This window comes from Monodelphis domestica, chromosome 1, assembly GCF_027887165.1.
Source record: "Monodelphis domestica isolate mMonDom1 chromosome 1, mMonDom1.pri, whole genome shotgun sequence".
NCBI lineage: Eukaryota > Metazoa > Chordata > Mammalia > Didelphimorphia > Didelphidae > Monodelphis > Monodelphis domestica.
In genome coordinates, this window is record NC_077227.1 from 116,821,434 (window position 1) to 116,958,660 (window position 137,227).

General features: G+C 41.8%; 2 protein-coding genes across 3 annotated transcripts; both read left to right on the top strand.

Annotated features, from left to right (window-relative positions):
- Nucleotides 1-5,994: 5,994 nt before the first annotated feature.
- Nucleotides 5,995-49,258, top strand: ALPK3 (alpha kinase 3). 2 transcript variants are annotated; one of them, XM_007479222.3, is made up of 14 exons: nucleotides 5,995-6,278; nucleotides 14,374-14,412; nucleotides 19,689-19,810; nucleotides 27,156-27,273; nucleotides 32,808-34,062; nucleotides 38,360-40,292; nucleotides 42,323-42,470; nucleotides 42,689-42,816; nucleotides 43,430-43,465; nucleotides 43,959-44,239; nucleotides 44,631-44,719; nucleotides 46,256-46,479; nucleotides 48,207-48,255; nucleotides 48,844-49,258. In XM_007479222.3, exons 1-14 carry the CDS (start codon nucleotides 6,136-6,138, stop codon nucleotides 49,196-49,198), a joined length of 4,920 nt encoding a protein of 1,639 aa, XP_007479284.2. In that variant the 5' UTR covers nucleotides 5,995-6,135; the 3' UTR covers nucleotides 49,199-49,258. The 2 variants fall into 2 exon arrangements, with proteins under 2 accessions (XP_007479284.2, XP_007479285.2); XM_007479223.3 differs by lacking the exon at nucleotides 14,374-14,412.
- Nucleotides 49,259-49,400: 142 nt separating this feature from the next.
- SLC28A1 (solute carrier family 28 member 1) lies at nucleotides 49,401-112,061 on the top strand. The gene is made up of 18 exons (XM_007479225.2): nucleotides 49,401-53,931; nucleotides 68,442-68,544; nucleotides 72,511-72,599; nucleotides 74,759-74,850; nucleotides 75,905-76,088; nucleotides 77,629-77,770; nucleotides 79,179-79,292; nucleotides 81,020-81,097; nucleotides 91,195-91,275; nucleotides 95,956-96,036; nucleotides 99,221-99,346; nucleotides 101,423-101,553; nucleotides 103,317-103,485; nucleotides 104,653-104,850; nucleotides 106,337-106,418; nucleotides 107,766-107,864; nucleotides 108,183-108,294; nucleotides 108,698-112,061. Exons 2-18 carry the CDS (start codon nucleotides 68,458-68,460, stop codon nucleotides 108,807-108,809), a joined length of 1,977 nt encoding a protein of 658 aa, XP_007479287.2. The 5' UTR covers nucleotides 49,401-53,931; nucleotides 68,442-68,457; the 3' UTR covers nucleotides 108,810-112,061.
- Nucleotides 112,062-137,227: the final 25,166 nt, after the last annotated feature.

Consider the following 137,227-nt stretch of genomic DNA (forward strand, 5'->3'; position numbering starts at 1 on the left):
GCCAAATTTGAACCCAGGATCTCCTGTCTCCGGAACTGGCTCTCTAAACCCCGAGTAAACCACTTGCTGTCCCATTTCTGTACTTGTAATGCATTTAAAAAATTTTAATTTTAATTAATTTTTTAAATTAAATTTATTTTAATTTTTATTATTTTATTATTTATTTTAATTATTTCAATAATTAATTATTTTTTATTTTAATTAATTTAAAATTAAATTTTTAAAGATCCTTACCTTTTCCCTTAATATCAGTTCTAAGACAGAAGGGCAGTAACGACTAGGCCATTGGGGTTAAGTAAGTTGCCCAGGCTCATACCAGCTAGTAAGTGTGGTCAAATTTGAACCTAGGATCTCCTGACTCTAGACCTGGTGCTCTATCCACTATGCTTCCTAGCTCCCCCTTCCTTCACTTTTAAAAGGATGATTGAGTGTCAGTTATGTGGTTGACTACTCTCTTGGTGCACTCCAGGAATCTGTGGAACCATCTAGTGTTTGGTAAACACTTCAAAATGCGTCTCTGTAGGGGACAAGCAACTGAAGGGCTTTTAAAATATTAATCTGCATTCAATAAGGCACTGTTTTATGGTCAAACAGGACTGTCCAGAGCTGGGTCTTCCTCCATGAAGTTAATCTTGTTCATATCACACAAAAGGTGTGCATCCATTTATTTGTCCCAAAATGAATGATTGCACCTACTGCAGACAGGATCTCCAAATTGCCTCTGGAAAAGAGGGCCTAGGTTTCCAAAACTGAATAATCAGCCATCTAAGGTTATTTTGGGGTGCAAGTTTGAAGAAGACTAATATAATCCTTAAACTATGTCCTCCCATGTTGATTTCCAACCATTATCTTGGTCTATGTGTTTGCCATCTCGTTCCATAGTTCTTTAAAGGTTTTATCTTCTTGTTGTTTTTTCCCTTTAAGACAGAAGGACAAAGGGGCAGTTAGGCAGCCCAGTGGATTGAGAACCAGACCTAAAAATGGAGGTTCTGGGTTCAAATTTTGTTTCAGGCATTTCTTCGCTGTGTGACCCTGGACAATTTACTTAATATCCATTGCACAGCTTTTATTGCTTTTTTGCCTTGGAATCGATACACAGCATTGATTTTAGGATGGAAAATAAGGTTTTTTTTTTAATTATATACTTAGTAACCAGTGACCACCAATATCAACAAAAAACATTTAACTAAACAAATGCATAAAAATTACATACAAAACCACAAACTCCACTTTGTTTATCATTTGTTTAAAATATGTAAATCATATATGCTAATATAAACATCCTCTGCTCTTGAGTTCCCTTTGGATTTCTGTTACTTACATAATATTTTTTCTCTTGATTTTGTGGCTGGAAGTCAAGGCTTTAAAAAAAAGACCCAAGGACAACTGGTTACAATCTTGGCAACTCTCATAAAAGGCACCTCTTTGCTTTTCAATGCTAAGTTAAAAACCTGATAAAAGAGCTTTCCTTAAATGAGCCATATTTATAATTTGGTAGGAATTAGATATAGATTAGCAATTTATAACTTCCAAATGGATACACAATTTATATATAAAGGGCTACATCATTGTTTTTAAATAGAAGAGACTAGAGGGAAGGACCTTTTATAATTGATTGGGGGAGAGTTCTTAACTAAACAAGGGATAGAGGTAGCTATAAAAGAAAAATTGAATAATTTTGATGCCATAAAAATTTAAAACCTCTTAAAAAATAAATCAATTTAGTTAGAATAAGAAGAAACTATTGGATGGGCAAAGAGCCATATTTGTGCATGGCACAAATTTTAATTTTAAAACTTTTAATTTTTTAATTTAAATTTTTAAAATTTTTATTTAAAATTTATTTTATTTTTAACTTTAATGTTTAAAATACCATTTATAACAAAGTAATTTTTTCCATGCAAGCTGTCCCCAAATTAGAATTCATACTAGAGAGAAGAGACTATTCAATCTCCTTTTAACCACTGTCATTGATTGGCTAAACTGTCCATTTAGCCATTGATGGTTAGTCAGACTTTATACCATTAATGATCAGATGCCTGATGTAACTGAAAGTTCAACTAGATAGTAACAATGAATATAATAACCTGTGAAACAATGGACATAAACTTTTCATTCTCTCCTTTGTTCATTCAATATAACAAGGCCCTGAGAATGTTTGAGGGTGAAAAGTGTCTGTCACACTCTGAGCAGCCTCAGATTATTTTTGAATCTGGAGACCGCTAGTGGGTGTTTCTGCCATTTTATAATTATCTGTTGGGGAGGACTTTTCCAAATGCTTCAGTTATGATTACAGCCCCAGAGGTATTATAGTCATGACAAAGGCACAGCTGGGTCTATGTCTGGAAGAGAAGAACAAGTAACATGGAGAGAGAGTCAGGCATAGAACTTCGATAGCATCACAAAATGTTAGTGGTAGAAAGGATCTGATTAGAGTCATTTATTAGACTCCTGCTTCCTCCCAAATGCAGGAGTGACCTCTATATTTTTGATATCCTCAGTGGATGGTCAGGAAGTCAGAAGTATAAGATAATCGAGGGGAAAATAGTTAGATATGAGAGTCCCCCTGTTCAAGATGACACAAAGAGTCATGTTCCCTTAATTTGGAAGTTAAAAAGGAAGTTGCTGGACTTTGAGTCTAGGTACCACTGTGGATAGAGCATTGGATGCACAGTCAGAAAGACCTATATTTAAATTTGGCTACCACTAGCTACCTAACTCTAGGCAAATCACTTAACCACTATTTGCCTCAGTTTCCTCAACAGCAAAAGGAGGGTAATAATAGCACCTACCTCAGGGTTGTTATGAGACCAAAATGAGATAATATTTGTAAAATACTTTAATGGTTCGCACATAGAAAGAACTATAAAAATGCTAGCTATCAAGGCAGCTGGTGATAGAGTGGATAAAATGCAGGAACTGAGGTCAGGAAGATCCAAGCTCAGATTTGACCTCAAAACTCTTCCTTAACTGTGTGACCTTGGACAAGTCCCTTAATCTGTGTTTACCTCAGTTCCCTCAATTGTATAATGGGACTAATAATAGCATCTACCTCCCTAGGGTTGTTGTGGGGATCAAATGAGATAATAGTCATAAAGTGCTTAGCACAGTGCCTGGCACATTGTAGGCACTATATAAATATTAGCTATTATTATTATTATTATCTATCTCTTGGCTGGACTAAGCATACTGAGTTTATGTATAACTAAATGCTCTGCCTTGTCTCAGTGTGCAATTCCCTTTTTGGTAGTTTCTTCCTTCTGTAGTTCTTATGAAATAGTATTGGACTTGAAGGCAGGAAGATGTGGGTTCAAATCCCTTCTGACATTTTCTAGAAATGGAATGGGAAGATGGTAATCATGGCCATCCTGGGCATGTTACTAGCTGAACCTCAAGCAACTTCCTAGAACTTCTCTACTAAGCTATAAACAGCTTGTTATCTGCTTTGGAGGAAGGAGTTCTTACCCCAGATATTCTTCATATTGAAAAAAATCAGAGATCATTTATGTATTGGGGAGGAGAAGTCTAGAAGAGATGGGAAGTTCTCAAAAATGAAATTCTGAGGCCAGCTAGGTGGTACAGTGAATAGAGTGCCAAGTTTGGAGTCATGAGGACCTGGGTTCAAATCTGATCTCAGACACTTCCTAGCTGTGCAACCCTGGACAAGTCACTTAACCCTGTTTGCCTAACCCTTGCCCTTCTATCTTTTGTGTTGTTACTAAGACAGAAAGTAAAGCTTTTCTAAAAATCAAATACATAAAGTAAAAAATAATCTCATTGATGGGGAAAAGGAGAATTTTCCTGAATGGATCCTATGTGAATACAAGGGCAATGTATCAGCTAATTTAAGTTTTCAAAAAATGAGAAAAAAAGCAGATCCAATTTATATAGCCCTTTTGCAAAATATATTGGCTTATATCCTCTCATTTTGGTCTTACAATAGCCCTTTGAGCGGCACTAATATTTTCATTTTACAAATGAGAAAACAAGTGCTCAAACCAACTACCACCAGAAGGTAAGAAGCCGTGAATAGTAGCAGCAGCAGTAACTCTCTGGCCCCTTGTTCTAGTTTTCAGCCCTGTCCTGGAAGCCACTATTGTTTCTGGGAAGCAATCCTATTGAAGATGTTTACCAGAGATCAGCTTCTAAGAAACCTCTGTCCTCTCAGCAGCCAAAACTATGGAAGACCCCCAAAAAGGACAATTTTCCACACCAAAGTTCTTGGCACTATCGAATGTGCCAAAGACAGGACTTTATCCATGGAAACGATTCAGAAGATGCTGCATTACTGTATATTTCACCACAACACCCTAAGGGCCATTGGGCATTTCGATCTGGGAGACCTTTGAGAGCAGGGGCTATTTCCCTTCATGCTTAGAAAAATGCTTTGCATATTGTAGGTGCTTAATAAATGGTCATTCATTCATTTTTTGACTATTAGAATAGTTTTTTAATTAATCTCCTGGCTTCTAATCTTTTCCAGTTAACTCCATCCTTTAAACTACCACCAGGTTACCCTTCCTAAAGCAGTGTTTTGGAGTATTTTGGGGAGAGAGGTTAGTTTTTAAATTTTATTTAGTTATACAAAGAGTTGCTAAAGTCTAATAAGATTACCGAATATTTATCACCATAGAATTCTAAATCACAGTTTCTAGAACTTAAATTACTTCCTTGTTTATATAACTATACTCTTTTAATTTTATTTTTGTTTTTTAACTTATTTTTATTTTAATAACCCATTTTCATATAAATTTCCTGAGGTTATATGATCCAAATTGTCTTCCTCCCTTCTTCTTTCCCTCCTCCTAGAGCTGGCAAGCAATTCCATCTGGCTTATTAATGTATTGTCATGCAAAACATTTCCATATTATTTATTTTTGTAAGTGAAAAATCTTATAAAACCCAAACCATATACCCAAATAAACAAGAAATAAATAACTGTGTTCCTTACATTTTCCTGTATTAAAATTATTTGTATACACATCTTATTTTCTCTTTGAAAGACAGTCTGATATAGTCTCAAGAGTGTTAGATCTCAAGTTATGAGACTTGGGTTCAAATGCTGCTTAGACATATGACTATTAGCAAGCCACTTAACCTCTGGGAACCTCAGCCTTCTTGTCTGTAAAATAGATACTACTATACTACCCATCTTACAGGATTGCTCAGAGAAAAATGATTTTGCAAACCTCAAAGCATTATATGACTTTTCTTTCACATCTGGATGGTGAGCTCCTTGAGAGCTTTGTATTTTGTATCTCTGTGTATCTCCACCTTCCCCCAAGTTGTATAGATAGAATCAATAAATGTTGGATAGATGGATGGATGGATGGATGGATGGATGGATGAATGGGTGGATGAATGAAGTGTTTTTCTGGAAGATAGCTTCTTTCCTGCAGTCTGAGTCTGAAGGCTAATTGGGTGGCAGACTAGTCATTCATTCCACATACATTTGTTTTAAGGAATTTGTACTAGACTTCAGATAAGACTTTGGACCCTTTTCCCAAGAGCTTTTGGCCCAGCTGGAGTGACAAACTACAGAAGCAATAAGACAGGACACTACGGGACTGATGGGCCCAACTGGGTTAAAGAGTAGGTAGTGTGAACTGGCTCTCAAGTGGAGAAAACGGCCACCGCCCTGGGACCTCTTTCTGTTCCCGGATTGCTGGCAGTGTCGGGTGGTGGTCCAGAACGGGGCAAGGGTGGGCAGAGGGAAATGAGTGGAGGAAGGGTGGAGTGAGGAGGAAGGCAGTTAAGGGAGGAAAGGGAAGAGGGTAGGTGGGTGGGTGGATGGTGGTCGGGGGTTCCCACTCCAGGATCCCTGTCCTTTGAATTGTGCCGAGAGAAGGCACCCCCAGATTTCTAGACAGAATTTTCTCCAGGCAGCTCCGGGTCTTTTTTACGCGGGGCTCAGGCTGGGGCCGGGAGGGGGAGGGACAGTGGCAGGTGACGGGAGCCCACGGGGCTATAAATAGGGGTGACAGCGTCATTTGGCCGGCCCGGAGCGGGACAGGGGCTGGGCAGGGGCTGCAGGCGCGGACACTGGGCAGGGCGGGGCAGGGCAGGGCAGGGCAGGGCAGAGAGGAGGGAGCCGACCGGAGCCGGAGCTAGAACCAGAGCTATTGGAGAGCCACGATGGGGTCCCACAGGCCTCCGAGCCGCGTGTGGAGCTCCGGCCTCCGGGGTGGGGTGGGTACGGACGGCGAGGACGACGGGCCCGTATGGAACCCCAGCCCGGCCAGCCGCAACTACCTGCTCAGCGTGAGGCCCGAGATCAGGTGCGAGCCGAGGCCTTTGGGCTCAGGGTGGTGTGGGGTGTGGGGCGGCTGGGGAGGAGGAGGGGGTGGGGGCAGGGTTCCCCGGTTGGCAGGCCCTGGCTATCCCGCGGAGGGATTCACGGTCACTGGCGGGCAGGGAGGGGTTTATCGGGGCGGGAGCAAGAGGAAGGGCCATTTTGCTCCAGGAGAACCTTTGGGTGCTGAGTGGGACTGGGGCTGTTTGGGGGAGGGGTTGGAAGGGGAGGGGTGAGAGTGGCAGAGAGGATGGTGACTATTACATCCCTCTTCCCCCGGGAAAGAACGAGAAAAGGAAAGCAAGAGAGTAGTCAAAAGAATTGGGTAGTACAAACTTATAAGATGTTGGCGCACTGGGGTGCAGAGCTGGGGTTTGGGGTTTTCTTTCTGCCAAAAGGCAGAAAGGGGCCCCCATAGGATTTCAGTCGGGGAAAGTCCGGGAGGGGTAGGAGAGAGGGGAAAGGCACTAATGTAGCCCATTCCATAGAAGGACTTTGGGGACCTTCTGGGCTCTAGAACCAGGCTACCAGAATCCGCTGTAGACAGCCCCTAGGGTCCCAGAAGGGATCGAAAGGGCCCCCCAGTAGCGCCTAGATCCTAGTATTTAGGTTCTTAGGTATCTGTGGAAATAATTCCAAGCACTGGGAGAGAGAGGCGGGGTGGGGAGCTTACATTAGAATGATTTCAGGGGAGGGGCTGGAAGGCTTCGAGCTCGGTGCCTCAAATTCCTTTAGCCAAGATCCAAAGCCCTTCATTCCACAGAGACAAGGCTCCCAGAGCTCCAGGAGGAGAAATCAGCCCTGACTGCCATTCACACTAAGGTGAAAGGAGTGGACATTTCTCGAGAGCCAATTTTTACCGACTAGGAAGGGTAGAGGGCTGAAAGTACGGGAAGGGGGGAGGGGGGAATCGCTTCTGTTGAGTGAGGCAGATCAACCAAAGGAACTGGGCATCTGAATATGGGAGGTCAAGACTTGGGTTTTTTAGTCTAACTTCTCACTGGGAACCTTCACTCAGGCTAGGCTGCCCTGCTCTAGTTTTGTCTGGGGGTACCTTTTCATGACAAATCTACCTGAGTCAGGAGATACCCTCAGAGCTGCTGTAGGATCCTGGGGCAAAATTTAGGGTTAAAGAAAGGAGTAGCCCCTGGTTGATGGGGTGATGAGGGATCAGGACTGGGTCTCCCTTTTGGGGAGGGGAGGGCTCATTGCTCTGTTAAAAACAGCTCTGCTTTCCTTCATGTGGAGGGGAAGGGAGAGAGAGGTCCTCCTGACCAGCCTTTCTGCTTCCCTCCTCCCATAATCCCCTAGTCTTTTGAATGGAATCAATTCTTGGGATATTATGGGAGCAGCTGCACCAAGAGAGACTTAGTGAAAAGTATAAGAAACACACCAATACATAGGCAGGTGGAAAGACTTATAGACAGAAATAGACAGCAACACAAACACGATAGGATCCAGACCCAGAAGCATGTGTCTCCTCTAAAAAGATCGCCCTTTCCCCCAGCTCTAGAGTAGCTTTTTCAAAAGGAACTTAGAGTGGATGTTGAATGAGCTGTTTTGACTTTGGAATTGGACCAATCCTAGGCTTAGGAGATCAGGTGGACTGCACAGGAGACCCCACCACTAGGAAACTATCTCAGGACATATTGTCCTCTGAGAACAGATCAAGAGAGCAGGTTCTGGGCAACAAGGACATTCAAGAAAAAGTCCACCGTGTTTCCCATTTGACTGGATCAGTAGTATTGACCTTGGCGCAGGAGAAGTTCAGATGTAACCGGAACCAGTTTCTGTACAAAACCTGACGAATGGTGTCACATGTCAGAGTACAGGGCTGAGAGTTGGTGTTTGGGACTAAGTTAGATATGACTGAGCCCTGCCTGCCAAGACAAACTCCCCCCTCCCTCCCGGCTGCTGGCTTTCAGGAAAAACTGGAGTCAAATTTGGATGCTTGTTACAGACCCTGATGGAGCTGGCTCTGTTGCAAACCCAGAGCCTGACATTCTTGTGTTGGGGACCTGTCTGTGTTTGGGCTAGATGCTGTCACTTTTGGTGGTGCCAGTGAGAAAAGTGAACAGAGGGATAATAATAATAACAACAACAATAACAATAGCTAGCATTTATATAGCACTTTAAAATTTGCAGAGCACTTTGCATCATTTATCTTATTGGATCATTAAAACAAACCTTGGTGGTAAGTGCTGTTTTACAGATATGGAGACTGAGACTTGAATCAGATAGGTTAAGTGACTTACCCCAGGTCACACAGCTAGTAAGTATCTGAGAAAATATTTGAACTCAAGTCTTCCTGATTCCAGGTTTTACATTCTATCCACATAGCACCACTCATAATATAGGACAGATTATAAATTCAGACTAGAGATAGTATAAGAAGTAAGGGAAAGAAGAAGGAATATCAATCTACTTGCTGGAGATGATGACTTGCATGACAGTAGGAGGATAATCCTTGCACCTTCTTAGCTGGCATCTCTAGGCCCTTTGAACTATGGGATGATGTTTCTTTTTTTTTTAATTTTATTAGTTCTACAAAAGGGAATATCTGATTATAAAGAGAGGCAATAGCCTATGTAGTAGCAGAATAACTGGTCAGTCTGAGCTGGTCATTAGTCAATCATTCAGTGATCAAATATTGAATGTCTAAATGTACACTGCACTGTGGGAATCTGGAGGACTATGGGTTTTTTGTTCAGTCTCACTCTGGGATTCAGAGATAGGAAACTCTTTATTTTATTTTTTATTGTCATGCAAAACACACTTCCATATTGATCAATGTTGTAAGAGCAAACCCATTCATAACCAAAACCCCAAAATAAAACCATAAATATGCTGACGTGAAAGATGACTCGCAACAGTCTTTTCTCTGGAGGTGGATGGCATTCCCCGCCAAAAGTCTTTCAGGATTGTCCCAAATCATTGCATTGCTGAGAGCAGCCAAGTTTTCACAGATCGTCATTGCCCAATGTTTCCGTGACTGTGTACAATGTTCTCCCAGTTGGCTTATTTCGCTCTGCAACAATTCCTGCAGATTTTGATAGGAGGTTCTTTAAAGAGATCTTTTCAGAGTTGACCATCATATCCTGAACTTGGAGTATGAGCACTCTGAGCCTCAAAGAACCTTTTCCTTTTAAAAAATGTTTTTAAAAATTTTAATTATTTAAAATAAAATTTAATTTGTTCTCTCTCCCATGTACCTCAGTTAAAAAAAAGAAAGAAAAACAAAACCCTTGTAACAGTATATGTAATCAAGCAAAATAACTTCCTTCATTGGCCATGTTCAGAAATCTGTCTTATTCTGGACCTCAAGTCCATCATCTCTCCAAAGAAACTTCTCTAGCTCAGGTCTGTCACTGAGGGCTTTTGTCTAGCTTCCATTTCCTGCCTGTTTTATCTCCAATTGTCCTAAGGGCAGTAACAGGCATGGAAAATATCAAGGCTCAGTCTGGAAAATATCAGGAACCTTCAGATGCTGTGGATACCTAGGATCAGGCTCAGTGAAATAGGAAGCTTTAGATCAAGAATTCTTAACCTCGTTTTGACTCATGGATCCTATTTGGCAGTCTGGTGAAGTCTATGTAGCCCTTCTTAGAATAATATTTTCAAATACATAAAAAGACAATATCTAGGATTATGACGGAAACCAAGGTTTAATGAAAAGAGAGGTGTGGTTTCTTTTCCATCCAATTTCACGGATCTCTTGAAATCTAACCCTGGATTCCAGATTAAGAACTTCTGGTCTAGGTAATCCAAATACTAAACTTAAGAAATAGTTCATCTTTTCCCCACTGGTCCAGTTGTGTGATACTCAGGTGAGGAGTTCTAAACTATCTCTGAGAAGGCTCCGACCCGGGGAAGAGTTGGACCTAGGGTTTGCATGGGCTGGGTTATTCTGTAAGGGGTTGCTCCTTTCCGAGGTAGTAGGAGGCTTTCGCCTTTGCCTGTGGGGGATGGGGATGAGGGAAAAGAGTGAGAAGGCTCTTACCCAAGAGTCTATCTGAGGATAGTTGCTGACGCAGTCCCCAGTCCTAGCTAAGGGGTCGGGCTGTTGTCAGGTAATGGAACATCTGAGTTGATTGTCTTTACAAGAACGCAGAGAATCCTAGAGCCACTGCTGGCAAGCTGATATGGTCCTAGTTCCCTGTCCTCACTGTCAGCCGACAGCATTTTTCTCTTTATGGCCATTCTTGGAACTCTTGGGGCTTAGCACAGAATGACTCCCACTGGCTATTCTGGGGATGGGCTGCCTCTGGAAACCAGAGGAGAGACCAAGGATGGATTCAAGCCTACAGGAGCCACAGGGGACAGAAGGGGAGATTATCAGAACCTTTGACTAGGGTGCAGACTCTGTCCCTTTCTGCCATGGTGTTTCTATGGTTTCTAGGTACACAGCTACCTCAGAGTATGGTCCGAAAAGTCAACCAGAGGGCACTTCTCTGATGTCACAGAGTTGCAGGGGCTAAAATGCTAGACTTAAAAGACCTGAGTTCAAATTCTGTCTCAGACACTGTGGGACCAGTCACCCAATCTCTCTCAGGCTTAGTTTCCTCATCTGTAAAATGATAATAATGATGACATTTACCTCAAAGGATTGTTGTGAGGCTCCAGTGAGGGTTAACATATGTAAAGCTCTTTGAAAAATTTAAAGCACTATAATCAATATTAGTTATTATATTTCAATAATCCATCAGACATATCCAGTTAATCATTAGACTTGTAGACAGAAATATAAACCAAGCTGTGGGTCATAGCCTGACAACCCTACAAGTACATATACGAGCTCTAACCTCCTAAGTGTGGTATGGTGGAAAAAATGACAACCTGGATTTGGAATTAGAGGACCTGGACTGAATTGTAACTCCCCACAAGGTCTCTCTGATCTAGGATGAGCCATTTACTGCTCTGGGCCACAGTTTCCTTATCTGTAAAATGGGGGAATCTGACTAGATCATCTCTTAAGCCTCTTCTAGTCACTATTATACCCTATAAAATGAAGGTGGAGGAGTCAGGATGAAGAAAATGTTACTCGGGGCTGGGAGAAGGATTAAAGAGAATAGGTGCCAAGTGGGACAGGATGGAGATGGCCATAGACAGAGGGATCACCTGAGTTCCTGGACCTCACTCCTTGTGTCCCAGGCCACCCTGCATACATGACCTCTCTAGAATGGATTTCTGAATGCTTAGGGCTAAGAGTCAAGCCTGAAGTGAGTATCAGTCTCTGGTTACTTACTCCTCCTTTTACAGTTCAGTTGCTTCCTTTGTACCGGGGAGACATCCTCCTTTCCATTTTTATTTTTGACAGTAGAAGTCACTATCCAAGTGAATGACTTCATGTTCTGTCCCTGGCTTGCTGCTAAGCCTGAGTGGTACCATTTTCTGGTCCTCCTGCTCATTCAGTCAATACAGAAATATGTACAGAGTACTCACTTGGTGGCCAGTGCTAGGCTAGATGCTATGGAAGACACAAGAGAGCTAGACCTGGAAGGCTGTATAGGCCCTGAACAAGAAGAAAAGGGAAAGGAGTGAGACATAAGGACGTGGAAGTGGGAATAAGCAGATGTTCCTGATGTAGGATGGAGATCTGTCTGGCTAGAACTTAGGCACATTTTGGAGAGTCATGGGAAATAAGGTTAGGTCATTATGGCACCAGATCACAGAGGTCCTGAAAAGCCAGGAAAAGGAATTGAGGGGCAAAAAACAGCCACTGTACTAAGAAGAGAATGACATGATGGAGGTGTTTATCAAATCAAAGGTTAGCCTGATCCTTGTTGGCTGTATTAGAAGGACAGATCAGAGTGAGAGAACAGTAAAGTTGTGGCTGCCTGGAGCTTGTTATGGAGAGAAAAAAACCTGGTAGTGGAAATAGGCAGTGGGAGTGGAGAGAAAGGATGATTAAAAAAGAAATTTAGATGAAAGTCTGGGTAGGATTAGGTGATCATAGGTGATGAATGCAAAGGATGAGTTAAGGAAGAATTCATGGTTTTTAGTATGATTAAAATTTTAGGAAGTGGCAGATAGGTGGTATATTAGATAGAGTTCTGGTCTTAGAGTCAGGAAGACTCATCTTCCAGTGTTCAAATCTGGCCTCAGACCCTTACTAGCTATGTGACCCTAGGCAAGCCACATAACCCTGTTTATCTCAGTTTCCTCATCTGTAAAATGAGTAGGAGAAGGAAATAGCAAATCACTTCAATACCTTTGTCAAGAAAACCCCAAATGGAGTTGCAAAGGGTCAGACACAACTGAAATGACTGAACAACAACAAAACTTTAAGATGACTGGAAGAATTAACCAATGTAGAGATGTTAAGTAGTAGGAGACGATTTTGTGGAAAAGATGAACTTAGCTTTAGACTTGAATTTATGGCAATAATGGGACCAACAAGTGGGGCTATCCTAGAGATATGGACTTAGAGCTTAAGAGAGAAGCTCAGGATAAGATATAAAATGGGGAGAATTACCTTCCTGGTTTATGTATCATAGCTGAAGGGAATGAATATCTATAAAGAAAATTAGAAAGCTGAGGACTAGGCCTTGGTTAATACTTGGAGTGTGGAGGAGGGAAAGCAAGTGAGAGAAAGAAATAAGTAATTAAAGAGAAGGAAGGAAAACCAGGATAGAGTAGAATCAGGGAATCCAGTGAAGAAAGAGTTTCTGTGAGTGTGTATATAAATATATGTATGAGAATGTGTGTGTATGGCAAAAAATACCTTATCTAGAAGGTAGTTTGTGACCTTCCAGAGGGCAGTTCTGGATGGGCGGGGAGTACAGAAGACAAACTTACAGTAGGCAAGTGTTGAGAAATGGAGGCAGCTGGTATAGGCTACTCCTAGAGAAATTCGTAAATGTAAAGGGGAGAAATAGCCAGCAAGGTCAAGGAAAAATTATTTTTAAGGTAAAGGAGACTTATGCATGTTTGATGACAGAAAGGAGGGTGTTAGGGAGAGAAGTGAAAGACTTTGGAGAGGGGGGGAGGCAAGGGTAGAAACAAGGCCCTGCAGGAATTGAGAAGTGATAGGATTTTGTGCAAGTCACTTTGCCTTTCTGGATTGTAGTTTCTTCATTTGCAAGGTGAGGATGTTGGAGTAGATGATTTCTAAGATGCTCTCCTGTTCTAACTCTATGATCCTTGACATAGGGAATGAGTGGGACACATATGTTCCTCTGTAGACAGGACAAAAGGATTTGGAGGGGGCAAAAGCAATGAGATAATGGTGGTTGAGAGAACTTTTGACTTTCATGCTTTCAATGAAGTAGAAGATGTAAGGTCATATGCTTTTATTCTTCCTTAAAGCTCTGAGAGTCATTGACCCTTAGGAGTGGTCCAAAGACCTAATATATTTCTATTTCTCACCTTTCCTGAATTCTCCTTTGGCTTCCTTGGGAAGGAGAGAAAGATTCTCACATCCAGCCAGAATCACTAGGGAGGAGGAATCCATTGGATAATTTTGATAGAGTGAGCAGGGCATCTTTGGGTTCTTGCTGGATTAACAGCTTTCATTTTTACCTATTCTCCAACCCTCCCAGCTTTTTTTTTTGTTTGTTTGTGTTGTGCCACCTCTTTAACCATTTAACATGTTAATATAGTGGGTGTTCTCAAAGCCAGTCTGATCACTCTCAGGGAATGGCATGGGAGCTTTCTTTTGGAGGTGTGTCTCTGGTTGGGTGCTGCTCCCCTAGCTGGGACCTTGGGAAGATGGAGCAGGGCTTCTACTCTATCCATCAAGGATGGACATGGGGTGTTCACACATATCTTATAGCCCTGGAGGGTAGGGGGAGGTGGGATCCAAAGGGACATGTCTTTTTCAAGTGGTGGCCCCTAAGTGGATTCTTGCCTAACCTCATTTCCTGGATTCTGCTGCTAACGAGCTCTTGGTTTCAGGGATGTTGCTGTCGGGCAATGGGGCTGCTTGCTAACTCAAGCAAGCCGACTAAGACAGCTGGACCCTTTTAATAGAAAGCCTGTCCAGTGCCAGATGGCAGGTGATTAATACTCTCCACTGTTGTTGACTTCACCTCCTCTTTATGCTTTTCTGCCTAATGGTTCTGTTTGCTGTTTCTGCTTAGCTTATCAAGCAACCGGTTGTCTCACCCCAGCTCTGGAAGGTAAACTCATATTGCATTAAATTTCTCTGACTACCCCTTTTCTTGGGCCTATGCACTGGAGTTGCCTCTGGGTGAATGCTTGGACACTAACCGGGCTGCATGGGGTGGGCATGGAGGGATTCTTGGGGAGGGAAAGAAAAAGAATAGGGTGGAGTGGGGCACTCACATGAGCCTGGCTCTTCTCGTGGGGTCCAGATTTGGCCCTTGCATGACTTACTTTAAAGGGGTAGAGGGACCAAGGACCAGGCCGACCACAGATGAGTCCTCATGATGGTTGGAGCAATCTATCTGTCCTTTAAGAGGAAGGGAGATTTCCTTCTAGAGATAATCTTGGAAAGAAAATTGGGGACCACCAGCCAAATGGCCCAGTCATTTCCCCTGTTATCTTGGGTTTTTATAGCTGAAAAGGAACTACTTGTTCCCCTAGTTCTATCTTTTTATCCTCCTTCCCTTTGCTTCCCTCAATACCATGTCTTCTCTCCCAAGTCTGAGATCTCTTCCCTTGATCTGATTGAGCTGGTTTGGTGTGATAAGAGATGAGAATCTTCTCTGACTTCTTCTCCCTTTTGATTATAATCCCCAGCCTGGAAGATTCTCTTGACTGAATGAGAGAAAGTCTTTTGGACAACTAACATAAGAAAAGATTTATAAAACATACCATGGTGTACTCTTCATGGTTTTTCAAGCTCTGAATTCATATCTGAAATCTATCACTTGCCTCCTTGTCATTTAAGTCACTTTACTTCCCTGGACCTCATTTTCCCTAATCTATAAAATGAAGATATTGGATTTAATGTCCTCAAGGTTTTTCCTAGCTCTCAATTGATCTCAGTGGTGAAGTGACATGGATTCAGAAAGACTTGAGTTCAAATTTGACCTCAGAAACTTCCTAGCTGTGTGATCTTGGCCAAATCACTTAACCTCTGTCTTTTGGTTGCTTTCTAAAGTGGAGATAGTAAATAGCACCTATCTCCCAAGGTCATCGTGAGAATAAAATTAACAGTATTTGTCAAAGTGTTTTGCAAATCTTGCAAAAAACTACTGTTATTATCATGATCATGTGACCTCATCAGTGACACCCTAAAAGGCCTGAATTTGAACACTGCCAGAAAATCTGATGTGGTTTCTTTTTGTTTTAAAGATTTTCTTCACTTTTGCTTTACTGCCTTTGAGGAGTCAGTTGGCATCCTTACATAGTTACGCACCATGAGTTAAGGCTATGGGTGTTGATATGGAGCAGGGGTACTATTTCTGAGTGTTTTTGTTGGAGTGGAAATGAAGTTTTAGAAATGGAGTGGAAGTAGCTTGAAGGAGCTGAGTCCTTTTTGGTCCAAGATCTTGCCTCAGAACTTTCCTTATCTCTGCCTCCCATGAAAAAAAAATGCAGATTCCTGGAAAAGTTCCATATGTCATTCAAGCTGATCTACTTTTTTGATTAACCCTTACCTTCTGTCTTAGAATTGATACAAGTCTTGGTTTTAAGGCAGAAGAGTCATAGGGGCTATGCAAATGGGATTATGTGACTTGCCCAGAGTCATGCAGCTAGGAAGTATCTGAGGCCAGATTTGAACCTAGGATTGCCTAGGCTTTCTATCCACTGAACCATCTAGCTGCCCCTCAAGTTACTTTAGATTTTCCCATTTTAACTTTTTAATCCTCTAAATCTTCCCTCCCCACATCCATCCCTGGACCCTAGGTTTGGAAGACCAAACCAATATGCTTTGAAAATCAAAACAACATATAGTCACTAAGTACCTAGAGTGTGTAAATCACCCTACTAGGTGCTATGGACAGATTTTAATTTTTTTCAGATGTACTTCTTTGGGCTTAGAGAACTGTGGTCATGGAAGCTCCCTTTACAAATACAATTTTGCGATTCCTTTACAACTTAGAGCCCTTGAGGATTATCTCAGGGCACTGAGAGAAGCTAAGGGACTTACCCAGGGTCAATATGTGCCAGAAGAGGGACTTGAACAAAGGTCTTCCTCCTGACTTTGTGGTCAGCTCAGTCCATTGTGCCATACTATCTTTCAATTATTTTTGAAATCCTAAAATCTTTTTCTTTCTATTCAACCTTCCTGAAGGAGTCTTATGTAGTGACTAGAGATAGCCTCAAAGCCAGGAAGATCTGAGTTAGTTAGAATCCTACCTCTGATAAATTCTGGCCAGGTGATCTTATATAAGTCACTTAATGTCTAGGTGCTTTGGCCAGATTTCCAAGTTGCAGAGAAGAGGCCAACCTGGATTGGTAGAGGGAGTTACCTCACCTGAAATTCCCTATATAGATGCAATCACAGGTACTTGGTTCCTCTCAACCCTTTTTATCCATAGCTGAGAACTCTTCCTCCAACTTAATTGAATACTTCTGGTCTCAGAAGATTAGGCTGAGACTTAGAGTGTAGGTGACACTTGAGGTTTGAATGTGGGTTATAGTGGAATGAAGGGTCTGAGTATTAGGGTTGGGCTTTTGATGAGGTCATGGAACTGCCCAACCCAGACCTCTTTTTACAGTAGACATGGAATCCACTTGTCTTCATTTACTTAGGACAGAACCAACCTGTTTGATTCCCACCCCCTCATTTTATGGTGGTGGAACAGATTGGGGAAATGAACCTCCATATTTTATGGAGGTGGGTGTTTTCTGGCGGTAGGAGGTCATCGTGGATCCTACTTAGAATGATTTCTGGAGATTTTTGCTCCTGGGGCAAGCGCTAGAAACTGTACCCAAGAAAAGTGGCACAAGGTTGAGTTAGGATGGGTGGAGGAGGGCAGTGGGGTTGCGTGTGGAAAGAGGAGCTCACTCTAAAACTATTTGTTAGCTTCCTATTGTCACTAATGATTTTTGGCAGCTAGGTACTAATTGTTTCTATATTACCGAAGGACTGTGGGTGCTACCTGGAACAAAGCTCAGGTTGCCTAACTCTAGTTATTCACTTGCCCAGGAGCATCCCATATTTAAGTGGCTATGGAGAAAGAGAAGAAGATTATGGAGGCCTGAAGGCTTATTGAGAATGAGATTTGGAAGAAGTTTGAGGAGATACAGGACCTGCAGATAACTCTTACTTTCATTCAGTCTGGTGTGGAGAACTGTGAACATGAAAATCTCCCTTGGCTATTATAAATATTTTAATATTTATTTCACTTATATTTATTTGTAATTAAGTTATAAAAATGAATTAATATGATTGCCTCATATTAATTATTATATATAACATCAGATGTTATACATAATATAGAAAAATTAAACTAAATATATTATATATTATTACATATAATATATAAATAAAAGAAATTAAATTTTTATACTATATTTATATAAATATACATTCTCTTTGGAAAAGGTTCCTATGCATTCTTTTCCTGCTGTTTGCATCTCTGGGGAGAAATCAGGGCTAAACCTGAGGCTCTACCTAGCAGTGAATTCCAAAGCCTTGATTTTCCCCATAAAGATTCTTCCGGAGTGTTGCCATTTTCTTCTTTCTTTTCTGTGGCAGCAAGCCCAAATCTACGGTGGCCTTGAGAATGAACACAAGATATTCCTAAATTCCCAATAAGACATGGATGGATATGTATGCCTTCTCGTGGCCTCTTCCACAACTATCCCTCCATTTCCCCTAGAGGGTGGCTGTGTGAACAGGCAGACTTTCCCCAGGCTCCCAGTCTCCCCTTCCTAAGAATTTCTTCCCCGTGGATAAGCCACTCTGAGTGGTTCATCTCCCCCATTTCTGTTCCCCTTGCTTCCCCATGGTCATCCCTGCACTTAGCGAGAAGAGGCGATGGGGGCAGAGGGGTGAGGCACGCGTGGGCAGATCACGTCACTGGTGTGTGGGTGTGCTTCACGAGTGGGAATGCACTTGGTTGTTCATCTGTGAATCCTGTGTCTGTGGAGTTGCACAAAAGAAGGGGAAGCTCTGCCCTTGCTTCCTCGTGGTGTGGGTAAATAAATGCCTTTGGATTTGGACAGGGAGGCTACAGAACTCTCCCCAGCTGTCATCTTTTGCAGGGGAGGAATTCTCTTTCTGGAAACTCCCAGCTCCTAAGCTGAAGGCGACTTTACAGTCCTAGTGCTCCCCCGAGATTCAGGCCCTGTTTATGTTTTGGATGGGTGGCACCCAGCCCCAGAGAGTTCAGGGGGAATCAATTATCTGCAATTACCCAGATTTGTAAGCTCCGGAAGGGATTTGTATATCCTCTGGCTTAGTAAATATTTGTCCAATTGAATTCCCACCCCAGTTTTGTGGCTCCAAAGCAATGAAAAGAAATCTCTCTTCTGGATGCTGCGACTCCAGGGGCACTAATAAATATTCTGCTTGCTGCCCAAATGTGGGGCCCTCTAGCCTGGCTGCCTGGCAGATTTGTTCTCTCCTCTGCCTGCCCGAGTGGCTATTGCCCCCAAAGGCAAGGGCTTCTGGAGCCAGCCCAAGAACTGCTAAGCAGTATCAGTGTCCCAAGAAGATGCAAGAGCAGCAACAGAGAATCCTCCCAAGGAGGGTGTGAGGCCACCTTCCTGGAAGGTGGCTTGTAGATATGGTGACCATCTTTTCCAGACCCCAGTCAGACTTGTGGTCTGACAAGGGAACTTTATGAAGTTGAGACTGCCTCATAAAATGGGGGAGGTAGATATAAAGCCAAGTCTTCCTGAGATGCTGTTTAGTAAAGAGAATGGAGCTGGATGGTGAAGCAGGTGACCCAGGGCCACCCCAAGGGGCAATGCCTTGAGGTCCAGAGGCTGCTCTTTTTGGCAAGTGGGAGCTCCCACTTTCCCACTCTGCCCCCTGCATCTACACCTATTGTGGACTGGAGGGCTAGATATGGGACATTGGAGGGGAGGAGGAGTTCCACCTCTGAGGACTGCCTGATATTGCTCTTTGTGTCTTGTCCTCTCCCTTGCATGAGATTCCCTGGGCTGCATTCATCTTTGGAGGCTGCAGCAAGAGGTTGGACTGAAGACCATCAAGTTTGGGGGTGGGAGTGGAGAGAATAGCCTGAGGCTGGCTGCCCCAAAAGGGCCAAATTATATATGGAAATCTTGGACCTCCTGGCTTTCTGCCAGATGGTTGTAGAGTACAGAATGGCCATTCAGAAAGCATCTGATGGCCAGCCAGGAGCTGAGCCAGCTTCCAGGGCATCTGATGCTCCCAGAGGCAGGAATGCCAAAGGAGCAGGGATGTAATCTATAGAGTCTCCTTTCCCATGCCAGCTTCTAGGTAGGGGGGGACATGTTTTCTTGGGGAGAGGAGGGAAGAGCTGCTCTGATGATTTCTTTGCCTTCCCAGGAGCACCTTCTGCTCCATTATTGCCCAGCTGACGGAGGAGACGCAGCCCTTGTTTGAGACCACCCTCAAGTCCAGGGCTGTGTCTGAAGACTGTGATGCCAGGTTCACTTGTGTTGTCACAGGTAAGGATGCCTCTTCTGGGGCCATCTTGTGCCGCTCGCCAGAGACATCAGGCTAGGGATGAGGGCTCATGTGAGCAGTGGGGATGGGGAGCATGCTTGGAAAGATCACCCTACTCTAAGTCATTCATTTTACAAATGGGGCAGCTAGGCTTAGTATACTGTTAATTTTTTTTAAACCCTTACCTTCCATCTTAGAATCAATACTGGGTATTAGTTCTATGGCAGAAGAGTGGAAAGGGCTAGGCAATGGGGGTCAAGTGACCCTATAGCTAGGAGGTGTCTGAGGCCAGGACCTTCCATCTCTGGGCTTGACTCTCAATCCACAGAGCCACCCAGCTGCCCCCAATGTTGTTACTTTTAACAACAACAGCTTATATTTATGTAACACTTTAAGGTTTCAAAGTATTCTGTATCCATTATCTCATTTAATCCTTGCATCAACCCTTTGAGATAAATAGTATAGGTAATATTAACCCCATTTTATACTTGAAGAAACTGAATCTCAGGGAGATCATGACATGTCACACGAGTAACCTTGGAGACCCAATTTAAATTTAATTAATTCTTGACTCCGGGGCTAGAGCTTTCCCATTACACCATGCCATCTCTCTCTTACTAGTATTTACATTTTAATAAGTCTTAAGCCAGAGGAATGAATCTCTAACTGCGGAATTTCAAACATCAGGAAGTCAGTGGGAGAAGTATTTGCAGAGTAAAGCAGTGTTCTCTGGGATTCTTGAAATCATGCTACAGAGGTGACTGCCTACTCCCCCTGTGCTTAAGGCTAGCCCGTTTTGTGCATGTGTCTGTGTGGGAGCACTTGTGCCCAAATGCCTGTGTCCTGGCATGTTTGTTTCCAATTGTCAGCTGTTTTTGTAGAGATGGTGGTTGGTTCAGAGAGAGAGTCTGTGTGTGTGTGTGTGTGTGTGTTTACCCCCTGGCTTTACAGAGGTATTCCAGCATATTTTCAGCATTCTCCACTGGAAGTATCACTGTGATGGGACATCATGGAGGACTCTTTGCTGCTCTGATTGCATGATTGGGTCAATGGGAACTTAGACTTAATCGATTTCAGCAAACACTTTATAAGAGCCTACCAAGGACAAAGCACTGTGCTAGAGTGCTGGGCTCAAGGGCTATGGAAACAAAAATGAAAGGATTCCTGCCCTCAGGAATATCCTGTGACAGACAACATGCACATAAATAAGGGCAGCTAGGTGGTGCAGTGGATAGTATTTTTCCCGAGTTCAAATCCAGCCTCAGATACTATTGGATGTGACCTGGGCAAGTCACTTAATCTTGTTTGCTCAGTTTCCTCATCTGTAAAATGATCTGGAGAAGGAACTGGCAAATGACTCCGGTATCTTTACCAAGAAAACCCCAAATGGAGTTATGAAAAGGCAGACATGACTAAACAATAAATAAATACATAAACAAATAAAGGATGAAGAAATGGACAGGGAGAGAGTGTTCACTGAGATAAGGAAGAGACCATGGATGGCTTAGCAGAAGACGTATGCTTCAGTTGAACCTTAAGAGAAGATTTATGAGAAGGCAGAGATGAGTGGGAGTGTTATAGGAGTAGGAAATGGTTTATACCAATGTATAGAGATGAGAGATGGAGGGTTAAAGTAGGAGAATGGCTAGTAGTCCAATTTGTCTGGAATGTAAATGAGCCCAGATGATTTACCATAGATTATTGATTCAGAGTTCAGACCCAGGGAAAGCCCCCTTCCCATATCACGCTGGCAGATGGAGTAGGAATGACCTCTTTGATGGAGAAGAGTCTGGACAGGCAGGAGAGAAATGCATGTTGGGACCTGGAACATTATATTTTAAATAGGACTCTTTAGAGAGCTGACCACTGTCCTTTGGTCACTGGAGCCTGTTTGTTGCCTAAAAGAATATGATGCATATCAGTGAATATTATACTACTTCAGATTCAGGGTCTTTCTGCCCACAGGAATCTCACTTTCCTAACTGGGCAGGCACCACACCGAGCTGCACATAGAGCTAGAAAGAAATCTGGGCAGAAGTCAGATGTGGTCTCAAAAGGAGAGGCTGTCTCTGGTCCATTCTCCTTAGGGGACTTTCTTGTTTGAGTAGACAGCCTTAGCTCGTGGGAAGGACTGATCATCATCAGTCAGATTTTGAGAATCGTAGCCCTGGATATCCAGCCAGATCTGGTCTGGAGCCTATCCTGCTCATCCCCAAAGGGGTGGAAACATGGTGCTATGAGATTATATAGAAAGAATTTTGCTACAAAATAGTTTTCTAATAGATTCCATGCATGGGGAAGAAGGAAAGAAGAGAGAACAAGGAGGCCAATGTTACTTTTTATGCCTGCAAGTATATTTTTAAAAAATCCTTACTTTCTATCCTAGAATCAATATTAAGTATCAATTCTCAAGCAGACGTGCAAGGAGGACTAGGCAATAGAGTTAAGAGATTGGTCCCTACAGCCATGATGTGTCTGAGTCCACATTTGAACCCAGGTCCTCCTGACTTCAGGCCTGGCTCTCTCTTCCCTGCAAATATTTTTAATGCCAGAAAACTTAACTGTCCATAGGACACATATATTTATTGAAAAAAAAGTCAAGTTGCATAAGTCCCTTCTAGGAGACACCATTTTCAAATGTTGCCTAGGGCACAAAAATGCCATTTCATTATCCTGAGCACTGGCCTTGTTTGGTGAATCAAGGTCACTGTTGTTGAGGTTTCTTGAGGCTGACATTCCCTTTCCTGTTTATTTGGCCGAAACTCATGATTCTTTGATCTTTGGGGTCTTCCTGGAATAGATTGGGGACCCCATCAAAAGTAATCCTAACATGCTGCCGCATTCTATCCCTAGGTCTGGGGGAGGCCACTTAGCAATATGGAATAGGAAGTTCAGTCTGTTCTGGAGTAGGCTAGGGAAAAACTAGAGAGTTCCAGAAGGTCTTTCTTAAGTCTTCACTGGAGATGGTCCTATACCAAACTAGACTTGCAGGCTCATCCTAGAGCAGATGTAGACTTGAGTCTCCATGGCCTTCCATCAGCCACCATCCTTTGAGGGTGTCCTAAGTGAGGATGGCCAAGGCAAAGCTGGATCTCAATTAGCTACTATTTGCCAGTTTCTTCTGCTCCAACGTGTGTGAATGTATGCCTAGAATGGGTATTGTCCATCTATGAGGCAAGAGTCCTAGAATTTGAGTAACAAGCACTTTAGGAAATCATCTAGTCCAACCTCCTACCCTCTGCAGGAGTCTTCTTTCTGACATCTCTGGCAGGTAGTCTTCTAACCTCTGCTTGAGTATTCTCTGTGCTAGTGAGCTCACTACCTTATGAAAAAAATATTTTCATTATCAGACACCTCTAGTTATTAGCGAATCTTCCTTGTGTTGAGCCCAAATTTCCTTTCCTGTAAGATTCCACCATTGGCTCTGCACCTGCCCTCCCCTGTTAAGAATACAGATTCCTTGTGGGAGTAGAAATGCAGAAGAAAAACATGATTTATCATGTGGTTCTGTGGATATATGATTGGGGGTTGGGGTTTTAAAAGATCACTCTATTACAAATATGAATAATATAGAAATAGATGTTGAGCAATAATACAGGTATAACCCAGTAGAATTGCTTGTTAGCTCCTGGAGCAGGGAGAACAGAGGGGAGGGAGAGAACATGAAACAGGTAACCATGGAAACATATTCGAAATCAATTGATAAATAAATAAATTTATTTAAAAAAGAATATAAGTTCTTGTAGGCAGCTAGACGGCTCAGCAGATAGGGTATCAGACCTGGAGTCAGTAGGACCTGGGTTCAAATATGATTTCAGATATTGCTTAGCTGTGTGACTCTGGACAAATCACTTAACTCCAATTGCCTAGCCCTTACTGCTCTTCTGTCTTAGAACTGATACTAACATAGAAGGTAAGGGTTAAAAAAACAATTTCTTAGAAGTGGCTAGCGTGGCTCCTTGGATAGAGATGGGAGGTTGTGACTTCAAGCAAGTCATTAACCTCAATTGCCTAACCCTTAGCACTCTTCTGCTTTGGAACTGTATTGATTCTATGACAGAAAGTAAGAGTTAAAAAAAAAGAATATAAGTTCTGGAAGGTGGGAGCTATTTTGTTTGTGTCTTTGTATCTTGGGTATCTAGATCAGTGCCTGGTTCATTATAATAGATGTTCATTAAAGGGTTGATCCCAGCTTTAATCTTACCTTCTACTGGAGGCCTTTTCTAGGCAATTCTAATGCCTTCCCTCTGTTAAGTATTTCCGTTTTATCTTGTATGTAGCTTGTTTGGGCACAACTATTTGCATGTTGTCTCCCCATTAGACAGTAAACTAACTCTCAAGGGCAGGGACTGTCTTTTTACCTTTCTTTGCATCCCTAATATTGTTTTAGTTGTCTCTGACTCTTCATGACCCCGTTTGGGGTTTTCTTAGCCAAGATACTGGAGGGGTTTCCTATTTACCTTCTCTAAACAAGCTACATACAAGATAAAACGGAAATACTTAACAGAGGGAAGGCATTAGAATTGCCTAGAAAAGGCCTCCAGTAGAAGGTAAGATTAAAGCTGGGATCAACCCTTTAATGAACATCTATTATAATGAACCAGGCACTGATCTAGATACCCAAGATACAAAGACACAAACAAAATAGCTCCCACCTTCCAGAACAACCACCGCAGGATGGTATTGAGGCTTTACAAAAGAGGAAACAGAGGCCAACAGGGTTAAGTGACTTGCTCAGGCTCAGATTTGAACACAGGACTGTGAGTCTTCCTGACTCCAGGCCCAGTGCTCTATCCACTCAGCACCTAGCACAGTGCCTGTCAAATAGTAGCTACTTAAGAAACATTTGTTGACTACCTGAATGGAGCAAAACAAACCACGTCTAATCTCTTTTCCATAAGGCAGCCCTTCAGAAATCTGAAGATAGCACGCCCGCCCTAAGCCAAGGGTTCATGTCCAGGGACATGAGATAGTCTGTGCCCCTGGGAGGCGGTTCTGCTCCAGAGGGTAGGAGTGCCCATGTGGGCACAGCTAAATGAATCTGTATTTTGGGGAAGTGTATGTCTTCCTTGGCAGAGTTGAAAATAACTTAGTGATTAAGTCAAATTTCCTTCTGAGAGAACGTTTCCTCAAGTCCTTGGGTTGTTTTGCAGCTGAGCCGCTGACCTTTCTCTGCCTGTTTGCATAAGCACCCCAGGATGGTATTGAGGCTTTGAGACTGGCAGGTTCTAAGCTCCCCAAACTTCCTGCTCCCAAGAGCTTCCTCCAGCTGTCAGTCTATACTCAGCTGATCCCTGTGGGAATCCGGGTTGGGAGGCACATCATGGGGTGGGGAAGCATTAAACCAGCCCCTCACAGTGGTGAGATCATTCCACAGGATGGCTGAGGACACTTGTGGTCCCTGGCATTCATCGGATGCACACAGATGCAGTGATGTAACCGGGGGCTTTTAGCTCAGTGGAAACATGGGGCTCACTTTACGGCTGGGGTTGTACAGGGAGAGTGCCCAGCCTTGCTCTAGATCCATTTTTATCTCCCATTCCTGCCCTAGATGTTCCCCAGGGCATATCGGCAACTTGCTGTCCTATAGTCCATCTAACTCGACCTTTATCAGGTGCCCATGAGGTGCCGAGCTTGAGTCCCCAGAACGTGCTTTATGCTTCTTGCCTCACCTCTATACCTTTGTTCACGTGGTTCCCGCCATCTGGCATGCTGCCTTCCTCATCTCAGCCTGTTGAAATTCTACCCATCTTTAAAGTATTGCTTTAAACACCATCTCCTCTCTGAAATTCACCCCGAATCGGCACGACGCTCTGCCCCTCCCCTCTGAAGCTGGAAACCGTTTCTCTAAACCGAGAGAGAACCTTGCTTATAGATCTCATGATAATTGTTGGTGCTGCCATGTAATTCAGTTATTTGAATATATGTCTTATCTGCCTCACCTTATGGTGAGCTTTTTCAGGGCAGATATGAAATTTATCTATTCTTCTTTTATTTCCCCAGAACCTAGTGTGTGCCAGACACAGTGCTAAGACAGATGAGTGTTCGATCAATTTCTGTCTAAGAAATGAGTACATTAAGGTTTATGACCTCTAATAAGACACCTTTGGATAGGGAGTGTGATGTAGTCACTGGGGGTGGAGGGTAATGATGGAGTAAGTCATGGACCTCTGAGTTGGAACCAGCATCCAAAGTGGGTAGGCTGGGAATGATTAGGTTTTGGGAATGTAGAAGTAGCCAGGCTTGGGGGCACACACCTGGAATCCACGTAGCTGAGGCTGAGGCTGGTAGGGCTCTTGAGTATGGGAGTTCCCAGCTGCAGTGGGCTCTGACTTTTGGGCATCAGCACCGAGTTCAATATTCATCTGAGGAGTCCCTGGCAGTGGAGGAAGGAGCAGGTTGTTTAAGGAAAGGCAGTCATCCAACATCAGAAACACCCTGCTACCATGATCAGGGATGGGATTGGGGCTGTGAGTAGCTACTGAACTCCTACCCTGGGAGAAATGAATAGAGAACTAGTTTCTTATGGAATCTTGGACAAGCCACTTAAAAAACCAAACTGAACTGAACCTTCTTGGGCCTTAGTTTCCTGATCTGTAAAATTATTTGGTCACTAAGGTTCCCTCCTAGCTCTGTGGTTCTATGGTTAGACAGAATAGTGTGGAAAGAAGGTTACTAAATTGGGAGTCAGGAGATATAGTGGATCCACTGACATGTTCTAAAATCTTGGATAGATCCCTTTATTCTTCTGTGCCTCAGTTTCTCTATCTATAAAATAAGAGGATCAGACTTGAAGACCTCTAAGGTCTCTCTCCTTTTCTGTGATTCTAGGCTTGTCTCACTCCACTCTTGCTGGTTTATAGCATATTCAGATACTGAGGGAAAAGACTTAGTTGTCAGAGCCCAGAGGGTCTAGGAATTCCCTTTTTAGAAGCATCTAGGTGCTTTTGGAAGATCAGAGTTCAAATCCTGCCTCAGATCCTACCTTTGTGAAGAGTTTTGTGGAAGAGTTTTGACCTCTATTTGTCCCAGTTTCCTCATTGATAAAATGGTAATAATAATAATAATAATAGCACCCTATCTCTCAGGGTTGTTGTGAAGGTATATGAGAAAATATTTTTAAAACACTTCACCAACCTTAAAGTGTTAAATAAAACATTATCCACTTCTATTACTAAACCCCTCAATCCTCAGGAGTCTATAAAAGACAACATGGTCCAGTAGCCCCTTGGGCAGGCAGCCTGCCTGCTCTGTGCAGGTGATTGAGGGTATCTTGGGAGTCCTCTTCCTTGCTCCAAGATGAGTTGGAATCACTTTTCCTACAATAGTGTCCCACTTCCTCCCCAGGATACCCGGAGCCTGAGGTGACCTGGTACAAGGATGATGAGGAGCTGGACCGTTACTGTGGCCTGCCAAAGTATGAGATTTCTCAGCAGGGAAGTCGACACACCCTGCAGCTGTACAAGTGAGTCGGGGTGAGAGTGTGGGCAATTTTCTTCACAGATGTGGGGGAGTAAATGCATTTATGTTGGTGTGTAAATGTTGGGAGGTGGCTTTGTGTCACTAAAGGGGACATACTAAGTGACATTTGAGTCCCTTGGTGGTTGAAGGAAGCCGTGCCCTTTTCAGGGAAGAATGGGGTGGGGAAGGACTAAGAGGTCTTACTATATCCTGATTCTCTTGAAGACAATTCTCTTAGAGTTCCTCCAACCTGTAGAAAAGAGATTGACTATTCAAAGCAACAGGAGAGGCAACCTGCTAGGCAGTACCATTTATTTGGCCTGGATCTGTCTCTGCTTGGGAATCAAGAATCCTGACTGCTTTGGTGCTAAGACTAATCTTTTCCTGCTTATCCAAATTCCCAGAACAAAGGTTCATAGGATTTAGATTTAAGGGGTCTTAAAGATCATCTGATCTAACTGTCTCATTTTACAGATGAGGAAATTGAGACCCAGAGAGAATATATGATTTCACAGAATCTCATAGCTGGAAGAGCATTTCAGGGGTTATATATAGCTCAGTCTGTACTTGACCAAGAATTCCCTTTACAGTGTTCCTAAAAAGTGATCATCCAGCCTTTGCTGAATAGATGGAGAAGGAACTCACCACTTCCTAGAGTTATTCCATTGCATTTTGGGGAATCATTGTAACTGTAAGGACATTTTCCCTTCTGTTAAGCCTAAACCTGCCTTTCAGCAACTTCCACTCATCATTTCTAGTTTTTCTCTCTGAGACCAAGCAGAATAAGTTTAATTATCATAGGAAAATAACACTTCAAATACTTGAAGGTAGTGGTCATATTCCCCTTTAGTCTTCTTTTCTTAAGGCTAACAATTCCTACTTCCTTTAACCAGCATGGTCTTGATGTTCCCTTGTTGTTTTGGAAGCACTGTAGCTTACCATCATTTCCCTCCCTCCCTCCTTCCTTCCTTCCTTCCTTCCTTCCTTCCTTCCTTCCTTCCTTCCTCCCTTCCTTCCTTCCTTCCTTCCTTCCTTCCTTCCTTCCTTCCTTCCTTCCTTCCTTCCTTCCTTCCTTCCTTCCTTCCTTCCTTCCTTCCTTCCTTCCTTCCTTCCTTCCTTCCTTCCTTCCTTCCTTCCTTCCTTCCTTCCTTCCTTCTTTCCTTCCTTCCTTCCTTCCTTCCTTCCTTCCTTCCTTCCTTCCTTCCTTCCTTCCTTCCTTCCTTCCTTCCTTCCTTCCTTCCTTCCCTCCCTCCCTCCCTCCTTCCCTCTCTCCCTCCCTCCCTTCCTCCCTCCTTCCTTCCTTCCTTCCTTCCTTCCTTCCTTCCTTCCTTCCTTCCTTCCTTCCTTCCTTCCTTCCTTCCTTCCTTCCTTCCTTCCTTCCTTCCTTCCTTCCTTCCTTCCTTCCTTCCTTCCCTCCCTCCCTCCCTGCCTTTTTTCTCTTCTCTTCCATCTTAGAATTAATATTGTGTATTGATTCCAAGGCAGAAGAGAGATAAGAGCTAGGCATAGCAGGTTAAATGACTTGCCTTGGGTCACATAGCTAGGAAGAAGTGTCCAAGATAAAATTTGAACTCAGGACCAGCTGTCTCTAGACCTGGATCTCAATCCACTGAACCACCTAGCTGTACCTCCCCATTATATTTCTTAAAATATGGTAGTCACATCTGGATATATTTCTTTAGCTGGTCTAGCAAGGAGATGGCACATCAGGACTTCCTTTTTTTTTTTCTGAACCCTGGCCTTTTCTCTATGTAGCCCAAGACTACATTAGCCTTTCAGAGGCTGCCATTATTATTTCATGTTGACTTGCTGAGGTCATATAAGATTGCCAGTCAGTTAGCTGGTGGGGCTTGAGTTTTGAACCCGGATCTTCTGATTCCATATTCATCATTCTTTCCATTATGCCTCACTGTTTCATAGATGCTGAACATGATTCATGCCTTTGAGGTCTTTTGAGGCTAAGATTAACCTAAAAGCAGATACATATAAATGGAGGGTCAAAGGATCATAGGTTGACAGATTTAGCCCCTCTTTTTACAAATGAGGAAATGGAGGCAAGAAAAATTATTTGTCTTGTCCAAGGTGATGATACAGATGATAAGTGGTAAAGCCAGGATTCAAATCCAGGCTTTTTGGAATTTGGAGTCAAAATACCTGAATTCAAATTCCGTCTTTCTCTGCTCTTTACTACCTAATTGACCTTTGGGCCTCAGTTTACTTATCTTCAAAATAAGAAAGCTGGATTAGATGGCTCAGAGATCTCTTCCAGTTCTTTTTCTGTGGTCCTGTGATCCTAACTCCAAATCCAGCATTCTTTCCATTAATATCTTTTGGCCTCTTGCGTAGCTTGGGGCTCAGCCCTATTTCAGCTAAGGTGACTGGCACAACAGCCTGAACTTTGAAGCTGCTCCTTATCTCATGTGTAGGTTTTCATTCTTTTAAGTGCTTTGAAGTAGAGGACCAGGGTACTATGGTCAGAGCTTTGGACTCCCAGGAAGAAGAGTTTACTTCATCAAATTATGGAATGTTAGAGCGTCAAGGGAAAACTTTAAAGTTGTATTCCAAAAATATTTTCTCTCTTACCCACTATCTCCTATTAAAAAAATAAAAAAGAAACTCTTTTGACAAATATATATATTTTTGATGTTGTCATTTTTCAATTGTATCTGATTCTTTGTGACCCTATTTGGGGTTTTCTTGGCAAAGATGCTGGAGTACTTTGCCATTTCCTTCTTCAGCTCATTTTACAGGTGAAGAGACTGAGGCAAACAGGGTTAAGTGACTTGATCAGAATCACACAGCTAGTGTCTAAGGCCAGATTTGAACTCAGGAAGATGAGTCTTCCTGACTTCAAACCCAGCCCTCTATGCTCTGTGCCACCTGGCTCCCATTACACATATGTATAGTCAAGTAAAATAAATTCCTATGTTGACCATATCTAAAAATGTATGTTCTGTTTGTATCTTGAGTCTATCACTGCTCTACCAGGGTATATAGGGAACATGCAGTGGTATGCTGGCAAGTGCTAAACAATTAGCTCTCCAAAAGAAAAAAAAATCTAATCATGACAGCTTTTAAGTTTAATTTGTGTTATTAACATTTTCTCTATCATAACTCTTTCCTAAGTCTAGACAATCAATAAAACAATAAATAAGGTCCAAATTTCTAGCGTTTGCTGATTTCCAAGGTGTAAATACTCATACAGAGAATTTAACCTAGTTATCTATCCTCTGGAATTGTGGCTGGTCATTGCATTGATCAGAGTTCTTAAGTCTTTACAAGTTATTTGTCTATAGAATGCCATTATTATTGTAAAAATCATCCTCCTAGTTCAGTTTTACTTTACTCTCCCTCAGTTCATAAGGTCTTCCTGAGGTTTCTCTGGACCCACTCTTTTCATTTTTTTCTTATGGCACAGCACAGTAATGTTCCATTACATCCAACCCTCAGAAGTTGTTCAGCTGTCCCAGTTTCTAAAGGCAAACCAGTTTCTAGTTCTCTGTCCTGATCAAAAGGATTGACAAATATTTTTGTGTATACAGGTCCTCTTTGTCTTTCTTTGATCTCTTTGGAGTATAGGCCCAATAGTACTACCTCTTCATTTTATAAATGAAGGAATTGAGACCCAGAATGATTAAGTGATTTAACCAAAATTATACAACTATATATTATATTATATTATATTATATTATATTATATTATATTATATTATATTATATTATATTATATTATATTATATTATATTATATTATATTATATTATATTATATTATATTATATTATATTATATTATATTATATTATATTATATTAATTACATTATATTACATTACATTATATTATATTATATTACATTAATTACATTACATTACATTATATTATATTACATTACATTATATTACATTATATTATATTATTAATTTATTATATTATGTTATGTTATGTCATATATCATATCATATCGTACCTGTATCATATCATATCATATCATATCGTATCGTATCATATCATATCATATTAATTATATTATATTATATTATTATATCAGCGAGCCAATCCAAAACCCCTAATTCCCAATCTTGCCCATTGCCCTCTACTGTCTGGTTTTACTCTACACTGTTTCAGAGGTTTGCTAGATGGAAGCCCCATTGTTTCTGCAGCCCGCTTCTAATCAATGATAAGCCATGCTTCAAGGCTCTTTCCCTATCTGTCCTCCTTTCTCTGTGCCCCTTCTGGAAGAGCTGCCATGGTTCCTGTAGGTGGCAGTAGGAATAGGGAAGCTGGGGAATAGAAGTATGGGGTGGCCTAACCCATCCTGGAAGGGTTTTGCTTGGGAGAAGAGAGTACAGTTGAGCCCTCCAGAAGGAGGGAGCAAGGGCTGCATCCCAGGCTTTATGGATGCAGCTAGGGTGACCACAAGGAGTTTTATCCTTTTGGAAATACTTACCTTTACGTTGCCTTCCCCCAAAGCTCCCATGCGATGTCTCTGTGAAGCATCTACTTTTTTTTTAACCCTTACTTTCTGTCTTAGTAACAGAACTAAAACAGATGGGAAAGGGCTAGGTAGTTGGGGATAAGTGACTAGCCCAGGGTCACACAGCTAGGAAGTGTCTGAGGCCAGATTTGAACCAGGTCCTTCTAATTCCACTGGTCTATCCATTGAGCCACCTAAGTCCCTCTGAACTATCTACTCTTGTTGGTGACTCTCCTGGGCTCCACTTAATTGGGATTAGATTTCCAATCATTTGCCTTCCTTGGACCTTAGTTTCATCTATATAGTGAGAGAATTAAAAATGTTAAAGCTGGAAAGGATTTTAGGGATTATGATGCAGTGTCTGGAAGGGTTGGACTTGGAGTCAGGAAGATCTGAGTTCAAATGTTGCTTCAGAAACATATTAGCAATATGACTAGATCAATCCCTTAATCTTTCTAGGTCTCAATTTTCTCATCTGTAAATTGGGAATAATAATGGCACCTGCTCCCAAAGAATTGTTGTAAGGGTCAAGTAGAAAGTGTTTTGCAAACTTTAAGGAGCTTTGTGAATCAGTCAGCAAGGACCTACTATGTGCCAACCAGTGGGCTAAGTGATAGGAATGCATAGAAAAGCAAATGATAATTCCTGTTTCCAAAGAGCTTACAGTCTAATGGAGGAGACAACTATGGGAACAACTATGTACAAACAAGATGTGTACAAAATAAATTGGGGATAATCCACAGAGGGCAGGCGGTAGCATTAAACAGAGTTTGAGACAGTTTTCTTGTAGAGGGTGGGACTTTATCAAAGACTTGTGAGAAGCCAGGGAAACTGGAGGCACTGGAGGAGAGAGTGTTCCAGGCATGGGGGACATTCAGTGAAAATGCCCTGAGTTTGGAGATGGAGTGTCTAGTGCAAAGAACATTAGTATGAGGAATGCTGGCTGCTTCCACTGGGGCGAGGGCTCCTAGTTGAGTACCCTATCCCAGTTGGTGCAGAAATGGTGGACCCTGGTCCTTGGGTGGATTGGGGTACCACTTCCTCAATTGACTGTTTGTGCCTCTAGGTGCCAAGAAGAGGATGCTGCCATCTACCAGGCATCTGCTCGAAATGCCAAGGGCATTGTGTCCTGCTCAGGAGTCTTGGAAGTAGGGACCATGACTGAGTACAAGATCCACCAGCGGTGGTTTGCAAAGCTGAAGAGGAAAGCAGAGGCAAAGATGCGGGAGATTGAGCAGAGTCGAAAGTATGGGAAGGAGATGGTTTCGGAGGCTGACACGGTGCGTAAGCTCAGTCCAGACCGATTTCAGAGGAAGCGGCGGCTGAGTGGGGCACGGGAGCAAGGTCCTTCGGCTGCTTGCCGAGACCTCGAGGATGGAGCGCTGGAGCCCGAGCTTGAAGGAGAGTCCAGTGAGCCACCCTGGAGCCCTGCCGTTGGGCTGGCCAATAGCTTTCCAGGGGGTGAGGTCACCACGAATGGGGACACCACTTTGGAGAGTGGGGAGGAGAGTGGAGATGGCTTTCTGACTTACATCTGTGAGGCTGTGGAGCTCATCTCCCAGAGACCACCCACCAAGGAGTCTGTGGCCAAGAAAAAGAAGAAAGAAGAGGAGCCTAGTCACAAGGGGCTGAGGACAGGTGAGCAAAAATCCGAAGGAGCAAAACCTTCTGAAAATCATATCCCCACCCCTGCAGAATCGGACTCCGGCCGGACTCGTGGCCACACAGAGGTGGAGAATGCCCCATTTGTTCAAAGAGAGGGTCCTCCAAAGACCACGAAGCTGGACAGGCCAGACAGGACCTCGGAATCAACCTCTCCTCTGGTGCAGGAGGCGAGAAGCTCAAGCAAGGTTGGACTCAAGACTGGCAAGGGCCCACCAGCCCCTAGCTCAGATGGTAATGTTTATTTCTCCTTAAAGGACATGTACCTGGAGAACACCCAGCCTACTGCCACTGAGGAGAGACTCCAGACCCCCAACGAAAGCCCCCAAAGTGATCTCCCCCTGGGGGCTTTACCAGGAAGAGAGAAGTTGCCTCCTGACCAACCAGTGCTCCCCTCTGCCCAACAGCCTTCCAGAGTATTTAATAGGAAAAGATTTGCTCCCCCCAAACCAAAATGTGACCCCAGCAATGAGTCTCAACCTTGTCTGTCTGTGGGTACCCCCACAGGCATTTTGAGCTCTTCTCCTCAGCAAGAGGCCCAGAGCTTGGGAAGTGCCCCTGAGCCAGCAGCTGCTGTGCCAACTCCCCCTGCCCGGAGGAAGCACAAGACCCAGGAGAGCCCTGCCCAGAAGCTGATAACCCACAGGACTCCTTGTGAGGTAAGAGTGACACGAAGGCTTTTTTGAGAGTCTGACTTCATGGAAAATGTTTCCAAACCAGTCTGGCAGCCAGCATGCTGAGGGTTATTTATGGAAGGGGAGTGGGGAGGAGACACAGTGCCAGGCAGGGCTAGGGGACATCTGCTGCAACCCCATACCCAGAGCCCATCACCTAATTCCTAATCTACAGGGGTGGCAAAACCTGTCTGCAGTTGCTTGAGCCCCTTTGTTCAGAGCCTGTGGGAAAATCTGTCCCCCAAGTGTGCTACTGTGTGGGGAGGAGACCCCCTTTTACCAGAGGCTAGAAGGGCTTTCCCTGGGGAGCTGGAAGCCTAGTTCACCCCAGGCATAGGGAGATCCAGAGTATGGTGACCTGAGCCTCCAGCTGCATCTGTTCCTGACCATCTTCTCGGCTCTGGGCATCTATTTTGGTCATTTAATCGGTGTTTCCAGGAGCTCCTGGGCTCCATGGAAGCCTTGTGGATATCCCTGTTATCCTCCCTAATGTGAAGGCACATCCCTCTGCCAGCTAATGATGAGGCTGGGCAGTGGGACCAAATTGCCATTTCAGTGGGGTAGAGATAAACTCCAGTGGATAGAGTAAGTAGATCTTCCAACTGACCAGGCTCCTTCATGCTCTGGGAATGCTTTTTAGGACCCTTGAGAGACTTCGAAGACGAGAGTCAGCAAGTGGTCAACAAGGGTCAGCAGTGTAGAGTAAGGAAGCTCTGAGTTTGAATCGTGACTCAGACACTCACTAGCTGCGGACAAGACACGTAATCTCTTGCCTCAGTTTCCTCATCTGTAAAATGGAGATAATAATAGCTGCCTCATAAGGTTGTTGTAAGGACCAAATGAAGTAATTTATTTCAAATGCTTTGCAAACTTTAAAACTGTCCCTCAATCTTTTTCTCTGTTTTAATACAAACCCTTGGATTGGATCTGTGATTACTCCAAGTCCCAGGTTCAGTGTAGGAGCTGGGGAATAATGGGACGCTCAGAGATTTCCTTCATTTCATCTTATCCCTAGAGAAAACACTGAAGCCTCCAACATAGTTCTTCTGAAAGGACCAGGTCTGCAGGACAATATGTGCAAGTCACCTAAGTTCCGAGTTTCAGTTTCCTCATTTGTAAAATAGGGAAAATAATGCCGATCACACCTACTTTACAGAGTTTTTATAGGGCTCAAGTGGAAGCTTGTATATAGAGGGTTTTGAAAATTTTCAAGGACCACATTAATGTCAGTGATCATGATAATGGCTTCTTTACAGTGACTGAATTTGGAGTTAGAGGCCAAATTCTGACAGCCATTTATTCTTTGGACATCCACAGGCAAATGATTTGGGTTTGGGGGGTTTTGATTTCCCCATCTATAATATGGGGAAGTTGAAATTGATGACCTCTTAGATTCCTTTTTGCTCTAAATCTGAGACACATGTAAGCTTTTTGACTATGTCATCTTTTAATGCCAAGTGCAACCCTGTTACAATAAAGGCCCAGACTTTTGACTTTAGAGAATATTTTCATATATATAAATGATATGTATCTCTAGGAGGCAACTGGGTAGCTCAGTGGATGAAGAGCCAGGCTTAGAGATGGAAGGTCCTACATTCAAATCGGGCCTCAGACACTTCCTAGTTGGGTGACCCTGTGCAAGTCCCTTCATCCCCATTGCCTAGCCCATACCCCTCTTCTGCCTTGGAACCAATGCATAGTATTGATTCTACAGCAGAAGGTGAGGGTTTAAAAATATGTATATATATATCAACAAGTATTTTAAAAATTTATTTGTTTAATTAATTTTTATTTAACATTTAAATATTAATATGTAATATTAACAATTAATAAGAAATATAATAATTTATAATATATGTCAAACAAATTATAATTAATAATAAAATAATAATAAATATAAAGATTTGTGCATTAATAATTAATTGATATTAATAACTTTAGAATATTTTCCCCTGGTTCCATGATTCATGTTCTTTCCCTCCCTTCCTCCCTCCCTGCTCCCGTAGCTAACGAGCAGTTCCACTGGGTTTTGCACGTAGCCTAATCAACGAGTATTTTTTGAACACTGACTCAGTGCCCAGCCTTTTAGGGAGAAAATAAGGGAGACAGGGCCCCCTGTCCTTGAGGAACTCCCAGACTAGCTAGGGAGATGAATGGATGCTCATGAAGCAGGAAAGGAACAATTTAGGGGCCGGCTGGGTGATGTTGATAGCAGGTCAGCAGGGAGGAATTCAACAGAGAGACAGGATGAGCGTCCTTGAAGACACTGGCCAGGCCCAATCAGGGGCTTCCTGCAGCCCCCCAGTGCTGTTATCTGGCCTCTGTGTGCTTCGAGACTGGAGTCTTCCTGGGAACAAAGAGGCTGGACAGAAGAAGGCAAGCTGTTGAAATCTGGGAGAAAGTGTGGCGCCTTGTGAAAGTGAAGGCTCTGTGGCTGGGGGTCTGGAAGTGGGGAAAGGGTGAGAGTTCTCTCAAGAAGGGAGCACTGGGGACGGTGGATCGGGAGCAGCCGCCCCATGGGGAGGGCTTCTGAGTTTCTGGTAACACAAGGAGTGCTCTGTGAGCGGAAGCATCTGAGCCTCGCACCCCAGGCTAGGACCTGTAGGAACACACTCAATAGGGAAGGGATGGTCCATTGAGAATGTTGCCTCGGTTTCTTCTTGTCTGCCCAAGAGAAGGAACGTGTTATGGGGACCTGCGGAGGGCAGTGGCCCCCACGGACAGGCCCCAAGATGTCCTCGTTCGGAGTTGCTCATCAATATCTGAAAGGCGGAGAAGCAGGGTTAGAGCCAGTCCCAGCTGGGGAATAGGATGCTCCAACATCGTCCTCCCAACAAAGACCGTCCATCCAGTGCCGTGTCTTTTCTTAGTGAGCCTCAGGCCGCAGAGAAGGAATCCGAAGCCCTAGAAGGGAGGGAGGCATCGGGCTTTGCCCCTGGCCACATCCTTCCCAACCAGACCCAGTTCTTAGTGGGAGTGCTGTGGGGTAGGACACGTGACAAGCAGAGGGTGTGTGTTTTCTTGGTGAGGCTAGAGCCAGGCCTGAGTGAGGCTGGTACGGTTCAGTCTGGGTGGAGAGGACTCCCCATGTACAAGAGATGGCAAGGACCTGCCAGGGATAGGTGTAAAGAGCACTGGATCTGGGTGAGGAGACTGGCCACATTCACCAGGCACCTTGGGTCTAGAAAGACTTGAGTTCAAGTCCCACTTCTTTTTTTTTTTTAAACCCTTACCTTCCATCTTAGACTCAATATTGTGTATTGGTGTGATAAAGGTTGGGCAATGGGGATTAAGTGACGTGCCCAGGGACACCCAGCTAGGAAGTGTCTGAGGTCAGATTTGAATCTGGGACCTCCCATCTCTAGGCCTGGCTCTCTATCCACTCAAATCTCACATCTGACAAAACTCTTGTCACCTTGGTCAAGTCACAACTTCTTGGTGCTCTAGACCACTCTCTCGGACTCTAAGTGGTAGAGAAGGGGCAGACCCATATTAGTAGAGGAAGTTTATTTGTCCAAGCATCCTCTATATGAGTAAAATCACTATTCTGGTCCCTAGGTCTGTGGTTCAGTCATCTCAGTTGGATCTGACTGTTCCTGACCCCCATTTTGGGCTTTTCTTGGCAAAGACACCGGGGTGATTTGTCATTTCCTTTTTCTAGTTCATTTGGATTTTTAAAAATTTTATTAATTATTTTTACTAATTACATGTAATAACACATTTTCACATAAGTTTTCTGAAGTTACATTATCCAAATTGTCTCCCCCACTTCTTTCCTCCCCCTCCCAGAATGGGCAGACAATTAAATCTGGATTATATATAGATTATCACACGAAACCTTTCCATAGTGTTCATTTTTGGACATGAGTAATCTTAGAGAACCAGAACCCCCAAACATAAACCCAAATAAACAAGTGATAAATCAGATGCCTTCCTCTGACTTCCTTCTCCAACAGTTCTTTCTCTGGAGGTGGAGAGCATTCTTTGTCATCATCCCCCAGGATTGTTTTGGATCACTGTATGGTCTCCAGTTCATTTGACAGATGACGAAATTAAGGCAAACAGGGTTAAGTGACTTGCCCAGGGTCACACAGCTAGTGTCTGAGGCTGGGTTTGACCTTGGGTCCTGACTCCATGGCCAGCGCTCTCTCCGCTGTACCATCTAGCAGCACCCCTCCCCCCCTAGGATCCACAGACCCGCTGATGTAATATCTGTACACAGCTCCGCCATCCCCGACATCAATGCCCCGGGTCTTATTTCTTACTCTCTCTGTGTTCTCAGGCCTCGGAGACCCAGGCGGCCAGAGCTCGTGCAGCCTCCACAGAATGCCTCGAGGGAGGCCAGGGGAGCCCTGAGCCCATGGAGGTGGAGACGCAGGAGGAGGAGAGGAGGAGGAGAGACAGAAGGACCCCGATGGATGTCAGCGCCCAGGATGGCGGGAGGACGCAAGAAGACTCGAGGACGTGTGCTGGTTTGAGGACGCAGGCAGATGTGAGTTCCCTGGCGGAGAGCAGGACCCAGGCAGAAGTGAAGCAACAGGTGGTGGGCAGAACCCGGAAGGAGAGCGCTGGCCTAGACAGGAGGACACAGGCGGTGGCGGTCACCCAGCCAGGGGGAGAGCAGGGCCTCCAGCCCCTGGCCCCCGCGCTCCACACCGCAGAGGCTCCTCCGAGGCCCAGCCGCTTCCCCTCCCGTCCTTCACCACTCAGGGCTGAGGAGACGCAGACTCCGGCCCTCGGGAGCAGGCAGAGCCTACCAGCCGGGCTCGGCCCAGGAGGCGCTGCGAGGACGGCGGGCAGAGAGGAAGGCCCGGAAGTGGGGGAAGCAGGCCCTGTGGAAGTAGACGGAGTTCCTCCGCCGTCCGGGGAAGACGCGGCCGGGCCCAGGGAGGAGGCAGCATGCCCTGACCCTTCTATGGAGGGCTCTCCCCCTGGGGTAGAGATGACCGTAGGCTCTCCTCCGACTCCTCCCAGAAGCACCCAGGCCCCCAGCATTCCTAGCTCAAAAAGCAAGCAGGAAGGCCAGGCCAGAGGAGGAGGGCTCGGCCCCAGAGCTTCTGGGCACATCGAGGCGCCTCTTCCTGAGGCAGCCCCGGCCCGGGGGTGGTCTGGTCTAGAGTCACAGCTCGGAGCAGTGACCCCCAGCCAGGGACAGCAGCATGCAGCGCCTGGGGCTGCCGTGAGCAGCCGGAACACTCCGGGTGCACACGGGGAGCTAGAGGCCGAAGTTCCGGGAGCCGGGGTGAAGGCGCCCAGCCCCCCAGCCCCCGACAGCGGCCTCATTGATTCGCTGAAGAATTATTTACTCCTGCTCCTGAAGCTGTCCAGTGCAGACACAGACAGGAGTGAAACCGAAGCCAGAGGGAGGCCAGAGGGCCAGCAGCCTCCCGCAGGGGGACCGGGGCCCCCAGACACCCTGGCACCAACTGTAGAGATCGCTGGCTTGAGCCCCCGCACATCTCGGAAGATCCTGGAGCGAGTGGAGAACAACCACCTCATTCAGAGTGCACAGAGCTTGCAGCTGAGCCCCTGCACCTCCCGCCGGCTCACTGGCCTCATTGACCAGGAGCTACAGTCTGGCCACAAGGCCCTGGTGGCTGGGAGGCCACTGGCCAAAGGCCCCAGTCCACTGACAGTCCCTACCATTGTGGTGGGGGAGGAGACCCAGGTGGAGAGCCCAGAGGAAAGTAGCTGGGGGGCTGCCCAGGAAACCAAGGCCAGGCCCAGGGAAAGCAGAATAGGGGAGCCCCTTTGGGTCAGTGGGGATCAAGGGTCCTCCAGGATGGGGGAGCCCCTTAGGGGTAATAAAGGAGAAGAACCCTTCAGGGAGACAGAGCTCTCAGGAGAAAATGGGGGGAGTCTCCCAGGAGCAACCCCAGAGGAGCTGGCCTTGGGAGCTCGGAGAAAGAGATTTCTCCCAAAAGCCAAACCATCTGGAGAGGGGGAAGCCTCGGCTCCTGAAGAAAGGGAAAGCCCCACAGTTTCTCCCCGTGGGTCCAGGAAAAGCCTGGTACCTGGATCTCCACTGATTCCCCCAAAGGAGAGACACTCCCCATCCCAGAGCAGAAAGATGCTGGAGGTGCCCCGTCCAGACGAGGACTCTGTGGACCTCGGCTCCGCTCCCAAGGGCAGTGGGCCAGGCACGGAGTTGGCCCCTGAAGATGGCAAACAGGACGAGCCAGCCAAGCCCAGAAAAACCAAAGACCTTTTCAAGGGTGAGAGCTGCTTGGGGAAGGGAGGACAGAAAGTTCCTGGGAGATGACTAAAGGAGGATTAGGCTGGGGGGGGAGGGGGCTCGCTTCTGAGCTAGACAGGGCTCCTGCCTTCTTAGAGCCCCACAGGGATGAGAGGCACGTTTTAGGGGGAGTCAATGAAAGGGGGTCTGGAGTTTAAATCTATGCCCTTGTTTTCTCCGCTTTTTCTTAGTTGCCTGGCCCCTTGCTTTGCCTCCTCTCTAAGTCCTGGTCTGTTGCCCCAAGAAATACCATCTGGAAACAGAAGCCAAAACCTGTTCCAGGCAGGCCTAGAATTCTCCAAAGCTTGGGGTTGGGGCAGAGCAGGATCCTTAAAATCAGGCAGGATATAGAACTCCGGATGCCAGTCTGTTGCCAGGAACCCATTGGGCCGTTTCCCTATGCCAGGGCTCACACTGTCCCTTTGGGCCTCGATTGGGATTCAATTAAACAGCAATTCAGTGGAATGGACACTTGTTAAGGGAGTACTCCAAGCAACACATTGTGCTTAGGCAGGCTTGATACTAAGTTGAGATAAGACAAATATCCTGCTTTCTCGTAGTTTAGAGTCTAATTGGGGAATGGTAGCACCTGCAGGTAATAACAGTGCAAAATAATGCATCAAAAATCCATAATAAGGATAGAAAGTGTTGGGTGAGGTGGAGGTGAGGCTAGGGAGCTGGGAGATGAAAGCCATTGCAGACTGGAGAATTAGGGAAGGTTTCCTGGAGGAGAACCAGTGGAAAGAATGCTAACTCTGGAGTCAAATCACTTGGATTCAAATCCTGTTGGTGAGTGGTCTTGCCCAAAAGGCAAAACAGTATCCAAGGATTCTGGAAGCCTGGAACAGATTTTGGCTTCTGTTTCCAGATGGTATTTTTTGGGGCAATAGACCATGGCTTAGAGAGGAGGCAAAGCAAAGGGCCAGGCAACAGATGGCTGATCTCTTTGGGTTTTGGTTCCCTCATCTATAAAACAGGATGGGTTGGAAAATTGGAAAGATTGGATTAAATGGCCTGTCAGGGCTCTTTCAGCTCTAACCTTGTGAGCCCATGTCTCAAGCGTTAGAAGATGGAATGGGCAGGTGGATAGGAGAGGGATAAAGAACAAGCATTATAGGGAGAGCCAACATCGTCAGTGCAGAGATAACCTGGCTCTATACCTCACCTTTTGGACTCTTTCTCCAGGCACCAGCTTTCTTTACCAATATGGCAGCCTAGAGAGTGAATAACAACACAGTGAATTCTTGGCAGAGTTATGTTAAAAAAAATCTTTCCATCTGTTTTAGAATCAATACTAAGTATCAGTAAGTTCTAAGACAGAAGAATAATAAGGGCTAGGCAGTTGAGATTAAGTGACTTGCACAGGATCACACAGCTAGGAAGTGTCTGAGGCTAGACTTGAACTCAGGTCCTTCAGTCTCCAGCTCTATCCACTGTGCTATTTAGCTGACTCCAGGGTTATGCTTTGTTTTTTAATTTTTTAAAAATTTAAACCCTTACCTTCCATCTTAGAATCCATACTGCCTATTGGTTCCAAGACAGAAGAACGGTAAGGGCTAGGCAATAGGAGTGCCGAAAGTGACTTACCCAGGGTTACACAGCTAGGAAGTATCTGGGGTCACATTTGAACCTAGGACCCAGGCCTGGCTCTCAATCCATTGAACCATCCAGCTGCCTCCCAGGGTTATGCTTTGAAACCAGAGATCCTGATTTCTAGTTCTCCATCTATCCCTGACTTTTGTGCCCATAAAATTCATTGTTAATTCATTGACTGTTGGGCTAGAAGGGACCTTAGAGGACATTTCTTCCACAAATCATCTAATTTTGCAGATTAGAAAACAGCCTCAATGGGTGAAATGAATTGGCCAAAGTCCTGTAGGCAGGCTGCAGCAGACTCAGGTGACCTGACTCCCAGTCCGGTGCTCTTCTCCTGTATGCACTGGAGAGGATTTAGGGATGGCCAGATTCTCCCCCAAAGAGGAAGCTTCCTAAATTCCATTTCCCCTTCAGCCCCCCAGGTGATTCGGAAGATTCGGGTAGAACAGTTTCCTGATGCCTCAGGGAGCTTGAAACTCTGGTGTCAATTCTTCAATATCCTCAGTGACTCGGTATTGACATGGGCCAAGGACCAGCTCCCTGTGGCTGAGGTAGAGCGGAGGTAAGGGGCCTGGCTGCCTTGGCCAGAGCTTGTTGCCCCCAGAGCCCGAGGGCTGAGGATTCAGGAAGAAATGCTGGTCTCTACCATCCCTGGGACTCCCCCAGGAGCCACTCAGGGGTTTTTGGGGAATGCCTTGTGTTATCTGCTTTGCCTGCTTCCTTTGGTTAGAGTTGGGGTTCTGGGGGGCCCTGTATCTGAATTCTGTTTTCTGTTCTCAGCGTGGGCGACGAGGGGCCAGCGGCCTTAGCCATCGTACAGGCTTCGCCTCGAGACTGTGGGGTCTATCAGTGTACCATCCAAAATGAGCACGGCACCGACTCGACTAACTTTTGTCTCAGCCCTGAAGGTGAGTGAGGACCTTGTCTCACTCCTGTGCACTGCCCTGCGACCCACAGAACCCCACATTTCTGCCCATGAAAGTTCTTGAGCACATTCTCCAAATAGAAGAGCAGCTGATGGGAAACAGAGGTAGTCAGTTGGCAGACTTTTTTCCTGAGTCCTTACTGTGTGCCTGGCACTGTGCCGGGTTTTGGAGATACAAAGAAATAAAAAAACAATCCCCAACCAAGAAGGGTCTCTGCTCTCAAGGACAGTACAGTCTAATAGAGGAGATGATGGGTAAACTTCTAGGGATATACAAGCAGAGCCCCACAGGAAGCCACGGAGACTCAACAATTTGGGGATCATGAGGAGGGTAGAGTAGATCATTCTAGCCAAGGGAGATGTCCAGAGCAAAGGTATGGAGACAAGTGATGGCCCATTATATTCAAGATTAGTCATCAGGCCAGTGTTCCTGGACCATAAAGTAACATGGGAGATGGTGAGGAACTTTAAAGGTCTGGCAGAATAATTTATGCGTGATCCTGGAGGTTAATGGGAAGGAAAGACCATCTTTCCAAGTCCAGGCAGGGGACATTCCAGAGCAGAATTTGCTTACTGTATTCCTTTTTCATATTCAGTGCTGTCAGGATTCATCTCCAGAGAAGAAGTTGAAGGTAAAGTGTTCCCCTTTGGGAAGTAGCCGAGGGAATCCCCTCCATCCCTGCTGTCCATGGGGATGACCATCTGAGCGGGTTTGGAATGTGTTCTAAGTTGGAATCTCTCCCCTCTATGGGCACCAACCCTTTTCCACGCAGTCTAGAGTCATTATTTCACCCCAGAGAGGTATGGGAGGGAGAGAATGGAGAAACCGAGGAAGGCTAGCCTAAATGTCCCTTGGTCTCTGCTCTGAGTCTGTGTTCTGTTCTTTGCTGGGTAAATGAGAATTAATCCAATGGGGGTGGGTGCAACCCTGAGACCCATCTCTTAAAGCAGCTAAGTGCTGCTACTCCCCTCACATGGAAGATGGGAGTGACTGGATGCAGGTTGGGACCTTGAACCTAGCAGAAGATGGAGAGAATCTGCTGAGCTTCCCTGCCATCCCAGGATATGCATAACAGGGGCTCTGCGTAGGGGACCACTTCCCACATTTCTTATATCCTCATCCAGTTGGAGAAGAGATTGAGATGACCCCCATGGTGTTTGCCAAGGGCCTTGCCGACTCAGGCTGCTGGGGGGACAAACTTTTTGGGCGGCTGGTGAGTGGGGAACTTCGTGGAAGTGGACGTGGACGTGGTCTTCGCAAGGCCTCTCAGGCCAAGGTCATCTACGGACTGGAGCCCATCTTTGAGTCAGGCCGAACTTGTGTCATCAAGGTTCCCAACCTACTTGTGTTTGGGTCCAGCAGTGAGAACTCTCTACTGGGGAGGAATTATGATGTCACCATCCAGGTACTCAGCCCCTTTGTTGCTGCTTCTTAGTCCTAGATCTTTGGCTTCTCTCCTCCCCATTCTCCGTTCCATCTTTCCATAGAGTCTGGGAATTGTATAGGGAGGCTATGCTCCTGAAAAAAAATAGGGGAGCAGGCTCAGCTTCTTGGGGAAGGCTTTTAGGATAAAACTTGGGGAAAGTCATTGATGCACAAAATCTCAGGGGTGGGAGGGGAGATTGGAAATTCATACTGTTTAGATTCCTGCTCAATGCAGGAGTCTGCCATACTATACCCCCCAAAGATGGTGATCCACCTCCTTGACATCTACCTCCCTCTGCCTGACATCTTGCCTAGGGCTCTGGAGCTGGGCAAGTTTATCTGCAAGGCTTTGGTCATTTTTCTTTCTCTAGGGATGTAAGATCCAAAACATGAGCAGAGAGTACTGCAAGATCTTTGCGGCTGAGGCCCGAGCTGTCCCTGGTTTTGGGGAAGTTCCTGAGTAAGTTCTCCCCTTCTCTTTCTGCAAGTGGCTTCCTAGACCTTAGGGTACTCCTGATGGTTTTAGGTACATTCATTTTCTTCTCAGTGATAGACAGGTGCCTGTATGATCTCATGGGAGCAGAGTGCCCCATGTGGGAGAGTTCAGCAAAGCATGCAGTTAGTTCTGTAGAAGGCATTATCTTACACACATAGCTGAGCCTGAGTGGGCTCACACTATGCACACACACGATTCTGGCCTTGAGTTTGTCTTTAGTCACCCCTGCCTCCCATATCACTTTGTAGCTCCTGATGTTGTTGTCCAGTCTTCTTTCCAGTCACATTCAACCCTTTGTGATTTCATTTGGGGTTTTCTTGGCAAGGATCCTGGAGTGGTTTGCCATTTCCTTCTCCAACTTATTTTGCAGAGGAGGAAACTAAGGCAAAGAGAGTTAAGTGATTTGCCAAAGGTCATGCAGTTGGTAAGTTTCTGAGGCTGGATTTGAACTCAGGAAGATGAATTTTCCTGTTTCCAAGCCCAATACTCTATCCCCATTGAGCTACTTAACTCTCAATATCACTCCTCAATTAAAAGGTTGAAAAATTTAGATGTGGTAAGGGAAAGGGAAGTGGAAAAGGTTATGTTAGAGATGAGAACCCAGGAGGCCTTGTGCTCATGCTTCAAGTCCTATCTCACCAGGGCCCCGTGATTTCTTCTGCTTTGGGTCTCCTCATACAAAGGGTTTCTGCATGAATGCCAGACTTATTGTTTCTCCTCCCTAGTAGAAGTCAAGCTCTAGGTAATTAGGCTCTACCTAGAGTTGAGTTACATTCTCACCTAGTCCGGGATCCCTTCTATCTTCCTTGTCCCAGTCTCTCACTGTAGTAACTTTGCCTGGCCACAGAAGGTACTCAGATCACCAAGTCTAGTCTATAAGGAGCCAAGTACCAAAGAAAGCCCTCATCCGCGTAGTCTGGGTGATCTGAGCCCAATGTGCCCCTCGCCACACCTGTCTCCATCTTTAAATTGCTGGGAACCCTCCAGCAATAACAACAGCAACAACAAAGGCATTTATATACCATTTTAGGGTTTGAAAACCACTTTATAGACATTATCTGATTTTATTCTCACAACTACCATGGGAAATAAGTAATTTTATTATCCCTATTTTACAGATGAGGAAACCGAGACAAGCAGAAGTTCAATGACTTGCCTAAAGTCACCTAGCTAGTCATTGTCTGAGATTGGAAAAACTTGAGTCTTCCTGACTCCAGTTCCAGCACAGTTTTCTTCCAGCACAGCCTTCTTCATAGATTTGTCTGTGGTGGGCCATGTGTTAGGCATGGGGACATTCTGACTAGGAGTGATTTGGGGACTTGTGGTAGCCAGCAAGTTTCCTTTCCCAGAAAGTTCCCTATCTCCAAGCTCTCTAGAATCCCAGAACTAGAAGGAACTTCCTTATTAGGTCCCAGAATCAGGATGAGGAAAGATAGGATTGGGGGTTCTTCTGGATTTAAGTGTTGTTTGTGCTCATGGGCAAGTTGGGACTGTGTTTAGGATCATCCCCCTGTACCTGATCTACCGACCAGCAAACAACATCCCATATGCCACTTTGGAGGAGTACCTGGGGAGGCCGTTGGAGCCATACTGTGCCCGTGATTGGGAGAGTGGTGGCTCTCAGGCAGAACCTGCCACCTCTGAGGCTGCCCAGAAATGCCGGACCTTCCAGCACTGGTTATATCAGTGGACAAATGGCAGCTTTCTGGTCACAGACCTTGCAGGTAGGAGGGTTTGAGGAGTGGGCAGGGGACTGAAGAGGCCCTAGTGGGATCATGCTAGTTCCCAGATGGGGGCTTAGGTTAAGGATGGGACTCTGGGAGGGAGAAGAGGCTTCTTATAGGAGATGGCCCTTGAGATGAACTTTGAAGAGATTCTAAAAGGTAAAGAGGAGGAAGGAGTGTTTTCTATTTTTGGGAGACAGCCAGCCCAAAGGCATGGAGACAGGAGCAAGAAGAACAGTCAAGAGGCCAGCTTGGGTGGAAGGTAGTCCAGGAGAAAAGGAATACTGTCAATCAGTCAACAAATATTTATTTATCCTTATTATGTGCTAGCTCTGTAATAAGTGCTGAGGTTATAAGGAGAAGCAAAAAACATGCTCCCTTTAATGAGAAATAAGCCTGGAGCCAGACTAGATGGTGAGAAGGGCATTTCATACTAAGCTAAAGAGTTTCTATTTTATCTAGAGGCAGGTGAGAGGCTTTGAAGCTTCTTGAGCAGGAGAGGTGTCCGGAGGTTGGCTTGTCCTTCAGAGATTCCCTAATTGCCCATTACGAAGATGAGTTCCTTGAATCAATTCCCCAAAGGACTGTGGCATCAGTAACCATTACAGGGATTAAAAAGAACTCTCTTAACCTTCTGTCTTAGAATCAATACTAAGTATCGATTCCAAGGCAAATATATGCATGTGTGTACCCCAATGAAATCACAGTCCAGACTACAGGAATAATAAAACCATTTTGTTGTATGTTACATACAAATTAATAATTATTTTTTATTATTTTGGTCTGAATCTGTGATTTCATCAGTTCAGGGACCCAGTGGAAATTTCCTCCATGGATGCACATATTTTAATAATATATATATCTCTATGTATATCTATGTGTGTATGTATATCTACACACAAATATATAATATATACATATTCATTCTATATTTCTCCATCCTATATATAATGTATATAAAAGGGCTTTGAAAATGGCAAAATGTATAGGTAATCCAAGCATCACAGACACACACACACACACACACACACACACACTCTCTCACCTTCTAAGCTAGTGCCTTCTCTCTGAGACACCCCTGATTACTCTGTACATATTTCTTGTATCTGTATTGTCATTTGCCAGTACCTATAAACGTGCTTAGCACAGTACCTGGTAACCTGTCTATATATAATCTTAGCTTCTTAGGGTCCCTGAGAAATTGTTTGTCTGTGGGTTACACAGTGAGTTTTTTTCAGTCAAGACACAAATCTAGATATTCCTGAACTCCAGGCCACCTTCTACCAATTTATTTTATTATTTTTCAAGACAATAATCACCATGCTGGAAAAGCTGACTGTGCCCTACTGCTCATGTTAGGCTGGGTTCTGAAGTTTGTCTCTGGTAAAATAGTCAGTCTCTGGAGCTGATGAGTTCATTGGACATCTCCCAGCAAAGGCCAGAAGACCACATAGTCGCTTTGTGGCAAAGCACTTATTTTTCAGGTGTGGGTCAGAGATGGCTGTCAAGGCAGATGAAGCCAGAGACAGCTTCCATCACTGAGATTCTAGGACTCTGGAACCTGGACTAGAAACTTTCACTTCAGTTCTCAGATTGACAGGGAAAAGGAATGACGGGGAGAGAAGCAACATTTGCTAGAATGCAGTGAGAGAGGGACACTTTCAAAGCTGGACTTCAGGCATCTCCCATTCCCATTTATTGCTCTCCAACGCTCTGCCCTTTTCTAGGTGTTGATTGGAAAATGACGGATGTACAGATAGCTACCAAGCTTAAAGGGTAAGCTATTCTTTTGACAGGAGCTACTGCTGTGTTGGTTTCCAGGGCTCTTTAGGGCCTCTTCCCTCCTCTCCCTTTGTGCTAGAGGTCTAAATATCCCTGAGAAAAGGTGGCTTGTGGAGGGGCTACCTTATAACATCTGGGGGATCACTGAATTTCCTTTGCCCTGGTTCCTCTCTACCCTGCTTCATTCCCTCTTTTCCCAGTCTTCCTTCCCAACCTGGGTAATGAATTTCTCTGCCCCAGATATTTTGGCTTCTTGGGCTGTAGGGAGACATAGCATCTAGAGGATGCTAAACAGAAAGGACCTCAGAGAATCCACTAATTTCTAAATGGCAAGGTTGCCTTTGAGCTATGGCTAGGCATCACGAGGAAGCCTGGCACCAAGGTAGTCTAGGCATGCCATAGCCCACTTCTCTTGGAAGCCCAGGTGATCAGCTCCTGGTTAAATGGATGGGGGTTGTCTGCTGGGGTAATCAGTTCTAGATACTAGGGCTGATGGTCATCCCAAGGGTGGGTGGGAAGAGGGGTGTCATAGAGCTGACAAGAATTCTCTAGGGCCCCAGTCTTTGCTTTGTTTGGCTACAGGTACCAAGGTCTCAAGGAAAGCTGCTTTCCAGGCCTCCTTGAGCAGTTTGCTGTTTCACATCAATGCAATACCCACTGTGAGATGTTGGGGCTGAAGCCACTCAAGAGCCTTGAGACTCTCTATCCCATGGCCAAGGCCAAGGGTTCCAAGAGTCCCTCCTCGGGCAGGAAAGCCCCTTCATCCACTCAATTGAGCCCCCAGCTTCAGAAGAAAGGTCATCCCAGCCCCCAGGGATCCCGGAAGAGCACCTCAAGCTTGAAGGCCATCCCTAGGTCCCCTGAGACTGCTGATACACACTTGGATAGCCAACTTGCCACTCAGGAAAGGGGCTCCAAGGCTCAGGGCATGCGATAATCATTATTGGAGGCTGGGGGCCTCTACCTAGATTAAAGATCAACCAGGAAGCAGTTTAAACCATACAGTCAATATCCTAACATAAAAGTGGAAAGAGTGGGTGGGTGTAGCCCCTGTTGCAGGAGTGCCCTCCCACATCTGTAAGAGGCCTCTTCTTTCTCCTCTTGCTTCAGAGAGAGAGAGAGAGAGAGAGAGGACCCACAGCGTATAAAGCTGCACTAGGGTCTTACTGGAGGACTTGGACCTCAAAGAAGGATTCAGGGATGAGCTGGGATGGTTCATGCCAATCTCTGTTTCATTCATTTGAGGTCTCAGTACATGTCTAGGTATGGAGCCCACAGCCTCTCTCCAGGCTTGGTGGACATAAAGGGAGACAGGACAAACCCTTGGCATGGCAAAATGCCTGGAGCTTATGTGCTCTGAGAGCACCACAGTGCTGGGTGCCAAGGGTCTCCTGGGTGGTGCCCTCTGTGACGTTTACAGTTGCTATTGGCTAGAGGGTCCCTTTGCATCCCTAGGCCAAGTGTTTCGGTCGGCTGCCCTCATCGCAGTCAAATTCTGAAGTGTGGTTTCTCTGGGGAATGCCCTGGGCAGAGGCTTTCCTCTTTCAATATTGCTTGGCATTGAACTCTTGGCATTAACCAAAGCTGCCTAACCCTGTCTGTTGGGATTGGGCTGGTGCTCCTACTTCCTGGCAGCCACCCACCCCAGAGTCTGTTCAGTTTCTAGACACTTTGCCTCCTGTATCCCAGCTCCTCCTTCAACTAACCTGCCTCAGTGTTTGGGGGGAAAACTCGGGACCCTCCCTAGAGTTTCTTCCCTAGCACGCTGTCTGTTTGTCTTGTGAGTTATAACAATGATGGGCATTCACTCTCCCCCTTTCCCGTTTCCCTCTTTACTGCTGACTCCCTTTCTCCCCAAGGTGCTGATCCTCACTTAGGCTTTTCACTTACTTTTTTCTTGGCCGAACCCTTTTCTAGTTCAGCACTGGCTGTTCTTTGCTGACAGGTGGGGCTCAGGCTTCACCTTGGCACAGGGGAAATTGCTGCCTCTGCTTGCCTCTCACATCCTGATCTCTTCCTCAAGTTCGTCCCCAGCACTCAAGGCTATGGGCTCTGCTCAGTGGGCGGAGTGGGATTAAAGATGGGCACCAGCCGCAGTGGCACATGGGCTAGTGCTTAGCTGGGGAGGAGGTAGAAAATTCGGAACTATAGTGATTCCTGTATATTCCTGCATAGCCAGTGCCAGAGGGTTGGGTGAAGGACATTTTTTGCTCAGGGTAGATTGTGTGTTGAGTAAGATGGGTAGACAGGGAAGAAGGAAGGAGCTGGCCTAGTCCAGGAGTTCCAGATCTCTTATGTCATAGCTCTCAGATGGAGGCCTGGGATCCTGGGGCATGTGTAGTAGCCCCCTGATTCATTGCTTTGCTTCAAAAGAAAATGTAACCCGAGGCCTAGGATCTCAGCTTAAGGACAGATCCTCCTTTCTGAGAATCTCTGTGCTGGGATGGGTACACTCTGTTTGGTGAAGGGGCTTGCATGCTCCATTTTGAATGCAATAAAGGCAATGAGTGCTTGTCTGCTTGGTTTTCCTTTCTTTAGTTGTGGATGCTGACATTATGGTCCTTTCCCTTCTGAATGATCAACCAACAAACATTTATTAAGCACCTACTCTATGCCAGGCACTGGGCTAAACTGTGGAGATTACAAAGAAAGGAAAATTATCATTCCTGCTCTTAAAGAACTTGAATTCTAATGGGGTTGTTGTCCCTTGAATTTCTGGGTTCTTGTGTCTCTGACTTGGGCATCAAACAGATAAAAAAATGAACCAGACCCAGATTTCAGTCTCCCCCCTCCCAGAGAGCCATCTCATAGAATGAATACTATTTTTTAAAGAAAAAAAGAAAAAGAAGAGAAAAATCTGTAAATTGATTGATTTACATCAAAAAAGTCTGAAAATGTGTGATGCATACCACCTATGGACCTCCCACCTCCACCAAGAGATGGGCTGGGAGTGTACTCTCTTGTCTCTTCTTTCTTTCAGATTTATGCTCCTCAATTTATTCTCTGAAGGCACACTACGCATCTCAAGCCCACCAAGCTGGCTTCTGTCCTTTTGTCATCACCAGCCCTTTGCTAGCTCTACTTACCTCTTGCTAGAGAAATAGTTGAGAAGAAGCTTGTGATAGTAAGAGGAGGAACAGAGCTAGGGGCCTTTGGGAAAGTTCAGCTGTAGAGGTTCAGTCCTCCCACAGTCGGTGGGATTTATCTTTGTTGCTTCTGCTGCCATTTTCAGGAAGTGCTTAGCCTAGAACAAGGCTAGCCTGATCACTCTCACTCCCCACACAAGGCCCATGCTAGCCTCCCTATGCTCCTGCCTGGTCAGTGTCTCCATTTCCCCGCCAGTTTGTTATTTCTTTGAATAGCGATGACAATAACTCTTATGCTTATGACACTTTTAGGCATTACAAAGTCCTTTATTCATAGCAACCCTGAAAGGCTGGCAACACAAACATTCTTAGCCTTGTAGACAGGTAGGCGAACTGAAGTTGGGTGGATTGTTTGGGCCCACATCTAGTGAGTTTCATATTAGAAAAATTCATTTAATGAATATTTATTAAGCGCCTGTTGTACACAAACCAAGAAACATCATATTTGGCGGATAGAGTGCTGAACTTGGAGGCAAGAAGACTTGGTTTCAGAGTCTACCCTTAGCATTTACTGTATGACTATGGGCAAGTCATTTAACATCTCTGAATACCAGGCAACCAGACTGTAATGCATGGATGGGCAGCTAGGTGGTATGGTTGATAAGAATGCTGGGATTTAAAGTCAGAAGACCTGAACACAGAATTCTACCTCTCACATTTACTAGGTATGATAGTAAGTTTCAGATTAGAAAAGTCATTCAACAAACCTGTTATATGCAAATCACAAAGCATTATATTTAGTGGGCAAATGACAATCTTTCTCTGCTTCTGTTTCTTTATAAAATAGTAACACCAATCTCCCTGGGTTATTGTAAGAACCAAACGTTTTAATAGATAAATGAACAAATGAATAAAGCATAAATTCGTCACTTCCCTGCCCTCAAGGAGTTTTTATTCCTTTTTTAAAACTCTAATATTTTTTGTCTTCGAATCAATGCTGTGTATTGGTTCCAAAGCAGAAGAGAAGTAAGGGTTAGGAAATGGGGTTTAAATGATTTGCCCAGGGTAATCCAGCTCAGAAGTGTCTGAGGCCACATTGGAACCCAGGACCTCCTGTCTCTGGGTCTGGCTCTCAGTCTACTGAGTCACCTAACTGCCTCTTAGGAGCTTTTATTCTAAATAGAATCACATAGAATGTTTTAGCTTCAAGTCAAATGGGAAGGTATTTTTCTACTCTAAGGACAAAGTGTAGGGGCAAATCAGGGACGCAATACCTTTAATTTATTTTATTTTATTTTATTTTTATTCTATTTATACATATTATTTATTATATTTAATGTATTAAATATTATTTAATTTTAGTATTATTTATTATTATAATTATTTTATTATTATTAATTCTTTAATGTCATTTTCACTCATTAAATCAAATCAGTTTAGATTCTGAGCCAGAAGGGACCTTAGAGACCAAAGATTCCATCCCCATTCTTTTAAATATAAGGAGACCGAGGCAAACAGAGATTAAGTGACTTGCCAGTAGTCACTTACTATAGCTAGTAAGTGTCTGAAGCAGCATTCAAGCCCATCTTCCTGATTCTATTTTTAAGCTTTGAAAATCTTAGAGTGTTCTGTAAGTGCTAGCTTTTCTTCTCTGACATTGCTACCCCAAACCTGATACTGCAACAGTCTTCGATTTAGTTTGGTTTCCTGCCTCATCTCTCCCCACTCTAGTCCATCTTCTGCTCAGCTCCCCGAGTGATTTTCCCAAAGTGAAGGTCTGACCATGTTATTCCCCCACTCAATAAATTTCAGTGGCTCCTCATTACTTCTAGGGTCAAATGTAAAATCTTCTGTATGGCGTTCAAAGTTTATCCAGAGGCTGGTGCTTCCCCACTTTTCCAGTCTTTAAGCTTTACCTCATTTCCTTCACATAATCTGCTATACCCATCTTCCAACAACTGGTCATTTTCACTAGCTGTCTCTTATGCTTGGAACTTTCTCTTTCTTCCTCTCCAGCTCCAGACTTCCTTCAAGTCACAGCTTAAATCCTCTGTTCTGTAAGAAGTTTTCCCGAAGCCTCCTTATTTTAGGGTCTTTCCTCTGAGATGAGATTATCTCTAATTTATCTTGTCTACATATTTTACTGCTACAAAGTAATTTTCACATTGTCTCCCATTAGGTTGTGGGCTTTGAGGGCAGAGACTTTCCCCCATCCCTCTGTCTGTGAATTCCCAGGAGATGGTAGAAGTTTACTAAATGTTGTTGCCTTGATTTATCTCATATTGCCAGTGGAGATCTCCTGCTCCCCAATCTGATGAGAGACACAAAGGTGAATGAGTCCTGGAGACAAGTCTTCAACCCCTCCACAGAGTGATCTTGAGTAAAACTCACTCTTCATTAAGTAAGCTTGTAAAATTTTCCCCTTTAGACTGGGAGAGGTCCTACTTCCTCAAACTGAAAAATTACATAGTTTCACCACAGGGACAGGGTTGATAACATCTAATGATCCCGCCCTGGTAGTAAGTCCCCAGGGACGCTTCAGACAAGGATCACAAGAGGATTTTGCTACTCTGATCTGCCAGCTGTAAGTTATTATTATTATTATTTTCCAATCTAGCACAAAATATCAAATTTTTAACAAATTTCAAAGGTTTTTTACTATATTTATTTAACAAGTTCATAATCTAGTAGCATCTGAACTAAAAAGAGGTTATTTTTCTAACAATAAATAGCAGAAGAAAAATTTTATATATACAATAAAAGGTGAAAATTTATTAAGTGACATTAATTCAAGGGAATGCATTCCAAATGAACTGACATAGCAAATCATTAATCACTTATGGTGTTTTATATTGATTATATTCAAGACCACTATAGAGCACTTACATGAACACTTATATTGTACTTACCACCTGCCAGGCCTTTTCTGGTTTTTAAACTTTAAATTAAAGAGTTTCAGAGTTCTGCCTTTTATAATACTTTGAAGTGTTTGGCTTTTTATTTCTCAGTTGTTAGTTTGAATTTCTTAAGTGTACTTGCATAACAATTTGCTAATTTACATCACAGGACAGTTCAATAATAGGACTGAAGTTTTTTCCTTTATCAGGACACCAGTCTTAAAAAGTGAAATGATAAAGCACCTTTTATATGGCAGAGCATTACCAAAGAAATATTTTGTCTAATTTAATTCCTAAAAGGAGTAAATATATGCATTATTTACCCTCTGAACAAGCCAGGCTCTGTGCTAAATACTTTATAATTATATGGTCCTCTCAACAACCCTGGGAGGTGGGTGCTATTTTTATTATCGCTTTACAGACGAGTAAATGTGATTTGCACCACTGTCAATGAGACCACTCAAATCAAGCACAAATACAATTACAAATAGTAATATTTAGAACCTTGGTTTTCCCTAGGGCCACTTAATGTTAACATTTCAAATTTTAGACTCAACTTTTTTTAGTTAGCTCAAAATCACCCAATGAACCAAACAACTCCCCTTTGTTTTCTTAATTTAATCCATCCTAACACTTTAAGGGGGGGGGGAGAGGATAAAATGCATAACTTATTTTTCCTTGGCAGATCTATTCTTTTTTTTTTTTAAACCCTGGGAAATCTTCATTTGGTATAATACTGTATGATATTTCTGATGACATTTCTCTAAAAATTCCACAATCTTTTTTAAACTTTCTCTCTTGAAATTAACTTTTCATTTTGTAATTTTGACTCTTTTTTTTTTTTTAACTTTCATTGCATTCTGGCATTCTATAGTCTTTGTTCCACAAACACATGCCAAACTATCTACAACACATCTTTTTCTACTGAATTTCTCCTTTTAAGTTTAACACAAGTTTTTACTACATAAAACCAATTAATTGCAATACTGATACCTTTTTGGATTCTTAAAGGTTTACAAATGCATAGTTTATTCCAATTTATGTAGGTGATTTTGTTTTTAGTTAACCAATAAATTCTTATCATTTGCAGTAGTTAATTGCTTAGGCAGATGAAAACATTATTCCAAGTTAAATTTTGCTTGCTTTTTAAGTTGTTCCCTGATTTAAACAATTTTCTGTTCACTTTGGAATTTCAATGATAACAACTTTCAGTTCTTTTTGATTTCTTCCAGAACAAAATTATACTCATTCACTTGGGAATTTCAGTTCCTTATCAATGAAATCACCTTTTTCTCTTGCACTAAAACTTTTACAGAGTTTTTAAAAACATTTACTAAGATATTTCAGCTTTTATGAAATTTGGAGATTTACATTAGAGAATTTGTATTACTGCCACAAATTTAGTTTCTAATTCATAATGCAACAGATTTCTTTTTTTTTCAAATAATGCAACAAATTTCTACAAATTGGTAACAAAGATTCCCTTCTGTCTTGTCTGAGTCTCTTATCTGCCATTCCAATTTGACTAGTTAGAATGCCAGAGAGAGACTTTTCTTTTCTTTCTTTCTTTTTTTTCTTTTAAAGGCTTTAAAAATTTCTCGGAAAATACATTCTTCTTCCTTCGGCTGATCAGGTTACAGGAAGAAGGTAGCACAAAACACAGACAAAGTGATAAGGCAGATCCATTGATGTACTTGCTGGCAAGGTTTTTCCTTCCAGGTTTAATGAAAAAAAGTCAGTGTACAAAATTTTAAACTATAAATTTTCTTTGGGTCACTCTAGGGTCCCTTCTATTTTTTTAACTGCATGCATCTTACTTTTTAAAAAGCCTTTTGTGGCTTGAAGACTCTCTTTGTTGTAATAAGGACACACTTGTGACTTGATTTCCTGGTGCTTGAAAGAGAGTGATATGGGCAAAAGCCAAGAGTGTGAGGTTTCCTCTTTGGTTTTACCTATCCTTTTCCCTCCCTTTAAAAACATATTGAACAATACTCTTAAACTCACTAATTTTCTTTTCCTTTCACCCAGGGAAATTATTACATATTTCTGGGATGGATTGGCAAAAAAATGATGAATGATCTAGAATCTTTCTGATTAATTGGATCTAATCCTGCATAATGTTTAGAACTTTTACACAACCTGTCTTAAAAATAGTAAGGAATTTAATTTTCTTCCTGAGTGACTTCTTGAAATTTACTCCAATTTTCAAAGGAAATTTGCTTCCATTCCCCTGATTAAGGATTTCTTACCTTGTAATTGCTTCATATAGTTGACTGGATTGTTAGGGTTCTAATGTGGTCTGGTAAAAGGCAATTAGGAAGACTCCCTGGGCTGGCATGAGTTGTTCTGGCCAGAGGCATGTTTATTTCCTGCCTCTATGATGGCAGTTCTTTCCCTAGGGAGAGCAAAATTTCCATTAAATCAGTAATGTCTCCCTAGGTAGGGTAATAATCTCTAAATATGGCCCCAAATTGGGTAATAACAGCTATAGGGCTTTGTCAAATTTAGAAATGTCTCTCTTAAATGTGGAGAGATCAGAGGAACTTAAAAGTGCCAGATTTCCTGGCTGAGTGACATAATATGCAAATCTTTTTGATTCCTCATTTTTAAAGGAAATCAACTATCCTACTATATCAGAAGAAGAGTAACTTGGAGGAGCAGAAAGATACAGAATAGGATAAAGAGAGGAAGGCTCTTTAAGAGGCTGTGGACATGACCCATCAGACAAGGCTGCCCAATAAAACCAATATTTCATTTGTTATGGTCATTAATAAGGAACATAGACAATTTGCATAATCTTGGGTGACATAAAAGTTGCTTCTTTCTGATTGGCTGGTTGATGCGATCAGGGAAAATGAAGTTGGAACAGAGAATTGGGTCCCAGAACATTTGGGCATAAGGAAGTTGTGGTTGGAACAAGGAGTCTTGTGGGTGAAATATCTCAGGAATATGGAGTTCTGTGGTTTGTGCTCCAGGTATACCAGAATGCACATGATTTATAAGAAATTTAGCACAAAATGGAGGCCAATATGGAGTCCAATTATAATTCCAGTTTCACATTCTCAGATCCTCTATATGCAGCTAGGTGACCCAATGGGAAACACATTGGACTTGGAGACAGGAAGATCTGAGCTCAAATCATGGCTCACACTAACTGTGTGATCTTGGACAAATCACATAACCTACTTGTGCCTCAGTTTCCTCATATGTAAAATGGGAAGAAGTGACAATCTACAATTGTCAGGAGGATAAAATGAATGAATGCAAACCACTTTGCAAACATTAAAGTGAGATGGAAATGTAAACTATTATTATTACTTTGGGTTGTGTGTGTATATGTGTGTGTGTGTATGTGTGTGTGTGCATTTGATTGAGCAGACCTTCCTAGGGAAGGAGGCTGTGGAAAGTTGTGTTCTTTATCCTGCATGTAACTACCACTTGACTAAGAGTAAAATTGATGTTCTGAATCAAATCTCATCTTTTCATGCCTCCAATGTTTCAGAGAAAAGAATGGATTACAATTCCTACTCCAAACAGATTGGAATCATTCCTTAGGCCCTAGAACAATGGCATCATGATTTTGGAGGATCAGTCATTAAGAGGAAGAGAACCTTCAGAATGTTGGGATGGCCCAATATGGGGACTTGGGATCAGTTAAAGCCAAGGATCATGAACTCTATGAAGTAAACCCCATCAGTGGGAGGGAATCCAAGGCATACTCCACCAAACCTAATGACATATTTGGATGGATCTGGAAGGAGGAGGATTGGGAGGGATGGGGTGCTGAAAGAAGACCATTCCACTGGCTGCTAACCATGGGGAGGTAAATAGTTCAACTCCTTTACAAGACCGAAGTGGAGAGGAGGAGAGGGGCTTGTTCCTGCTCATTAATAGGAAACAAATATGGTGTAATGGGTAGAGAGGTCTGGATTTGGAGTCAAGAAGAATTGGGTTCAAATCTCACATCAGGTACTTATTGTCCATGTTACCTTGAACAAGTCATTTAACCTTTAAGGGTCTCAGTTATCCATAACTCTGTGCAATAAGGAAGTTGAACTTAATAACTTCTGATACCTGTCTAGACTAAATGTATGATCCTATGATAGACCTGGAGAAACCACCTTCAATTCCTCAGGAACAAAGGACTACTGGAACTAAGAGGTATCTGGCAGTAGTCACCTTCATTGTGGGAAGAGAAAGAATCCTATCTGCTCCCTTGCTCCAGATTGGTTCCCCCTGTGGTATAGGTATCAATTTAGGTGTCAGTGGTGGTACCACCTGCTGCCAAAGAACTGAGTGTATTTCAAAGTAATCTTCAACATTGTCCTAGGGAGAATTTTCTTTGTTGACTCATCTGGCAATGCCTGGTCATACTAATAAATCAACCCTTTGTTGATGTCTCAAATGACTAGAGTTAGAACAAAGGGAACGTCCTCTATTTCAATGGATAGACAGATCATTGTGTGTGCAGTAGTTCTCTAAAAGACTTTCCTTCAGATATTAAGTTAAATCATTGAACAGACCACTGGATAAGGGCTTCATTCTTTGTGGGCAATGCTAAACTGTCTTTAAGAAAATCCTTTGTGGGCAATGCTAAACTGTCTTTAAGAAAATCCCCCTTTTTCCCCAATGAATAATGTTTGAAAATGACCAAATAAAATAATGTTTAAAAGGAAAAAAAAATCCCCGAATGCCACCTCCCACTCCCAACTCCTTCTTTGTATCAATGAAATGAACACCTTCCATATGTTTGTGTCACGGTACCTAAAATTTGTAGGAAAAAGTGTGACCATGAGGCAGGGGCCATTAATTCTCAGGTTTGTCCAGTTCTTTAGTCATACCATGTTATGGTATAGGGGGCTTTATGGGAAGGCAAGAGATGGTTGTAAGAAAGGAATTGGGGTTAGTTGTGGAAATTATCCTTTAATTACTGGATTTGGGAGTGAAAATTATAATTTTTCTGGAGATCTTCCTTCTTTTTCTTCCACATGACCAGAAGGGATCAAAGGGACAATCACACTAAGAACCCAAATCAGTTCCTGGGAAAAGACTGGTTTCTAGTCATTTCCTATAGTAGAAGTTTCCCCTTCTAAGAATTTCTCATTAGGGGTGCCAGGGATGAGGGATAGGGAGAGGAACCCTCAGTTGATATTGTATGACATCTAGTTCAGAAGTTTTTTGGAGAAAACTTAAAAAGTTCCATTGAGGGGGCAGCTGGATTGCTCAGTGGTTAGAGAGCCAGGCCTAGAGACAGGAGGTCCTGGGTTTAAATCTGGCCTCAAACACTTCCCATCTGTGTGTCCCTGGGCAAGTCACTTAACCCAGATTGCCTAGCCCTTACCACTCTTCTGCCTTAGAACAGATACACAGTATTGATTCCAAGATGGAAGGTAAGAATTAAAAAAAAAAAGTTCCATTGAATCTTAGGGTTAACTTTGCCCACAATTAGTGGTATGCTGAAGCTACCTCATACCGGTTGAGGAATGATGTTAATTTTCAGGGTAAACATTTATAACTTGGAGCAAATTTTAAAAATCAGGTCTTGATTTATTGTTTTATTGCTTCTCTAGACTTAAGAAAGTGAAAGTGTTAATAATGCAGAGTAAACTTAAAAGCATGAGTCATATTTGATCCCATTGCTAAACATTTACCACCACACTACTACCTCCAACTTCCTTGGTTTGAATAGGTCACATCTTGATTCCATTTGGTCTGGAAAGTGGGTAGTAATCGTAGGTGAAGTCATGGATTTCTTTTGGGTTATAGTATTATTGTTATTTAATTTGGTCAAGAAGGAACACAGGTGGAAAACAGGAAAAAAGATATTTCGGTTGCTTGACCTTGGTAGGGCTCTGCCCATGCCCCAAATCAAAGGGGGATAAGAGGGAGGCTGAGGAGACACCAGGATGTAAAGTACCCTCAGAGAACAGAAACTTGGGAGCCAGCCCATAAGGTAGGAAACACTGTGCCGCCAATACTTGGCACATAACAAATGATTAATAAATGCCTTTTTTCCATTTATTTATTCCTTAAGGGGGTGCCCCAAATAGTGTGCCCAGTCCGGTACTGGCCACAAACAAAAGGACATTTAAACATAGATCTTCGACCAGGACAACCCTATGGTTAATGCTCTCAGTGACCATTTCCATCCTAGTCAACAATTGAGTGTATTGGACTTGTATTTTGAACTGTAATAAAGATTCATAGTAGTACATAGGAGACCTAATTATATTAACGGTGCCAACCAATTCCTGGAGCCCCACTGCCATTTGCAGTGATTAGTCACCCAGATCATGGGCCAGGGAGTGGATGATAGTTAACCAGAAGTCGAGCCAAGCTTCCAGGGCTCAGCTAATTAGCAATTCGTCCTAAGCTGATTCTACTGGCTGTAGGTGTGGGCTCACTCTGAGAGGGAGAGATAGATCTCTTTCAGTGAATATTTAAAGATTGTGATTCTTAGAGCCTGGAAATAGATGAAGGTCCCTATTGGAGGAAGGTGTCCCTGAATGTGCCTTCTTCAGGAAAGAGGCCATGGAAAGCCGAACTCTTTAGGAATTGTTCTTGTGAGTGCTGCTATTTCTGCTGAGAGGAAAACTGATCTGACCGCCCCCAGACTCATTCCTCTTCGTGCCAGGGAAAAGAATAGATTAAAGTTCCTGCCCAAACCACGCAGGTAAGAAAAACAGCTCAATCTCCACAGGGCATGGAACTGTACAAAATATACATGGCTATTCGATAAATGCACTGGAAATTAAATTTAAAATGGCAACATTAGAGATCATGGATGGGAGACTGTTTAATGGCAGGGAAACAGAGAAAATCTTGACTAAGGTCAAGATGTGGGAGGGTCAAAACAGGTACAGGAGTTCAAGCAGTGGAAGTGCCAGGAGACACAGCTGGGTTTGGGGGTGATGGAGGGGAATATTTGACATTTCTTTTTCTTCCCCCCATAATGCCTTCTGTTCCATTCCACTTCATTTAATTTCAGGACAAAGCGAACAGGACTGTTTGTGAAGGAAACCAGATCAGTTTTTAATAAAGAAAGCTTAGTGTGATGTCAACTATTCCATGTGATAAAGACAGCATGAATATGTCTTAGCAATTCACTCCATCCTTTTTTTAAAAAAGCATTTTTGCTCAGTGATGTAGACCTGAGCTCAAATACAGCTTTAGGCACTTACTAGCTGTGTGACCCAGGAAAAGTCACTTAACTTCTGTTTTCCTCAGTTTCTTCATCCTCAGTAAAATGAGGATAATGATACAATTATTTCACGGAGTGGTGAGGGTCAAAGGAGTTAACAATGTGAAGAAGTGTTTTGTAAAACTTAAAGCTCTATATAAAATGCCAGCCATTATAATTAAGAGATGAGCATAGGGATTGGGAGGAAGGATGTATGTGGAGTTTAGATTTGAAAGTGACAAGTTTTCTTGGCAGATATGCCAGGACATTTCCATTATCTTCTCTAGCTTCTTTTACAGTTGAGGATACTGAGGCATACAGGGTTAAGTGACTTGCCCAGGGTCACACAAGCTAGTAAGTGTCCGAGTTAGGTCTTCCTGACTTAAGGCCCCTAGCTGTATCCCCACTGAGCCTTGGTTGTCTACATCTTTCCAGCTCACTGTGTCCCTTTATAAGTGGCAGGACTTGTCTAGGTGACCTAACATGTAGTGAGTATGGATATATCCAGGCAAATTTCTTATTGGCTCAGCCCCCATTTCTCCTTTGGGAGGTTCCTGCCCTCTCTCATTCCTGCTGGGTTTCCGTTGAGGTTATTTCCCCCAAACATACCATATATAGTTCTGTAATCAAAATTTTTGAAAAAGAATAAAACTAAATACATTAAATAGCCAATGTAGGTGAGTTTCTTCCTAGACATCTTGGTCTACAGGCAAGGCCAGTCTCAAGAGTTTGAAGGATCACAGTCAGGTGCTCAAATCTCCCTCTCCCTCTGCTGGAGGGCAGACAAGGTGGTAGGATGAGGGAAGTCCTAGGAGCCTCCTGTTGCCCCTTCTTTTTGGCTCTGCCTTAGCTCCATGCTTTGTTTTGGCCACATCTCCTACATCATCCCTTCTGGATTTATTCACCGTTCCCTCCCTTCCCTAAGCCTGCTCATCACCAAAGAGTCTGACCTCCTTGTTGCAGACTTACCAAAGGAAAAGGGGTTTGGGGATAAAATCAAGCCTGTTCCTAACCATGGCCAGTTTATCTCCCTCATTTTTCCCTTGTAAAATTCATCCCTTTGCCCCTTTTTACTTTATCCAGGTGTCTTTCCACCTAGGTAAGGGGAGGGGAAGAGGATTAGCCATCTCCTCCACAAAACTACACAACCTGGTCCTAGAAGTGGGAAAAACAAAGCTTTTTTGGTTCAATTTCCTCCTTTTGTAGATCAGTACACTGTAGCCTAGAGAAGGAAATAACTCACTTAAGATCATGCATGAAATTAGTAGCAAAATTAGGATAATCACTCAGGCTCCCACTTTAGACTTGTTCCTCCCAAGAGACCCAAACCCATCTCTGCTTGCTACTTTTCGTACATTAGCAAGGATCCCAAATTTGAATTGAGACAACTATTTAGCCTCCAGGGGGTTAATAACTGTTGGTCATTCCATTCTGCAGAAACACAAGGAAGAAATTCTAAGAGCATTATCTAAAGAAACAGTTTGAAAGAGGTCCCAGAAGAAGAGTTTCCTAGTTTTAGTAGACGTTGGTCAAAGGAAACCTAACTAGGAATAGAGGCAATTATAAAAGATAAAAGATATAATTTTGATGACAGGAAATTGAAAACTTCTGTAGAAACACAATTAATCCATCTGGCATAAAGAAGGGAAATAGTCAAAAGAGAAAGAAAATCTTTGTATCAAATTTCTTCAATAAAGGCTTGGCATCTAAGATAAAAAGGCAATGAATAGAAATACAAAAGGTTGAAAATCATTCCCAAGAATTAATTGATCAAAGGATATAAACAAATAGTTCTTAAAAGAAGAATTTCAAATCATTAGCAACCATAGAGAAAAATTCTAAATCATGAATAATAAGAAAAATGCATTAGGTGCATGAGGTGATCCATGTCTGTTATTACGGCTAACTATACTCAGCTGAAGAGGCCGAGGCTGGTGGATTGTTCAGTTTGGGAATTCTGACCTGTTTTATGGCTAAAACTCATCTGGTTTCCACACTGTCTGACATCAGTATGGTGACCTTCTGGGAGTGTTGCTGCCTATAAAGGGGTAAGCTGTTCCAAGTGAAAAACATAACAGGTGGAATCTTTCATGCCAATTAGCACTGGGATTGGGCCCATGAGTGGTTGATGTATTTCCAGTTTGGACAAGTTAGATACTCAGGAGAAAGAGAGTGAGGTGGGATTGTGAGGGAGGTTGAGATAGAGATAGACATAGACACAGACACACAGACAGACAGAGACAGAGAGAGACAGAGAGGAAGAGGAAGAGGGAGAAAGGGAGGGAGAGGGAGAGAGAGAGACAGAGACAGGCAAAGAGACAAACATAGACACAGAGAGACAGACACAGAGAGACACAGAAAAAGAGACAGAGAGGAAGAGGAAGAGGGAGAAGGGGAGAGAGAGGGAAAGTGACAGAGAGAGGGAGAGGGAGAAAGGGGAGGGAGAGAGAGAAAAAAAGAAGTGTTCATCAAAACAGCTTTAATATTTCATTTCACACCCAGTCAGTTGTCAAAAATGACAACAAATAGTCAATGTTGAAGGGTTGTGGAAAGAGGAGCATATTAATGCATTGTTGGTAGAGCTGTGAATTAGCAGGATTGTTTTAGAAAAAAATTTAGAATTATGCAAATAAAGTGGATAAAATATCCACACCTTTTGACACAGAGATACATTGCTACATATCTAACCCAAGGGAATCAATGATAAAAAGAAAAGCACCATATACACCAAAATATTTATAGCAGTTAAGGGGTGGGTTTCACAGTTATGGCAGATTGCATCTATTATCAGATTTTTTTAGGTTTATTGCACGTTTTGCTGATTTTTCCTCTTTTCCTTCTTTTTTTCTTTCTTTAAAAAAAATCTTTGTTATAAGGGATAGCTCTTCTGGAAAACACACATATACAAAAAGGGGAAATTTAAGTGATATAAAAACAAATCAATCTTTATTAAAAAAAATTGTCCAAAAGTAAATTTGACAAAAATCTTGTTTGTGGATGAAGTCAAAAGTAATTTCAGAGAAACAAGAATCATGCCAAGGAACAACCCAGAACATTAAAACAGTTTTGGGAATTCATTTCCTGCCAAATGAAAAGGTAAAAACTACAGGAGAGTGGGTCATTTTTAATTGGTCTGTTGGTTAAGAAATTTTCTGTGGATCTGATTACCCTGGAGTTATTGTCTCCATGTTTTTTAGTGGTGTGTGTGTGTGTGTGTGTGTGTGTGTGTGTGTGTGTGTGTGTGTGTGTGTAATTTTCCAGTGACACCTAGGCAACTACAGCTTTAGGTGTCCAAGTTCAAGTTTAAGCTGTAACTCAATTGTCCTGAGAGGCCAACGCCTTGCTGAGAAGTCCAGGAACTTGTGTGGAGTGGGAGCAGAGTCTAGCTCTTCCTGGGGAAAGGTTGGGTATCCTGGGGATAAGCCTCATGCCTGGCTAGCAAGGAAGGGTGGAATGCACTCTCCTTTGGTTTTACCCTATATTCTTTGGGATCAAAGCACAGCTTCATTGCATCCCTCCGTCCCCTCTTTGGAGGTCACTGTTCAGAAAAACCCAGGTGGAAAATCCTCACTTTCTCTAAGCTGTGGGGTGGAGCCAGGCAGATTGATGCTGTGCCAGCATGTCCCCTCACATTCCAGTTATCTGGGGTATTTGCAGAACAGAAGCTTAGATAAAGGCAGACAGGAAAACGAAGGAGGATGTGACAGGAACAGGTCCCCCCTCTCAGAGATATGATTTGGAAGTCAGCCTCACTCCTTATCCTTCACTCCCACTCCTGTCTCTTCAGGGCAGATAGTAGACCAGACTCAGCTCGCTCTCAGGGATGACCAGAGGTCGGACATGGCTTTATCACTCAAGGAGAGAAAGGAGCTAGGACACAGAGAGTGATTATAGCACAGAAGACCCGGAAGAAGCTTAGAATAGAAAGGGATGGTGGCAGCTCTGTAGTCCAGGCAAGGACTTGGGAGAAAATGATAGTCTCTCAAGGCATAATCAAATTCATTCATTAAAGCATCTAATGGGGATGGAGCCAAAATGGCGGCTTAGTAGCTGCAAAAGCTGGAACCACTCCAAGAATCCTCTCAAACCAACACTGAAGTATTTATTATATGCACAGTTCTACGCTAAATACTAAGTGGGATGCCAGGAATAAGGTTCTACCCTCGGTGAGCTCATCACATACACACACACACACACACACACACACACACACACACACACACACACATACACACTGCAAGGGAAAATAGGATTAAACATCTGTGTAAGTGACTCAGTTGAGATAGAATAGTCAAACCAAAAGGACACCAGTTCTATAGTTAGAGGGTCTTGTTTCAAATCCCGCCTGTTCTGTCCATTAGCTATGCAACCTCAAACAAACCACTTAACCTTCCTGGGCCTCAGTTTCCTCATCTGTAAAATAAGGACATTGAACTACATGGCCTCTGAGATCCCTTCTAGATCTGAGATCCTAGTGAGCCAGAGCTATTAAAAAAGGTTTCCTGAAAGAGATGGGACTTGAACTGAGCTTTGCAGGACACAAAACTGTTGTCCAGTGGGATCCTTTCAAAGAAGATAGGCTTTTTAGGATTTGCTATGGAGTCTAATTTCATAGAGAATCCATGAAAAAGCTGAATAGGCAGGAAAGAGAACAATATAAGTAAAGAGAAAGGAGATAGGCGTTAGACATGGGAGTTAATATTGGAAAGGACACTGGATGTCAGGGAGTCTAATCTCATTTAACAGATGAGTAAACTGAGGCCCAAGAAGGTTAGCTTGCCTAGGATCATATTGCTAGAATATGTCACAGGTGGGATTTGAACTCAGGCTTCGCTAATTATCCACCAGAGCTTTATTTACTATGCCATGCTACTCTGAAACCTACCCCATAGGAGTCCCTGGATCTTCATGGAATCATGGTAGAATGACAAGCAAGTGGCTGTTTAGTGAGATTGCTGGGATTACTGAACTCTGACCAGACTTTTCCTAAAGATGTGGGAAGACAGGGGCAAAGCACAGTCACATTTAGTTTTTTCTTCATTGACTATAATATGACTCTTTAATTCTGTCATTGAGCAGTGTGACCTAATCGCTCATAATATGTGAGTAAGAAGTTATTTCTGCTTGTATATGTACATGTTATGGTTCACAGGCATATATATGTGGGTATGTGTGTGTGTGTGTGTGTGTGTGTGATTGTGTCTCCTTGTGTGCACAGTATCCATCTGTATTTGTGAGTGTGCTTCTGTATCTTACATGCATATTCCAAATTCAGGCAATTTAATATTTCCTTTGAGGGAAAAGGGGTTATATAGACCTATAAGAAGAATGGGAAAGAGTCAGGTAGGAAAGCAAAGATGAAATGTACCAAGAGTTGTTTCTTTCCGTTTGTTTTCATCTTGGTTTCCTTCCTTCCTTCCTTCCTTCCTTCCTTCCTTCCTTCCTTCCTTCCTTCCTTCCTTCCTTCCTTCCTTCCTTCCTTCCTCCCTCCCTCCCTCCCTCCCTCCCTCCCTCCCTCCCTTCCTTCCTTCCTTCCTTCCTTCCTTCCTTCCTTCCTTCCTTCCTTCCTTCCTTCCTTCCTTCCTCCCTTCTTTCTTTCTTTCTTTCTTTCTTTCTTTCTTTCTTTCTTTCTTTCTTTCTTTCTTTCTTTCTTTCTTTCTTTCTTTCTTTCTTTCTTTCTTTCTTTCTTTCTTTCTTTCTTTCTTTCTTTCTTTCTTTCTTTCTTTCTTTCTTTCTTTCTTTCTTTCTTAGCATTTTTCATCCTGAATCCTTTGGGGTTGTCTTGGATCATTATATTGCTTAGAATACCTAAGTCATTCACAGTGTACAAAATTGGTGTTAATGTGTACAATACTCTCCTGGTGCTTCTCATTTCACTTTGCATCAGTTCAGATAACTCTTTCCAGGTTTTTCTGAAATTCTGTGCAATATTTTTTAAGGCATTTAACGTTTGAAACAGTTAATATTTGAAGACATCCAACATTTTGAAGGCATTTACACTCAGACATTTGTTATTTTACAGATAATAAGGGTTGATTTGGCTACTCTTGATAGCTCATTGAATATTGTCTTCCTTCTTATTTTTCCTTCTTGAAGCTGTACATTTATTCTAAGAAAATAATTTTTTCCAATGGATTGAGTGAATGAAAAGATATTAAGTACTTATTAAGTCAAGCATATGATAAGCTCTGGGGATACAAATGCCAAAAGCAATGGCTATTACCCTCAATGAGTTTATATTCTAATGGAAGGCACATATGGGGAAGTAGTGATCCAAGGTGAATATATTGTTTTGGAAAATTATAGGGATGGGGAAGAGTCACAGGGAAATAGACTGATACACCTTTTTTAGAAGTCATGGCAGGGCTCCTTTGATTTTGTTTCCATAATTGGAAAGGGAGGAGAGACAAAAGGTTACATGTGAAGCATAGTGGTTGGTTATCAGATTAGATGGTTATGGAGTAGTGTATTTGTAGCTCATCCTAGATGAAATGAGAGGCAATATGATGCCTCAATGAACATGGTGGACACAAGAGGTTGGGAGTAAAAGTACTATTTTTCAGTCAAAGGTATGCATATATAAAGATGACACATTGTTATATTTTACAGTTTAATAAAGCTTTGGAGTGAATGGAGTGCAGGAGAGGTTTAGACTAGATAGTTGCTAGGGGCCCTTCCTATTGAAACACTCTAATTGAAGTCATGCTTTTGTTTGTTCTTCTAAAATTCAGGAAACAAATGTCTACAGGAAGCTCTGGGTTAAGGGAAGTAGAAGAAGCCCAAAAGTCTTTGTCCAGATGGGTTGCCCAAGGCTCTGGGAATAGAAAGGGGTCCTTGAAGTCTGGGCTTTAGAGACAAGAATGAACTTTCCTTATGTTTCTCCCCTAATACAAACCATGAGCATTGCCTATTCCCTCTAATCCATACCAATCCCAAACTAAGTGTCAACTCTCTGATCTCTTCCTGGGCAAAGACCCTCTCTTTTAGTTCATCTTTTCCCCTGGTCTTATTTTTTAGCTGAAAGAACCAGGAAATGGATGACGAAAAACATGGAAGACAAAAGGCCATTCATCTTGCTACCTTGGAGAATGGTGTGGAGAACCTGGGAATAGAATTCATGGTAATCTTTGTCTCCTGCACTGGTGCTTTCACCATCAGCAGCCTTTCTATCCTCTAAATCTCCTGCCTGCACTACCCCCATGCCTTAAATTAGAAATCATGTTTGCTCAAACCATTTCTCCTCCTACCTAAATGTTACCTTTATCACTTCATTCATTCATTCAAATATTAAGACCTTCTACTTGTTCTTCAGTGTCATGATTGGCACTGTGAGGAATACAAAGACTCTTAATACATGGATTTTGATCACAAAGATAAAAGCAAAAATTCTGTTATGAAGAAATGGTGTCCAGAAGGGAGAATCTGCCCTCAGCCTCTGCCCTCCACACAGCTTTCAAAATGATGGTTCTCTAACTTAAATCTGTCTATGCTACTTCAAAAAAATTTAGTGGCTCCCTATTCCCATAGGATAAAGTTCCTCAGACAGACATTTTTTAAAAGCCTTTATTTTATTTTACTTTTATTTCCATTAATAAGCATTTTCTTTCTAAAATCATCCCCATCCCAAATTAAAATACAAAAAACCCCAAACCCTCAAAAAACCCTTAGAACAAACATGCTTAAGTCAAGCAAAATAAATACTTGCCTGTCCAAAAATGTATGGTTCATTCTGCATCTTGAGTCTATCATTTCTCCAACAGGAGGCAGGTAATATGCCTTAATATTTGTCCTCTGGAATTGTGACTTGTTAACTTGTTTGCCTTTAGAATGTTGTGATTATTGTATAAATTGTCCTCCTGGTTCTGCTCATTTTATTCTGCACCTAAGAGTGCTTTTAGATTTCTCTGAAACCATCTCTTTCATCATCTTATAGCACAGTAGTATTTTATTACATTCATATACTATAACTTAACTATTTCCCTTTAGTGGTTTGCCTTTTTAATCTCTAGCTCTTTGCTACTCTAAAAAGGGCTGCTATAAATATTTTTGAACATATGGATACTTTTCTTCTTTCTTTGATCTTTTTTTTTACTTCCCTATACTTCTTGTTGTGGTATTACTAGGTGATGGGTTATACATGATTTAGTGACATTTTGGACATAGTTCCAAATTGCTTTCCAGAATGGCTGTACCAATTCCACTAACAGTAATTTAAGATACTTATTTTCCCTTAGCCCCATCAAAATTTGTTAGTTTCTTCTTTTGTCAACTTTGATCTAGGTATGAATTGGAATCTGAGTCATTTTAATGGCATTTCTCTAATAATTGTGAATGGCAACTAGGTGGTACAGTGGATAGAGCACTAGACTTGGGTTCAGAAAGACTCAGCAGAGTTCTAATCCAGCATCAGTTGTGTGACCTTGGGCAAGTCACTTAATCCTGTTTGCCTCAATTCCCTTATTTGCAAAATGAGCTGGAGAAGGAAATGACAAACCACTCCAGTATCTTTGCCAAGAAAACTCCAAATGGGGTCACAAAGAAATGAATACAACAACTGAACAGCAACAATAAAATTATTGATAAAATGAAGCTTTTTCATTATGGCTATCAATAACTTGAATTTCTTCTTTTGATAATTACCTTTTCATATCCTTTGGCCATATATCAGTTGAGGAATATTTAGCTTGGCATTTACTTTTATTTTTATCTCATTTTTTCCCCTTCATCGACTCTCTGTTCCTGTCGAAGTGGCCTGATGGCAATTTTTCTTTCACAATATGCTATCTCTTGTCTCCATGTTTTTGTACAAGTAATCTTCCATCACTGGCACATACTCTTTCCTTACATCATATTTGTAGAATCAAGAGCTAAGTTCAAAATGCAACTCAATCCCTGTGTTTATGTCCTACATGAGGTTTTTGTGGACCCCCCCTCTCCCATTCCCTCTTGATGTTACTTGGTATATACTTTGTACTTAATTGGTTGTAAACATATCTTCTCTCTCCAGGAGAATGTAAGCTCCATGAAGAAAGAGGTCATTCATTTTTGTTTTTGTATGCTCACAATTTAAGAGATCTTTGTTGAATTGATCTAGACTAATATCAGTGGTTTAAGTTACAGGGAAACAGAATGTCTAAATAAAAGGAATAACTTCCTAACAATTTGAGATTTTCTTTCTTTTTGAAAGTTAAATATAGAGTTTATTTAATATTTTAAAAGCAAGATGTATATAACAGATTCATGTACAATCCACTTTTTCTATTCTACTATCAACATGAAAATGCACATTTTATTTGATATTTGTTAAATTTGGAAACAGTGAAAAGACGTTCTATAAATAGATAGATAGTAAAGGCCACCTGCCATCCCTCGATGAATTGTTCACTTCACCCAGATGAACTACATCCTCAGGTATTGGAACAAAAAAGGAATTCCACAGTAGATAAATGGCCAAAGAATAGGAATAATCAGAAGAAATGAGAGATTTAAAAAAATGGAATGGACTACCTTGTGAGTGCCCTGTAACTACTGCTGCTCACCCAATTCCATTCAACCCAACAGACATTTGTTAAACACTTGGCCCTGGGGGAATTACAACATCTACAGAAAACACTATCCCTACCCTCATGGAGCTCACAGGCTGGTGAGTGGGTATGACACACAGAGACGATTAGGGATAGTGTAGAAGAAGCAACATAAAGCAAACATATGTGGCACAGTGGATAGAGTGCTGGGCTTGAAGTCAGGCAGATTCCTCTTCCCAAGTTCAAATCCAGAAACAGACTTTATCCTGTTTGCCTCAGTTTCCTCATTTGTAAAATGAGCCAGAGATGGAAATGGGGTCATGAACAGTCGTGTGCAACCCAACAATAACATAGAGGAATCATTTACTTTAATGTTTTCATTTTAGAAATGTAGAACCTGAAGCCCAAGGAGGGTTAGATGACTCTTTGGCTCCTACAGGTAGTAGGTATCTGAGGGGGGGATTTGAACTCATATTCTCTGACTTTGTCTAGGGTCATACAGCTAGGACACAACATTTCTTTCAAGACAAATCATAAACAGTAGAAATGTTAGTATCAGAACCCACTTGGGTCTTCAGAATGGCAAGAGAAATGTAAAGCTCTTCACTGCCTCTTCAGAATTGTGTCCTTGTCAACTTTGATGTTTACAGTTTAGTTTCCTTGGCAAATGAGCCAACCCCTCCACCCCCACCCTTTCCTGTAAGTGTGTGACTTGCACCTTACATTTACAAGCATCCTTGTTCCTTACAATAACCACATGAAGTCAATAGTATGGTGTGGTGAGAAGAGTATGGAGACTGTAGACAGGTTTGAGGCTGACTCTGCTACTTATTAATGGTGTAGCCCTGGGAAGGTCATGTATCCTCTCTAAACCTGTTACCGTCCCTTAAATCAGGATAATATGTCTCTGCTTGGGTCATATCTGCCCACCAGCCTGTGAACTCCAGAAGGGTAGAGACGCATGTTTTATGTAGATAGTATTCCTCAGAGAGCTAGTAAGAAGGCTTCAAGTATTATAAAAATATTATATGAGTATATATATATTATTATTATTATTACTACCCTCATTTTACAGGTGAGATTGAGTCTGGAAGAGGTTCAATGACTCAGTCACAGTTCCATAGTTAATAGGTGTCAGAGCTGGGAAGTGACCTGAGTTCTTCCAGCTTGAAGACCAGCATTTTCTCTTTGTACCCATGAACAATGCGGAAAGGAATGAATGTTTATAGAGTGCCTACTTTGTGCCAAGCACTGTACTAGGCACTTTTTTGTTGTTGCAAATATTAGTTTTTTTGATTCCCACAATAACCCTGAGAAGTAGGTGATATTACTATCCCCATATCACAGTTAAGGAAACTAAGACAGAGATTGTGTCCAACTTGTAATTGTGTGAGGCTGGATTCAAATTCAGATATTCCTTGTTTTAGCCCCCCTGTGCTTTGTCTACTGTACCATCAGCTGCCTCCGTGGTACTTATATTTTTCCCTTTCCTCTGGAACCTAGCATGTTGAATACTTGCTGAATTTATTCTCTCATTGTCTGGTTCTGCTCTGTGTGTGGAGGAGGAAATCCAGGACCCTGGCGAACATGTGTGGGATGAGGAGCGAGGCACTGGTGTGGATGCTGGGACCAGGCTCCCCCCACTTTGGAGGTATGAGACTTAGAACTTTGTTTGTATGGGGACAAGCACTCAAAGTGGGCACAGGGGGTGTGGGAGGGAAGGAGATTCTATTACTATTTTCTTGATTTCTTTTTCCCTCAACTTCCAACCCTACATCAAAGCCTTCTTGATATAAGAACAGACTAGGGCAACTCCAAAATGGGCAAGGAGGAATTGCCAAGAAGTGGGGAGGAAGGGTGGTTAGGTGGCTCAGTGGATAGAGAGTCAAGTCTAGAGATGGCAGGTCTTGGGTTCAAATATGATCTCAGACACTTTCTGGCTATGTGATCCTGGGCAAATCACTTAACCCCAATTGCCTAGTCCTTACTGCTTTTCTGCCTTGGAGTCAAAGCTTAGAATTTTGATCATGTGAAGCAAAAATAAACAAGACAAAAGATAAGGGTTAAAAACCCCCAGAAAGCAAGGATTGAAAAAAATAGGGAGTTGGGGTCAACTCCAGTGATGCATAGCAACTCCTCTAGATCACCTAGATCACCTCCAACATCTTCTCACAAGCCAGATCTTTAGTCTGAGGTGATTCCAGGGACCTTTGCAAGATGGTAGGTTGTAGGAAGGAGAATCATAGACAGAAATGTCTATCTGGATTTCTCCAGAGGGGAAGGAAATATGGCACAGGGGAGGGGGTGCAGAAGACTCCATTGTAGGGTTGGAAATAATATTTCCTATAGGATTGGAAGATAAAATTCCCCATCAGAGCATGGAAACTGAGTACTGTGGCTCTGTATTTATATATATATTCTACATATATCACATGTATCAAATATATGTACATACACATATCTATTACACATACATGTAATTATATAATATACACATTTATATCCTCTACATATTGTAGCCCCCAGTAGTAAGAGTAGGCCCCAATAAAATCAGAGCCATCAGCTAGCTAGAGCCAAGCACATATGATCTCATCCAAAGCACCTGATAAGTTCTTTGCTGTTCCTACTTGTTCTTGTTCTACCCACTGAAGCCAAACATTTCCCTGTGACTCTGGACTGGATGGTTATACTTTGACTTATTATCCTATAGAAAACTCTAAGTTTTGGTGAGATAAACTAAGTTATTGTACTAAAATTGTAAATTATCACTAACCATCATCCCTGCAAAAGGCTTACCTAATCCCTTAGTCTACATCATTTTCCCTATAAAGTGTGTACCTTGACTCATTAAATTTGTTCACTGCTCAAAGAGATCTATCTGCATAGGTCCTTGTCAGTATTGACCCTCCTGTAATCCCCCAAACCATTTTTCTTACCCTGGTTTGCCAACCAATTAGCTATCTGCTGAAACTAGCATCTGTCAACATTTATTCTTTAAGTATATATTATATATATGCATTATATATATGCAATATTCAGTAGCATAGTATTTAGCATATACATACACATTCACCCCCTTACTTGATATAAAACATATGTATAGAATATTTACACATTGTAAAAATTATATTATATCTCTACTAATAAAATATTATATTTTATGAGGTTTATTAAGGATTATTAGAATTCAAGGAATAAAGAAAATATAAAAATAAGAAACCACATGCACAGGGCTGATCAGCCCATTCAAAGCTTACTTACTACATCATTACAATGGCCAAGCAGAGCATAGAAGACAGCGAGGTAGGCGTTACTGCCAGTTTAAATACTAATTGTGATCTCGCCCAGGTGGAGACTCGGGTGAGATTATAGGGAGTTCTGGGAAATACCAATGACTTCTGGGGATTGAAGTCTAGGGTTTAAAATCTCCATTTTTACAACATGTACATGCTTATATATATGTTATGTCTCAGTATACACATATGTATATACATGTATATGAACATGTGAGTGGAAGGATAGTGTTCTTGAGGCTGGAGGCTTTAAGTTCCTTTTCTGATGAATATGAGTTGTTGGGTTGTTGGCGTGTGCGTGTGTGTGTGCGTGTGTGTTGGGTGATGTTTGTTCAGTTCAGCCTAAGGTGAAGTCTACTGTGCTGCCCACTGACATTGGTCTTTTGGTACAACATGGTCACCATATTGCTTTTTGCAGAACTAAACATGTTCTACCTGAAGATCCTCAGGATTGCTACTGGTGTGGGAGTAGTAGCTGAGTTGGGCAAGAGCAGTCACTGATTTTTGGTTCTTGTAGGAGAAGATTGCAGCCTGCTTTGAAAGCCAAAGAGTTTTTCAGCCACCATGCTGAATTGTTTCGATGGATCCTCTTGGGCCTGGTGTGTACAGGTGAGACACTGAATCTGGTCTTTCTGGGGACACAGAGGAGTTTCACACGTCCTAACTGATACCTGGTCCAAAGTTCACCAAAGACTCCTTCCAGCTCTGGTCCCCAGGAAGGTGCCAATGCTGGAATGTCCACAAATTTTCTCTCTCTATTTTGCTTTCCCCCATTGCTTATTTCTCCTTTATAGCATCTCCCAATGAGCCCACCCTTTCGATGTGCCTTCCCCAAAGTCCTTGATATGGGCTGTCCTTTGTTGCCCTCTGACTCACCTCGACATCGATCAGACCTCAAAGTTTATTCAGAGCTAGGTCTACGCCTTGCTCATCTTGAATTCCTCACCTGTGCCTCGCACATAGTAGGTAATCAAAAGACACTTATTGACTTGTTACCTATTTGGTGGTTGAGGAACAGCATTAAATGGCAGGGAGAACACTGTCAAGCCTGTAGACCTGGGTTTTTAGCTTTTGTTCCAATATGATTAGCTGGGTAAATCTGGACAAATTATCTCATCCTCTTGTCTTCAGTTTTCTCAGCTAGAACATGGAGAGGTTGGATTAGATGAGGTTGGATTAGATGGTGTCAAAAGTCCCTTCCAGCCCTAACATTCTGTCTTTGCTTTTAATATCATAGTATAGTGGAAAAGGCATTGACTTTGCAATCAGAAGGTCACTGAGGTCCCTTCCAACTCTCCCATTCTGTGATTCTCTGATCAGAGATGATGACTTTCTAACCTATCTCTGCAGCTTGCTAGCTATGTGGTCTTGGGCTTCACTTCTTTGGGCCTCAGTTTCCTCATCCGTAAAACAAGGGATTGGACTAGATGGCCTCTCAAGTTCCTTCCATATCCACATCTATGATTCTGCTCTTGTAGGATTAAATCTTTGATTTCCCAAGACTGGACAGAGACCAAATGAGCCACCTGTTTCCGACTCTCTTTGCCCCTGTAACTTCCATAAGGGCAGAGAAAGGCCAAGCGCCCTGGAGGTAAGGGCCTGCAGTTAATTCTGGAGAAGTCATGGCCCTGAAGTTCCTTCTGTACCCCTTCATCTCTTCCAGCCTATGCTGCTTTCCTGCTGACAGCCTGTATCCTGGATTTCCAGAGAGCTCTGGCTTTGTTCATCCTCACCTGTGTAGTCCTTTTCTTTATGGCCCACAACCTGTTCAAGAAACTTTGGGGAAAGAAGCTGTTAAGATTTCTGAAGCCCCTCAATAATCCAACGTTGAAACTCTGGCTAAAACGGTGAGTAAGAGAAAGCCACTTGGGTTGTCCTTCCACGTGTCCTCTTAGTGGGTCCCCCAGCGCCGGGCTGGCTATCCCAGCACCCTCTCCCTCCCCTCCCACTACCACCTGGGGGAGATAATATCATTTGTTTGAGTTTTGTGGACTCTGGCTTCCTCCACGCTACTGGTCTTCCCACGCTATGGGGAATCTGAGCAAGTTATGCTTGGTTTCTCTGGTTTCCCTTAGTGAGTCACAGGCTCAGTAAGAACTAGGTTGGTTTCCAAGCTCTTCCATCTTGGTTTACCTTGAATGCTTCCTGCTTTGGCCTCAGAGTGAGCCGTCACCTGTCTCTGCCTAGCCTCAGGCTTCGGACTCCTATCCCAGCATTCCCCTGGGCCCTTGGCCAGCCTGGATTAGCATCTGCAGGCTTGGGTGCTGAGGCCCTGGCCCTGAGTATATCATTAAGGACTCTGTGACTTGGAGAATGGACAAGCAGGGAAAGGGAGAAACACCCAACAAACAGGACTGCTGACCCTGTCCTCAACATATATTCTGATGAAACCTGCTGCTGTTGAAAGGGCTTGCTCAGTGGGGACAGCCGCCTCTCCTCACCCCCTTTGGAATGTACTATTCTGCAATGCCCGGCGCTCAAGGTATGAGAGGGATGTAGAAGGCTCATGCCAGAAGCTGGAGACTGGCCAGGTGTTGACTGACCTCCTCACCTGACTCTTCACTGGCAACATTCCTGGGCCACAGTGAATCAGAACACAGCTGAAATCGCCCAAGTGCCCTCTGGACCCGGCTCCTCGGACCTGTCCTGCCCTGCCACAGATAGGGACAAACTCCATGGGGGCAGAAGACCTCTCTTATCTACATCGAGTTTCCTCCTCAAAGCTTATCTCAGCGCTCTGCACAGATCAGCAGGCAAGGTCCTGTGATTCCACAGGCCAGAGAATTTCCTCCATTAACATAGTCTTGAAAGTTGCCTTAGAAACCAGCTCTTAGAAACTAGCTAGTGGGGGGCAGCTGGGTAGCTCAGTGGATGGAGAGCCAGGCCTGGAGATGGGGGGTTCTAGGTTCAAGTCTAGCCTCGGACACTTCCCAGCTGTGTGACCCTGAACAAGTCACTTCACCCCCATTGCCTAGCCCTAACCTAACCAATACCCAGCATTGATTTTAAAACAGAAGGTGAGGGTTTAATTTTTTTTTTTTTTAAGAAATCACAGCTAGTAAGTGTAAAGGTGGAAGTTGTTTCCTGATTCTATGTTCAGCAGCCTACTTATACTCTGCTTTCTCTCCTAGGCAGCATTCATACTTGGGTTTTTTGCACGGGTACCGTCCTTCAGCTAGGTCTGAATATTGATCGGGATAGGCTTTGGAAAAATCTTAAATACAATTCTGGATTTAGTAGCAGGAAGGCATATGATGGGACTTTCTCCTGTTCTAGACGAACATGAGGGAAGCATGATCCTCTTGGAAGCTGGCACCTCCGGGGCAAAGCTTTTGGTGGGTTTATCCATGGTAGTGAGTAATACCCTCCTTGGTACTTCATCTGCAGGTGCCTAATAGCGGCTGCTTTGGTGGGCCTGGTATTGTGGCTGGCTCTGGACACCTCCCAACGGCCGGAACAGCTGGTGTCCTTTGCTGGCATCTGCATGTTCATCTTCCTCCTCTTTGCCTGCTCGAAACATCACCTCTCAGTGAGTGTACAGGCCTGGGCACAGGGGGCTGGCTGGGAGAGATATTGAATATTTTTTCTTTCCAGTGGTTTCTCATGAACTCCTCAAGGCTCTCTTTGGTCAGGAGAAACCTGCTATCCTATGACTAGACTAGTGAGTTTCTCCCCATCACAACTCAAATAGCCAAGAGTCAGGGGAGATCCCTGAAGGATGAGGCTGTGCAGGAAGGTATCATTTGGGGGTCATGAAACAATTATGGAGAACCAGAGTCTGTCTTAGCCTGGGGCTAAGCATGTTAGAGCTTGGCTCCTGGGGCATCTTCTGTAGGTGTTGAGCTGCTTATATGTATTCCATCCATCACTGGAAGTGGCCAGCGGATGAGTTCTTCCCTATCTAGCTGTATTGTTGGCCTATGGAGCTAGAAGGGGACTTGGGGAATGGCTCGTCATAGGATCCTGGACCAAAACATGGAAGGGACCTTAAGGGCCATCTAGTTTAAATCCCTCATTTTACAAAGACATTGAGACCCAGAAAAAGTCAGGAATGGGCCCAAGGCCTCATATATGGCCAGGTAAATAGCAGAATGATTTATTTAAATTTACAGTGGGAGAGAATGGGGACAGTAAGAAGGGAAGCAATTGAGGCGATTTGACTCTAAAAATAACTTATTCTTGCTCTGGCTGATGTCTGTATATGACTGTAAGGTGAGGTAGGGTCTTCTCACAAGATGCAGGCTCAACCCCGTTGGGGTTATGACCTCGTGCTCCCATGTGCTTGTGAACCCCTGGTTATTGAGCCTCTGCTAGCAAACTCCTCTTCATTGAGAGGAAGGGAACTCTCAAGAGGATGTTGTTCATCTGTTGGACCTTCTGGATTTGGAGGCTTCCCCCATGCTCCGAAGGTATTGGATATTGTGCCAGAGAAGATGCCTTAGTTCTTGAAAGAGATTCCTTTGTTCTCTAGCCATGGCTTGGATATCAGGGTCCCCCTGCTTCCTTTTCCCAAGGGGCTAATATTATTGCAGGGACCCAAACAGGACTCATAGAAATTGCCAAGTTTGATTCAATCCCATACAAGGCACGTTGGGTTCAAGCCAGGCTATGGTTCCCCTTTGGATATCTTCTGTTGGAAGTAACACTAGGAAATCTCCCAGTCTTGGCTTTTTCAGTTTCTCACCCCAGTTCATTGGGATTAGGCAGCTGATTCACAGAGGGATTCCATATTTCGGCCCTCCCTGTTAAAGCTATCACACCAAACCATGAATGAACCCAAGAGATCAGGGGGAAATGCTTCTTGGTGTTCTCTGATGGGCTCTCCACCTCATCTCATGCTCTTCCCTGAGCTCCTGGGTGCTAAATCGCTACCCAGAGGCCCTCCCTTTGTGGCCAAGGCCAAGAAAAGATTAGCCTCATTTTCTTTTGTATTTTAGGTGTCCTGGAGAGCGGTATCATGGGGCCTTGGTCTGCAGTTTGTGCTCGGCATCTTTGTTATCAGAACGGAACCTGGATTTATAGCATTCCAGTGGCTGGGAGACCAGATCCAGGTGCGGCAGGCTGGGCCCTGGCTAGGGGGGATCAGGAAGTCTGATGGTTTCTTGTGATACTGCTGGGTTTGAGAAAGTCAAGGTCTGTAAAAGGCAGGAGGTTGAGGGGACAGATAACTGGAGTGGTTGGCTCTTACCTTCTCCAGCTCATTTTGCAGATAAGGAAATGGAGGCAAGCGGGGTTATATGATTTGCTCAGGGTCACACCGCTAATAATAACTAGAGGCTGGGGGCAGAGGGGTGTATTTGTGTGCTGGGGGGCCAGTCTGAGTAAAAAGATGCAGATGGAGAAAATTGAGACATTGCTTCTCTCTATGACTAGGAACAAATGATTATTTCTCTCGTTTTGTATCTGTACTGAATAATCCCCCATCTCTTGGCCCAAGAGAGTTCAGAGGTTGGAAAGGCAAAATGGTAGCCACTAGTATATTTGGTGTCTGGGGAAAAAAAATGACCACTCAGAGATGGAACTCGCCAAATGTAGCCATTGTGGCTTTTAGCGATCAGACATCCAGTGTGTTAGCAGGCCCAGGTGTGAATCCCTGCCAGCCTGGAAGGACACCAAAGTCTTCTTGATATAAGAAGACCCCCCTGAGCTCCCTTTCCATGGAGATGTCCCATTCAATCCAACAAACATTTCTTAAGCACCTACTGAGTATATTAGGAGAGGAAGTGCTCCCAGGTCTGGTCTTCTGGTCTGAACCTAACAAGCTTCCTAGCAGGGCCCTGGAGATGAACGATGAAAGAGAAGCTTAGGTTCTTCAGGACATCAGGGTGGGTAAAGTCTGAAATGTGCTTTCAGCAAATTAAAGCTTCTCCAGGGGTGGCTGGCTGGCTCGGATGCCAGAGAGCCTGGCTTGGAGTCAGGACCACCCAGGTTCACCTCTATCTGTGTGACCCTGGGCAAAGTCACTTCATCCTGTTTGCCTAGTGCTTGCCCTTTCAACGTATGAGTTTTTACTAAGTTAGGGTTAAAAAGAAGAATCTAGCTCATCTTTCCTGTGGCAGAGATCTTCAGATAGTCACACGAATGGGGTAGATCCAGGACTTTTTCTAGGCTTCAGCTAGAGAATGAGAAGCATCCAAGACAGCTTTTTTGCCTAGAGAAGGGAGGTTCAAACCTTTCAGCCCTTGGCTGAATGACAGAGTGATGGAGCAGAAACAAAACTGGGCCAAGAATGAGGAGATGCAAGAACTCTCTGTGTGACCTTAAGGAAGTCATTCCCTTTCTCTCGGCCTCCCATTTTGTCATCTGGAAAGGGAGTGGGCTGGACTAGATAAAGGTGCTCTGGCTCCAGTCGGAAGACCTGGGCTCTGAATCTGCCTCTTGTACTTACTACCTAGATGACTTTGGACAATGATGCTCCCCCTGCCTCAGTTTCCTCATCTATAAAATGAGACCACATGGTCTCCAGTGGCCCTTCTGGCTTTAAATTTGTGAGCCTGTAACCTCCTTTACAGACCTGAGATTCTGTGAATTAGAGAACTCAATCTTTGGCCCGATGGACAACCAAGGCACCATTTCCTGACAAAGCCCAGTTATCTCTTGAGCATGTTTGGGAGTCAGAGGCAGTCATGGAGAGGGTCCCAAGCCTCCCACCATTAACTGGGGGCACCCTGGGCAGTGGGAAGGGAGCTCTGGAGGCAGGAAAAGCAGTTTTCCTTCCTGCAAGTTGTTTCTTCCTCCTTTCATGCTGGACTTGTTTGCTTCTTTGTTTCTCCCTTAGATTTTCCTGGACTATACGACAGTTGGTTCCAGTTTTGTCTTTGGGGACACGCTGGTCAAGGATGTCTTTGCCTTTCAGGTCAGGTCTGCGTTTCTTGATATGGGAGAGCCAGAAATTGAGTTCTTGCATACTTTGGCTCAGTGATGTGCCAAGCCAGGGCCAGGATGGGGAGAGTGGTGGGCTTGGATGTGAACAGTGCTGTCTGGGGGCTATCTGGAAGCCCCCACTTCACAGGCTAATAACTGAGAAGACCAAATGAGAGAAAAGTGCATAACCCCCCCTTTGCAAACATCAAGGTGTGACCCCATGCCAGTTGGGGAGAAGGCTCACAGGCCGCCTCCACAGAGACCCCAGGGGAGGAGGTGATGTCCAGAACTCTCCTGCAGGGCACAAATGCTTTGTCCTGGCTCTGGACCCTGGGTAATGGCTCTGTCCTAGACTCATCAACAAGCCTGCTAACTCCTGTGTTCCATTCAATGACAAATTACAAAAAGTGATGCTGGGGAGCTCAGAGAAACCCAGAGAGGTTTCACCAATATAAGCATTAACACAAAGTTAACATCATAATAAAACAAAATTAGATATTTATTTCACAATTATACAATTTTGAAAGGAACTCAAATGACATTCCTTACATTAAGTTACTTAACCAAAAACAAAAAACATAACAACTAAATACAGGAAGCCCAGATTTCTGATCATAAATTAAATCTAAATATACATACGAGGCAGTGAGGTGGTTCAATGGACAAAATGAGTCCAGACTCAGGGAGACCTGAATTCAAATTTGGCTTCAGACACTTACTAGCTGTATAACTCTGGGCAAGTCACTTAACCTCTGTTTGCCTTAATCCACTAGAGCATGAAATGGCAAACCACCCTGGTATCTTTGCCAAGAAACCAATGGAGTCACAAAGAGTCAAACACTATCGAACAACTAATAAACAATCATACACATGCATTTATAATACCAAGAAATAGAAGAAACTTCAAAGATCATCTAGTCTGAGACTTTCATTTTATTTTATTATTTTTTGTTTCAAAGATAGTTTATTTTTCCATATTTATGCAACAATAGTTTTCAACCTATGTTTTCCAAAATCATAATATCCAAATCATTTCCTCTCCCATTCCCTCTCTCTAATCAGAGAAGGTAAGCAATTGGATCTAGGTCATACATGTATTATCGTGCAAACTACACTTCCATATTTGTCATTATGTTGTAAGAGCACTCATACAAAACAAAACCCCCCAAAAACCCTAAAATACACTGATGTGAAAGATAGCATGCTTTGATTCATATCCATTCAACTCCTCAGTTCTTTCTTTGGAAGTGGATAGTGTTCTCTGTCATAAGTCTTTCAGGATGGTCTCAGATTATTGCATTGCTGAGAGCAGACAAGTTTTCACAGTTGATCATTGCTATTATTATATATAATATGTATACTATATATGCAAATATATATATAAATAATATAAAATATTACTATTACTGTGTACAATGTTCTCTTGGTTCTGCTTATTTGCTCTGCATCCATTTATATAGAACTTTCCTGCTTTTTCTGAAATCATTTTGCTTATCTTTTCTTTTTATTTCTTTTTAAAATTTTTATTTAATTGATTAATTTAGAGCATTTTCCCAGGATTATAAAAATCATGTTCTTTCCCTCCCTTTCCCCCATCCCCTCCCATATCCGATGCACAATTCCACTGGGTTTTACATGTGCCTTTGGTCAAAGACCTATTTCCATATTATTAATATTTGTACTAGGGTGATCATTTAGCGTCTACATCCGCATCCACAAACATATCCTCATTGAACCATGTGATCAAGCAGTTGTTTTTCTTCTGGATTTTTACTCCCACAATTCTTTCTCTGGATGTGAATAGTGTTCTTTCTCCTAAGTCCTTCAGAAATGTCCTGGATCATTGCATTGCTGCTAGTTTTTTTTTTTTCTTTTGGGAGGCATTTACTGTTTTATTCATAGTTATGTATGTATAAATCTTTAAAAAGAGAGGACATTTTCAAACTCAAGTGCCATTTACTTACCAAACAGATATACACTTAGTATTTTAGAAATAAAACAATAATGGTTTAGATTAATGTTTCTCTGGCTATCTCAGTGAAGTGTTTCACACTTCCCTTGTCTTTGATTTGGAAAAAAGGAATGCACAAGAAAATTCTACTTCTCTACTAACAAATGTGGAATGTACTATATCTGAGAACTTGTTAAAGGATTATTCACTATGTTTTTACATTTGTTCCCATTGCTGGGTCTCAGTTTCTTCATCTGTAATATGAGGGAAGTTAGATAAAATGATCTTTTGCGTACCTGACGATTCTAAATCTATGATCTCATGGTCCTTTTTAACATGATTCTTAGTACAACAGGGACTTAAGTCCTGTTTAATATTGCTTGTCATTTCTTATAGCACAATAGTATTCCATCAACAACATATATCATAGTTTCTTCATCCATTATCCAATTGATGGACATCCATCCCGTCAACTTCCAATTCTTTGCCAATACAAAAAGAGCTGCTATAAATATTTTTGTACAAGTAGGTCCTTTCTTATTTTTTATCTCTTTGGGATACAGACCCAGTAGTGGCATTATAGGATCAAAAGGTATATACAATTTTATAGTCCTTTGGACATAGTTCCAAATTGCCCTCTAGAATGGTTAGATCAATTTATAACTCCATCGACAATGTATTAATGAAGTTTTCATTTTATAGATGAAGAAACGGAGGCCCAGAGATTATTTAAGACAATAAAGGTAGTTAGTGCTTGAGCTAGAACCCAGGTCTCTTGACTTTTACTCCAGGGTGTTATCAACTACAACAAATAGAAAAATGACATTTTCCCCTAGCCTCGAAATGGATATAGCTTCCATTGAAATATACTTGAAGATTTGCAAAGCTTATCTACATGCACTGTCACTTTAGAGCCATACAACAATTTTGAATGATCGACCCTGTGATTATCCCAGATGAAGAAATTGAAGCTTATAGGGATTAGGTGACTCGCCCAGGGTCTCATTGCTAGGGTCTTAGGAGGGACTTATATCTAAGTCTTTGAATTCCAAGTCAAATACTTTGTAATCCATTGTAACCACCTCTTGTTCGTTGGTGACAGGACTTTGAGACCTGACATTTGGTCAAGGGAGGAGTAATAAGTGATGTTGATTTGTCATTAACCAAACTCTGTGGCATTTCTCTGGGGTTCACCAGCACACAGTCTCTGGGAGGTGCTGGCCTCTTCTCTCAGATACTCCCTTTGTAAGGATCTCCAAGGACTCTGGGTCCAGGACTGGCCCTTGTGGACACTTACTTGCCAATTCTCTCTTGTTGCTGGCTCCGAAGGTGGTGGAAAGTTGCTAAAAATGGATATTGCTGGTGACAATTGCTGTGTTGATGGGTTCAGGGGTGACATAGCTGAGAAGGTGTCAATGCCTAAGGAGATGCTATCATCGGGGGAAAGTGGTTCCTAGGAGCTCATATGACACAGAGAGATTCCAGTAAGAATGTTGTAGGTAAATAAAGGAAACCAAGGAAACCCATTAATCACCTCCAGTGACAGGGGGCATGGCTTCCTTGGTAACGTTCTGCTAGAGAAGGAGCTGCTGCTAACCCGTTGTGGGTCTTAGCAAAGGGCAATCCATCTTTCTAGGCTTTATTGGGAAAATAAAGGTCTTTGATTATACTGAGCCTCAGGATTTCTTTCAGCTCTAAAGCCCTATAATTTACAAATTTGTAAATTTTACAAATTGCAGGAGGCAATGTGCCCTAGTAGAAAGAGCACTAGGCTAGAAGTTTTGAGACTTGGACTCTATTGAAATGAAGGTGTTGTAATCTGGAAGGAAGGAGAGGCTTTGGAGTCTGAGAATCTGGGTTCAAATCCCACTTCTAAGGTCATATGACTGGCAAGTCACAGCCTCAGTTTCCTTATCTGAAGGGGCTGAACTAGATGACCTCTGAGGTTCCTTCTAGCTTTAGACGAATAATCCTCTATAAACAAGCATTTATTAAGCACCTCCTTTATGCCACACACTAAGCTAACTGCCGGGAAATCAAAGATAAAAACAAAACATTCCTTTTAAGTGAACTTAGGTTCTTTTTTCCCAATCAGATCCACTTTATTTGTTTTTTAAATTTTTATTTATTTATTTAAAAATATTTTTCCATGTTTACATGATTCATTTTCTCTTCCTCCTCTCTTCCCTTCCCTCTCCCAGAACCTACAAGCAATTCCACTGGGTTGTATCAAGGTTATCACTTGATACCTATTTCCATATTATTCATTTTTGCTACAGAGCAATCTTTTAAAGCCAAAACCCCAAATCATATACCCACAAAAGCAAGTGATAAGTGATAAATTCATATGTTTTTCTTTTGGGAGTAGAAACACAAAAGAAAAACATATGAACTTATGTTCTTGTAGAGTGGGAGTAAGTCTTATCCTGGGGCCAATGGATAGATTTTAATTAATTAATTTTTAAATTGATTAATTAAAAAAAATTTCCATGGTTACATGATTCATGTTCTTTCCCTCCCCTCCTCCAATCTGTCCCCCCCCCCCATAGCCAATGCTCAATTCCACTGGGTTTTACATGTGCCCCAACAGATAGATTTTAGGGAATCCATGAATGCTTTAAAAATATTTTGATAGGAGCAGCTAAAGCCCAATGGATAGAGTCCCAGACCTGGAGTCAGGAAGACCTTAGTTCAAATTTGGCCAGAGACATTTCCTAGTTATGTGACACTGGGCAAATCACTAAACCCTAATTGCCAAGCCCCTGCTACTTTTCTGTCTTAGAAATGATGTTAAGACAAAAGATGAGGGTTTAAAAAATCTTTAAAAAATATTTTTTGACTACTCTATTTTGACACAACTAGTTTTCTTTATAATTCTGTGCAGTTTATTTTGTGCATTTAAAAACATTAATTTCTGAGAAAGCATTGGTAGGTTTCATCCCATGACCAAAGGGGTCAAGGACACAGATGGAGTGAAGAATTCCTGCTATAAGTACAGCTTACATTTTCCTGGAGGAAAATAAGATGTATGTTGTTAAATAAATTCAAAGTAATTATTTGGGATCTGGGCCTTAGCCACTGTGGGAATCAGGAAGGGAGTAGTTTGGAGGATGAGCTGAATTTTATAGGGCTTTGAGCTTTCCCACAGGCAGAGGTAAGAAATAGAACCTTTCAGAGCTCCAGGCCCCTTCCAAGACTTGCAGTTTTATGATTCCTGGCTGCCTTCCTCCAGTTGCATCGATTTTCTCTCCCATCAATACTTTTCTTCTTACATTGAGCCACCAATGGAAAATGAGACTATTAAGGAACAAATTATGATGCCTTCCACTCTGTACATCCTTGCTGGGGTTTGGGGATTACGGTTGTTAGAAGGAAGAATTTGTATTGTTTTGGGCTCAGGAAGAAGGAAGATCTAACAGATTACAGAGCAGAATCTTGGCTGAATTCCCTCTAGGAAGGGAGGGAACCTAGAAATATCCCTGTGCAGTGTTATTTCAATTCTTCATTCAAAGTCCATTTCCTGTGACTTAGATTATAGATCATATTTGGACGTTCTTAAATGTTGTGGTATTGAGAGATTTATTAATGTGACCAACCCTCTCTGAGCTTCTGAAAAAAAAAAAAAGATACTTGGATTTTTTTTTCTTTTGGTGTTCTCTGCATATTCTTCCTAAATCCCAGAGGAGGGGAAAAGGCTGGTTTTATGAACACAAGATTTAAAGTTCTAAGAGATGATCTAGTCCAGGCATTCTCAACTTAAAAAAAAATTGTCACTGAGCTCTTTGGCATTGCAGTGAAGCCTATAGACTCCACAGAATAATGTTGAAATGTGTAAATAGATTACAAGCAGAATTACAAAGGAAGCTAATTGTATTGAAAGAAATTTAATTCTATTTCAATTACATTGAAATACAATTATGAAAATATATCTTAAGGGGGCAGCTGGGTGGCTTAGTGGATTGAGAACCAGACCTACTGATGGGAGGTCCTGGGTTCAAATGTGGTCTTAGAACTCTTAGCAACTGGGGTTAAATGACTTGTCCACAGTCACATAATCAGGTCAGATTTAAACTCAGGTCCTCCTAACTTCAGACTAAGTGCTCAATCCACTGTACTACCTAGCTGCCCCTCAACAATCATTTATTGAAGTACTGGGGATTAAAAAAAAGGCAAATGATAACTGGTGTTCGTAGTCTAGTGGGGACTACAACATGCAAGCATCAAACAAGATATATATATATATATATATATTTATATATATACACACATATATATGTGATAAATTAGACATAATTAAGGGGGAATCAGGAAAAGCTTCTTGCAGAAGACAGGATTTTAGCTGACTTAAAGGAAGTTATGGAAGTCAGGAGATGGAGATTAGGAGGGTGAGCATTCCAGGTTTGGGACAATCAGTGAAAATGCCCAGAGTGTGGAGATGGGATGTCTTGCTCAAGGGACAGCAAAAAGGCCAGTGTCATTGGATCCCAGGGTGTAGAGGGAGGAGGGAAGCAGAGGTATAAGTAGACGAGAACAGCCCGGCTTCCTTATTTTACAGATGGGGAAATGGAGATGCAAAGAGGTAGTGACTTGCCCAAAGTCACATAGGTAGTAAGTAGTGCATCATGGATTCAAACCCAGGGATCCAAATTCCAAAGGCACCTCTCATTCTCCCATGCTATCTACTCATGTAAAGTTGCCTTATTTCTAAGTAGAAAAGATCTATAGTCTTCTTCCAGACCACTCCACTTAGCTTTGAGATCTTCTCAGATTCCTAATCCCTGATGTGACGTGTCTGTGCCCTCTCCTTTAGGGTCTGGGCAGCCAGGGACCCATAGGCAGAGAATCTGAGAACTGGAACAGACCTTAGAGCTGCCAAACTCATAGCCTGCAAACTCCAGGGCTGCCTGAACCAGATTAAAATGTAATTGGGAGGGGGCAGCTGGGTAGCTCAGAGACAGGAGGTCCTAGGTTCAAATCTGGCCTCAGAGACACTTCCCAGCTTTGTGACCCTGGGCAAGTCATTTGACCCCCATTGCCTAGCCCTTACCACTCTTCTGCCTTGGAGCCAATACACAGTATTGACTTCAAGATGGAAGGTAAGGGTTAAAAAAAATATAATTGGGAAGTATTGATGAAAAAAATAAAAACATGACATAGATAATGCTAATTTATGATTTTCTAAGTCCACAGAGACCCATTTCTATTTGAGTTTGGCACTGCTGGCTCTAGCCCAACTTATATTTTATAGAAGTGAAGTGATTTACCCAAGGTCACACAATCAGAGCTAGGCTTGTTCCTTATCTTCCTAAATTCCACCTCAGGCTTCCTCTAGTGCTGCCTCCTTATCTTTGTTTGTTTACCCATTAATATAGGACAGGGTTAAAGTATTATTCACATGTATTATCAAAGTATTATTTATATGATTCAGGCTTGGTATGAGATAGCCTGTCAGTCTTTTTTCTCTCTTTAATGCTGACACTGACATTTTGCCAAGGTTCCAGGCTCTTATCACCTTTGCCTCTTCCCTCTGTCTCCGCCCTCCTATCTAATCAATTCTCACTTCTGAAACCATTAATTTTCCCAGGCCAGATCTCTTCCTCCTAAAACAAAACTGCTCTGGATTGCGCCTAGGCAAAGGTCTAGATTCTTCAGACTGGCCCTCTGGTCCCTTTACCCTTTGGCCCAACCCAACATATTGGTCTCACTCATTGCATTCCCCATCTCTCTCTTCACCAGTCCTTGTGAATGGAAAGTTAAATGGCAGAGACGTTCAGAAACAACGAGGTGGTACAGTGGACAGAGCACTAGGCTTGGAGTCAGGCAGAAGCGACTTGGCCTCAGGCACTTAACTAGAGGGATGATCTTGGACAAATTGCTCAACTTCTGCCTGCCTCAGTTTCCTCTACTGTAAAGTGGGGATAATAATATCACCTTCTAGGGTGGCTGTGAGGTCAAATGAGATAATATTTATAAAGTGCTCAGCACTGTACCTGACACATAGAAGATGCTTAATAAATGCTTAAGGAAGAACTCACAGAAAGAAGTGCCTAGGGCTTAATAGAATTAATGTAGATCAGAGAAATCATGGAACGTTTCTTAGAAGTAGAAAGGAGAAATACTGGAAAACTTTGAGCAGAACTGCCTTTATTGTGAATGTGTAATTCACATGAATCAGTGGTCCACAGAGTCCTCAGCGTTGGGGGGGAACCCCGAGCTCATCAGCTAGCCGGCATTTATACTTTCTGTGAAAGAGCTAGATTCTACAAATTCAGTTTAGAGGTTCTCTTCCAAGCGGGAGCTTTCTCCTGGAGGTCTTCCTCTGGAGGCAGAGCACCCTCTTGGGGGCAAGGTACCCTCCTAGGGGCACTATCTCTTCTGCAAGCCACCTGCCCATATATTATTATATAAAGACAGCCAAGGCCATTCTGATTTCTTCAAGGCTAAAATGAGATATTACTAACTTTATAGCCTTAGAAACCTCTGGATGTATTCCAGAATGCCGAAGGCATGTGCAAAACTCCTCTTGGCAAAGATATTTCACAAGGTACTGTCGGGAGTTGTCCTTATTATTTTACTCACAATATGATTATTAATTACTGATTCTCACACAAAACTATTCAATCAACTAATAACCAGGATCATTGCTTTCCATTTTATCACCAAAATATTGATTATCTAATGGGATTACATGCAGAGGATATATAGCTATAAAGAGACACTAAACAATGAATTCTAAATTTCTTAATTAAATTATCCTTTGCAGAAGAGTTAAATTATCCTTTACATGGGACTCAGACTGGGCCATGAAGGATGGGTTGAATTAGGATGGGCAGAAAAAAGAAAGAAGGGTATTCCAGGTAGGGGAAATAGCATGAACAAAGGCTGGGAGTGGGAGATAAATTTGGATTATTAGACACAAAGTGTTTGAGTTAAGAATTAGAGAAAAAGTGGGATAAATAAGATGATGTTAGCTTGTAGAGGGCCTTGAAGGTCTGTCCAAATATTGGACAGTATTTCAAGTATTTTAGCTTTATCCTGAGTTGGGGTGGGATTATCTGTTGTATATTTTTGAACCAGGGAGTGACCTAAATAAATAGGTATTAGGAAGATTAATCTGGCAGATCCTCACAAAGTCTTACTCCAATGCCTCTTTGTTGTGTAGAGGCAACCTTGGGTTTTTGAAGGGTATGCCAGCAGAGTACAATCTCTGGCATGTCCTCTCTAAAACCTTTCATATGGACTTGATGATAGAGTACATGCCTTCTAGGTCTAATCTAGGTAAATTTGGAAAGGTTCATCACCAAGTTGAATGACAGTGATAAATTTTTTGACAACAACAGCATCTACAAAGTTGGGGGGCACAATCTGTGGTAGTGGAGCACTCACACTGATGAAATTACAGATTCTTGAAGTATCAAGTATGGTAGTATTCTTATCGTGATGTATTAAATGGATTAGGGGACACAGATTAGTTAGGAGACTAATTCAGGTGTGGAGTACCAAGTGCCAGGGCTTTATTAGCTTAACTAGGAGGGGACAGACATGAGACATAATTTTGAAGGAGGATTTCACAGTGGTTGACTGATTAGGTATAAGGAGGAAATTAGAGGGAAGAGTCAAAGATGGACATCCAAATGTCTTGTAGAGTGATTTTGGGATTGGATCATGGGAGAGAGAGATCAACAGGGGAGAAGTCAATCTTGGAGTCATCCACTAAGGAGAGAGTTGAGGCTGTGGAAGTAGATGAGTTCGTTGGGATCACGACAGTAGAGACAAAAGAGCCAAAGACCAAGGACTGAGACAATTAGAATTTATAGGGTTTGGTGACTGATTAGTTAAAGAAGGAGAAAGAGGTGGAACCAAAGATTTTTTCAAAGTTTTGAATTCAGGTGAATGGGAGTATATTGGACATCAATGACAAAAATGGAATTAAGGGTCATGTGGTTCAGAAACTTTTTTTTGTTTGTTTCTAAGTTGTGTCAACCCATGTATCATAAATAGAGCCCCCTCCTTTATATGTCCAATATGTGATCCTCTGAGATGTCAATCCTGAAATTGCCTCCTAGAGTTGCCCAGGGCTCCAGAGCTGTGCAGTGGGCACTATCCCCTGGACATTCACTCTCATTCTTTGCTTACAGGTATTACCAATCATCATCTTCTTTAGCTGTGTGATGTCTATTCTCTACTATATGGGTCTCATGCAGTGGCTGATCTTGAAGGTGAGTTCCTCCTTTTCAGGGATCAGAGTCTGTTTAGTTCTCAAGAGGATCTCTGGTGTTACTGGTAGGCTGCTTAAAGTATCCAGGGGAAAGCTGTTGGAACCTCTTGAAGTCAAGGGCTATGAGCATAGATGTTGAGGAGAGCAGATGTACCAGGCAAGGTCACTTGGATTTTGTTTTTGCTGAATTATTCATTATAAGCATTGGTTGGTTAGCTCCCAGTCTTTTGAACTCAGCAGAGCATTATTCAAATATTTTCATATAGTCCATGGTCCAGTGCCCCAAGCTCTGGAATCACATAGGCTAGATGCAATACTAACCCTAAAATATTATTTTATTTCTGGTTCATTATAACAACCAAAGTGTACTCTAGGAAAATATCTGAATATAAGTTGTGTCTAATCTCTACAAATATTGATAAAATAAGAAGCATTCATGATAACATACTGAATGGAGGACAGAATTTATGCCACCCTATAGCAAACGCAGAAAATGCAAAGGACTTGTCTGAGTCCATTAACAATGGAGAAAACATAAATTAGTCATAATAATTGAAACAACATAATTAGAAAAAGAAATTGAACAAACCATAAATGGACTTCCTAAGAAAAAAGCAGCAGGGCCACATGGATTTACAAGTGAATTCTACCAAACATTTAAAGATCAACTGTTTCCAATATTAAATAAATTATTTGATTTCTCTTCTCTTTTCTTCTGCCTCTCTTAATTGTTTTTTAAGCCCTTTTTGAGCTCTTCCAGAATCTGTGTCCAATCCATATTTTTAGTTTGGACTTTGTATGTGTAAATAAATTGTTTGAAACAACAGGTAAAGAAGGAGTTTCACCAAACTCCTTTTATGAGGCAAATATGGTGCTGATACTTAAATCAGAAAAATCAAAAACAGAGAAAAAATTATAGATAATCTTATTAATGAATATGGTTGTAAAAATCCTAAACAAAATACTAGCTAGGAGACTACAACAATATGACACAAGGTGACCAAACAGGATTTATACCAGGAATGCAAGGATGATTTAATATAGGGAAAACCATCAACATGTTGTATAATATTGGTAGCAAAAGTAATAAAAACCATATGAATATATCTAAAAAAAAGAAATAATTTCCCTCCTACTTTGGTGATTCCCACTTTTCTGCCCTATGATCAACAAGTTACACTATTGCCTCTCTGAAGCAGAAGCTTCTCAGTCTTATGAGAGGTGAGAGGGTGAGTGCATGTAGCTTCCAAGTGGTTTGCCCAATGCCTCTATGAAAAGTTTCTGAGGGAGGGGAAAATCTGTTTGGGGGGACTTGTCCCATCCTTGTTAGGTCTCTTTTTAGTTCTGCTTATTTATTGTCATTTAGCTGTTTTTAAGTTGGGTTCAACTCTTCGTGATCCCATTTTTCGGAGTTTTCTTGCCAGATACTGAGGTGGCTTGTCATTTCCTTCTCCAAATCATTTTACAGATGAGGAAACTGAGGCAAAGAAGGTTTGGTGACTTACCTAGAGTTGCACAGCTACTAAGTGTTTGAGGCCAGGTTTGGACTTAGAAAGCTGAGTGTTCCTAATTCCAAGTCCAGTGTTCTATCCACTGTGCAACCTAAATGCTCCAATTTTATATATGCTTAGATACACATATGTTGTCTCCTCTGATAGAATGTGAGTTCTTTGAGGGCAGAGATATTTTAGTTTTGTGTTTCTACTTCTAGCTCCTAGGACAGTTCCTTTAGTATTAGAAATTTTTTAAATGCCTATTGAAGACTGCTTGTGTGAAGTACCATAGAATTGTGAGTTTTGGTGCTCTTCTAAAGGCCTCTGATGGTACCCCAGACTCCTTTCCTAATACCTGCCCTCCATTGGGAAAAAAAGATCTGTAATATTTATAGGGAAATGTAGGGGATTGAAGAACAGGGGATACTGAAGGTTTTGTAACAGGGAAATGAGGAGTTGAAGGGAGAGAGGGAATATGGCTGCCAGTGAGGTAAAAGGAGAGAGATCCCCCTGCTGAGAGGCTATATTTGAAAATTGGGATTCTTGAGAAATGTGCCACCTATGATAGCCTGAGGGGACATCTTCTCTATTGATTGATGTTGAAGATACCCCAGAGCAGGTAAGCATGGACCCCTCTGAGGGAAAAGCCTTCCCTCAGACCAAGGTCACCCAGCAGGGGTCCAATAAGGACTGTTTAGGGTTGAATGGCTGTTCTTTGGTTCAGCTCTCTTTATGTCCCTCTGAAATGACAGTCCTCTTATCTGACTGTAGTTATTTAAATAAAGATGAATTTTAATAACAAGTTTGGATTAGGGAGGTATCAGGGAAGAGGGAATCTGGATTTCCCTAAATTGGGTTTGAATCTCTCTCAGCTTTTGAGCTGAGGCCAGGCCTCGCAGCCTGGTGGAGGGGTTTCTTTTATTCCTGTCTATGCTAATTTGTGCTAATTTTCTTAGGTTCAAAGTCTTAGCAATAGACAGCTAGAGGAAGAAAAGGTTCTGACCTTCAGAGCTGGTTGGGCCTGTCTCTTTGGGCTGATGCCCCTAAAGACCAGCCTTATAGTTCAAATTGCTTCCCTTGAGTCCTTTTGTTTGATGACACGATCACAGGAATGTAGGTAGAGCACACAGTTAGGAAAATCAGGAATAGAGGCACTTCTATCCAGAGACAGGGAGATAGGTTCCTTCCAGGCCAGGAAGAGAGAGAGCCAAGAGACCCACCGCCACTCCCAGTTGCCCCTCCCCCCACCAACTGTCATTCTTGTCAATATCTTCTCTCTAACATTCCAACTGCTGTTTGTTCCACCTGACTGGCAGAAAGTCCAAAACTTGCTTCAGTTTTCCTTTCCACAGATCTTAGTATAGGATACCGCTCTACATCAAAGTCTGCAGAGAGGAGGTTTTATTAGGGGAGAGAAAGAAGAACCTTTTTTTGGCCAAGAAAAAGGAACACTACCAATTAGTGATCCTGGAATAGCTGCCTCAGCATGGCCAGGTCTCAGCATATTCCTTGGAGTATTTGCTAGGCCTGGCAGAGAATAATAGAACCATGAATTGTAGAATTTTGAAGCTAGAAATCATCTTAGAGACACTGTTGCCACTGCTGCTAGTTATTATCTGGATAAAGCATTGTTAAGCACATGATCTCTTTTCATCCTCATAGCGACTGTGTAAGATAAGCACTCCAATTATTGCTAGTTCCATTTTGCTGATGAGGAAACAGAGTTTGAGAAGTTAAGTGGCTTGTCTATCTATAGTCACACAATCAATGTGAGATTTCATATTTGTACCCAAGTTTCTCCTGTCTCCAAATCCAACATTCCCCTATACAGCACACTGTACCCAATGGATATGCATGTGCATTTAATTGAATCAAGCACAACTTTGTCATTATGCAGGTAAGGAAACTGAGGCTCAGAGATGTTAAATGATTTGCCCTAAGATCGTACAATGAGTCCTAGAATCAGTCCTGGAATTCAGATCTTTGGATCACTTATGTAGGGTTCTTTCCACTGTACTTTACTGAGGAACAATTCAGAGTCCAGAGCATTCAGAGCTGTAGGACTCTTTGGAGAATATTTAGTCCAACCCACTCATCTTTTATAGTTGAAGAAATTGAGGCTAAGGAAGGATCAATGACTTGCTTGAGATTTTCATATAATAAATCGCAAAGCAGAGATTCAGACAAAGGGCTTTCATCTGCCACAAAGAGAAGATTAGACAACCACTAGTTAGGTATGTTACAGACAGGATTCTTTTTCAGAATTTTGGGATTAGACCAGGTAGGTTCTGAGGGCCTTCCAGGTCTGAGGTTCTGGGATTCAATCTAGTCTTTTGGTTTAAAATTCATTGCTCTTTCTACTGCACCAAACTGTCCTCTTTTGAATTGTCCCTGAACTGTCCCTGGGTTGAGAAAGCCATTCCATCTAGCTGGAAGACTTTAGGCTACTAATCACCAATATGGCAAAGTTGGAGATCCATAGAATGTGGTTGGCATAGAATATTGGAGATGGAGATGATCTGGTTCAACCCTCTAATTTTATAGATGGAGACATGGGCCTTTGGGGGCAAAAGTGACTTATCTAAGGTTATATAGGTAGTTAATGATACCACAGAAAGTGAATATGTTGTCAGATATGGTGATACACACTTAAAATCCTTGCTAATGGGGTGGGTGATGCTGGTGGAGTTCTGAGCTTCAGTAGGTGAAACCGATTGAAAGTCCACATTAAGCAGAGTACTAATATTATGAGCCTTGGATATTGTGGGCCACCAGAATGAATAAGAAGGGGTACCCAGGTCTGAAATAGAACAAGGCAAAACTCCTGGGTCAATTAATGATGGGATTGGGTTCTTGAGTGGTCCTTACCCTTCTAGCCTGGGTGAGATAGAGCACTTTAATACATGGGAAAAAAAAAGAAAAAAGAAAGGAAGAAAGAAAAAGAAAGAAAGAAAGATAAACACAGAGAGTAACAGAGAGAGGGGGGATCTGGAGAGAAGAAAGAAGGAAGAAAGGAAAGAAGGAAGAGAGAGGAAGAAAAGAATGAAGAGAGAGATCATATTTCATTGTTGTTTTGAGAGAAAGAGGGTTGGGAAAGTTCTATTCCTGAGACTCTTATAAGAAAACAAGTTAGAATGAGTTGTTTTTTTTTTTATGCTGAGTTAATGTATTACCTTGGTTCCTTCTAGATCTCCTGGTTGATGCAGGTCACCATGGGAACCACAGCCACAGAGACCCTAAGCGTGGCAGGAAACATCTTTGTGAGTCAAGTAAGTGCTGTCTAATTTCTTTGTCTCTCTCCTGACAAGCAGCTCTTGTTCTCAGACTCATTCTCAGAAACTCACTAGGTTCTTATTCTTGAAAGCTCTTTATTCTAAGAACCCTTCAGACCTTTCTTCCAGAAAGCTTCTACTTCTTGGTGTTTGTTTTTACAGGGCTGCCTCATTGTCTGAGTCCTTTTGGGAGAAGAGACCTCCTAGTATTGTCAGTTGTAGAATTCTTACTGTCTAAAGGCTCTTTTTTCCCCCCTAGGCCATCTCAAGACTCAGGTTCCTGTTAGCTTATAGACTCAAAATGGTACAAATGGAAGGGACTGGAGAAACCATCTAGTTCAATTTCTTCATTTTTTGGGTGGAAAAAACCAAATAAACAGGCCAAGAGGCATGAATAGAGATAGCAAATATCTCTTCTACTGAATGGGCAGCTCTTTCTATTCAATCTCTGGACATTTTTGACACAACCCAGGACTGGGGCTGGGGGTGGGACACGAGATCAACCAGTATCCTTTGACTGAATGTGCACATTTTGAAGGGAACCACTCCACTGGAAGGGTCCAGGACACATGTACTCTTCTGTAGGTCAAGTGTCCTGCACAGGACATAGGTGTCACCAGAAGTGGTCAGGGTAGCTCAGCTCCACATATGGTGGGGAGGGAAGGTGGGTGTGTCCCAGACCAACTTCTTGCTACAGATGAAAAATTGTAAAGTCATATTCTATCCTATATAATATGTCTGAAATTGAAATTGGGGCCTTCCATATTCTTTCCATGAGATTTGCTTTGGACAGATACTGACCAGGATTCACAGATAGGTCCAATATGACATCTAGACTTTATTTTCTAAAGCAAGTGAGAGGTTTTAAGAATACTCTCCACTTAGTAGGGGTTAGGGTCCATGAATTTATTTTTGGTCTTGTTTTTACATAATTTGATGACTATTTTACTGTAATTATTTTCTTTTGCAATTCCATATATTTTATTTAATACATTTCAAAATCATTATGAGATGTTCATAGGTTTCCCCAGACTCCCATGCCATACCATGCCATACTCTAATTTAGAGTCTTTCAGGTATCCTCAGGCCCTTTTGTTTTTGAGATGAGTTTTGTTCTAGGTTCTGTCATGGTTAGATGCTGGCTAGAGGCCATTCTGTCTCCCCTTATTGGAGGAATTCAAGTAGGGAACCTGGGTAAAATCTCCATTCATAATTTGGGAGCTTTTTTTTCTTAGCCCATTGGGTGATGTCTGGCTTGGGAAAGTGTAGGCTTCTAAGTATCTTATTGCTGCCATCGACAGATCTGCTAGAGACGGAGGCAACTGAGAAGACATTGGCAGCAAAGTCAGACATCACCCAAGTGACTGCCAAAGAAAACCTAGTTACCTCAGTAATAAATCCTCACAAAGGACTTGGCATTCCCAAATACTCTATCATCCCCAATCCATAAAAATGGGTCTCTAGAAATATAATGCCCTTTGTAGGCTGTAGTGTTTGGCAGAACTGGGGGACCAGGTGTGATTTCCTAATGGAATGATGAGATCCTCCTGTCCTCCAGACTCCCGACTCCCTCAGGTGGCCATTCTGGGATTACCCAATCTGAAGAACCAGAAGACAGAGATGGAGTTGGGGGCAGCTCTGGTGAAAGTACTGTGCCATCCTATGAAAGCTCAGAGAGAGGGCTGCTGGAAACAGACCACAGGCTCCATATCTTATTTCCCTATCAGGTTGCCTTAGTAATAAATAATCATAAAATGCCCGGCACACCAAATACCCTATCATCCCCTCCATAAAAATGGCTTTGCAGAAATAGAATGCTCTTGACAGCTCACAGAATTTGTCAAAAGACACGTCTGCTATTCTCCCTCCCTTCCCTCTCACCGGCCAGTTCTCTAGAGCTCAACATTCATTCCTTGAGGTAAGCCCAAAGGAAAGAGAGTGAGTTTCTCCATTGGTGTCTTCTGTATGCACTCCCAGTTCTGAGAGCTTGGTTGACTCAGCAGCCAACCAACAGGACTTTTCTTTTCTTCCTGTGAAGGAAGTAGAAAACTGAGACAATAGCCACCTTCATATGATCTGAAGTGGCAAGCCAAGCCCTTCCATTCCACCTCACCTCAAACTTCCAGAAGCAGGTTCAACAGTCATCCCCACATGGAACCCCTGCAAAGGCTCTCAGGACGGAGCCCTTATTAGCAGTCTCCCATTACAGATAAACTAGGTGAGGGTAGATTTCTTTAGGAGAAGATGAGCCAACAAGTCAGTGTCCTTTGTCTGAAAGAAAGGTCTTTGAAGATCAACGGGGCCCCAGACACTCCTTCAGAAATGGAAGCTAGAGGCAAGCCTGGCCAAATACCACAGTGGCCAAACAAGGAAAGTGTTTTTTTCCCGGGGGGAGGGGGGATCTTATTTTCTCTATTCACTCATTATTCTCTTGCTGAAATGCACAACTTGTACAATTACTGGCTCTCCTATCCTGTTTTGGTGTAGCCAAGCTGGTTTCATAGCCACTTTTTCCTGAATGCCCTCTAATGTGTCTCCATGGAATGGTAGTCATTCCCTTTCCTCCTTTTCCAGGATGGCTCTCTCTATGACAAGAGTCACAGAAGGGATTTTTCATCATAAACAGTAATCAATACTTTTTGTCTTCCCCCCCTCCTTTTATCCCTGTAGCATCTCAGTCTCCTGATACTCTCCTTTTGCTATGATAGCTTCTATAATTCACTATCCAGATACTGCAGTGCTTTTATGGACAGGAGTTCTAGACTTGGGTTCCAAAGAGCCCCAAAGGATTGGTGGATAGATTTCAGGAGAACTTAGGAACTTGGATGTGAAAAAAATATATTTTTGTTTTCCCTGATTTTTAAGTGAAAATGAGTATTTCTTTTTATTATTTAAAAAATGATTCTGAGAAGGGATCCATTGGCTCATCCAGATTGTCAAAGTAGTCTATGATGTACAGAGAAAGATTCAGATGTCTTGCTTTATGGTACTTTAGATTTTCTCTCCTCAGGAAGGCCGTTCCTCTCAAGTCCTATTATACATGCAAATACCCATATAGGCAGGTCCCATATTTCTTATCAGGGTGCGGATTCCCTACTTTACCACAAGAGCCCTGGTTGGTGCCCTTCAGTGTGGTCTACTCCAATTCCTGGAGGTTAAAATGTCTTTGTCTGGTTTGTAGACAGAATCTCCTCTACTGATCCGGCCATACCTTGAGGATATGACACTCTCTGAAATTCACGTTGTTATGACAGGAGGTTATGCCACCATCGCGGGCAGCTTGTTGGGTGCCTACATTTCTTTTGGGGTAAGCTTGACCTACTCAGTCCTGACCATGCCTTTCCAATAGACTTCAGTTCTGGTGCCTAATCACAGAGGAAAGGTGACCCTGGATTCTCAGAGACTTTATCAGTAGAGTACAAATTAGAGCAGGTCCTACCAAGCTGGGTCTTCTCAAGGGACCCATTATGTGACTCTGTACTTGTAAATGCAACAGCTGATGTCTCAAGTCCTCTGACTAGTTGTCATGATTGAATTTCTGTGTCTTACCAGAAGCTTTGCTGAAATAGTCTCAGAGTCTCTTAAATTGATTTTCATTTAGCCAAATTTCCCCCTTCTTTTAAATATTGTTCTTAGCCTCTGTCTTAATTCCTACCCCCAGCCACCAAGTGGTTTCTAGCACCTTTATTTTTATTTTTAAAAATCTGAACCTATGTTGACTTGGGAAAGCCAGATTCTTTATTTCTAAAACTTCAAACAGCCCAGCGAGGCTGGAGAATAGCTGAGCTTTCCAGCAGGGAAAAGAACCATGTTTGCAAATGCAAATGGAAGCCAGCTCTGGGATATTATAATCTCAGCTCAGCTGCAAGTAGTTATGGGTCAGACTGAGTACAGCGGGGACTTAAAAATCAGACAGACCCATAGGAATAGTAGGTATAAGTGGGAAATTTCTGGGTTCTGACAATAGGTCCTAGATCACAGAAATAAGAAGAGTACATTCAAGGGATGGAGAAAAGCTAGTACAAAAGAATAAAGACGAGATGGAGTGTAGTGTGTGAGAAACAGAGAGAAATTTGCCTGGATTACAGAGTACAGGAGGGAGAGTAATATAGTTGGTGGTGCAGTGTATAGAGGGATGGGCCTGGAGTCAGGAGGACCTGAGTTCAAATCCAGCCATAGACATTTATTAGCCTTGTGATCTTGGACAAGTCACTCTTCTTGACTCAGTTTCTCCAACTCTTAAATGGGAATAATAACAGTGACTATCTTGAAGAGTTGATGAGGGGATCAAATAAAAAAAATTATAAAAAGTGTTTAGTACATGCCAACTCCCTTCCTTAATGCTCAATCAGCCTGGAAAGATAAGATGGGGTTAGATTGTATAGGGATTTAAAAGCTAATCAGAGGAATTTTATATTTTATCCTAGAATCAATAAAGAAGCACTGGAGTTGATTTATGGGCAGCTAGGTAGTGCTGGATAGAGTGCTGGGCTTGGAGTCAGGAAGACCTGAGTTCAAGTTTGACCTCAAACACTTACTAGCTGTATGACCCTGGACAAATCACTTAGCCTGTTTACCTCAGTTTCTTCATCTGTAAAATGAGCTAGTGAGGAAATGGCAAACCATTCTAGTGTCCTTGCCAAAGAAACCTCAAATAGGGTCACAAAGAGTTGGACATGATTGAACAACAACTGGGGTTGATTGACTTGGAGAGTCATATGGTCTTATCTGCACTTAAGGAAAATTGCTTTGGCAGCAGTGTGTAGGATGGACTAGAGTTGGGACAGAGTCAAACCAGGGAGATATAAGGGGCCTCACAATAGGCAGAAGGTTCTCAGCTATAAGTATAGGAGTTCTGGGGTTCAAGGCAAGAGTCTAGGACCTGGTGAAAAGTTGGAAACCTAGTGCTGAAGAAATGGGTTCAGTACAGTAAGTCAGACTTATGACAAGGAGACCAAACTGGAGCTCATTTGTTGCAATTGGGGTCTAAGGTGGGAGCTTGATATCAAGGAAAATGATAAGAACCCAGCTTTTGGAACTGATTTACAAAGTGAGAAATGGACCATTATCAAGGCAAATAAGACAATGATTATTAACCTAGGGCTCCTAATGTTCTCTCTGGCTAGGAAGAAGATTGGTCCTCCCCCTCCTCCTCCTCCTCTTCCTTCTCTTCCTCTCCCTCTCCCTCTCCCTCCTCCTCCTCCCCTTCCTCCCTCTCCTCCTCCTCTTCCCCTTCCTCATCTTCCACTTCCCCCCTCTTCTTCTCCCTCCTCCTCCCCCTCTTCCTCCCCCTTCTCTTCACCTTCCTTCTCCTCATCTCCCTCCTCCTTCTCCTCCTTCTTCTCTGGATCACAGTTTTAATCCTAAACTGTGGTCCTCATAGATTGATGCTGCATCTCTGATTGCTGCCTCTGTGATGGCTGCCCCTTGTGCTCTGGCCCTGTCCAAACTAGTCTACCCAGAAGTGGAAAAATCCAAGTTCCAGAATAAAGAGGGGGTGAAACTGTCCTATGGGTAAGTTTGATGAGATCATCTGTGTGTGTGTGTTGAGGGGTTGAGGTTCAGGTGCTGGAGTAGGAAGTGAAGAAATAGGAATGATAAGAATGAAATGATGAGGATAAAATGGGCTCCACGGAGACTTATTGTCACCTCTCACTAACCTCAGAAACACTTCTTTATCTCTCCTATTAGCTGAAGTTTCTCTTTCAAAACCTTTCTCTATTTCTGTAGTCTTATTCCCACCCTCTAAAAGCTTCTATGATTTTCAGGCTATTTCTTCAATATGTCTAATTTCTTATTCTCATTTCTGAGGCTCCTTGGGAGCAGAGGGGTCAATGGAAAGAGTCCTGAGCTTGGGATTGTGGGATCTGAGTTTGGATCCTGGCTCTGAAACTTAGTACCTTGATGACTTGGGGTAAGTTGACAACCTTTCTAGGTCTTATTTTCCTCATCAGTAAAATGAGGGGGTTTATCTCAATAGTCCCTTCCAGATCAAAGTCTATAGTCCTACGATGCCACGACAGTGATCATAGTTCTACCTGACGTTCACAAAGTTCTCCACAGTTTATGAGGTATCTCATAATACTCATGATCTTATCTGAGTCACACAACAACTCTATAAGAGAAGATAAGTGGTATCTGTTGTTGAGTTGTTTTGGTCATACCTGATTGATTCTCTGAGACTCCATTTGGGGTTTTCTTAGGAAAGATACTGGAGTGGTTTTCCATTTCCCTTTCCAGTTCATTTTACATATGATAAAACTGAGGCAAACTGGATTAAGTGAATAACCCAGGGTCACACAGTTATTCAGTGTCTGAGACCAGATTTGAACTCAGGAAGATGAGTCTTCCTGGCTCCAGGTCCTGCTGTCCTATTCACTGTAGCACCTAGCTGCCCCTAAGATAGATAGTACAGCTATGATTATCTACATTTGATAGAGGAGAAAAATAAGGAAATTGAGTGATTTGGCCAGGGCCACATATTTATTGGGCAGGTAGGTGGTACAGTGACTAGAGCACTGCGTCTGGAGTCAGGAAGATCTGAGTTCAAAGCCAGCCTCAGACACTTGTTAGCTGTGTGATGCTGGCCAAGTCACTTAACTCCTATTTCTCTTAGTTCCTCATTTGTAAGATGGGGACACACTGGAAAAGGAAATGTCAAGCCACTCCAATATCGTTGCCAGGTAAACTTCATGGACAAAGCCCATGGGGTCATATAAAGTCAGACATGACTGAGCAACAATGTATTTAGTAAGAATTTGGATTTGAACTCAGTTCTCTTGGACTCCAGATCCAATTGGATATCTATTTCTTACTCATGAGAGTGGAAGGTTCACTGGAGATGCAAAGCCATGTGGCTTTGGGTATATCATTTGCCCTCTATAGGCTCCAGATTACTCCTTTGTTAAATGCAGAGACTGAATCAGATGGATTCTGAAGTTCCTCTCCCAGCTCTAATATCCTATGATATGTATTTGCATGGTCTCTATTTTTATTTTTGTTCCATTTCCATTCCCTTCTTTCTAATCTTACCTCTGGACCTTCTGCGAGTTACTCCTTACGTTATGGGAAATCCCAGCCTTCTCCTCTCCAATCCTCTCTACCCTATTTTTCTTTCTTGCATGTCTGAAGCTTTAAGACAGGAGGGTCCATAACTCCCACTTCCACTGCTAAGTAAGGCTCTTCCTGACCCTTAGATCTGAGTTAAGGCTTGAGTACAGAAGCCTCTGCTCTTTGGAGACTGATGATTAATACAATAATTCTTGACACGAACTCAGGGAGGCTCAGAACCTTTTGGAAGCCACCACAAGTGGAGCTGCCATCTCTATAGGGGTCATTGCAAACATTGCCGCCAACCTGATTGCTTTCTTGGCTGTGTTAGCCTTCATTAATGCTGCTCTGTCCTGGCTGGGGGAGATGGTGGACATCCAGGAGCTCAGCTTCCAGGTAACAACATCCTTAGTCATCAAGGGGTAGGGCCAGTTTTCCTGGCATGTGTCTAAGAGCCCATCAGACCTGGGCAGGAGCCCCAGGTCCCTGCCAGTCCCCTGAGTGCAGTGCAAAAGACATCAGTCTGGGTGGTACCAATGATGGAGGCCTTTGGGGTAGGACAAGTGGTCCTGTGTAACCACCGGTAAATCACTTCTCTTACTTTATTATCCTATCTATTAAGTGGGAAAAATAATATGTGGAAGAGATATTTAAACTTGTTCTGTTTGACCCTAAAGAAGAGATCCAGGACCAGTGAGTAGAGTTGGGCAAAGAGGCAAATTTAGATTTTATGAAAAGAAAAAGTCAAGAGTCAGGAAGATCTGAGTTAAAATTCAGCCTCAGACATCAGCTGTGTGACCTTGGGGAAGTCACTTAACTTCTGTTTGCCTCAGGTTCCTCCTCCGTAAAACCTCACTAGGTTGTTGTGAGGAACAAGTGGGATACTACTTGAAAAGTACCTGGCACATAGTAAGCACTATACAAATGTTAGTTATTATAATATGATGAATAATAATTGGTGGGGAAAGCTAGGTGGCTCAGTGGATTGAAAGTTAGGCTTAGAGATGGGAAGTCCTGGGTTCAAATTTGGCCTCAAACATTTCCTAGCACCGCCACTCTCTACAAGTTGCTTAACCCCCATTGCCTAGTCCTTAATGCTCTTTCAACTTGGAACCAATACACAGTATTGATTCTAAGAGGGAAGGTAAGGGTTAAAAAAAAAGAATAATGATAATTAGCACTATCTAAAAATAGAGTAGACTGGCAAAGGAGGTTGTAGATTGTAGGTTCCCCCTCACTGAGGCTGAGGGGCCATTTTGGGGGGATATGGAGCAAGGATTCTTTTTCAGATGTGGATTGAACGAGATAAGTTCTGAGGTCCCATCCAACTCCCAAACTCCTATCTCACAGGGTTGGTTGAGGAAGGCATTTTATAAGCCCTGTGGTGGTCTATAGATAGGAGTGTGTGGCCCAGGGTAGAGGATGGACCCTAGTGGGACTTGGGATGTGGCCCTGTGCCTTTCTTCTTCTTAGGGAAGGCTACTTGTTGAGGGAGACATGCTAGGATGGGCAGACTCCCAGCCCTCGCCATTAACTCTTCCTTTCATGGACTTGCCTCCTCAGCTCATCTGCTCTTACATTTTGCGTCCTGTGGCATTCATGCTGGGAGTGGACTGGGCAGATTGTCCCATCGTGGCTGAACTGCTGGGCATCAAGCTGTTTCTGAATGAATTTGTGGCTTATCAGGAGCTGTCGGGGTACAAGAATAGGCGTCTAGCAGGAGTCGAAGAGTGGATTGGGGACAAGAAGCAGTGGATTTCCGTAAGTGGTAAAGGCAGATAGTGATCATGGTACTTGGGCAATGGGAAAAGTCAAAGGACTGGGAATAAAGGCATCCAAGCTCTAGTCCTGACTCTATTAATTCAGTGAGTGACCTTAGGCAAAATGCCTTCCTCCCATGAACCTCAGTTTCTTAATCAGTAAAATGGGGAGAATAATAGCAACTGGTTTGTAGTTGGTGTGAGAATCAAATGAGAAGTCCGAGGTGCTATACACATCAGAGCCATTATTATAATTAATTTGTGCCAAAGCATTTTGCAAATTATAAGATGCCATGTGTTATGATGTCCAGATGATTATTTTTGTATTATTATTTTGCCACTGCCTACCTGTCCTTGTCTAGCTGTTCATTCTGGACAACTGAGGCTATTTCTGCCAGAGGCACATTTCTCCTCTTTCACTTCCAACTTTAGGTGAGGGTCCAGTTCTCTGTGTTTCTTTGGTTTTGTTAGCCATTGAGGTCCCTCAGGCTCTTGGGAGGCCATCTCTTTATATAACTTCAAGGACAGACTCCCACAGGGAAGCCTTCCTATTCTCTCAACTCTCAAACACATTTGCCTTCCAGCTTGGCCCCTGCACTAATTGCCTGGTGGCTCTCATTGACCCTTTAGGGTCCTAGCTGTAGCCTTGGCAAAGCTTTAGACCAGATATCATGTTCTTTTGTCTCTGAAGGTCTAGGGACTAGATTTTGTGAGGAGAAGATCTCAGGTAGGAAGGGATTGAGGGCCTCAGCTGTGGGTGTCACTTATCCACCTGAACTTTCCCCTTTTGCTATGTCTAGTTCCACAAATACTAGGCAGGGTTTAAGACCATGCCTGGGCTTTCTGGGTACTCCCTTTGGATCTTCTCTGTAAATAAAGAATGGAGAAATTTCTGTCCCCTTAACTTAGCTGAGATAAAGTTAAATCTTTCAAAAGGAAGGTTTAAAAATTTTTAACTGATAATTTGTTTTTAAATCATCTATGTGTTCCTTCCTTTTTCCCTTCTTGGAGAGTTATCCCTCATCACAATTTAAAATTAAAATTAAGAACACTTTAGAAATAAGAAAGGAAAGATTTTAAAAATCAGCAACAATCTATCAAGGCATTTTGGTTATATATACAATGTTCCATATCTGTGGACACCCCCTCTCTCACACTGTGGGGAGAAGGGAGACAGGAGACTGAAGATGGAGGAGAAGGACTAGGATATCTTGGGGGATATAATTCGGTTGGGGAGAGCTAGTTGGTTGAGAACTTTGAAGGCTGTGGTGAGAAGTCTACTAGCAGTAACTCTATGTCACACCAAGATGATGGGCAGCCATGGGAGGTTATTGGCTCTGGAGTCCTAAAGAGGGCTATGGCTGAAGCTTCCTGGACCCACAGTTACTCCAGGGAGCAGATGAGAGGCCAATGTCAGGTCAGCGAACCACAGGAGGGATGAGGTCACCTCCAGAGTTTTTCCATCATGTATTTTATTTGTTTTTCAGATCAGAGCAGAAATCATCACCACATTTGCTCTCTGTGGATTTGCCAATTTCAGCTCCATTGGTATCATGCTGGGAGGTCTAAGTGAGTTCCAATATTTGAAAGCACACTGCCAAGTGAATCAGAACCAGAAGACCAGGGTTCCATTCTGGACTCTGCTACTAACAAGCTGTAACACAGGGCTTCTCATTTAACCTGCTTGTGTCTCAGTTTCCATGTCTGTAAAATGAGATGAGATAAGATGGTGTCTGGGGTCTTTTCCAGTTCTGACACTGAATCTTGGTTTCTAAGATTCTATGACTGGTCCATGCAGCTGAAGCTTGGGATTGACCTCGAGGGGCTGGCACCATGGCTCTCCAGGCTGAAGCCTCTACCAAGGAGAGGCAAGGACGGTGCTGAAGTGTACTCTGGGACCACAACATACCAGGCTCTCTTCATTTGGTTTTGGGGAGACTGCGGTCACCAACACTATACTAGCTTTTGATAAGGAGAGTGGGCTTTGGATGAACTTACGTAGGGTTATCACACATCAGCTGGGGTGGAATCTAACAGCCATATGAAAGAATCTCGGGTGATCCATGCTCATTATCCCAAGGTGGATGGGGAACTGCTATATTGATATTTCCTAAATGTGTTTGGAATGACTGGATTCTCTAAAATTCTCTCTGGACAGTAGGGGTTGGCTAAGGGAGAAGAGAAAAGGGTTGGCAATGGAAATTTGAAGTTATAACAGGTTCCTAAGTCAGAATATTAAGGGGTTTGGGGTGATTTCAATGGGGCCAGTCTCTGAGATTTGTATGCTTCTGAGCCTTCTCTTATATTTTAGGTTCATAAGCCAATTACAGTAAAGTCTATGAGATGGAGTTTTGAGGGAGTGATACCCCCAGTAGCCTCCTGAGTCCATTCATTCAAAAAATTTCTAAGTGGGGGCAGCTGGGTAGCTCAGTGGATTGAGAGCCAGGCCTAGAGACAGGAGGTCCTAGGTTCAAACTTGGCCTCAGACACTTCCCAGTTGTGTGACCCTGGGCAAGTCACTTGACCCCCATTGCCTATCCCTTACCACTCTTCTGCCTTGGAACCAATACATAATATTGACTCCAAGACGGAAGGTAGGTGTTTAAAAAAAAAATCTACGAAACGATTGTGCACAAAGCACTGAGAAGATACAGAGTTTAGGTAAAAAGCAAAACAGAATCCTTGCCCTCATGCAACCCAAGGTCTAGACTAGAGGTCAAAGCTAAGTCAATGAAGGAAAGCTGAACCACAAGACTACAATATAGGCAATGTTTACTCCTTTCCAAATTTTCAGAACTGGAGTGAGGGGACAGCAGACATAACAAATGTGATGGGTCTCACACACCAAGCCTGGGTTGTTGAGTCCCTGGGAGCCAGACTCAGCTTATGCCCCTGATCTCTTCTCAATGTTTCTAGCCTCAATGGTTCCCCATCGGAAGAGTGAGTTCTCCAAGATTGTGATGAGTGCTCTACTGACTGGTGCCTGTGTATCCCTAGTCAATGCCTGTGTGGCAGGTAAGGTACTTCTCCACAGGCTCCTGTCTTAATGGAAGTGGAATGATTTGATCAGTCTCTTTCTGTCCCTTGGTGGGAGAACTTTGCCCTAGAATAATGCCCTAATCCACCTAACCCTTCCCTTGTGGAATCAGCTGAATTTTCCCAGGGCAGAGCAGTTGAAGTTTTGATTCCAAAGACCCAGGGATTCTGGTCCATTGACATATACATACATATATATATATATATATATATATGTATGTATATTGGATATACCATTGATATAGATATAGATATAGAATATTAGCAGTTTCTTCTTTATCTTTATCTTTCACACAGGAATCCTTTATGTGCCCAGAGGACCAGAAATCAATTGCTTCTCCTTCCTCAACACAAGTTTTACAGTCAGCAGCTATGACAGCTATGTGTGTTGTAAGAAGGTCTTCCAGAGGTGAGGGTCCTGGAGTCTCAGTCTGGCCATTTGGGGTGGGATTTGAAGGGAAGGGAGTGATGCCAGTAAGAAAGTAAAGGCCCTGGGGATAGGCAGGGTAGTGAGAACTAGAAAGTTATAAAGTGGTGGCCGACAGATGGTCTAGTAAATGTCTTTTTGCCTTTTCCTCAGCATTTTTTTGTGTTTGCTACAGGATATGCAGGGAAAAGTGCTGGTGGATTTGGAGAATCATGGTGTTGACTGGTAGGGATCAGGCAAGGGGAAAACTAACTCTAGGACCAGAGTGAAGGAGAAGGAGAAAGGGGGCAGCCTTAGTCATGCCATTTTTCAGCAGGGAATGATCTTCAATTCCTTTCCTGGTGGCTTCTAAGCTCCAACCTACATAACCTCTTCCCTTTTTCAGCGTGATACTCACAGGTACCAATTCCTCCTCCTTCACTGGCTCCAGGATGGATTTTACCACAGATATGTTGGACAATTGCTGCAAATTTTACAACCACACTGCCTGTGCATAGTATGAGTATCAATTCTCTTTTCAGGGCTATCCTGCCTGAGAGGCAACCTCTCCACTCAACAGTCCCATTCCTTATATTTTCTCTAGTCTTCATTTATCTCTAAGTCATTAACATTCCAGTGAGCACTTAAAATGACTTACAGCTAGTGGAAAAACTTGGGGCTTGGGGGTTGGGATAGCAGAGTTCTAGGTCCAGTTCTATAACAAAAGTGACTGTATTAGTTGAAAAAGTCACTTAAAATCTCTGGGCCTTAGGTTCCTCTTGTATAAAATAAGAGACTTGAAATACAAATACTGAGATTGGCAGAACAAAACTAGAGAATTTAAAAACCTCAACCTCAGAAAAAAGAATCAAACAAGTTATAAATAACTCCCCAATAAAAGATGACTAGGATGAGATAGATTTACATTCTATCCAACATTCAAAGAACAATAAATCCCAATATTATGTAAACTTTCAGTGAAAGTAGAAATTTCTTCTATGATACAAATATGACCTTATGATCCTAATAGCTAAAATAGGTAGGGAAAGAGCAGAGAAAGAAAATTCTAGGCCAATGTCTCTAATGAATATCGACACAAAAGTATTGAAGAAAATATTAGCAAAAACACTACAGCAACATGTTAGGAATCAGTGTTATGAAAATATAAATAAATAGGCTATTATTAAAACAAAATAACATGATTACATTAATAGTTGCGGAAAAAGCTTTTGACAAAATATGACACACTCATTCCATATAAAAAATTGAAAAGCACAGAGATAAAAACATTTCCTTAATATGTTAAATATTTTTTAAAACCTCAAACTGAGTCAGTATCATATGTAACAGAAAAATACTAGTAGCCTTTCCAATAATATCAGAGGTAAAGCAAGGATGTCTACTATCGTCATTGCTATTTGACAACTTAATAGATATAACTATTGCAAAATAAATTGAGAAAATAAGCACAAGCAAGGAGGAAATGAAATGATTAGTTTTTGAGGATGACATCCTGAATTAATTAAAGAATCCTGTAAAAAGGAATTCTTTAATTTCTTTAATTTAATGGGGGACTGGAGATCCTCTTGCCATAGAGATGTATAGGGATTAAGCAGCCCACAGTGACAGGAAGGAAGACCTGAGAGCCCCCTGCTGAGCCAGTGTCAGTTGCAGGCTGTCAGTTGCTGAGATTTGGAGAGGGAGTTGCTGGCAATTGGTGGAGAAATTGTTGACAACTAGGGCTGGCAGTTGCAGGGAAGTTGGCTGCTGGGCATGAGTTGGTCATTGGGATTTGGTTGCTGGTAGTGTGAGTTGGTGTTTAGTTATATAAAAGCAGGCCTGAGCTTACTGAGGGGGCTTTTGGCTTAAGCCTTGAGAGGGCTTTTGCCTCTGGACCTTGAGGGAGCAGGAGTCTATCTCTGAGGCAAGGGGCAACTAGCAGTTAAACACTGGCAGTTGAAGGATAAACCTTATTTAAGGAGGTCATGGGTGGTGGCTGTTTATTTGTTAGTGTAGATAGATAGTTAGTGAATCAATTTTAGGTAGAGTAGGTTAGATTAGGCCTGATCTGGCCAGGCAGAAGAACCTGTCTTTGAAGACAGTTAGAGTAGAGTTTTTAAAAATTTTAGGTAGTATTAGGAATTTTAGGTATATTTATAGGGTATAAGATTAGTAATCTCTCTTTCCTCTTTTCTATCTTTCTATATGTATATTGTTAATTGTTAAAAACTGCTAGAAGTTTTCTCTGGCTTAAATTTTATATTAATATTAATATTAATTTACAACTCTACTATATTCTTATTAAAACTTAAATTATTAAAAGCTGCTCTCTTATTTTGTCAAAATACCTATTTTAACCGTTACAATCCTAATGACTGAACAAAAATTAAAACAATAACATTAGCAAAATAACAAGATGCATAATAAATCAATACAAAAACACTAACCTTTCTGTATTACCAACAAAATTCAGTAGAAAGAAATAGAAAGAGAAATTCCATTCAAAATAACTAAAGAAGGTATAAAATATTTGGGTATCCATCTTCTAAGACACAAACAGGAATTATAGAAATACAACTATAATATAATTTTAATAGAAATATAAACCTAAATAACTGATATACTAATATTATATTATTATTAATTGCTAGTTTATATTAATTGATCATGGATAAGCCATACTAATATAATAAAAATATTACCTAGATTAACTTATTTAGTATTAAGCAGTCAAAATAATAAAAGGCTTACTTTATAGAGCTATAAAAATAAAATTCATCTGAAGAAACAAAAATTTAAAATTCTTGAGGGAAATAATAAAAAAAGTGGGAAAAAGTTGGGGCATAGCAGTACCAGTTCTCCAACTGTGCTACAAAACATTAATCATTCAACTATTTGATACTGCTTAAAAACTAGAAAAGTTGATTAGTGGAACAGATTAGGAATATAAGACCCCAAGCTAAACAGACACAGTAGCATAGTATTCAATAAACCCAGAGAAAACAATGACAGAAATAAGGACTTCTAGCCCTTATTTGACATAAAACTGCTAAGCAGCTGAAAAGCACTCTGACAGAAATTAGTTTTAGAGCAATATCTCATACCATATGCCACAATCAGCTCCAGATGGATATGTGACTTAGATATAAAAACTCATAGCATAAGCCAATTTGAATCCAATGGAAGGATATACCATTCACAATTATGGATGGGGAAAGAGTTCCTCACTAAAAAAATAGAACAATTGGAGAAAAATGGACACTTTTCATTATGTAGAATTGAAAAACTTTTGCTTAAACAAAATCAATTTATCTAAAGTCAGAAGGGTAATAATTAAATGGGGAAGTAGAGAGAAACCTTTTCATCATCAATTTTCTAGAGTCAGGAGTACACATTACATTCATCTGAATTCTAATATGTATGATGCTGTTTCTTTACATTATTGTGTACATTTTTTGATGGTGCTTACTTTTTTCTGTATCCATTTGGAAAAGTCTTTCCAACTTTCTCCAAACTCTTCATGTTTGTCCTTTCTTGTGGCACAATAATATTCCATTAATTCATATATCAATCTGTCCAACCATTACTCAGTCTTTGTTTCCAGCTAGTGGTCTACAGATACAAGATGAGGGATGTATTGGTTAATGTGATAAATGTGTTAGCCTGTTTTGCTTAATTCTACTTCTTGTGCAAACAAGAGGTGGAAATTTTAACCATGATGTAAAAAAGATATCAATAAAATATAAAATAAAATAGACCATTTCTCACAATTACTTTTTTAAAGCCATTTCCTTCTGTCTTAGAGTTAATACTGTGTATTGGTTCCAAGGAAGAAGAGTGGTAAGAGTTAGATAATGGGAGTTAAGTGACTTGCCCAGAGTCACACAGCTAGGAAGTGTCTGAAGTCAAATTTGAATCCAGCACTCCCCCATCTCTAGGTCTGATTCTCAATCCACTGAGCTACTAAGATGCCCCAATTCCTTACAATTTTAATATTCCATTTATTGCTGTCCACAGCTCTTGTGTTCAAAGAAGGGCACATGTAGTCTCTACGATCTGTGCCATGACCCCAAGAAATAATCAATCAAAAGTCTGGGAGATGGGTTGCTTCTTATTCTTTTCACAGTTTTTTTTTAAACCCTTACCTTCCGTCTTGGAGTCAATATTGACTCCAAGGCAGAAGAGTGGTAAGGGCTAGGCAATGGGGGTCAAGTGACTTGCCCAGGGTCACACAACTGGGAAGTGTCTGAGGCCAGATTTGAATGTAGGACCTCCCGTCTCTAGGCCTAGCTCTCAACACACTGAGCTACCCAGCTGCCCCCTCTTTTCACAGTTTTAAGGGGTGACACAACCATTACCAACTCTTTCATCTATTATTGGATAACCCATTCCCATTCTGTCACCTCTTATGTGTTGGGGTGTTCACTCATGACTGTACAAACTCCAAATCTTTCTTCCTCTGCTCCAGGTGTGGTTCTTCCAAGGCATATCAGAACCTAGGCAATTTTGCAAGTGATCACAAAAAGTCAACATAACTTCATCAAGAAGATGTTATTCTAGATTAACCTCATTTTTTTTCAAGATTACTAGACTAGAAGAAGAGAAGGCAGACCACTTCTATATCTAGTTGGGGTATCGAAAGAAGAAGAATAGGGAACTCAGGATAGAAAGCCTCTGTTTTCTCAGGAAAGTAAGAAGCAAGGTTCTTTGGTGCGAGAAAGGAAGAGGAAATTGGCATATAAATCTGAAGGGAAAGTTTGGGATAGCCACTGTAGAGTATGATTGTCAAAAAAGGAAAGAAGAAAAAGATTCTAATTAACAATGATGTCTCTGGTTTAGATTATATAATGTAAATTTGAAGTGAACCTAGTTAATATTGTTGCATGACTTTCTCTGGAAGGATTCAGCATATTTAAAAAGAACTGAGGAGAAGGATGGAGAGGGTAATCCAGGTTTGGGATTTGGAAAGGGGGCAATAGATTCAAATAATAGGGCAGGGGGACAAAAGATTTAAGGATACCTAATAGTATATGCTTGAACCAATTAGTCATAGGGTCAATACTTTAATTATTAGTGAGTTCAGAGTAGGATTGATGGACTGGGAGAACAGGGAGGGGTGAAGGGATTGGAGGGCACAACTGTGATACTTCTGCCATTCCTAAAGTTTCAACTATCCGATCTATGGTGATAATGTCCACATCTGCCTTTCAAATCTGGACTTCTCATCTCAACTATAGTCCTGAATTTTTGGTTCCATCTTAGGTGACTCATATGGATGTTACCATAAATACAATTCATCTGAAACAACATTCAATGTCTTCCTTACAAAATTGAATCTACTTTTCAAGTCTTTTTCTGAAGCATCACCTTTTCTCTATTCCCTTAGCTTCAAATCTTTAGGGTCTTCTCTGAGTAATTCTCCACAGAGAATTTTCACCAAGTCCTACTGGTTCTTCAGAATGTTCCTTGGTCTCATCCTCTCTCTAGAGGCTACCAAGACCATACTCCATGTCAATCATCTTATTCCTGGATTGTCAAGGGAAGTTCATCAGATCAATTTGATGATCTCCCTGATAAAGCGATGAGCTTCCAGGAGGTGAACTTTTGTTTGGGATCAGGAAAGCATTTCACCAGGAAAGGTATGGGTATTGCCATTTGGGCCTATTGTGAAGATGCAGACAGTTCTTGATTATTTTCCAGTGACTGGGTCTAACTGAAAGATGACTAATAATCAAGAAATCAGTCTCTTGTCAATGGCCTGTAAAGGAGAGTGACAAACTTATCTCAGCTCTTTTGTCTTTTTCATCTTTATGCCATTTTCTCCTCATTCTTCCCTCCACATCCCCTAATGGAACATGGACACAAAAGCACATGGCAGATATGTGCTTGCCCATATGGCCTGATGGGAGAGATCTTGAGAGTGGTATTTTCCAGACCAAGAGATGGCACCAGTGTAAAAAATAATAGGCAATGAATGATTATTGATTTATAAACTGATTAGATACTCTGCTTGTGCTTACAAAATATCTTCAATTTATATCAATGAAGTGAAGCTCTTAAGTGAACTTCTCTTCAGGGCCAGGCACAAGGATGCTAAGGAGGTTCTTGTTATATAAAAATAAACTATTTATTTAGAATATAAGGACAAAAAGGATTTCTAAGTCTAAGGGATTCTAACTCCATCCAAATAAAACCCCCTGGTTCCGCAAGGAACTGCTTCTCCTGTTTCCATAGACTACACTGATCCTTCCTGAACTGACTAACCACAATTTTTCCTATTTCTATAATAAACTACACACTATTATCCTCATACAAAGTATATAATTCTTAACTTTATCTCAAGTTATAAAAATAACAAAGGCTAGTTGGCTGAGCCTCAGTAAGAACCAAGTTTGGACTCTGAGCCTTAAGACTCAGAGTCCAAACCAAAGACCAGGTGTTTCTTTGGTTTTCTCAGATATAAAAACAATTTATGTAACAGCGAAAGACATTCACTTGTGTTCCCCAAATTGGAAAAGGTCAATCATTTAGCTTCTTCAGGTTTTCCCTCCTTTCCTTCTACCTCAGACAATGAGGAGAGAGAGAAAAGATGTCATCTCCTCCCAGAACTCTGAGAGAGTGTGTAACTCCTACTCCTAGAGACCAACTGCCACAGAAAAACCATTACCCCCCCCCCCACTGTCAACATTTGAAACTGACCCTTGGTCTCAGCTCTGTTTTAAACTCCAATTCTTTCTCAAGCCAGCTTCTCTATTTCTTATCTCTAAACTAATATAATAAGACTTAATTTCTAATATCATCTTTATGCCAACCAAGCTATGATAGAGTTCCCATAGAATCACGTGGCCAAAGCAAACATTTGTTAGCTCTCTTAGTTAGACAGAGGAGGTTCATTGACAGGACTCTTAAACTTAGAGTCTGTCAACTTAAAAAATATTTTGATAAGTATATTTCAATATAATTTTTGGCATGGAGTGGCAGAGGGGATAGGACACTGGGCCTGGAATTTAGAAGATTTGAGTTCAAATCTGGCCTCAGAGTCTTAATAGATGTGTGATCCTAGATAAGTCACTTATATTCTACCTGTAAAAATTGAATTAGTATCTCTAGTAAAAATATTATATTTTATGAGGCTTATTAAGGATTATTAGAAATCAAGGAATAGAGAATATACAAATAAAAACCATGTGCCCATGGCTGATTAGCCAATTCAGAACCCCCGCACTTATCTTACTTACTACATCATTGCAATGGAATGGAAGAGAGAGAGGGAGGTGTTACTGCCAGCTAAATACCAATTGTGATCTTGTCAACCTGGGGACTCAGGTAAGATTATAGAGAATTCTGGGAAACACCAAGGACTTCTGGGGATTGAAGTCTGGGGTTCAAAATCTCCATTTATATATACCTCCCTGTGATCCTATTGGGAAACCAGTTTTCCCAAAAGGTTCATGGAAATGTAATCAACTTAAAGATTGCAATAATTTGTGGATAAGAGGAAAAGAGAACAAAACCAATGATTACTATGCACATTGACAAAAAAGTAAGTTAGGGGGCAGTCCCCTTTGTCATAAGATTATACATACAAAACAATGCATTCAAGCCCCACTGTGACAAGGAAATCACTTTAAAAGACTGATATATATTAATTTAAGGTCGCCAAGGAATTCAGCTATGTAATTCCTAAATGAAAACTCAAGTCAGCCGTCAGCCTTTTATAGAGTTTAATTATAAACAGGAGGAAGAAAGGAATTAGAGATAGAGAGAGAGAGAGAAGGGGGAGAGAAGGGAATAGGGCTTAAATACCCCCTCTGTTTAGGCTGGGCCAAAAGGCCCAAGCCCTTAGATAGCTGGGGCAAAGAAAGGAGATCAGTCCCTATTACTCATGTGACCAAAATGGAGAAACAGTCTCCGGGGCCTCCACCTCCAGCTTCCTTCAGAGCAAGCTTCTCAGAGCACCTCTCCAATCACTCAGAGCCAAAACTCTCCAACCCCCGTTCAGTCCTCAGACCCCTCTATCTTTAAGGAAACCATCCAAGTTCCCTCCCCTCAGTTCTCACATCTACCAATCACTGTCCATCAATTTCCCTGTGCCAACGGTGGCTCTAGCTTAACCCAGGACCTCCCAGAGGTCTGTGGCTTTGCACATGTTTGTTGGAGGTCATATTTTCAAATAATTAAATCTTGATCTTTTGCTACAGCCCTTCCTAAATCCTGTTAGGACTGAGTAGGGTGGAGATTGCAATTTCCAAGACTTGGTTCTGTCATTCCAAGTATCTCCATTGTATCAATTCTAAAATCAATCATGACTCAAAGAAATTCCTGTTCTATGCTTAAGCATAGTTCAAAGTCCTTTCCATTGTTCAGCAAAAGGTTTCTGTCCTAAAGTAATCTTAAGAAGGGAGGAGGAGGAACCTCCCATGCCAATGGGTTTCACATTCCAATAGCCAAGACCCACTATCAATAGGAAATTTTTCAAGTATGAAATTTCCTAATGGTGAAATTTCCAACATTTATAAGTCTAAGAAATTTTAAGGTTTACACCACACAGTTCAAATCACCACATTCCAAAGTTCACTCTGGATCTTCTGGTGCAGCGTGTGGTCTGTGGAGGCATCTTCATGGTGTCTTCTCCAAACAGTTCGCTTTCTGGATTCTGAGAGGTAGCATGTTTCTTAACCTAAAATTGTTCTCAAAAGGAATTTAAACTTTGTAATTTAAAATAATATTTTATACATACCCCCATGAAGAGGGTGATTGAAAAACACAGGGATCTCTTAGGGATGCATGGCTGAGTTATGAGATATATGAATCAATTGGCAAGAGAAATCAAAAATATTTTTAAAAATTCAAAATAAAAAAGATATTTCTGGATGAAATATAGACTATCAAAGTCTTATGTGTAAAAATTCAAAGTAAAGGAAAAATAAATCTATAACAGGTCCTAGAATTAGGGCCCAATTAAAATGATATAAGCATTAAGCATTTACCCAGTCAGTAGCCAGGACTATAGAAAGTTTGCCACACTATGAAAGACAGAAAAGGGACTAGATTATAGGAGCCAGGTAAGAGCCAAATTTGAGATACTTGATTGAATGTGGAACAAGGAAGACCTACCTTTAACACATGTTAAGCAGCTGCAACCTCGAACCCCAAACATGTTCAAGTCCTCTTTGTCTTGGTTCAAAATTACATCAATCCCACTGTGACCGCCCAAAATATGGGTTTCAAGACTGTGAATTGCCCAAACTGTAAAGATAATTTTTAGCATCTTGATTTTATATCAAAAATAAGTGATTGCCATGGGAAAAATTCCCAAATATGAAATACCCAAGTCAGCTGGGTTTTATGTAAATTTTAATTAATATAAATGAAGAAATTAAGGAAAGGGAAAGAGACAGTGTAAGAGGAAATAGCAGGAAAAGGCTAGGGCCTAGGCCAATCGCCTAGGCCTTTCTCTTTAAGAGAGAAACTAAGTCAGTCTTTAATCACTCACCACAAGATCTTTCCAAGCAAAACTCTAGTGTTCAGAGACCCAGCAGTTTCCTCTGACTCCTGACCTCCAATTCAGCTATCAGAGCTGAACTAATCAAACCCCTGTGAACTGGTTCAGACAGCTTCTTTTAAAGAGAAATTTATCTTGTGTCACCTCCCCTAAATTTTCACGTCTACCAATCACAGTAGATGCTTTTCCTAGGATAGCCCATTCTTAGTTTTTAGTTCTCACCTTCTCTGGGTAGATTATATCTTCTGAGTACTTCACACCTCTTTGCTAAGCTTGCCCCTTGCAAGTTGCCTGACCTTTTAGTGATTAATTTGACCTTCATAGGTACTTAGCACCCTTTTGTATTAGATCTAAAAATAGACCTAGCTTAAGGGCTTTTGCCTCACTATAAGTATGGGTTAAGTACTTTTTCATTGTTCAGTAAGGAGTTTACAACTTTATCTTCCCCTAAAGTATGCCTAAGTATGGGTGGAGTAATGTTAGAGTTCCCAGTACATTCCTGACCAAGTACCTCCATTGTTTAAATGGGGAATAACCTTAACCATAACCTTAAGATAATATTCCAAGGTAGAGTCTGAGAAATTTTAAGATTCACACCACCGGGATTGGTTGACCTTGTGCTTGATTGGCACTATGCAGTTTAGCTTTGTGCTTCTTTGGCACTGTGCAATGGCTCTTTTTGTATTTTCTTGTCCTGGAATCATACAGAATCACTAAACAAAGTCCCATAAATTTTTTTAAACAATCAGTGGCATTATTTTTATAGTCTCAAGCTTTTGGGGCATGCATCGACATTATAGCAAATATATTTTAAACTTATATTACTGCAAAATCAAAAAAATTAAAGAAAATCTCAATACTGGTGACATGTGCTTCAAATATAAAAAGGAGAGAAAAAAACAAAAAAAACTGAAGTAGTTTATTGCCCATGCAAGCAAAAACAATAATAAAATAGTTTTAAAAATAAAAAAATATAGCTTATAATCATTGACACACTGTGTCAGCTAAAGAAATATAGAATACAAGGTTTCTCACCAAAAAATGAGATCCATTTCCTCTTCGTATCTGGCCATGATCCACTGTGAGTACAAGCAAATGAATTACACAAGGTAACAGTTTTTTTTAAATAAAAAAAACAGTAGTACAACATGTAATGCAAATTCAAAAAGGACCAATATCTCCAGAGTTATAATAGCCCATTTAATGACAATAGCAAACAAACCAACTATCATATTTTACATGAGTCTGCTGTATGACATTTAAAGAAAATGGATACTTGTCACAAGTTTTTCAGGTGTAGCAATATTTAAAGCTTGGCAAATACATTTTTAAACAAAGTAAAACTTATTTGGGTCTAGAACATCATCAAGAAATCTAGATTGTTCTAGTGGAAGTAAAGTGAGCTGAAGAGTTATAAATGAGAGATGCTCCTCTTTTGGGAGCCATCTAGGGGTACCATGCCCTGGGATTAACTTACCAGCTCCTTTGGTATGACTGTGATGTCCCATCCATTCACATTTTTATAAATGTGGGAGGTGGGGAATATAATTGTATTTCACTTTAGGTACTAAACTGGACCTTACCTCCTGTTAGAGGCAGGCAAAATAATCAGAGTTGTTGAAAAAAAATCTAAAAAGCATGTCTAAAAACCCCTTACAATTAATTTGAGATATTTAGCTCATTAAATTTTCCAAAAGTTGTTATACAATTGTAACCAGTTTTGATGAAGTCCATCCATCCTCTATGTGACAATTTACAAAGTCAAAATAGAAAAAAGGCTGTTTTTTTAAAAATATGGGCTTATTCAATAATATTTGTTCAGTATAGTTATAGGGGGAAAGCAACAGAATATAACAGTAGTTAAAACCCAGGACATTAAAATGATTCAGTGTAATAGAATAGTATAGAATACATTAATATATGAACTTAAAACCAACAAAATTAAATCTTAAACAAAACAATCAGCAAAATGAAATAAAATACAGAGATTTCTATAAAACATTGTAGTCTGAAAAGCCTTAAAAATATAACTTCCAGTCTCTTAAAGTTCATTTTTTTGTTTTTTGTTTTTTAATCTGTTGAGATGCCTTTTGTCAGAACTGTGAAATTTCCCATAGTGGAGAACATGGGTTTTAGGAATCTCAAATTGGGCAGGTCCAAATGGCAAAGCGTTGCAGGGAGATGAATTTCTCCCCTGAATCTCAGGTAAGGTAAGTAAAAGGATCAGTGCACTCAAAAAACATCCTTTGAAATAGGAAATGCACTGCTCTCTCATAGGATACGCCATATTTGTAACTTCCTGTTTGGAAAGTCTCTTCCTTCTCCTCATTCCCCACCCCCACCATGTCCCCTGCCACGAGGAGGCTAATTGTTGCCTAAGGAAAGAACACCCCAGTTTTTATCAGTTGGTTTGTGATTCTGAAGACACAGGGGCAGCTACCAGCAGCCTGGGTTCTGGGGGGTGGCCTGGGGCAATCTGGCTTGGAGGCTGGATATCAGCTGGGGCTGGGGCTGGGGCTGGGGCTGGGGCTGGGGTTGGAACTGGGGTGGAAGAGTGATCTGGGTCAAACAGGTCAAGTGGATGGCTGGAGGCAATCCCGGATAGCAGGAGGTGGGAGCAGATAGCAGGAGTGAGTTGAATCAAGAGAAGCTTTTGAGGGGGACAGAAAAGCCTTGGCAGGAGAAATGTAGCTTAAAAAATGATCTAGGCTATCTTAAAAAAAATTAAGAAATTTTCATCCCTTTGTGGTTGCCGTTAACTGTAAAAATTAAATTAGTATCTCTAGTAAAAATATTATATTTTATGAGGTTTATTAAGGATTATTAGAAATCAAGGAATAGAGAAGATACAAATAAAAACCATGTGCCCATGGCTGATTAGCCAATTCAGAACCCCCGTGCTTAGCTTACTTAATATATCATTGCAATGGAATGGAAGAGAGAAAGGGAGGTATTACTGCCAGTTAAATACCAATTGTGACCTTGCCAACCTGGGGACTCAGGTGAGATGATAGGGAATTCTGGGAAACACCAAGGACTTCTGGGGATTGAAGTCTGGGGTTCAGAATCTCCATTTATACATACCTCAGTTTCCTCAGCTGTAAAATGAGGAAAAATAATAGCACTTATCTTTCAGGTTTATTGTGAGGATCAAATAATCTATTTGTAAAATGCCTCACATAGTGCCTGGTACATATCAGGCACTTAATAGAAGTTTTTCCTCCTCTCCCTCCTTCCCTTTGCAATTTATTTTATTTTTTGGATTTAAAAACATTTTATTTTCCTAAAAATAAGTCTATAGGCTTTACTAGACTGTCAAAGGGTCCATTACACACACACACACACACACACACACACACACACACACGGTTAAGAATCCCTTTTCTAGATAAATGAAATAGTGAATTGAAATAGTGGGATACACTGAGGTGTATAAAGTAAAGCAGTCTGTGCCTTACTACACTGGGCCAGCTGCAACTAAGTCTTCCAAGCAGTTGTTGTAAAAACTAACAGGTTTATTGGTAAATAAGAGGTAGGGGGAGGATTTAGGATGCTCTAATCACACATTCTCTCACTTCCCACTTCCCTCTAAGTCCTCTGCAAGGAAGTCACTCCTGTTTCTTGAGGCTCCCTACAAACTCTTCCTGCTTCTGGCTAATACTCAAAAAAGCCCATTGTAGGATGAACTCTGGATGATGGAGTTCAACCCAGCTGGGCCGGGTCTGAGGTTTGACCCTCCGCCCTCACACTAACAACTGCCTCTGGACCGTGATGTTCTTTGTCAGGGTTGAGAGTCTCTAAGGTCTTTTTCAGGGTGGTTTGTTCTGGTGAGGAAAGGTACTCCCAAAGAAATCAAAGGGTTTCCTCTTCTCTCACTCACAGGCTGGTAGAAACAGGATCAGCAGAGATAAGCTCCTCTCAGTTCCAAGACAGGAAGAGCTCAGTTGGTAGTTGCTCCTTCAAAATCTCTCCTTCCACATTCCAGAATCTCCTGTCTTAGAGTTCCTAGCATGTGGTCATGCTAGCCTCTTCAAACCAACTTTTAACTATACTTAAATTCATTTATATTTCTGTAATTTTCACCATAACAGAAAGAAGGAAATTCCTGAGAAGCGTTACCTTTTGGAGAAAGAAAAGACTCACTCATGATTCTGGCTCTTGGAAAGCAGCTTTAGCTTAGAAGGGCAGAGTACAAGAGATCTAGAAGCTATCTGCTCTTATAGTTGCGAATTACTTGGACAGTACAGATCAGCTTGGAAAGGGATCTGGCTTGTTCAGCATTCTCAAAGTATATTTGATTTGGGGCAGCAAGGTGGCTCAGTGAATTGTGAGTTAGGCCTGCAGATGGGAAGTCCTGGGTTCAAATCTAAACTTAAACACTTTACGTAGCCATGGGATCCTGGGCGAGCCACTTAACTCCAATTCCCAACCCATACTGTTCTTCTACCTTGGTACCAATATTTAAAATAAATTCTAAGGTAGAAGATAAGGGCTGTAAAGCATAGTATATTTGCTTTACAAGGGATTCTAATGTATACAGAGCAACATGGTGGGCTGGGAAGGACTGTGTAGGACTCTGGGATTTCACTGAAAATCAAAGGGTTACCCTAATGACAACCCCAAGTTTAATTCCTTATGAGAGGAGACTGGGAGGAGTGCTACTGAGAGTAGCTTCTGTATTTATAGGCTAACATGAGTGTTTTCTATCTTCTGCATTTTCGCTGGGGTGAAATAAAAGGCTTATCATTATGTATTTGTTACTTTGAGTGATCATCAGGAAGCTGGTTGACCTGTTATCCATATATGTGGAACCCTAGATCTGAGCTATATTTGGAGATTTTTCCATCCTGAATGGGGGCAATGAACCAGAGAGAAAATAACTTTGCAGGCAGAGGGGGAGACTCCCTCCAGGTTCAGACCTGTCTGGGTAAATCCAGAGTCTTGGGGGAACCTGGGCCCACAGGTTATATAACGATAGCCTCTTAATGGTTTTCCTGCCACCAACTTCCATCTCGTACATAGGGGTGCATCAATCTTCCTGAAATTCTGCTTTCAGTCATGTCACTGAAACTACCAGGGCTTAGAGAGATAAGTAAAACCACATACAGTTTAGACAAGATTATTTATCTTTTCTTTGTCATACTTCTGGTCTTTATTTCTTCACTCCTTTCTGATCATGTCTTTTCACCAAGGTTCAGAATCCACTTTGGTGCTATTGGTTTGTGGGTGTGGTGGTGGTAGGGGTGTGCTTCTGGGGTTTGCTTTGTTTATATTGTTTGATCCATACAACAACATTGGGTGGTAGACAAAGCAGGTATTTTCAATTCCATTTTATAGATGGGAAAACTTGGACACAGAAAGGTTAGTCAACTTGTCCAAGTCACATAGCCAGCAAGTGACAGAATTTAGCTGTCAACTCAATCTCCAAGGGTTTTCCCCTTCCTTCTTTTCTCTTCCTTCCTTCCTTCCTTCCTTCCTTCCTTCCTTCCTTCCTTCCTTCCTTCCTTCCTTCCTTCCTTCCTTCCTTCCTTCCTTCCTTCCTTCCTTCCTTCCTTCCTTCCTTCCTTCCTTCCTTCCTTCCTTCCTTCCTTCCTTCCTTCCTTCCTTCCTTCCTCTATTCCTTCCTTCCTTCCTTCCTTCCTTCCTTCCTTCCTTCCTTCCTTCCTTCCTTCCTTCCTTCCTTCCTTCCTTCCTTCCTTCCTTCCTTCCTTCCTTCCTTCCTTCCTTCCTTCCTTCCTTCCTTCCTTCCTTCCTTTCCCCTTCCCTTCCTTTGTAGAATCCATACTAAATACTAAATATCAGTTCCAAGGCAGAATGGCAGCAGGGGCTAGGAAATTGGGATTAAGTGATTTGTCCAAGGAGGAATTTGAACCCAGTACCTCCTTACCATATTTCTATCTTTGTCAAATGTTAGCCTTCATTGGGGCATGAAAAAGGAGTCATGTTATAGAATCAAAATGCCCAACTCATTAGCAAAGAGTTAAGTAAATGTGACTATTCCTTTTTCTCCCATTGTTTCCCTAGAGTGTCTAGATTTTCCAGGATTCTATGGATCTAGAGGCATTTTATCTAGAATTGTCTTGCTCCACCTTTCAAATACCCTCTAAATATCTGAAAGTCGCATACCTAATGGCAGCTAATTATTGTAGTAGATAGAGCACCAGGTCTGGAGTCAGTAAGACTCATCTTCAAATCTAGCCTCAGGTACTTGCTAGCTGTGTGGCCCTGGGCAAGTTGCTTAATTCTGTTTGCCTCATTTTCTTCATCTGCGAAATGAGCTGGAGAAGGAAATGGCCAACTACCCTGATGCCTCTGCCAAGTGAACCCAAATGGAGTCATGATGAGTCAGACATGACTGAAAACAACGGAATAACAACAACAACAACAACAACTGATACCTAATATCAACAGTATAAAGTTGTCATTCCATTAATAGGCAGGCCTGGGCTGGTGATCTGAGGAAAACAGATTCAGAGTTAGAATGACTCTTTAGTGGTTATCTAGTCTAACCTCTTCACATTACAGATGAACAAAGTGAGAGCCCCCATGTGGTTAAATGACTTGCCTAGGCTCACACAGCTAGGAAGAATTTGAGATGAACTTTGGATTCAAGTCTTCTTGATTCAAAGTTCAGGATTCTATCCACTGAGGCAGCTATTCATAAGTGCCAGAGGTAGAATTCGAACCTAGGCTTCTCTAATTCCAAATCTATGACACTTTTCATTGTATCATGCTAGAGGCTCAACCTGAGAAAAAGAACTCCATTATATGCCATGGCCCTCCAGTTTCTTCCAGAAGTATCTTTATGAGAAAAAAATCAGTAACGATTAATATAGAACCCTCCCAAGTCAATAGTCTAACATTTGGGAACACATTCCAAATTTTATTCTGCCCATTTGAGGTTCTACAGGTATTCCAGTTGCATTGATATAATAAAACACTGTACTCAAAAGAGAGCTGCCTCGTGTAGGCTGTATTATAAAGTGCTTGCTGCCACATCAGTGGGCTGCAATTCTTCTCCAGTTCCTGTTGGGTAAGTGGTACTCAGTCGTGATAGCACAGGTTGGTGGGCAGAAAGCTTCTCTACACCCACCTGAAGCAGTCAGGAGCGTTATCATGGAGGTAGGAGTGTAAGCAAGAGATTTGAGCAGAGAGATGTAGTACCACGCCCCAGAGGTGAAGAGACCAAGAAGCAAGAGGAGGGGGTGTTATTGCCAGGCAGCCAGCTCCAGTCTTACTCTGTTGCCTTGGTGACAGAAGAAGGAGGTGATGCTGTTTATAAGCATGATTGGTGGGCTCTCGAGTTTTTTCTGATCACCATCTAGGAAGTAAGCCACCCCCCATCTCCTCCTTCTCTTCCTCCCACTGCTGCCACCTCAAATCACTGTGATGCTCCAGTCACTAATTTTCCTGCAGGACTGGAGCCCATAGTGAGCACATTTCAATTTTTCATACCTTACAGCTCTCTCTGTTCACCCAACAGTAACACACATCCCCGCCAACTTTTTTCCTTCTATTCCAGATCTTGTTCATATTTTCATGAGGAGAGAGACTGGAAGTTGGCAACTCTGGGATATACTCTTAAACAGAATAGATTTATTTATTCCAATCAGAATGAGTTCTTAGGAAGAGATGAGAACATAATTAAAATCCTCTTTGTCCCTAGACCTGCTTTTCCTCCTGAATTCTTATTTCTGTTCATTTATTCAATAATCAGAATTTAAAACCTAAGCATCATCTTTGATTCATCTACCTCTTCTTTTCCTTCCTTCAGGTAATCAGTTTCCAAGTCCTATTGATTCTATCTTTATAACCTCCCTTGTGGCCAACTCTTCCTTTCAATTCCCATGGTTACCACCCTAATTCTGTCCTTTGCCCTTATCTCTGACAGTATAATAGTCTTCTAAATGACTTATGGGATGATTGATTTAAGACCAAAGGAGATGGTAGATATGATCTAGAGCAGGCTCTTTGTAGCATGGACACCTCTCTCTGACAGTCTGAGGAAGCCTCTGGGTCACTTCTTAGAATAATTTTTTTTCATTTTTTTATTGTCATGCAAAACACTTCCATATTGGTCACTGTTGTAAGAGCACACTCATACACAACCAAAACCCTAAAATAAAACCATAAATATGCTGATGTATGTAGCAGTCCGCCCCCTGGCTATGGGCAAGGGGAACACAGTATGTGCAGATTGCTCAGTCTTGGGCATGCTCAGTAGTGCTCATGGCTGGGAAGGCCTCTGACCCTTGACCCCAGCTTCTCCCAGGTTAGGCGGGAAAACAGGTTTCTTTGTTCTCACCTGGTTAAGAGAAACCACACCTATGCCTTGTCATTGACCAATGAGAATCTTCCCTATGTATTGTGTATATTTGCATATCAAAAACTATATCTAGCCCAGCAGGCTCCGCCTTCTCTCTCTCTGCCCTCTGCCCTCTGCTCTCTGCTCGCTCCTTCTCTTTCAGGCTACCTGATGGCTGTCCTTGCAGGAGCTTGGCCTCTGGCCAAGCTCCATCTTTAATCTTTCTCTATTCACCTCTCTGACCTGCGTGGAATGGATCTCAGGACTGGAATAGCCTACTGAATTGGTCCTTTGATCAGAGCTTAGCTGTGGCTCATTGATAATTAATAAAGACTCATCCTGAACACCTCATATCTCTACTAGGACTCCGTCACTTCCCTCGTGGTATCAAAACTTCTATCCTGTCTCTATCTTCCTACCTTGTGGCTTCTCTCACCACTGAGAGAGCTACAATGTAAAATATGACTCCAACAGTTCTTTCTCTGGAGATGGATAGCATTCCCCATCATAAGTCTTTCAGGATTGTCCCAGGTCATTGCATTCCTAAGAATAGCCAAGTGTTCACAGATATTCATCATCCAATGCTGCTATTATTGTGTATAGTGTTCTCCTGGTTCTGCTTATTTCACTCTGCATCAGTTCCTGCAGATCTTTCCAGCTTTTTCTGAAACCATCTTGCTTATCATTCCTTATAGCCCAATACTATTCCATTACCAACATGTACCACAATTTGTTTAGCTATGCCCCAATTGATGGACATCCCCATAATTCTCAATTCTTTGCCTCCATGCCGCGGTTAGGGTCCAGTCTCACTCATGACTCCAGGGTTCCCCACAGGTGGCGAACGATCAATCAAATTAAAAACAAATGGAAGACAGCTTAATCATTATGGCCATGGGACTGCTTTGCATCTAACAGCTGCTCCACCATTCCCAAGCCTGGCTTTTATTTTTATACCCATTTTCTTGGCATGCAGATTACATTACCTAACACACATGTTCAAAGAGAGATAATTGGAAAAGTGATACATTAACTTTTAATAAATAACTTGATTAACATTCTATATTCTTATATTGTGATTACAGACAGCATACAAAAGAAATGATTTTGTCACAGATGGCTTAATTTTCTCATTACCCTGTGAGAAGTTTTGAGCTTACAAACAATCAAGGAAAACTACTTATTGTTTTAATAAAATGGAATAATTAATCAACAGTTCTTAAAAGACAATTCAACAATCATATCGTTGATGCTGAGGCATACTGGGAACACAATTCAAATTTAGTATTAGACTGGTCATTTCTCAGGGTTCTTACTAGGGAGTTTCCCACTGGAAAGTTACTGGTTTGTGAAATCAAATCACCGAGGCATATTGAAGCTTGATGTACTTGTACTTATTGTATGAGCCTCTATGATTGATTTGTGTGCTGGCTTCATGAGAATAGTTTTCTATGAGTGGTGAAGTTTTTTGGGCTTGGCCTGTAGCTGTGGTTTTGCTGGGAATTATGTACCTAAGTAAAATTTAACTCATGATAGTCTTTTGGGATTGGGTTTAAGGGTCTGATCTTTTGGTGATGTTTTAGAGAATTAGGGTATAGGTGTTTTGCTCTTGCATTATTTCTTTTGAGACTAGGGGGAATAATAATCATGCCAATTCATAGGTAAGGGACATTGATGAAAGAGGTCATGTAAAAGGGGGATTGAGTGGGCAATCACATCTTGCCAAGGACCACTCTGTGGTCTCCCCAGCTACCATGCGTGACTCTGTCAAGGTGTGGTGGTCTGATGGCTCCCAGGACCACCACAAAAGAGCAGCTATAAATATTTTGTATAAGTGGATCCTTTCACCTTTTTTATTATCTCTTTGGGATACAGACCCAGTAGTGGTATTACCAGATCAAAAGGTACAAACAGTTTTATAACCCTTTGGGTATAGTTCCAATTTGCCCTCTAGAATGGTTGGATGAGTCCACAACTCCACCAACAATGCATTAGTGTCCCAATTTTGCCACATCCCTTCCAATATTTGCCACTTTCCTTATTTGCCATATTGACCTGATAGGTCGCATATTTACACTGATAGGTATAAGGTGGTACCTCAGAGTTATTTTATTTTGCATCAGAATAATGTTTTTAAATGCATTAAATAAAATGTATAGGATTACAAAGAAAACCAATTATATTTAAATGGTTACCAAAATTTTAATTTTTATTTATTTATTTAATTAAAACCCTTACCTTCCATCTTGGAATCAATATTATGTGTTGGTTCCAAGGCCAAAGAGTGGTAAGGGCTAGGCAATGGGGGTTAAGTGACTTGCCCAGGGTCACACATATGGGAAGTGTCTGAGGCCAGATTTGAACGTAGGGCCTCCCATCTCTAGGCCTGACTCTCAATCCACTGAGCAACCCAGCTGCCCCCCCAAATTTTTATTTTTAAGTTCATAGACTCTAGGTTAAGAACCCCTATTCTAATGAACAGATTCTAGTACAATCTAGTACAATCCTTTTACATATAGCAAATGAAGCCTACAAAGCTTAAGTGCCTTACCTGAGGTCACAAAAATATCAGTCAGTTTCTCAAAACCATTCATTCAATTTGACAAATATTTATTAAGTGCCTGCTGTGTGCTTGCTGGGCACTGTGGTAAGTAAGCCCTGACTCCAAATCTAGTTTTCCTTTTTCCAAGTTTGATCTGTGTTTCAGCTCCCTAGTTTTACTCCTCTCCTGTTCATGTATATGTCCAAAATAAACCTAGACTCATGCTCCATGTGACTGGATGGTGTCTCATTTTTTCTATTTTTCTTTTTTTTTTACTTCTTTTTCCAATTACATATGGAAACAAGTTTTGACAATTGTTTTCTGACATTTGGAGATTCAGATTCTCTCCCTCCATCTCCCTCCTGTTAGATTTAAAATAGTTTTGAGTGTTAAATAGTTGTAGATAAGAGAGTGGGAGCCATAAACTGTGATAATTAAAATGTTTGGGAGCAAGGGAAATATATATATATATATATAAATTATGACCGCTGAAATATGTTTTCTACTGTGTCTTGGTTTTATATAAATATAAGATGGTCGCCAGGGAATATATTCCCAATTTATGAATATGCCCAAGCCAACTGGGTTTTATAGAGAAATTTAATTTATAATACACTGATTAATCAATAGAAAAAGAGAGAAAGTAAGAAAAGAATAAGAATTAATAAATTAGTCAGTTGGTTTTATCACTCACCCAAGATCTCTCTAGGTAAGGCTTCTCATGCCAACCTCAGGCTCCACCTTCAAGAGAGCCTCCTTTCAAGAAATGTTTCCAGAGAATTCTCCTCCTTCAGAGCCAGCCTTCTCTCCTGGTCCTCCCACAGAGCAACCTCCTCAGTCCTCCTTCAGAGCCACCTCGCTCAGAGCAAAACCTCCTCCTCTGTCCTCAGACCCCGCTATCTTTAAGGAAACCATCTCAGTTCCCTCCCCTCAGTTCTCACATCTACCAATCACTGTCGATGTCTCCCCTGTGCCAATGGTGGCTCTAGTTTAACCCAGGACTGCCCAGAGGTCTGCCCCTTTGCACATGTCTGTTGAAGGTCATATTCTCAAATAATTAAATCTTGATCCTTGCTGCAGCCCTTCCTAAATCCTTTTACTCTGAGTAGGGTAGAGATTGTAGTTTCAAGACCTGGTTCTGTCATTCCAAGTATCTCTATTGTATCAATTCTAAAATCAATCATGACTCAAAGAACTTCCTGTTCTATGCTTAAGCATAGGTCAAAGCCCTTTCCATTGTTTAGCAAAAGGTTTCTGTCCTAAAGTAGTCTTAGGTAGGGAGGAGAAGGATCCTCCCATGCCAAGGGGGTTCACATTCCAATAGAGTTCTTACTATCAGTAGGAAATTTTTTCCAGTATGAGATTTCCCAATGGGGAAATTTCCAACATTCATAAGTCTAAGAAATTTTAAGGTTTACACTCCCCACCCAAGGTAGTAAATAGTCTGATATAGGTTCTTGGTAGATTCTTAATAAATGTTATAAGGGAGAAAAAAGGGAGTTTTACTTAAAAGGTTGGACTGGATTATTTAAGAATAGGGTCACCAGGAATTTCTATTAATTCCAAAGAGATTTATTTACAAAATATAGAAAGAGTGAAGTTAGAAAATCAGAGAGAGGATAGGGTAAGATATCTAGCTTAAGCACTAATTATTTTTATCTGACCCCTGGCTCAACCTGGGCAGGGGATTTTACTCCTTAACTGGAAAGACCTTGGCCCTTGTAGCTGAGGAACTGGGGAAGTCTCTCTCAAGAGGTAGGTCTCTCCTGAGGCTAGTTTCTTCAGAAAATTCAGGAAAGGAGTCAGCCTTTTCACTCACCACATGTCAGTCCAAAGGAAGAGATTTAAGAACAGGCTCAACAGGAACAGAGTCTCAGGTTCAGTCAGCAGATTTTTCTCCAGACTCAACTCCAAAGAATGAAGATCTGAGTGTCACAGGAAGTTGTGATTCCTTTTAAAGACACTTTCTTTTGCATCACTTCCTGTTCCTTCCTCTACTTTTTATGTGGACAAATCATAGTCTAAAGCCTTGCTTAGGACTGCCCAGGAGGCAATCAGTTGATTCTGATTTGTCACCAATATTGCACACGGGGGTCGCAGACATTCCCATTAAATCTTGGGATGTTTATACTTTTGATGATTAAATCTAAAAATGGGCAAGGGTTATAATTTAATCTTCACAATCAGGGGAAAGTTAAGTAATTTCATTTTCACAATCAGGGGAGAGTTAAATTTAATCTTCACAATGTTTGTATTCTTGGATTGGATTGCCAGTCAGAGAAATTTAGATAACCAGGCTAAAAGAAAGAAGAGGAAAGTAGTTCATCTCTATTACACTCTGTATGGCCAGATTCCCCACTCTTCAGTTCCCTCATCTGTCAAATGATGAACTCTATTATCTCTAAGGTCCTTTCTACCTCAAATTATCTCTAAATCTAGATTAATCTTCCTAATCAACAGATACCAACTTGAAGATTTTGATCAAAGACCTTTATATTGCCCACTAAATTAAATCCAAACTCCTTAGTCTGGGATTTAAGACTGTCCACAATATGAGTCCTACCTACTTTTTCAGCTGGTTCTAGTTGAATCAAAATTCATCTCCAGATCATTTTAGTATTGTTTTCCCTTTCCAGAATGTTATCCCCTTAAGAGTGAGGATTATAATTTTTTTCTTGTATCAGTATTCCCAGCACTGAGCACAATGTCTGACATATAGCAAATATTTAATAAATGTTTCACAAGTTGTCTGCTTCCTTCAGCATGTTCTTCATTCTAATTTCTTTGCTCATGCCATTTTCTTCTCCCTGGAATGTCTTCTCCATCCTTACTATTTTCTGAAATTCTAGCATTCTTCAAAGACTTCAAAGCTCAAATTTCATTCTATCCACAAAGCCTTCCTTTATTTCCCCAGCTGGAAGGCAGTAGTCACCTGGCCCAGATGAACTACCTACTTGGGTATTGAAAGAACCAACAGATACGATTGCTTGACAATGTCAGTAATCTTTGATTGTAGATGTGGTAGGAATAACACCTGGATCCTATGCATATTAGGCTAAGTTTTTCCTTAAAAGGTGTTGAAATTGGGGGTAGCTAGGTGGCTCAGTGGATTGAGAGCCAGGTCCAGAGATGGGAGTCTTGCATTCAAATCTCATCTCAGCTACTTTCTAGGTGTGTGGTCTGGGTAAGTCACTTTACCCTCATTGCTTAGCTCTTCTGTTCAGTCTCGAAACCAAGTTTTTCTTTTGTTGTTGTTGTTTTTAAAGGCATTGAAACCATCCTTGAAACTTAATTGGCTTAAAGGTCTAAAGGCTTCAGCTTTTGGCATCACAAAACAGCAAGGAGAAATTCCAGTCTCTCTATTGATAACAATGGGCAATGCAGATAAGGAGCTTTGGTTCGCCAAATGGACCTGAGATTTTCTTAGTATATATATCCATGTTAAATATCTTTCTCCTGTCATGCCTAAACATGTCTCCTTTTTTTAAACTGTTGAATGATCTCTCATTTTGTTCCAATTTTGAACATAGACCCCACCTAGAACAATGAAGAATAGAAGAGGTATATTGAAGGAGGACAAATGTTGTGCTAGTTTAAAAAAAAAAAGGAAGAGAATAGATTTTGAAAACTAACTGGGGACAGGTAGGTGCCAGGTCTGGAGTGGAGAACACCTGGATTCAAATCTGACTTCAGTCACTTTCTAGCTGTGTGACCCTGGGCAAGTCACTTAACCCCATTTACCTAGTCTTTGCTCATTTATCTTAGAGTTTTTACTAAGTTAGAAAACATGGGTTAAAAAAAACCCCAAATTATAGCTTAGGAAACTTGATTTAAATTCCTTGCCCAAATTCTAAAATATATTAAAGAGATGGTTGGTTAGTGAATGTATTGAAGAAAAATCATTAATCACAAAGTGCAATTATGGTTTAATCTAGAATAGTTTAAAACAAACTAACTTTAATTCCTTTTTCAGGCAGAATTACTGAACCAGTAGATTTGGGGAATGCTTTCAAAGTAGCACAAGGGAAGGGAGGGAGGAGAAGGGACCAGCAAAATCTGTGTAGTCTTCAGTTTATATTTTTCTTCCAGGCACTGGAGCAGAATATTCTCTGCTGTTGCTGCTATTGTTGCAGCAACATGAAAGGCAAAGATTAAAAAAAGGCATTGAAATCATCCTTGAAGCTTAATTGGCTCAAGGGTCTAAAGGCTTCAACTTATGGTATCACAAAACAGAAAGCAAGGACCAATTCCAGTCTCCCTCTTAGCTAGTAGAAAACAATAGGCAATGCAGATGAGGGAGCTTTGGATGCCAGAATGGACTTGAGATTTTCTAAGTATATATATATATATATATATATATTCCCTTTAAATATATTCCTAGGGTAGGATTGTGGTGTGTTGGGACTCCTCTTCAAAGATTGTAGTTGGGTAGCAAGCACAAAGACTTGAAACTCTGTAGACCTAGAACAGACAGGAACAGGTTGAATAGAATGAGATGATAGGACTGGTTCCATCTTTAATTCCCTTAGCTATACTAAGATCAAATGGGAGGCATTGGCAACCTGTAGGCTCCCCTTATCCCCAATTTTTCCAAATGTTTTAAAAGACAAACCCAATGATTCCAGACCCCATATTTCCTTTCTCCTTGCCCCTCCTCCCATTTTTCATCTGGGAGGTGTGTGTGTATAATGCTTTTTTCTTTGTTGTATTGACTTTTTGGTTTTAGACTACAAATATTTCTAGATTAAACAAAAACAAATAACACAACGTCTTCATCTGAAAGTATATATACCATTCCATATTCCATGCACCACACCACCTCTTTAGTTTTAATAATCTTGTCAATGAACAGAAATCTATTTTCTCTCCTTCTTACCATCTGCCACCCTGGGAGAAAAAAATAAAGACAAATTCATTGTAACAAATATGCAAAACCAAGCAAAACACATTCCCTTGTCAAAATATATATATATTTTTGCCTTATTTAATTCCTTGTATCTTTCTTCTTTCTGTCCCAAGGTAGATTGTAGTATGTTTCATCACTGGTCCTTTGGAATCATGGATGATGGTTGTGTTGATCACAGTTCTTACAGCATTCAAGTTGTTTGTTTTTACAGTATTGCTGCTAGTGTATAAATTATGCTGCTGGTGCTGCTCATCTCATTCACTTATAAAAAAGTCTATAAAAATTTTAATATCAGTGGTAGAGTATGAATTGTTCTCCTGGTATGTGTACTTTATTCATCCATTTGTAAAAGTTGTGAAAACTGTTTATTTAAAATTTTTAATGCTAGTATATAAATTGTTCTGGCAGCAAAGTGGTACAGTGGGTAGAGTGTTGGGTCTGGACTCAGGAAGACCTAAGTTCCAATCTGGCCTCAAACACTGTGTGACCCTTCGCAGGTCATTTAACCTTGTTTGCCTGAGTTTCCTTATCTATAAAATGAGTTGGAGTAGGAAGTGGCAAATCACTCCAGTATCTTTGCCAGAGCAGGTCATGAAGGGTCAAACATGACTGAACAAAACAACACAAATTATTCTGGTTCTTCTCATTTCACTTTTCATCAGTTCAGATAAAAGTCTTTCCATATCTCTTTTAAATCATCTATTTTCACATTTCTTACAACACAATAGTATTCCATCATATCCACAACTTATTTAGCCATTCCTCAATTGTTGGGCATTTCATCACCACAAAAACAGCTGTTATAAATATTTTCAACATATAGGATCCCTTCCTATTTCTCAGATCTCTTTTGACTATAAGGCTAGCAGTGATATATCTGCCAAAGGGTATGAATTGTTTAGTAACTTTACATGTTTAATTCCAAATTGCTTTTCAAAATGATTGTACCCATTTACAAGTCCACTAACAGTGCACAGAAGTGCCTATTTTCCCTGAGCCACTCTAACATTTATTATTTTCATTTTTTGTTATTTTTGCCATTCTTATGAGTATGAGATGGAACCTCAGAATTACCTCATTTTCGTTTTTAAAACTAGTAGTGTTTTGGAGCTTTTTAAAAAATATGGCTCTAGATAGCCTGGTTTGCTTCCATTGAAAACTACCTGTTCTTTTATCTTTTAAATATTTATCAATTAGGGAATGGCTCTTATTCTTATAAATTTGAATCAGTTTCATATATATTTTGGAAATGAGACTTTTATCAGAGAACTTTGCTGCAAAGATTTTTTACCCAGTTGTTTCCTTTTTAATCTTAGATTTGTTGGATTTGTTTGTGTAAAACCTTTAAAATTTTATGTAATCAAACATATCCTCTTTTCTTTTGTGATCTTCGTCCCTTGTTTGAATATGAATATTTCTTCTATCTTTGTATCTGATAGGTAATTTCTTCTATATTTCTCTAATTTGTTTATGACATGATCTTTTATAGCTGGTCACACCCCACTTGGAGCTTATCTTAGTACCAGATATGAGGTGTTGGTCTAAGTTGAATTTCTTCTGAACTGCTAATTTTTCCAGCAAGTTTTGTCAAATAGCAAGTCCTTAAAAGATGATCTTGTGTTTATTGAATCCTAGGATACCAGATACATTTACTTCTATGAATGCCAGATCTGTTTCACTGATCAGCCTCTCTATTTTTTAACTGGTACCACATTTTTTGGGGGGAGAATTATTGCTTTATAGTAGTTTCAGGGCAGCTAAGGGGCACTGTAGATAATGTCATATAGGCCTGGAATCAGGAAGACTCCTCTTCACGAGTTCAAATCCAGCCTCAGAAACTTACTAGCTGTGTTACCCTGAGCAAATCATTTAACTGTTTGCATCAGTTTCCTCATCTACAAAATGAGCTGGAGAAGGAAATGGCAAACTACTCCAGTATCTTTCTGAAAAACTCCAAGTGGAGTCATGAAGAGTCAGAGACGACTAAAAAATGGCTAAGCAACTATAGTTTTAGATGTTACATTGCCAGGCCTCCTTTATTGTCACTTCCTTTCATTATTTCCCTTGAGACTTTTGATATTTTTTCTTCCATATTAATTTTATTACTTATTTCTATAAAGTAATCTATTCTTAGTTTGAGTGGTATGACACTAAGTTAATGAATTTAGGTGGCATTATAATTTTTATTATATTAACTCATCCCACCTGTGAGAAATTCATATTTTTCTAGTTATTTAGAGTTGTTTTTATTTACTCAAACAGTGATTTTTGGTCATATTAAGAGAGTTTTTGTGTGTATCTTGGTAGCTAGACTTCTAAGTATTTTATATATTCTCTAGTTATTTTAAATGGAATTTCTCTTCCTATCTTACCCAGTTGATTTTAAAGTATTATACAGAAACACAGGAATGATACTCACATTTATTTTATATCCTGTCATTTTGTTGCAATTATTGTTTTAATAAAAAAAATTTAGTTGATTCAAATTAGTTGACTGCTTTGTTTTGCTATGTTAGCATTTTATAGTTAGTTACCTTACTGTGTTTTGGTAAATAACATGACCACTAAATCGTAAATCTTCTTAGGTCTTAAGAAGGAAATTGGCTGATTGTGCAGAGATGGGGGGACCTTATTGGGAAATTTTCTCCAATGAGAGGAATGGGACCACTCAAGCAAAGTATTACCATTATTGGGGCCTGATTACTGTGGGACAAAGCTAGGAGGCCAAACTGAATGCAAAAAAGTTTATTAGCATGCCAGCAAGGACTCTTTGGTGGAATAGCAACTTCTGGGCGCAGATTTGATTTTTATAACCTTTTAGGCCAATTAGAGTATACAGCCAATCAGCAGCATCCCAGGGCAACTTAGGAGAGATAAGTAAAACACTTCACAGGAAAAGGGAGGGGAAAAAGGAGGAATAGCCAGAGGAGAAAGGGGTGTATTTGGAATGCAACTGGCAGGATGTTATTTTTAGAAAAGTAAACATTCTCTGATGAAGGGCAGGAGACAAGAGCAGTGACCAAATACTTTTATGACTCTGAAAGAAGCTCTTTTAGACAATACTGAGGACAGAGCCTCTTATGCAAGAACCAGTAGTGGCTACTACCTTAGATGAGACCTTATATTTGGTTTCTCCTCCAGTAATAGTTCTTTCTAATATTAGGTCATCAGGTGATTGGGGGATTAGACCATTCAGAAATTGCAAAAGAACTGTGTTTCCTGTTCTATCCTCCAGCCTCATCCCCAACCACCAAATGAGTGATGGGGTTAGAGAGAAATAAGGAATTTCCTATTTTTGGAAATTTCTGAACTTATTCTAGGTTAGATACTTAGATTTATATAAAATCTGGGCCCATCTATGGCTCTAAGGAGGGAGCAGGCCAATAGGAGCAGGGAGTGAGCTACTTGTTTGTTGTCCAAGAGCCATCTGGGAAGCAGGGAGGGAGACTGTAGCTGTTGGGGGAAATTGGCCTGAAAATTGACTGCCCTCTGACACAGCCACTGGGTTGGGGGTAGTGTGCAGCACCACCTTGTGGCCGAAGTGTATACTACTTAATTGCTTCATTCATTATGTGACAGGGCAGGAAGGTCTCAGCGAATAGTGGAAGGAGCCAAGTGTGTGAGGAAATCTTCCTTGAGATCCTTCCAGATATACACCTAATATGCACCACCCACAAT

Excerpts from the sequence above, each read along its gene's own strand:
- ALPK3 (XM_007479222.3), top strand. The coding sequence starts at position 6,136 with ATGGGGTCCCACAGGCCTCCGAGCCGCGTGTGGAGCTCCGGCCTCCGG. Across the intron at positions 19,811-27,155 it reads GTTCACTTGTGTTGTCACAG|GATACCCGGAGCCTGAGGTG; the intron begins GTAAGGATGCCT and ends CTTCCTCCCCAG. Across the intron at positions 46,480-48,206 it reads TCTGGTCACAGACCTTGCAG|GTGTTGATTGGAAAATGACG; the intron begins GTAGGAGGGTTT and ends GCCCTTTTCTAG.
- SLC28A1 (XM_007479225.2), top strand. The coding sequence starts at position 68,458 with ATGGATGACGAAAAACATGGAAGACAAAAGGCCATTCATCTTGCTACC. Across the intron at positions 72,600-74,758 it reads AGGCTCCCCCCACTTTGGAG|GAGAAGATTGCAGCCTGCTT; the intron begins GTATGAGACTTA and ends TGGTTCTTGTAG. Across the intron at positions 79,293-81,019 it reads GGCTGGGAGACCAGATCCAG|ATTTTCCTGGACTATACGAC; the intron begins GTGCGGCAGGCT and ends TTTCTCCCTTAG.